General features: G+C 44.4%; 2 protein-coding genes across 4 annotated transcripts; one reads left to right on the top strand and one right to left on the bottom strand.

The window, feature by feature from the left end:
- Positions 1 to 24210: 24210 nt before the first annotated feature.
- Positions 24211 to 102433, bottom strand: INTS13 (integrator complex subunit 13). 2 transcript variants are annotated; one of them, XM_077469081.1, is made up of 18 exons: positions 101835 to 102433; positions 96945 to 97174; positions 91774 to 91848; positions 90932 to 91134; positions 88804 to 88884; positions 77016 to 77106; positions 71882 to 72010; positions 71751 to 71774; positions 56458 to 56542; positions 52172 to 52249; positions 39160 to 39249; positions 38481 to 38659; positions 37606 to 37776; positions 37377 to 37531; positions 35253 to 35477; positions 33498 to 33637; positions 27686 to 27821; positions 24211 to 26802 (listed from the first exon to the last, which is right to left on the bottom strand). In XM_077469081.1, the coding sequence occupies exons 2-18, from the start codon at positions 97167 to 97169 to the stop codon at positions 26763 to 26765; spliced, it is 2127 nt and encodes a 708-aa protein (XP_077325207.1). In that variant the 5' UTR covers positions 97170 to 97174; positions 101835 to 102433; the 3' UTR covers positions 24211 to 26762. The 2 variants fall into 2 exon arrangements, with proteins under 2 accessions (XP_077325207.1, XP_077325208.1); XM_077469082.1 differs by lacking the exon at positions 71751 to 71774.
- A 76-nt stretch (positions 102434 to 102509) lies between these two features.
- FGFR1OP2 (FGFR1 oncogene partner 2) lies at positions 102510 to 133215 on the top strand. 2 transcript variants are annotated; one of them, XM_077469083.1, is made up of 7 exons: positions 102510 to 102658; positions 115018 to 115160; positions 119853 to 119970; positions 123349 to 123491; positions 124392 to 124487; positions 128220 to 128333; positions 131106 to 133215. In XM_077469083.1, exons 2-7 carry the CDS (start codon positions 115026 to 115028, stop codon positions 131241 to 131243), a joined length of 744 nt encoding a protein of 247 aa, XP_077325209.1. In that variant the 5' UTR covers positions 102510 to 102658; positions 115018 to 115025; the 3' UTR covers positions 131244 to 133215. The 2 variants fall into 2 exon arrangements, with proteins under 2 accessions (XP_077325209.1, XP_077325210.1); XM_077469084.1 differs by lacking the exon at positions 124392 to 124487 and having other exon boundaries at positions 102511 to 102658.
- The last annotated feature ends 10964 nt before the right edge of the window (positions 133216 to 144179 follow it).

Genomic DNA, 144179 nt, shown 5'->3' with positions numbered 1-144179 from the left:
AGCCAGGAAAGTACAAATATAACCCCCAAATGACCCCTTTTTGGAAAGTAGACATTCCAAGGTATTTAGTAAGAGACATTGTGAGTTTTTTGAAGTTGTCATTTTTTCCCAAAATTCTTTGCACAATTAAAAAAAAAAATATTTAATTTTTTCACAAAATTGGCAAATTAGCAGCATATGCATACCATAAATTACACCCCAAAATACATTCTACTACTCCTCCTGAGTAGGGCGATACCACATGTGTGAGAATTTTACACAGCCTGGCCACATACAGAGGCCCAACATGCAGGGAGCACCATCAGGCGTTCTAGGGGCATAAATGTCAAATCTAACGTCAAATCTAATTTGACTACCTATTACACTTTTGTGAGACACTGATGGGCACTGTGGTGGCATGAATGAGCATAAATTACACCTATCATTTCTTGACTGCCCTTTACACCTTTGAAGGCCCAACATTCAGGGAGCACCATCAAGTGTTCTAGGGGCATAAATGTCAAATCTAATTTGACTACCTATTACACTTTTGTAAGACACTGATGGGCACTGTAGTGGCATGGATGAGCATGAATGGGGATGGCTCGGTATGGCTGAGTATTGCCCCATCATATGCAAACCTGTACCTAAGGGGGGGCATTCTTTTCCCCTTCCCTTCTTTTCTCCCCCCCCTCCCCAAAATTGGCCTTATGTAATTATGTTCTGTTAAAGAATTAATTATATGATATATATCTATTGACCAGTATATCTCCTTATGTTTTCCATGTATTTTACATAGGAAGCTCTGTACTGTTTACCCTTATGCCTAATGTACATGATGGGCTGAGAAGGTATGCTTTGTTTCCAGATGTAGATCAAATTTAACACGTTTTCACCTTTTATATGGTTATTTATTTAATGTTTACTACCCAGATTTGAGAATTGGGAGCAGGGGAATTTCCATCATGGCGATTTGTGCCTCTGCATGCTTAGCGTGTGACATCGCATCCGCCACAAGGGTCTTGGACATAAACGATAGCACCAGGAAGATGTCCGTGCCCCGCTGGTGATGTCAGACGCCACTGGGATAGGGAGAGGATAAATTGTGGTGTGCAGCCATCGGGCTCACGCCTGTCCTCTCCCTCTACATCAAGTTTCCACACCTGTAAGTACCCTTTCAATTGATGTTGGCTGTTATAAATCCTGTCTAAGTGATGGAACATGGGGCCCATTGATCACCGTTCCCTCTTCAGGAGGAGAGGGGGCATTTTTCAACCAGCAGCTACAGATGCTGTGTCAAAGATATTTATACACAGGATACATACTTTTTATTTATTTATTTTTTTTCTCTTTTTTTTTTGTTTTTCAGGATTGTGCTGGTTGTTCCTCTGGGAAAACAGGCCCCTGTAACAGGAGTGCTGCCTGTGTTTGGGATATTTTTGAGTCCCAGTAAACATCTTCTGCTGTTTTTCTCCAGTGTATATCCCAAGCAGCAACTTACATTCCCAGTCAGGGAATTAAGGAACTCATTTTTTTTTCCCCTTCCCTTTAACATTATTATTCTACTGCGATTTTCTTTTTTCTCTCAAACTCCTTATCTCTTTTCTTTTACTTCCTCCCTTCTTTCCTTCCTTTCCCTCCTTCCTACTGCCTTCTTTTCCTTCCCGCCCTTTCTCTCGCCTTTATTACCTCATCTTTATGTTACTTTTTTGGGAGATTTACTCATAACATAATTTAAAGTCTACATCACCTTTCTTAATTTTGAGCTTAACTCTCCTACTCATTTCTAATCTATAGGGTACCCCATCTCATCAGCCCATGGTCTCAGCCATGGTATATTTTTTCGAACTCTCTCAGGTTCCCCCTTTTTACGTATATTGTCTTCTCCTTCCATATTAATTCACTGATGTCTTGGATCCATTTGCTCACCAATGCGGCCCTCTCCGCCTGCCATCTTTGTGCTATTATTCTACGTGCTTGGAACAGGCAGCGCACAACTGCCACCGTAGTGCATTTTTGTTCTCCCCGCGCCTTCCTGTAACCCAGCACGCAGATTATCGGATCCATTTCTAATTCTACCTCAAAGACTTTATTTATAGTTTCCACCACTCCCCGCCAATATCGAAACAGCCTCGGGCATCGCCACACCATGTGCACAAGATCTCCCTGTCTCTGGCACCTAGGGCATCTGTCATCATCTCTCCTGCCGAACTGATATAGTCTCTTAGGGGTATAGTAAGCCCTCTGTACCAGCATCAGATGCAAGATTTTTTGTGAGGGGGAAACTGATGTCATTGGCCCTAGTTCCATTATTCTCCTCCACTACTCGTCTGATATTTCCCCCAAATCCTCTTCCCATCTCCTCTTCTGTTTCAAGTGATCCATTTCCTGATTGAAGTTTAAACATAATTGTTTATATATTACCGATATACACCCACTGACCTTATCCATTGTAGGAAGCTTCCGAAGTAGAGGTATTTTATCCCACACTGGCATATGTGCCCCGAACTGGGCTGCCAGCGCATGTCTCAGCTGAAGATATCTATAAAAAGATTGTTGTGGTATGTCATATTCCTCCTTTAGGTCCGAAAATGACCTTAGGGTATTGCCGTCATAGAGTTGGATCAGCCTTGTTATACCCTGTCTTTCCCAAATTTTAATCTTTCCTATTGAGGTTAGTTCCGGGAGATTTTTGTTATCCCATAGCGGTGTAAATTCTGACAACCCTGTATACCCCATTAATATTTTTACTGTTTTCCACACTTTACCCATCATAAGAGTTACAGAGTTTTTGTGCCAGAAGGAATCAGCCTCTAATACCTCGGTCACTGTTTTGTGAGGGGCGCCTATCATCATAATCCCTCTTTTTAAGTTACTTCCGGTTTCCGAGTCACAACCCGCCAGGTGCTGCAGCTGCGCTGCCAAATAATAATTCCTAGGCACCGCTAAGCCCCCTCTATCTATTGGAAGCTGTAGCGTCTGGAGTCGGATCCTGGCTATGCCCTTTTTCCAGATAAGTTCCCGAAAGAGGGTTTCCAGTTTCTTAAACCATTTTTTACATATCCATACTGGAGCATTGTGCAAGATGTACAGCAGTTGAGGCAACCATATCATCTTAATCAAACTACACCGGCCCACCATCGATAAAGGAAGCCGGCTCCAGACGTCACACTTTCGTTTAAATTTATTTAGTAGTGCCATTACATTTTTATTAATATACGGATCGGGGTTTACTGTCAGGTATATACCTAAATATTTCATAGCTTCCACCACCTTTACCTGGGGAGCCCCTGGCGCAGCCACATCATCTAGGGGGTCGACTCGGAGCAGTTCTGATTTCCCCCAGTTTATAACTAGCCCCGTAAACCTTCCGAAACCTTCTACTAATTTGACTGCCTGCCCCAGGGACTGATTGGTATCCCCCAAGAAAAGGAGGACATCGTCCGCATATAAAGCGATCTTTTCCTGTCTCTCTCCCTTTATTTGGAACCCTATTATCCCCGGGTCCGACCTAACAGCTATTGCCAGTGGCTCCATAGCAAGCGCAAAGAGCAGAGGAGACAATGGGCAGCCTTGCCTTGTCCCCCTGCTCATTACAATCTTTTCAGAGAGCTTGTTATTAACCCTTACCCTTGCACTAGGGGCATAGTACATCATTTTGATCCATCCAATAAAGGAGGGTCCGAATCCTATTTTCTCCAATACGCACCATAAATACTCCCACTCTATACTGTCGAATGCCTTAGTTACATCCAATGACATTATAGCTCTTGCCCCCATATTCTCTGACGGAGTCTGCATATTCAAGAATGCCCTTCTAATATTCATACTAGTAGTTCTTCCCTGGATAAATCCCATTTGGTCTGGATGAACCAATTTAGTAATAAATTGATTCAGCCTATTTGATAATACCTTGGCTAATATTTTAACATCCGAATTCAGTAGCAAAATCGGCCAATAGGAAGCTACCTCTAATGGATCCTTTTCTGGTTTGGGAATCACAATAATAATGGCTTCTCTCATCGAGGCAGGCAGTTTACCCTTTTCCGCTGCACCCCTTAATGTCTTATACAGCTCTGGGAGAAGCGTCTCTCCATAGTATCTATATGTCTCCCCCGGTAACCCATCAGGTCCTGGGGCCTTTTGGTTAGCCATCCCGCTCACTGCTTGTTGTAGTTCACCAAGGGTTATCGGGGCGTCTAACACTTCCCTCTCTTCTTGGGTAAGAGTCACCAACTCCACTCCCTCCAAGAAGTTATCCATTTTCCTTTTCTCTCCCGCCCCTTGTGATTGATACAGTTCTTGATAATAAGCTCTAAAGGTTTCTACTATCTCCTCACCACTTAGAGACAATGCCCCCATCCTGGTTCTAATTCTAGTAACAACCGACGGCGGCGAGTTTGTTTTCACCAGCTTGGCTAACATTCTGCCCACCCCCCCCCCCCCTCCCCGAAGTAACGCTGTTTCTGACATATACGTTTACTCTCTTCTTTTTTTTTAACTGCTATCTTATACCCTTGTTGTTTAATTAGCCATATTTTTTGATTTTCTGGGGTTGGGTCTTTTACATAGTTATTTTCGGCCTCGATCAGTTCCTTCCTAATACTTTCCTCCCAAACCCTTGCTTTTCGCTTAGTTCTTGCTACCTGCTGGATCAGGATGCCCCTAAGGAAAGCCTTTAGGGCATCCCATGTTACACTGGTTGAAGCAGTGCCCGTATTAAACCTTATAAACTCTTGTATTTTTGGCGGGACCTCCTCTACATCTTTTATTAGTTCAAGCCAAAACGGGCTAATTTTCCATCCTCCTTGCGTTCTATTTTCCCCCGTACTTAAGGTCACCACTAACAATGAGTGGTCTGAGACTCCTCTGGGCATATATGCTATGTTCCTTATATTTTGTGCTATTTCTGCATTTCCTAAGGCCAGGTCTATTCTAGAGAGGGTAAGATACGATCCTGAAAAACAGGAGTATTGTTTAACTCTCAGGTTTCTCTCTCTCCATAAGTCCATTAGTCCTATTTCCTTCAAAAAAAACAGCTCAACCTGGTTACACCTGTATTCCTGGATCGTATCCTGGGGGGAAACCTATCAATCTCTTCATCAAGGACTTCGTTAAAGTCACCCAACGCTATGATCGGAACATCTTCCTTGTCCTCTGTGAATTCCATTAATCTATACACAACCTCCATTTTGAACGGTGGAGGGATATATATATTTGCCAAGATACAACATCTACCCTCCAATACACCATACAGGAAAATATATCGGCCCATTTCATCGATACTGGCCTGCCTGCAGGAGAAACTCACTCCGTCTTTTATTATCACACTCAATCCTCTTGAATAGGAGGTATATACTGAGTGATACTGCTGTTGAAATTTCCTGTTTTTTAATTGTGATATCGACATCTTTGTTAAATGTGTCTCCTGCAGGCAGGCCAGTCCCACATCAAACCTCGCTTTTTTAATCGTACTACCCAGGCCCCTCACATTTCATGACCCAATATTAAGTGTTTTAACCTGTATCATCTGTCAGAGAAAAAAAAAGAGAAAACGGGCCCAAGGAGAAGAGAGCAAAGCAGGCAAGCAGAGCGGATATATATAATACCTAAAATAAACAGATCCTGCAAGTATCACCATATTCCAAGTGCACCCGTATACATTTCACCTCCTTTTGATAATTCAGTGCTCTATTTACTTGTAAATTAACTTTAACCATTGGGTGTGTATCCTTGCCAAGATGCAAACTAGTGTTAATCTCATTCTTCTGATCATCTATCGTGCAGTATTCAATTTTTACCTTCTCGTGATATTTTACAAACATTTTACCCTTCCCCCCTCTCCCCCTAGCCACCCCACCCTCCCCTCCCACCACCTACTTAGGTGCTACCTAGGAGGATTATACGTGACCTTACCATCCATACACCTTCTTTTTTCTCAATCTCCCGTGTGCCTCCCCCCCAGTCTCCCTTCCATCCTTCCTCAAATTTACCTCCCACTTCCCATTATTTTAATCAAACCACTATCCCCCTCCCCTTTTTCTTATATCCATTTTTCCCCTTCCTCCCTTACTCCCTCCTCTTTCTCCCCTCCCACCCCCCACTCGCTAATTTCCCTCCCCTTTCCCCTGGTTTCTCTGCAGGGTCTCCTTATTAGCTTCCAACCATAGTGATGCCCCGGTTGGGGAGTCAAATATCTGAGTCCCACTCTGTGCCATCACCCGCAGTCTCGCTGGATATAAAAGTGCGTATGGTACTCTATATATCTGTAATGTAGATTTAATTCCACGGAATTCCGCCCTGCGTCTCTGCAGTTCAAGAGAATAGTCTGGATAAAGTGAGATCTTCGTGCCTTTATAGGAGATGTCCCCCATCTCTCTCGCTTTACGCATCAATGTCACCTTATCTTTATAATTAAAGAACTTCAGCAGCATAGGTCTAGGACGGCCTCCAGGAGGCGGAGCTCTAAAGGGAACCCGGTGGGCCCGTTCTAACGAAAAAAAAGGGTGAGAAACTTTCCTTACCAAAAAGTTCAATAAACCAGGCTTCCAGGAATTTTATGGGATCAGGACCTTCGCTTTTCTCAGATAACCCCATCATCCTGATATTATCCCGTCGGGATCTGTTTTCTATTTCATCCATTTTGAGGGCATAGCTACCCAATTGCTTTCCCATACGCTTAATCTCCGATTGTATTGGATGAACATCGTCTTCCAACTGACTTATCCTTGTTTCCAAAACAGTAGTTCTTTCCACTACTTTTGAATGTCTTGGCCGACCATTAACAATTCCTCTTTCATTCCTGTTAATTGGGCGGTCATTTCGCCCAGTGCAAATTTACATGCATTAACCACTTGTAAAACATCCTGCAATGTTGGAGCTTCCTCCACAGGTGTACTAGTGCTCAAAGTAGATTCCAGATCACTTTGGGTATCCCCCTGATTTTTATTACTTTTACTCTTATGTCTAGTAGCTACCAGAGCCATTGTAGATGGTTGACCTTGGCTTTTTCTATCAGCTGGGACCCCCTGTAATATTTTTGTTTGCACCGTCTGTCCTCCCTTTGTTGGGGTTTGGCCAGGGGTATGAACATACCGCTCTAACTTTGCCGCAGCAGTGGCTGCTGTCTGATTGTTTTTTTCTTTAGAGGAGCGCAGTTGTTGTGACCCCACATTTTCCTGTTGCACTGATTCCTCTCCTCGTCGCCTCGACATATTAGCTCAAGGGGAAAGAAGAAAAAGAGAAGCGAGGATCTAACAAAATCCTTCCAAGTTCCAGAAGGGGGGAGGAGGAGTTTATGGGAGAGAGACATAAACACGGAATATCGCACGCGGTGATTTCCCCAAAGGAACTCATTGGTTCTATGTTTGAAAATTTACTTTGATCAAGGTAAATCTGCCTTATTTAGAGATAGATTCAAATCATTCTTTGACTCATATTTAAACAACAATGGCTAAATAGTTAAAACTGACATGTTAACCCTATGTCTTTCAGAATACTGTCCTCTCCCTATGGTTGCAAACCTGCCCCCTGACCTGGGCTTCAGAAGGAATTAATCCATAGTATATTTTTGCGATTTCAGTCTATTATTTGAAGAAATGTTTATAATTTTGTTTAATATTATGCTATGTAAAAATTCTCTTGACATGATTGTCACAATATTTTAAAATATAATTACCGGTATGTACAATTATCTTGTTCTTTTGTAGTATCAACCTCATGTAGTACTTTCACAAGCTCCCAAGGAAGCTCTTGTGAGCAAAACATGTAGCGTAAGAAGTGGCTGCATTGCTTGAACCGAGGAACCGAGGAGACCAGTTGCTGGAGTTTTGCCAGAGGAACATTGTCCCATTCTTGACTGACATAGAATTCTAACTCCTTAACAGTCCTGGGCCTTCTTTGGCCTGTTTTTCAGTTCAAGATGTGACAAATACTTTTAATTGGTAAAAGGCCTGGACTGCAGGCAGGCCAGTTAAGCACCCAGACTCTTCTACTATGAACCCATGCTGTTATCATAGATGCAGTATTCGGTTTAGCATTGTCCTGCTGAAATATGCAAGGCCTTCCCTGAAATGACACTGTCTGGATGGGAGCATATGCTGCTCTAAAACCTGTATATATCTTTCAGTATTGATGGTACCTTTACTATTAGTAAAGTGTTATATATCAGACAATTATATCAATCAATATCAGTCAATTATATGCTATAGGAAAGTGTTATATATCAGACCGGGGTCTGTTATATACTATAGTAGAGTGTTATATATCGGATGGGTCAATTACAGTATATCCTATAGGAGAATGTTATATATCATACCGAGGTCCATTATATACTATAGGAGAGTGTTTGATATATATATATATATATATATAATATATATATATATATATATATATATATATATATATATATATATATATATAATCAGACTGGGGTTCTTTATATATAATAAGAGAGTGCTATATGTAAGACTGGGGTCAATATACTATAGGAGAGTGTTATATGCAAATATCTCTAGTAATACAGAATTAATTGCTTTCTTGGATCGTATAGAAGATCCCAAACTTTATATTCAATCATGTAATCCAAAAAATTTCCCAAAATCCTGCTACTATGGACATGTAGGCAGGTTGAATATGTTGGTTTTAGTGAGTTAGCGCTGACCCAGGCTAGAGGAAGGGGTTAAAGTGGTTGTATAGTCATTTTTGGGACTTTTACCTACAGGAAAGCCTATAATAAGGCTTACCTGTAGGTAAAAAAAATATCTCCTAAACCTGTGCGGTTTAGGAGATATGCGCCGCTGACTGCAACGGCGCATGTGCACAGGGGGTTCTCGGCTGAAAGTCCGGCAGACGCCGGACCCTGCCAGGAAGAAATCTCCCGCGCATATGCGCAGGAGTGACAATATCGCGGCTCCGGCCACTCACAGCGCCGGAGCCGCGATACCCGGAAGAAACGCTGAGGGAACATGTCAGCTCCCTCAGCGTGGATCGGGCCAGATGTCGGGGCCTCGTTCTAAGTATTTCATAATGAGCTAGTATGTGGTGGTGCTTACTAGCTCATTATGCCTTTTCCTTTGCAGGTGAGTAAAAAAAAAAAAAAAAAAAAACAACATCAGCGGGTATACAACTGCTTTAAGTCTGTAAAGTTCTGTTTCTAGGCTTTTTGTTCCCAGCCAGCCCACCTGTGCTATAGAAAGGGGGAAGGCTGAGGTCCAGAGGTCGCTGGTCCCTAGTTGGTTCTATTCTTGCTCACGGCTTCCGGTATTGGAAATGCTGCTCCTTGCAGTCCGCTGAAGGGGTTTTTCAGGGGAACATCCAAGCCATGAAGAATTTCAAGATGAACGATCAACTCATGAAGACCCCCCTGCAGACCTACAACCTGTCGTAGTCGGCGAGGATGTGCTGCCACCGGCACCACCCACCCCACAGACATAGCTCCCTGTCTAGCCAGGCAGTGCTGAGCCCCATAGCAGCTGCATGGTCTGCTGTAAATATAGTTATGTCCTTAGCAATAAACGATGATGCATGTATGCTAATGCCGCGTACACACGACCAGACTTTTTAAACAGCAAAGATCTGATCGAATCCGGCGGACAATTCGATCGTGTGTGTGGGCTCCATCGGACCTTTGCTGTCCAAAAATTTGACGGACTTTAGAAATAGAACATGTTTCAAATTTTTTCACCAGACCCAGTTCCTATTGAGAAATCTGCTCGTGTGTATGCTAGTCCGACAAAAACCGACACTAGGGCAGCTATTGGCTACTGGCTATGAACTTCCTTATTCTAGTCCGGTCGTACGTCATCACGTTCGAATCTGTCAGACTTTTGTGTGATTGTGTGTGGCCAAGTCCGTTCATTCGGAAACTCCGTCGGAACTCTGCCGAAAGTCAGTTGGAAAGACCGTCGGACCTAGTCCATCGAAAAGTCCGCTCGTGTGTACGCGGCATAAGTGTTGATGCCTGTGCAGTTCTTGGCCATATCCACAAATATCTAACCCAGATCAGCCCCTGCACAGCCTCTTACCCTGTGACTTGCTCCACTGGAGGAGAGGAGACTGAGGTGATGTTTTCTCTTGCCTGCAACAGACTGATGACATCATCTCAGCCTAGGCAAAGTCACTGAACTCCAAATCAAGGTGAAACACAGTGTATGACCAAAAAACAGTATTTTTAAAACAGCTTACCTGTAAAATCCTTTTCTTTGATGTACATCAGGGGACACAAAGCCATAGAAGTTACTATGTGGTTAATAGGCCACCAATAGGTGATGGACACTGGCAAGCCCTAAGACCAGAAGTGCACTCCCTATATAACCCCTCCCACTACTGGGAGTCCTCAGTTTTGTAGCCAAGCAATACAAGTGTATGCCAAGAAGGGAGGGACCTCTGTGTCCCCTGTTGTACATCAAAGAAAAATATTTTACAGGTAAGCAGTTTTAAAAATCCTGTTTTCTTTTCATACATCAGAGGACACAGAGCCATAGTAGTTACTATGTGGGATGTCCCATAGCAATGGCAACTGAAGGTAGGGAGACACAACAAAAAAGTAGGGCAAAAACAGAGGCTAGAGGACTCATACTGTAGCCTGCAGTACACTGCAACCAAAGGCAATATCCTCATGACTTTTAACATCGATTTGATAAAATCTGGTAAATGTATGAACTGAAGACCAAGTTGCGGCCTTACAGATCTGAGCCATAGAGACCTGATGATGCACCGCCCAAGAGGCACTGATCGCCCTGGTTGAGTGTGCTTTAACATAAAAAGGAGGAATTTTCTTCTTTAGGCTAGGTTCACAACGGAGCGATGCGGGAACGCCGCATCGCATGCCTCCCGCCGGCAGTTCACACTGCCCTATGCGGACTGCTGGGAGTGTCAATGAAATCTTAATGACACCCCCAGATCAGTCCGCATATTGCAGTGCGATCTGCAAACTCGGACAGGAATCAGATCGCATGGTGTGAACACCCATGCGATCCGATTCTGCTGCGGACCAAAAAAAGGGTCCTGTGCGAGTTTGCGGCAGGTGCGATGCGAATTCAGCCATACTATCTGTATGGCTGAACTCGCATCGCACAGAGATCGGATGTGATTTGCACTTCAGTGCGGTGCGAATCACATCCGGGTCTCCCACCCGCAGCGGTGTGAACCCAGCCTTAAGCTGTAAGCTTTAACAATCACTTGATGAATCCATAGTAGATTTTGATGCTGCCTGTCCCCTTTTTGGACCTTCTGGCAGTACAACCAAAACATATGTTTTGCAAAGCTGAGCAATCACTTTTAAATAGACTCTGATCACTCTTACTACATCAAGGGAAAGTAGTGCCTTCTCTTCCCTAGATTGAGGCTCTGGGAAGAAGAAGGTAGAATAATATCCTGGTTTAAATGAAAACCTGTCACCACTTTTGGTAGGAACTCAGGATGAGGACGCAAAACCACCTTATCATTATGCTTGATGAAATATGGCTCTTTACAAGACAGAGCTGCTCTTTCTGATACCCTTCTAGCAGAAGAAATGGCAACCAAAAAAATTATTTTTCTTGTCAAAAGAACCAAGGGAATTTCCCATAAAGGCTCAAAAGGCCGATCCTGTAATGCAGATAAAATGATTCTTGTCTGTGGTAAGAATACCTTCTTCTGTACGGTATCCATGACCAGCCCTAAGTACTGTAATCTCCTTGATGATTTTAAGGAGGTTTTTTCTAGGTTGAGTATCCAACCCAGAGATTCCAAGTAGTTTACAGCTGTGAGCAGACTTTGGTATAGACCAGAGACTGAATGATTTATTAAAAATAGATTGTCTAAATAGGCTAGGACCGTTATGCCTTGAGCCCTTAATCCAGCTAAAGGAGGTGCCAGAATCTTTGAGAACACCCGCGGTGCTGTGGCTAGACCGAATGGCAGGGCCACAAACTGAAATGATGATTTTCTATCTCGAAGTGTAGAAGTTTCTGGTGAGTGGGAAATATTGGCACGTGGAGATATGCAGCCTTGATATCGATCGATGGCAAAAACTCCCCTCCTTGCAGGCTGTAAACAATTGATCGGATTGATTCCAATGCGAAAGGACTGGATATTTAAGTGCCGATTCAGATCTTTGAGATCTAGAATGGGTCTTACCTCTCCATTTGGTTTTGGAACTGTGAAAAAACGTTTGAATAAAAACCTGTGCCCTGTTCCTCTAAGGGAACCTCTGATATCACCAGCTGGGATAAGAGATGATCCAGAGCTAGAAAGACAGACTTCTTTTTCTCTGGATCCCTGGGAACATTTAGAAAATGAGGAGACGGAAATTCTCGGAACTCTAGTTTGTAACCTAGAGAAACTAGGTTGTCTTGACATTATTCCTGCCAGATCTACAGGAGCCTTCCCCCCACCCGAGGGAGCACCCCTTCATAAGGAGGCTTTAGCATTCTGCTTTGCAGGCTTTCTGCCCCAAACCTCTTTGACCCTGGTGCTGCCCTTGGGGTCTTCCCCTAGAACCTGACAGTGGAGGCCGTCAAGACTGCCTAGAGGCTAATGCCCCTGGCACAGGTGAGGAAGCACGCTTAAAGGAGAAATTATTAAATTGCTTCTTTACTGGTAAAATAGAGCTTTTCTCATTAGAAATCCTTTTGGATGTATTTATCCAGATCATCCCCAAATAGCCATTTACCATGAAAGGGGAACTGGCCAAGAGTTTCTTACACGGTGCTTTGGCTGACCAATATTTCAGCCACAGAATTCTGCAAGAATGCACTAGTCCTAGCTTAAGCCATGCGGCTTGAATGATAGAATTTTTCATAGCATTTACTGTGAAACATAGTGTTTCTGATAGACCAGCCCATTGCTGGGCCTGCTGATCAGGCAGAATCTTAAGCATCACCACAAACTGTTCCTTAAGGGACTGAGATACACCAATTGCTGCAAAATAACTGCCTGCGCTACAGAACTTGCTAAAGACATATTGCTTTTAGAAAGAAGCGCCAACTTTTTATCTGTTGGATCCTTTAACATTAGCGCATTATCCACCGGACATGTGAGACTCTAGTTCACTGAGGTGATTGCAGCATAAAACCCCCCATTTCTTATAGATATCCTTCATAGGATAAAGTGTGGATGATATTGTTTATCCGGATGTTCCCATTCAGAATATATAAGCTTTTTTTAGCCATGAATGAATAGGAAAGGCACCCCCAGATGGGGGAGGTTTTAGTGATCCCAAACCAGAGGTGGGTTCATCAAGAGCCTGCACTGTAGGCAGCAAAAAGGTTAAATGAACCAATTCAGTAAGACGGTACAAGCAACCTGTCTTGTGATACTACTCCCTCCATATTAGGATCCTCAGAAGAGGATATATTAGTATCTTCCAAATTTCTTGGAAGATCTTCCTGATCCCCTGCCTCTTGCATCTCAGTAAGATGGTCCTGAGCCCTAGATGGGGATCTGCTACGTTTAGACCCCAGTATGGAGAGTGATCATAGCATCAATCTTCTTTTCCAAATGAAAAAATGGTAGAAGAGAAAAAACCTCCTGTGTGATATATACAGGGACTGAAGTGTCCAGCGCAGCTGCAACAACAATCTCCCCTGACGGCTCAATCTGACTGGCCGCATCACTCTCAGAGGAGGATGACATTCTTTTGGAAATGGATTTAGTTTGTTGTAAAACCACTGACCCCTTAGAACCCTTAGAAGAGTTCCTGGTCCCTTTTCCACTCATAGCCTGAAGCATAAAAAGCAGAGGCACTTACCAAAAAGAATATACACTGCTAGGTTATAATCCAGCGCTATAAACTGCTATTAATACCTAGGCTGGTAAAGCAATAATGTGTCAAAAGGAAATGCCTGCGTCACCAACCTGAAGTAATCCATCTCTGCTCATGTGTCCCTCCACAGCCAGCAGGAGCCACACACACAGTGTTTTTAAAAACTTCCTCCACGTGCAGCCGGCGTCTAATGCCGTTAGCACCATCCCCCCGTTTTAAAGAAAAAGCATTTTTCCCACACGAGTGGGGGGCTTCAGGAGCACAGCAAACAGCTGACATGGCGGCGGGGGGGGGGATAAAAAACACAGCTGATCGGCCGCACGGTTTGTTGTTTTTTTTTTAAAGAATGCTTTTGGCATGCAATTCCCCTGAAGGGGTTAATTTCCACATGGGAGGCACAGGAGGAGAGACCAGTCCCCCCCTTTCTTACCGGAGGATCTGCCTGCTTTGGCTGGAGAAGGAGGAAATGATGGCTCCTGACACAACGCTGTTTCCAGTATAAGGCATGACAACATTATAAACTTAAAAGAGAAATTCATAAGAAAATCCTAAGATATTTCTTAGAAATCTCCACTTACCTTCCCGCTGCAGGGTTATCTGAGATAAACCCAATCTTCCCCCTTCACGGTGGGCTCTGAAACCTTCAGGAACAGGGAAACCTAGAGGTTACCTACAATCCTGGACCTGCAACAGCACCCTGCCAGTAAAAACTTTATGGCCTTAGTACCAAAAAGTACTGGATCCCAGGGTCCACCTCTCTAAAAAAGAGAAGCATTCCCAAGCAAAATGTTTCTGCGGACACGAGGCCCGAGTACCATTCCTTAGGACCAATAAAGGACACTCTGAACGGATCCAGTCAGCATGGCTAGCCCCAGCAAGGATTGCTTCCAGTGGAGCTCAGCACAGCACATCTTTACTCGTGAGCAAAACCATAGACACTGGTGAAAAAACGAAGGACTACCAGTAGTGGGAGGGGTTATATAGGGAGTGCACTTCTGGTCTTAGGGCGTGCCAGTGTCCATGACCTATTGGTGGCCTATTAACCACATAGTAACTACTATGGGTCTGTGTCCCCTGATGTATGAAAAGAAAAGCTGAGACTTTCAAAAGGTGCTGTGTACTTACCAAGACCTGGTGATGTTATGGACTCAAGATCAAGGATGGCTCCTGTATGTTTCCTGTTATACAGTGTTCGGAGATTTTTACATATATAGAATTTACAAAACAATGCGATATATTTTATGCTGTCTCATTGAGGAGACAGCGTCTTTGCTTCTTGTCTCAGCTATACAAAAAGAATTTAGAGGACAGCTCTACAAAGTTGGAGGAATTAAGGCTGACTATACACAGTGCAATCTGCATGTACTATTTTCTTTAGATTTACCAAAACAAAATTAAAATGAGGACAACCTGAGCAATCTATTCAACTTGTATCAAGTTCTTGCACTATATTATGAATGGTAGATCTAAAGAAAAATCAGAAGAAAAATTCCTTATGAGCAAAAAATGGTTGATTTTCATATAGTGTGTACACAGCTTTCGACATCTAAATCAGACTTTTCAAACAGAAATTTCCGAAGGGACAAACTTCAATTTTTTTTCATATGTGAACAAAATGAATGATTTTTGTTTATTGTGTACTATTTTCATACAATAAGAATCAGATATGGAAGACTACACATGACCAGAAACCATATACAATAATCTATGCTACAATGTTTCTATGTGAAATAAAAAAAAAAGCCTTTGTCTGAGAATTTTAGGACCCTTTCACACTGGGGCGGGAGTGGCGTTGGCGGTAAAGCGGCGCTATTTTTAGCGCCGCTTTACCGTTGTTTTAGCGGCGGTATGCGGCCGCTAGCGGGGCAGTTCTAACCCCTGCTAGCAGCCAAAAAAGGGTTAAAACCGCCGGCAAAGTGCCGCAGCAGCGGCGCTTTGGAGGCGATATAGCCGCGCTGCCCCATTGATTTCAATGGGTAGGAGTGGTGAATTCACCGCTCCAAAGATGCGGCTAGCAGGACTTTTTTCACCCTCCTGCTAGCGCACCGCTCCAGTGTGAAAGCCCTCCGGCTTTCACACTGGAGAGAAAGGTGCCATTTTTTTTTAGGCGCTATACAGGCGCTATTTTTAGCGCTGTAGCGCCTGAAAAATGCCCCAGTGTGAAAGGGGTCTTAGTACCATCCTTGGGTTCGACTTGCTGTGAAACATCAAGGAAAACCGATCGTTCGCCTGATTTTCTTATAGTGTGTACCCACCTTTAAACTGGCCCCAAGCTATACCCTGATTATTCAATCACTTTTAGGCTGGGTTCACACATGCAGTTTGCAAACCGGAGTCCGGTGTGGTTTTGGTCACTGCTTCAGGTGCGAATTTTTACTTGAATTCGCACCTAAACTGGAATCACACAGAATCCTTTTCAGAAACAGATTCCCCATCAGAGCCCATCAAAACCCCTCCTACATCAGAGTCCCCATCAAAGCCCCACTTACATCAGAGTCACCATCAAAACCCCTCCTACTCCTAGATGGTAAGCTGTAACGTGCAGGGCCCTCTGATTCCTCCTGTATTGAATTGTATTGTAACTGTACTGTCTGCCCTCGTGTAAAATTACTGCGCAAACTGTCGATGCTATAGAAATCCTGTATAATAATACTACATCAGAATTCCCATCATAGCCCCTCCTACATCAGAGCCCCCGCTTACATAACAGTCCATCTTACATCACAGAGCCAGATAGAATCTTACAAAGCATTGGATTTGGTCCGCATGCCGTAGTTTGGAGACCCGTGGTGTACAGCGATGATGAAGCATGGAGGGAGCTAGTCTAAAACAAGAAAAGTTGGAAACGTATTCTATATAACAGGTTCTACCTGGCCAGCGGCTCTTGGCACAGCCCCAGGGTTGTTACAAAACTAAATATAATAATTAAGTTGTCCTTCCATAATTATCACTGTAACTGATTGTTCTGCTGATTTGCTGCAGGGAAAGGTAATCTGAAGGACATCCCCATCACAGTAACCTCCTTTACTTAAAGTATTGTAATTCAATGTAACAGTCACAGAGCCTACAGAAACCACACCAAACTAAGACTGTAATTAGAGTTTCATCATTAGAGTGTATCTAAAGCCCGACAACGGCCAATTAAAAGCCAGATACAGCTTACCTCACTTTCTGACTGGAGGAAGGCCAACATCATGTAACTCAGGGGTCCCAAACCAACGGGCTGTGGCCTCCCTGCATCCGGGCCACAAGTGTGGCTGGCGTGAAAATAGTGCATTTTATATACAACTATCTAGATCAGACCAAAATGAGGGACAAATGAGGAGGAAAGAGGGACAGAGGGACTTTGTTCCCGAATGAGAGATAGGCCCTCCAAATCAGGGATAGTTACCTTAGTCCTGTATTCATCCAGCGCTGTGCCCGGCTACATCTGCGCTATCCCCTCTCCCCGTTCGCTAATTGGCTACTGCTGTTGTCAGTCAAATCCTGTGGGAGCGAGGGGCACGGGCCGAACTACGCTGTGTGCGACTATAGATGCAGAGCCCAGGTTGGGTGCAGGCCTGAACTCATAGAAAGCAGCTTCCTATGGTGGTGCACCGAGAAGAGGAGGAGCCTAGAGCGCCAATACCATTGCACAGAGCAAGTAAGTATTTGTAAGCAGGTAAGTATTGTTTGTTATTTTACAAAACGGTGAATATTAAGTAAAAATAAATAAGAGGTAATATAACTAATGGACACCAGCCACAGTGGAAAAAAAGTTCCATTATTCATCCTGCATTATTAAATGAATGCATTTATTATGCAGTCAGCATTCAAAAATGTTCTGCAACAATGAACCTGTATGAACCACACCTTACATCAAGAACTGATAGATCCAACAACACTGAACGATGATTTATAATAGAGATATGGCCAGGGTGATCACCACGCTTTGTTCCCTTCACGGGTCATCTTTTATTTATCAGTAAATATACCAACTGAAAATAAAAAAAATCCAAAAGGATTAATGAACATTCTCGAGATCAGGAGATCGTGACATATAGATGTTTTCAGAGAACTTTCTCCCGATAGTTGACAATTCTTCATCACAATGATCATAAAAGTTTATGGACAATGCCAGCTTATATATTAAAGGCCAGTTGAATCTTCAAGCTGAATGCCAAACCACTAAACACACAGCTGAAAAAATAGGATTTTTATAATAGCTTACCTGTAAAATCCTTTTCTTTGAAGTACATCAAGGGACACAGAGCCATAGTAGTTACTATGTAGGTTATAGGCCACCTTCAGGTGATGGACACTGGCACACCCCAAGACAGGAAGTCTACTCCCTATATAACCCCTCCCACTACTGGGAGTACCTCAGTTTTTGTAACAAAGCAATACACGTGTATACTAGAAAGAGGGCCGGGCGGGACCTCTGTGTCCCGTGATGTACTTTAAAGAAAAGGATTTTACAGGTAAGCTGTTAAAAAAAATCCTATTTTCTTATGGTACCCACGGGACACAGAGCCATAGTAGTTACTATGTGGGATGACCCATAGCAATGCCAACTGAGGGGAGGGAGACACAACAGAATTAGGGCAACATGAGACTAGAGGAGTTATACTGCTGCCTGCAGCACGCTACACCCAAAGGCGATATCCTCATGCCTTTTTACATTCACCTGATAAAGTCTGGTAAATGTATGGACTGAAGACCAAGTTGAGGCCTTGCAGATTTGAACCATGGAAGCTTGGTAATGCACCCCCACGAAGCACTAACAGCTCTAGTAGGGTTTGCTGAAAAAGGTGGAACTTTCCTCCTTAAACCATAAGCTTGAACAATCACTTGTCAAATCTATTTAGAAATAGTAGATTTTGATGCTGCCTGTCCTCTTTTGGGACCCTAAGGCAACACAAACAAAACATCAGTTTTTCGAATCTGAACAATCGTTCTTAAATAGATTTTGACTGCTCTCACCACATCAAGAGAATGTAGTGGACCTTTCTTCCGCAGAACGGAGTTCTGAGAAAAAATGAAGGTAGAACAATATCCTGGTTTAAATCAAAACCTGAAACTACCCTAGGTAGAAAATTAGGATGAGGACACAATACAACCTTATCCTTGTGAATAATTAAATATGGCTCTTTACAAGAAAGAGCAGCCAACTCTGATACCATTCTTGCAGAAGATATGGCTACCAGCAAAACTAGTTTCCTTGTCAAAAAGGATCAAGGGAATATGTTGTATCAGCTCAAAAGGCTGTTTCTGTAATGCTGACAGGACTAAATTCAAGTCCCAAGGGTTCAGGGGTGACTTAAACGGATATTTTAAGCTCGCGTCACCCCCTGAATAAAGCTATGAACCAAAGAGTGTGAAGAAAATGGTCGCTGAAAAAAAATAACGATAAGGCCAAAACCTGGTCCTTGACAGTATTCAAGACCGGCTTTATTTCTAATCCCGTCTGTAGAGAGTCAAGGATTCTACCTATGATATTTCCTGAGGTGCCAAACCCTGGATTCACACCAGGAGACATATGCCTTCCAGAGTCTATAACATGACTCTGGAGGCGGGGTTCCTTGCATTAACCAGAGTAGACTCTACTGAACCTGACATCCCATGCTTCTCCAGAATGTGGGTCTCAATAGCCAAACCATTACATTTAGCGTTTGTAAAGTAGGATGGAATACCGGACCTTTCGAGAGATGGTCTGGCCATGGCGGAAGGGTCCATGGGTCCCCTACCGCCATCTTTACAATCTCTGCATACCAAGATTTCCTGGGCCACAAGAATCACCGACTTCCTTCCTGCTTGATCCTGCGAAGAAGTCGTGGACACAGGCAGAATAGGAGAGAATGCATAAATCAGTGAGAACCGATTCCACGGGAATAGCCATCTGTTCCTCATGCTAGTGAATCCTTTGTTCTCGACACAAAGTTGTTGATTTATTTGTTAAACCTGGACACAAACAGATCTACATCTGGGATCCCCCATCTTTGATATATTAATTGAAGATATCAGGGTGAAGGAACCATTCTCCTGGGAACAACTGCTGGCGACTCAAGTAGTCCACCTGCCAATTTTCTATTCCCAGAATGACAGAAAAGTACGGGCTGTCACGGTCAGAAAATCAGGCAAGGCGGTCCCATCCCTGTATTACATACACAAAAGAATCCCCCTTAATGGGACTTCAAATGGACCACCAATATTAAAGATAAAACTTGTATTTTTAATTCATATAACAAAAATTATAAAAAAGACATCCAGACACATAGTATCTCTAATAAAACAACATCAGACAAATATACATAGAAAAAGCATGTATACAACAATTCTCATTGCTGTCCCAAACCCGACACGTTTCCAGTCTCTGCTACTGCAGAACCTTCATCAGGGGTAGAGAGCAAAAGAAGAATATCAAAACATCGAAAGTGCTCCTCCATAGGTATAAGGCAGTAACATTGAACAAAGCCTAAGGCGTATTGCCACACTTTTAAAGAGATTATAATGGGATGGTGCCGCCCGATACAAGTCTTCCAAGTATATTCCAAAACGGGAGGTGTCCCGTGTGCATTGCTTCCCTAAAACCAAGAGGCAATCAATGGGGTTTGTTGTAATAAACAACCCCTTAACAACTTGTTAGAGGGCCCCAATAAGGGGTTTCCCCGATCGCTTACGGATGTGAGTACCGGGGAGGGTAGAGATGTATTCCGCAATGTCCGCTTAGACTGATGGTGTGACGCATATATTGCTTTTGGAAAGAAGTTCCAACTTTTTATCTGCTGGATCCTTTAACATTAGCGTATTATTCACCAGACACGTGAGATTCTTGTTCACTAAGGCAATTGCTGGAACCCCCCCCCCCCATTTCTTATAAAAATCCTCCACCACCGGATAAAGTGTGGAGAATTTCTTGGGAGGATAATATTGTTTATCCGGATGTTCTGATTCAGAATACATAAGCTTCTTTAGCCATGAATGAATAAGAAAAGCATCCTCAGATGGGGGAGGTTTTAATAAACCCAAACCAGAGGTGGGTTCATCAGGCAGCAAAAAGGTTGAACGAACCAATTTAGTAAGAGAGTGTACAAGCAACCTGTCTTGTGATGCTACTCCCCCTATACTAGGCTCCTCAGAAGAGGATATATTAGTATTTTCCAAATCTCTTGGAAGATCTTCCTGATCCCCTGCCCCTTGCACCTCAATAAGAGGGTCCTGAGCATTAGATAGGGATCTGCTACGTTTAGACCCACTATGGAGAGATATCATAGCATCAATCTTCTTTTCCAAATTACAAATGGTAGAAGAGAAAACCTGTGTGATATATACAGGGACTGAAGTGTCCAGCGCAGCTGCAACAACAGTCTCCCCTGACGGCTCAATCTAACCGGCCCCATCACTCTCAGAGGAGGATGACATTCTTTTGGAAATGGAGTCAGTGTTGTGAAACCACTGACACTTTAGAACCCTTAGCGGAGTTCCTGGTCCCTCTTCCACTCATAGCCTGAAGCACAAAGCAGAGGCACTACCAGAAAGAAGGTTATAGTCCAGCGCTATAAGCTTCTATTAATCGCTAGCCTGGTAAAGTAATAATGTGTCAAAGGGAAATGCTCGTGTCACCAAACCTGAAGCCACCTCCTGCTCATGTGTCCCTCCGCAGCCAGCAGCAGCTACACACACAGTGCTTTAAAAACTTTCTCCATGTGTGGCCGGCGTCTGACCATTAGCCTCGCCCCCAGCGCTGATTACGCCCCCCCTGCTTTCAAAAGAAAGTGTTTTCCCGCACGAGAGGCGGACTTCAGGTGCCCTTTAAACAGGCTATATGGCGGTGGGGGGTAAAAATCACTGAAGGGGTTAACTTCAACATGGGGGGCGCAGGAGGAGAGACCAGTCCCCCTTTCTTACCGGAGGATCTGCCTGCTCTGGCCAAAGAAGGAGGGCTTGACACAGCGCTGTTTCCAGCATCAGGCGGTGAGTGCTCAATACAGACCCCAGTGGTGACACATAGGCATTACAACATTATAAACTTAAAAGGAGAAATTCATAAGAAAATCTCCACCTTAGACACTGGCGAAAAAACTGAAGTACCCCCGGTAATCGGAGGGGTTATATAGGGAGTGCACTTCTTGTCTTAGGACGTGCCAGTGTCCATCACCTATTGGTGGCCCTATAACCACATAGTAACTACTATGGCTCTGTGTCCCCTGATGTATGAAAAGAAAAATGGCCGCGGTTCGCGCGGCGTCCAGTCCCTCACATTGCGTGCACACACAGATACCCTCAAAAAAAAAAAAAAAAAAAAAAAAAAAAAAAAAAAACTAAAACCAGGGAAAAAGACGAGCGGACCACCAACCGCCCGGCGCAGCCCCTGCCAGGACACAGAACCCCCCCAGCCAGGTACTTGTACCGCATCCCCTATGCCCAGTCACACAGCAGCCCATCAGCATGGGGAGGAGGGAAAGGGAGAGACCCCCTAGTCCACCTCCCAGGGAATGTCTAGCTGCTCCATCCTGCCGAGACAGGTGGAACCTTACTTATCCCTTCCTGCAGGGACTGCTGGATGCATTCCACGGACACACCCATCACCAGAGCAATACTAGGTGACTGTTGGCCATAGCACACTGTGTCACGGACAGCAGAAGCTCGGTCATATGTGTGCCCCAGAGCATATAGCTCGCCGTCCACCCCGGATGAGACGGGGCATGTCATGGCCAACCCAGAGTGTAGCTAAGGTCTGCACACGCTTGATGGCCAGGCTGGGGAGAGTACCAGGATCTATATTATTCAGCCTGTCGCCCAGCCCAGCCCAGCTGTTGATTGTAGATCACAGGAATCAAAAAGCAGAAAAAAGAAAAAAAAATCCCTGGACCAATGGTCCACACAGGGAGCCAGGTCCTTCTACACTAGGCAGAAAAAAACTGAGTTGCTGGAAGCAGAGTGAGGGGTTACAGCCAGTAGGACCACCCTGAGCGGTACTGTGCAGTTTTGCTGTTTTTTCATGTTCTGCCTAGTCCTCTCCTAGAGGTGGCGATATAACCCTAAGGTCAAGATTAAAAGGTGTTGTGATTTCAATTCAATGAATTAAAGAGAAAAAGGTGACAGGGGTGGGAGCTCCAGTTGATTGACAGCCTCATCTCTGCTTCTGTGTGAAAAGGGGGGGTGGCTCTTTCCTCCAATCAGCGTTCAGAGCTCTCCTCAATGCAGAGTGAAACTTAAACTCTCTGACCCTTTTTTCTGAACTCTCAGACAAGCTTTAAATATTTATCAATTTGAATGCACATAGAGAAGTGAAAACTGCAGATAAACAGGTACAATTTATGTAGAAATTGTTTCATCTGTGTGTATCACCAGAGGCCAGACACTTCACTGGCTATATGTAAGGCTTTACAGCCACGTTAAATGACATTTTATATGCCTGGAGTTCAGTTTAAGATAAAAAAAATTTGCTTTTGTGCTTTTTTTAAAACTAAGGTGGGGTTTTAATTTTACATTAACACATTGTGGTAACATACAAAGCACTATTGCAATGCCCCTGTGCAGCACACAAATGCTGCCTTAACAAAGTTCACAGTAGGTGCAACATAGCCTGCATTAATGCACTACAAAAGTAGAAAATGGGCCTCTAAGATGCTTCCTTAGCAGGTATTTTTGTTACCTTTACAACAAAGCTGCCAGGATAAATTATTTTTTCATGTCACTGAGAGAACGTCTGCCTCTCCTGTGTTAATATTGACACAGGAAACTACCTGCAGCCAAGATACACGAGTCCTGGGCGCACAGCAAGTTCATGATTGTCTTATATCTGTAGTGTATGTAAAGTTTTGGTTTTCGAAATGACCAGTGATTGGACATTTCTTGTAAAGGCAGTACAAGGCTATAGAACACCAAGAAAAAAAAGAGGATTAAGGTGAGGGGCTGCAGCAGGAACTGATCTGCGGAAAAGCCCTGATTCACACCTGAGCGATATGAAGTGCATTTCCAGAAGTGCTTGAATGCTCAACACCCAGCTCTGCATGGTATTCTATTGGGCTTATCTAAATCTAAGCCAAGTTCAGGTACGTCCCTCAGAAGGAGTGGGATTGCGCGCGTGCCCACGCAGCGGCGCGCGATCCTGATGCGCTCGTGTCACCCGAAAACTATGCATCGTGATCGGCAGGAGGGCTCTGTGATTGGCCCTCCTGATCACATGATGGCCGTGTCCAATCACAGCCATCATGTGATGTAAACACAGAGCCGGTTGCTAGGCAATCGGCTCTCCTCTCCTCACAGCTTTTTACTCACTGATCACCAACCTAGTGTAAGCACATGTCACCACACAGCGTAAACACACATTCCCAAAACATTCCCAAAACACATCCCCCACATAAGTCCCAATAAAATCACATGCCCCAATGATTATCTGCACACATATGTCCGTGATCACACAAACCAATTATTATACACTTAACGGAATTTTTTTTTTTACCAAAAACATGTAGCAGAATACATTTTGGCTTAAATTCATGACAAAATTCGATTTTATTGGATTTCTTTTAAAATAGAAAGAAGAAAATATTGTTTTTTTGTCCAAATTTTCACTCTTTTTTCGCTTATATCGCAAAAAATAAAAAAACGGAGTCGTGAATAAATACCACCAAAAGAAAGCTCTATTTGTGTGAACAAAATTATAAAAATGTCATTTGGGTAGAGTGTAGCATGACCGTACAATTGTCATTGAAAATGGGAGAGTGCTGAAAGCTGAAAAATGGTCTGGGAAGGAAGGGGGCAAAAGTGCTCAGTATTGTAGTGGTTAAAGATTTATTGCTTGAAGAACTTGTAACAGGAGAGAGATTGGGGTATGGGATACTCCAAAACGACTAGCAAACAAGTCTTCTCACAGCTGAAGAACATGGGGTAAATCACTCTGGCATCTGGTTACCTTGCTCTAGTGTATAACTGCTGGTATCCAGAGCAATCCTCAGAACACTATACAGGGATCAGTTTGGGGTTTTTACTCACAAGTCCCCAGGACAGCTACCTCCATCCAGCTTCCTTCAGACACCACTCAGTGAGAGGGACAATCCGTCTCCAGCCAAGGTCCCTTGAAGAAAGTTTGCTGTCAGATCCAGGCTGCTTCTAGGTCAAAGCACTGCAGCTCCTGAAAATTTGCAGAACAGCAACCCAATCCTTATCAGTTATCTTGCAAATCTGGCCTGTTAGTGGGTCCTGAGGACAGAAGTTGAGAACCACTGGCCTAGGTGATGAGAGCAGAAGTCTCTCCCCCCTCCCCCCACCTGCAACCTTCTGGGAAATGTCACAGATTTTCATGCATGTTCTACTTGTGCAGCACACCCAATTGGCTCACTGTGCTACCTCTCTCTCTCCAGTCTATGCTAGGTACCTACAAGGCTTGAATTAATAAAAATATTTACCAGTGTATTAATTAATATAGAGCTGCATTTTTGGCTTTTATATTTGCCTATAGTTCAGCTTTAAAGAGTAACTCCACTTTTGTTGAGAAAAAAACATTCCCCTCTAGGTGATCAATGTACGTGGCAGGGATTTTAACAAACCTTATTGCAGATTCCTATCTTTTATTATTCTGAAGGAATAGCTGTTTGTCTGTGTCCATGTGCACAGTAAACCTGTATGGTAGAGGTTTTGTAATTATCAATCAGCTGCAGCACCTGCAGAGTTCTAATGGTGCAAGCTGCAGGGTCTGCATCCTTTAAGATTTTTAAATATCTTACTAAAAATAAAATTTTTGTTGCAGGGGATGCTCAAAATCTCATTTGTACCTTAGTGCAGATTTCTGGGAAAATCAGTAAGCCAATCACAAAAGAAGGAAATTATATATTCTGTGTACAGAACTCCTACAGTGAGCCACATTGCACTGCATTTTACAGAAAATGACAGAGCTGCAGATTGAAATGGAAAGGTAATTTTAATAACATTCAATTACAATAGGACTTGTGTCATAATTGTATATGCTATATAAAAAATGTTTTTGCATGTTGTGCCATGCTTTTAAAGGGGCAAGTCTACCTAAAACTGCCTAGGGAGAGACTTCATCACTTGGTGGAAAATTCAACCTAACAAATATTGCTGCTGGATTTCATGAAACATTTACGAAGCTTGTTAGTTACCATACCCACTTGCGTTCACAGGGTGATGTAGTTGTCCCTTCAGCATTGGGCCAACCTGTTGAGAGGCCATCCAATTTGGATTTAGTTGGACAATGCCATGGTGGTGGTGTACATGGATCATCAGGGAGGAACCAGACATTTCACTGCAATAAGAGAGGTAGAGCTGATCCTGTCCTGGTCAGAACTGTATGTTCCAACATTGTCAGCCTTCTACATTCCAAGCATAGACAATTGGCTCCTCAGTCATCAGAGTCTGCCGTGTGGTTTCTACACCCAGAGAACTTCTGGGATTTGTCTCACAAGCTGTGGATGTTGGATATGGACCTCCTGGCCTACAGGTCCAAAAAGCTGGGCAGGTTTGTTTTTAGCAATTCCTTGGCAAAAGCAGTAGACTGCTCTGGTGATTCCATAGGATTAGTACACCATGATTGCTGCTCCAGGCCATTCCCTCCTGTCGTGTGCCCCCACAGCACGCAGCTTGCAATGGTCCAAAAAGCTGGGCAGTTTTATTTTTTAGCAATTCCTTGGCAAAAGAGGTAGATTGCTCTGGTGATTCTGGCAGCAGTATAATCTAAAGATGAAAAACCTCCTGTATCCCCCAAAAAGACTGCAACAAAAGGATTTTGCAGCAAGTACAAAAATCCAATTTTTATATTATTTTTTACACAATAAACTAAACAGTTATTTTTTTTTCTAAAAAGGGTACAACAAAACAACTTTAATATAATTTTTTTAAGGCGGGAAGATTAGTTCTTTGTTATCCCCAAAAACTGATATCTTATCCTTCTCATTGTATTAAAATAGTTTGCCCAGAGTCTGCACATTTACAGGTGATAGAAAATGCTAGAAAGAGGCCAAAATGGTAAAAATTGATTCGTATGCTGTAAAATGACAGAATTCATCACTGTGTGACAGAATATAGTTCATCACTGTCTTCCAGCTTTTCCATTTTCAACAGGGTCCGTTCTGCAAGGAAATAGAAAAAGTGAACACATTCAACTGTATGTCCAGACAACATCTGAAAATAATAAAATAGTACATCTCTGCAATACATGCATATTTTCCCTTTTTTTACACTTTAATAAATGGTGCAAGTACAGAAAAATACCTGTTGACCCTGACAGAAATCCAGAAAAATTGTAAAAAAATAAAAAATGCAGCCACAACGCGCAAGGACTGGTAAGCTACAATACATTTTTATCCTTGGGTATAGATAAATCTTTAAGAAAGACTTTGTCAGTTTTTTGTTTTTTTTGTTCTCTAAATGAATATGTAAATTTAGAAAAAAACAAAAAAAAAAAAAAACACCCCACCTCATCCAGAGAGTGGTGCCTGTACTGACTGAGCAGCCAACCACCTGTGTTCTAAATGCAGCAGCGCAGTCACTCAGTGGAAATCACTGACGTAGTGATGCTTGCTATAGCACTTTTCAGCTTCTGAAGGGATCCCACAGTTATGGTACATGCATAGTTACACTGGTTCAACCTGAACCAATGTTGCTACGTAAAAATAATTCTGAAATTCTTGTTTAAGGATGTATTAATGAATGCAGACCTGCATTAATTCGTGTATTTTATATCTGCCTGGAGTTAAACTTCAAATGTAATTAAGTTATTTTCTTGCTCGCATATTCTGCTTTACACTGCCCAGACAGCATAGGGCCAATGCCGTGTCAGAAGATGTGGAAGCCTGCTGGGAGAAGATGAAGATGTTGGACAGGCTCATACTGGCCCCGTCCATACAAGTCAGCTTGACATAGACAATGCCCCCCATCTTCATCTCTCTGCAGACAGCCACGCCTTCTGACTGGTCCTATCCAAATGATGTTAATCTTCCCTGCAACGCTCACCCATTTTCTTCCTTTAGGTGTTGGTACAGTTCAGCCTTGTTGTTGACAGAATTTGTACGTCCAAAAAACTCCTGATGTTTCCTGGAATTGGCAGCGTTAATTCTTGAACTCCACAGAGACAGCAGAGACATGGGACCTGTAGACATCAGGAGAAATTAAATAAACTTTGGAGCATTTATTAAAAATCTAGTTCAAAATGTTACATACTTGCATAATTTTCTTTTATGTACAGTGAATTCTATCACTTTACCTTATCAAATCAAATATTAATTTTTAGTGATGCACCGAAATTTCGGCCGCCGAAACATATCGGCCGAAAATGCCCTTTTCGGCAATTTGCCGAAAGAGAAAAACGGCCGATAATGGAGCCAAAAATGGGGCGTGGCCTGGGTGGGGGCGGGGCTCCGCCCCCGCCCTGGTGACGCCCATCATGGGGGGTGTGAAGCGCAGGAGAGCCACCTCCGCCGCTTGTTGGATCACAGCGCCGGGAACATCACAGCTTTCATTTCAATTGCTGTGTGTTCCCGGCCGCGCACCGTCACACGCAGCCCCTCCCCCTTGTCCGGGCACTTAGATAGACAGATCATCCGCAGGATTGGACGGATGATCTGTCTATCAAAGTGCCCGGACAAGCGGGAGGGGCTGCATGTGACGGCGCGCGGCCGGGAACACACAGCAATTGAAATGAAAGCTGTGATGTTCCCGGCGCTGTGATCCAACAAGCGGCGGAGGCGGCTCTCTTCCCTACACAGGCTGCAGCAAAAGGGGACACACAGGCTGGCTGCAACAAAAGGGGACACACAGGCTGGCTGCAACAAAAGGGGACACACAGGCTGGCTGCAACAAAAGGGGACACACAGGCTGGCTGCAACAAAAGGGGACACACAGGCTGGCTGCAACAAAAGGGGACACACAGGCTGGCTGCAACAAAAGGGGACACACAGGCTGGCTGCAACAAAAGGGGACACACAGGCTGGCTGCAACAAAAGGGGACACACAGGCTGGCTGCAACAAAAGGGGACACACAGGCTGGCTGCAACAAAAGGGGACACACAGGCTGGCTGCAACAAAAGGGGACACACAGGCTGGCTGCAAAGGGGGGACACACAGGCTGGCTGCAACAAAAGGGGACACACAGGCTGGCTGCAACAAAAGGGGACACACAGGCTGGCTGCAACAAAAGGGGACACACAGGCTGGCTGCAACAAAAGGGGACACACAGGCTGGCTGCAACAAAAGGGGACACACAGGCTGGCTACAACAAAAGGGGACACACAGGCTGGCTACAACAAAAGGGGACACACAGGCTGGCTGTAAAGGGGGGACACACAGGCTGGCTGTAAAGGGGGGACACACAGGCTGGCTGTAAAGGGGGACACACAGGCTGGCTGTAAAGGGGGACACACAGGCTGGCTGTAAAGGGGGACACACACGCTGGCTGCAAAGGGGGACACACACGCTGGCTGCAAAGGGGGACACACACGCTGGCTGCAAAGGGGGACACGCTGGCTGCAAAGGGGGACACGCTGGCTGCAAAGGGGGACACGCTGGCTGCAAAGGGGGACACGCTGGCTGCAAAGGGGGACACGCTGGACACAAGGGGACACGCTGGACACAAGTGGACACACTGGCCGCAAAAGGGGACACAAGGGGACACACTGGCCGCAAAAGGGGACACAAGGGGACACACTGGCCGCAAAAGGGGACACAAGGGGACACACTGGCCGCAAAAGGGGACACAAGGGGACACACTGGCCGCAAAAGGGGACACAAGGGGACACACTGGCCGCAAAAGGGGACACACTGGATGCAAAAGGGGACACACTGAATGCAAAAGGGGACACACTGAATGCAAAAGGGGACACACTGAATGCAAAAGGGGACACACTGAATGCAAAAGGGGACACAAGGGGACACGCTGGATGCAAAAGGGGACACAAGGGGACACACTGGATGCAAAAGGGGACACAAGGGGACACATTGGATGCAAAAGGGGACACAAGGGGACACACTGGATGCAAAAGGGGACACAAGGGGACACACTGGATGCAAAAGGGGACACAAAGGGACACACTGGATGCAAAAGGGGACACAAAGGGACACACTGGCCTGCAATGGGGGACACTGGCCTGCAATGGGGGATGCCTCCTGTACCACGTCCTCTGTCTCTGACCATCTCCTGTACCGTGTCCCCAGTCTCTGACCACCTCCTGTACCGTGTCCCCAGTCTCTGACCACCTCCTGTACCGTGTCCCCAGTCTCTGACCACCTCCTGTACCATGTCCCCAGTCTCTGACCACCTCCTGTACCATGTCCCCAGTCTCTGGCCACCTCCTGTATAAAAATATTTTTTAAAAACAGTCATTTTCGGTATCGGTGCTGTTTCGGTATCGGTTTCGGTTTTCGGCCTAGTGTATTTTTCATTTTCGGTATCGGTTTCGGCACCAAAAAACCCATTCGGTGCATCCCTATTAATTTTAATTATACAAAAACACACAGCCACAGCGCTCCAGGCAGGTCCTATGAAAATAATATGTGTGGGGTAGATGCACTAACAAGAGCCCAGGATCCACAGGAGACAAGGAAATCCAGTTGAAATCATACTTTCATGAAAAGGCAAAAGTCTTACACGGTGCAGTGCACACAGCTGCGAGTTGAAAGAACCAAACCAGTGATGGAGGGGATGCACTGGAGAGACCGCAAGCCACAGCACAGGGATCGGAGGACCTCCCTGGAGCACTTTTTATAAAAAAAATTTTGAGACAGACATTTAAACATTGACATGGGAGTGACCCTGACACATCGCCAGTTCGCTCCATGACCAACATGGTCAACTCCGACATAACCGTTCAATCTACCTAACACAGGCAATTGACTATGTGAACACCCAAATCCCAACCCCCCCTCCCCCCCAATAACCCGTAACTCAGTTCACCACCATTCTCGGATAGAAATTTTGCCCTAAACCGCCAAGGTAATTCCAGGATACCTTCAGTGGATATAGCATAATGACTGAAGCAAAGGCCAGTTACTGCACATCTGTTATCAACATACTAAATTAAAACCCAGTGAATATATTTGTAGTTTTAACTCCTTTCGTTTAGCATATCGGGGAGACATTGGAGGACCTTAGAAAAGTTTTTAGTTGTTAGTTACAGGAGATGACACATTAAGCAGTCCTATCCAACCATAGTATCGAAGTTAAACCAAGTTTGCAAAACTTTGTTAAACTTTTTCCCACACCCCCTGGACTGGTATGTTGCCTTATAGTAGGGCATCATGGCGTTCATGATCCCCTTCCAGAAGGGAATGTCAGGAGGCATGGAGGATCTCTATTTCAATAGTATAGCCTTCCTCCCATAGAAACATAGGATGTTTAGTAACGTTCTAAGAGCTGTTGAGGGAACCACTTCCTCAACTAGGCCCAACAGACAAACCCTAATTAATAATGGGATAGGCACTTTCAGTATATCCTCAATGCACGACGCCACCCCCTCCCAGAAGTTCTCAATTTGAGGACATTCCCAGATGTGTTTAGCATCAGCCGGTGAGAAGCCACATCTCCAGCACTCCGGAGAGACCGACGGGTATATTGCTGCAAGTTTGGCAGGAGTGAAATATATCCTGTGCAAAAATTTTAATTGTATTAGTCTATCTCTTGCAGTGACTACGTTTTTCAAAGTGGTGGTCCCACATATCATCCCATTCCTCCCCATCTACGTCCGGAACTTGCCCCTGCCAACGCTCCCTACATTTTGTCAGTGCCGCCGGACTTTTCTTAAACATTTCCTTATATGTGACAGTGTTTTAGGAAGGTCTTCCCCCATAAGCATATTTTCCAAAGTCGAAGGGATGGATTATACTGCCCGTTCCCCAAAATTGTATGAATCTGAAAAAATTCGAGTTAGGCAGGTCATGCCTGGCCTTAATTTGATCAAATGTCAGTAAAATCCCATCTCTTGTGATATCCTTTAGAAGCTTTATGCCCTTGACCACCCACACCATGGGATCTGGGAATGAGTGGAAATGGGGCAACCTGTGAGTCCCCCACAATGGGGTCTGTGGTGAGAAGCTCAAGTAGCTCAGGCAGGCTAATTGCACTTCTTCCTCCCATGCTTTAATAGTAGCTTTCATAAACTTGAGAGGTAATTCTGATTTGATACCTCTGTGGATGCTGGAGCACCTTGACTCTGGGTTTTTGTATATTGTCTTTACCACCATCGCAGTGGTCACGGCTGATATGGATCCACATTTTGATACTGCTTTATAGCGCCTTACGTTATTTTATATGTATTTCAATTAACCCTCTCAGGATCACCAGTGCCTATATGCCCTGGACAAATTTGCCATCATCAGCATGTGGAAGTTTCTTAAGCTATAATTATGTGACTTATTTGGATACCCAAATATATTTAATATTTTTTAAGGATGCATAAGGCTTTATTTACTGTTTTATTACAAAATATGTTTTTTATTGTAAGCTGACAAATGTGCAAAAATGTTAGAAATAAGCTTTTTTTTTTTCAATTATTATTATAATTTTTTTATTATTATTACTCTAATTGTATCTGACAAATATAGTATTAAACAGAAAAACACTGCCACCTTCAGGCTGCAGTGGTATCTGCAGTGCCCTGTTCAACCTCCAGTCATAGCTGACTGAGTGATTGTATAATAATGAACCACCCCAATTGCCAGTGGGGACCAGAGAAATCACTGACAGCCATCTGGTGGCTCATAAAATGGGAAGTTATTTTATGTATACACAGCATAGGGCATCAACAATGGTAATCTAATGATAATCTACAGAAAGGGAATGAAAAAAGGGTTTAAAATAATATTTTTCATTAGTTAAAAAACATACTACAAAAGCGGATGGAGCAGTGCTGTATTTAGACTTCAAGTTGTCCTGAGACCAGATGAGTAAAGTCTGAACTGGCTCTACCGTTTTTGCCATACTGTTTTTGCAAAATCTATACTACACTACAGAAGGAAACCTGCCATCTGTTCTATGTAAAGAACTATAATACAACTTTGCAGACACAGCCACCCAAGATAAACAGGAGAGGGTTTTGTATTGCTTGATCTAGAGAGCATGGTGACTTCTCTAAATAACCCCCTGAGCTGCTTCCTGCTACAGTTATCTTGTAGGCCACATGACACTGGAAAAAGGAACTCAAATTTGTAAAGTTAGTGTTTGCTGCCCTGCATGTATCGGTTAGTAACTATGGTCCTGGATGGGTATGCCCTACATTCTGTACAGATTATATATTTTTATAAGGACTGATGGTGAACTTTTGTAAAGTCATTGGGCACTGTGATTGATGACAGCAAACAATTGTCCATTGTCTGAACCTTATTTAAAGAAAAATTTCCTCCACATTGGTGGAAAAATCACACAGAAGAAATATTTTAATGGGGTAGACATTTTAAGGTATTACAAAAATTGTCTGAATCCCTCCATAGACCGATAAATAGTAAGAAAAAACAAGTCTGTCAATCTTTTCTCTATATCAGGAAATAGAGAGAGCATCCATGCTGAGGGACTGCCAAGATAAATCAATCAAACACATATGCAATAGTTTGTGTTCAGATTAGCAAGCTGAAAAAGGACTGTGCAGCACTAAAAAGCAGGAAGCAGAGTACACATCTATTTTGATGTGCATTGTAATTTGACATACGAGTGCTACTTTCTTTATGTATACAGTAGAATAACATTACATATTCATCAGAAGAAAAATGTTTATAGGACTATAAAGTTCTCATTCAGACACTTTGATAAAGCACAAATCCAGCTGTTTCCCACACTGACCTTTAGTTTTCTCTATAGGGGTGACATCCTCTATGACGATATGTGGCTTTTTGTTGGGGGGCTCTGGGGAATCAGGAGAGTCCTTTATAATCTCGGCCTCTGCCAGGTCCTCCTTTTCCCGATCTATTGACGTTTTCATCCTAAAATAACAAATTATGTTTACTTCATTCAGAGTTATAGTTTCATATCTAGAATCCTAAATACTCCAATGAATTGTCCAATCCCCAGTGATGAATAGATGCTGATCATTTGCACCATACACAGGTTTCTAATGGCTTTCTGCATTGGCAATGGCAGGATCATTCCACTGGTCCAATTACATTATGATAAATTGTCACAGCTGCCCATCCACTTTATTTATGGATTGCAGGTAATACAGAAGCAAACTGTAAAAGAAACAATAGACACCCAGTCTTCTCATTACATCGAATAATACATTCAGTACATGTTGGGGAGCATTTGGTAGCGTATCATATTACAGCAGTATCAGACCTAGAGTAACTAAGGCCCTAACACCCACTGGCTTCTTTGGTTCTCCCACTCAGTACTCTCTTTTATATTAATGCGGCTCCTGGAGTGGTCCCCCCTGGGCCGACCCAGAGGGGTCTTCGTTAATGGCTTGGGATCACTCGCATAATGGAAAGCCCAGTCGGGGCCACTCCCACGGCCGACAGTCTTTAGAAAGAAAACTGGGTAAATAGTTTGATAAGGCCCTTGCAATCACCAGTTATTTTTATCGGGATTGGGGGGTGTGGGAGAGGGAATGGAAGGGGGGCGGGGGGTAGGGAGGCAAAGGATCAGAAAGAAAGGGGGGGTAAATTGGGTCAAAAGGTAGAAAGGGAGTAAAGAGGGTGGGGTGGACCAGAACGATCCTCAGGTGGAGGTAAAGACTATGGGGACCCCGGTGGTGTGCCCAGACCGGGACCGCCGCTCTGTTCTCTTGCCAAGTTTCACAAGTAAGTTCTGTATGCATCGGAATACCTAAACAGGCTCTAAATTCCATTTTTAAATTGGTGCAGCCGCAAGTGCCTCTGGCCACACAGCTGCATCCTCCATTAATAGTCATTGGTGAATGCAGATACTAGAAAGCCCATTTGCCAACAAGGTGATGTCACTGTACTGGTTGTCCACTAAAACTTCCTCTAGCTACAGTCCATATCTGGGGCTTGAGGAATAGCATGCAGGAACCTGTGCATTGCACCCATGCACGCTGGGCACAGTTCCAATGCTTTGCAGGTCCAAATGCAGAAAATTAATAGATGCAATTTTTTTCACTAAAGATGCATTTTCTTTTTTAGGTTGACTATGCCTTTAAAGATATAGTACAGTCAAAGATCTACTACAATAAAACATGGGTGGTTAAATTTAAATATAAACCCAAAAACAACATTGTAATATATTGCAGCTTACTAGTCCTTGTGTGGTGGCTGCACGGTTTTTCTATTTTCAATTTTTATTTTTTTTCCCCATCAGGAGCTTGCCTGTAACAAACTTCCTGTCCTGGGGTAACAACACTCAGTGTATTGTACCTATGGAGGATCAGTGCTGTCACCTTAGGAAACAAATACAGAACATCTTGTAGAAATCTCCCCAACAGCCAGGGATAAATACCTAACAGAAATTCTAACCTTTTTCTGCTCTATTCAAAAACAAAATAAAAATGTTTTGTCAAGAATTGGCATGAAACACATTCTTGGGTGGCACTTGATGAATCTTTCTGATCTGCATGCTGTCATGTGGGATTTTGTAACATACTTTTCAGATTCTGTCCACTTCTTATCGTGTTCATAATCCTTCGTAGCAGGCTTGTCCTCTTTATCTTCTCTCTTTCTTCCTCTCTTCTTCCTTTCCTCCTCCTCTGGTGGCTTACTGCGGCAGGCCAACAAGCACTCCATGACTCTTTGGTGTTTGTCAGAGCTGTTGATATGAGCTCGCACCAGAGTCTCCAGCTCATTCCACATGATGCGATACTGCTCATCCCTGCCAGAACAGAGGCAAGGCAATGACATGAGCTAGAAACGTGCCAAGCTTTTCAGAAGAGATAAAAAAACTTTACAGAATCCAATGCACAGGAAATAATGTGACAAAAAAGTCAAGTATACACAGGTTTTCACAAAACTGCATATTTAGGAGTTTAACCACTTGCCGCCCGCCCTATAGGCAATTGACGGCTGCAAAGTGGTTTCATAATCCTGACCGGACGTCATATGACGTGATCAGGATTATGAGCCGCTGCGCGCCCCCGGGGGCGCGCATCGCGGCGATCGTTGTTGCGGGGTGTCATTCTGACACCCGGCAACTACGATCTCGGTAAAGAGTCTCCGACGGAGACTCTTTACCACGTGATCAGCCGTGTCCAATCACGGCTGATCACAGTGTAAATGGGAAGAGCCGGTGATCGCCTTTCCCTCACTCGCGTCTGTCAGACGCGAGTAGAGGAGAGCCGATCGGCTGCTCCTCTGACAGGGGGGGGTCTGTGCTGATCGATTATCAGCACAGCCCCCCCGAGGATGCCCACACTGGACCACCAGGGACGCCACCAGACCACCAGGGAAAAGGTAATCCTCCCTAGACCACCAGGGATGCCAGTCAGCACAATGGATGCCAATCAGTGCCCATAATGGATGCCAATCAGTGCCCACAATGGGAATCACTGATTGGCATGCATTATTGTTTTGCACTGATTGGCATCCATTACTATAGTATAACACCAATGCCGCCTATGAGTGCCCACCTGTGCCGCCTATGAGTGCCCACCTGTGCCGCCTATCAGTGCCCACCCATGCCCATCTGTGCCGCCCATCCATGCCCATCTGTGCCACCCATCCATGCCCATCTGTGCCACCCATCCATGCCCATCTGTGCCAGCTATCAGTGCCAATTTGTGCCACCTATCAGTGTCCGTCCGTGTCGCCCATGCGTGTCGCCCATGCGTGTCGCCCATGCGTGTCGCCCATGCGTGTCGCCCATGCGTGTCGCCCATCAGTGCCGCCCATCAGTGCCGCCCATCAGTGCCGCCTATCAGTGCCGCCTATCAGTGCCGCCTATCAGTGCCACTTCATTGGTGCCACATTGGTGCCCATCAGTGCCGCCTTATCAGTGCCCATCAGTGTAGCCCCATCAGTGCCCATCAGTGAAGGAGAAAACGTACTTATTAACAAAGTTTTGAAACTGAAACAAAAAAAACATTTTTTTTCAAAATTTTTGGTATTTTTTTTATTTGTAGCGCAAAAAATAAAAACCGTAGAGGTGATCAAATACCACCAAAAGAAAGCTCTATTTGTGGCAAAAAAATGATAAAAATTTCATTTGGGTACAGTGTAGCATGACCGCGCAATTGTCATTCAAAGTGCGACAGCGCTGAAAGCTCAAAATTGGTCTGGGCAGGAAGGTGTTTAAGTGCCCTGTATTGAAGTGGTTAAAGAGCAGCAGCGGATATAAAAATTTTTTTAGAAGTAAACACCCATTTAGTTATTGATATAATCGTTGCTGGAACACCTGAGGTATGGCCATATTGCTAATTATATTTATATTGCTTGAAATTTTGCATTGTGCTCTGCTAGCTTCAGCTTCAAAGCCAGAGGAACACAGTAGAAATACATGGGAGGAGGCAACAAATAGGAAAAATTCAGGAAAATAAGATGCCTAGTCATTAGATCTGTCAGAGCAACATGATCATCTCTCCTTTAATCACAGAGCTCTCTATGCTGCATTAGGTAAAAAGGACTCAGGAGCAAAAAAAAAAACACTACACACCAAAGCCTCATATTTTATGAAAGGGTCTTAAATTGCAGGCCCTGGTTTGTTTACCCCAGTGGAATACAACAGAGAATGGACAGCAATATCACCATAAAAAGTTTAGAAAACCCTCTACTGCACCTCTTTGGTCCTTTGCCCCGCGTGCCCGCTGTAGAAATGGGCAGGGGATCATTCTTCCTCTCCATATCCACCAAATTGTAGATGGTTTTCTGACAGTTTAGAACATCTTCCTCTGTCAGAGTCTCCTTCACAATAACGCTGGCCAGTGGAACAACCTACCAAGCAGAGTGACAAACTCAAGATATATTGTATAACCTATTTACAAACAGTTTTAGGGGGACAAACCTACCGCCTGCATGTTGAAAATGGTGGTCTGCGAAATGATCATTGGCCAGTACCGCGTGTATCGCTCTAGTTGGCACTTCGATCGCTCCACAGGAACCTCTGGCGTTCCATCTATCCTATACTGCTGGTCCAGAAAGGGCATCAGTCTGTTTTCCCTCATGAACTCCCCAAAATCCTGTGTGGAGACATTGATAGCAGGTCACCGCAGTAAAACAAACACACAAAAAAGTAACACGCCAGAATTTTAACATCAATTTGCTTAATCCTCTCCTGCTGGTGGTAGCTGGTCCTTTACTGGGATCTTGACAGTGGAGGTATTTTCAGGGTTACCAGATCATTTGGTCACTATCACAAACAGTTACTGGGAACTATCAGTGACTAAGTGGGCTCCCAGCACAGAACAGAAATGCTGGCTGAATGCATATACAGTAAGTGGCAGCATGGCGTTAAAGCCCACGGACACGCTGACACATATTTGTGGATTGCAGGAAGGGGTTAATGTATATGTCTGTGCACATTAAAAAAACACGCCCATAAAAAACACATAAGTAGTACATCTCTGTAAAACAGGCACATTTCAACACAATGTTTTTTTTTTAAAACACTACAAATACAAAAAAAAAAAAAAAAAAAAAAACTGGTGAACCTCCTGTCCTCAGAACTTCCTGTAGTGTGCAGTGTTGTCAGCCCTGTCCAGTTCTCTTTTCTGGACTACAGAACACCTCCCCTTTCTCTTGCCTCCACAACATTGGGGGGGGGGGGGGCATCGTTTTTGCAACATTTTAGGTTTACCAGATTTTCTTTTTAGTGCTAAAGCAAAGCAAATATGTAAAAAAAATATGTTGTATATGCCTTTTCAGTTTTGTGAGGTTGACTCACCGTAATCCTATAATCTGTGACTCTTCCGCCACATCCCTCGCTGATTGATGGAGGGTCCTCCAGAATTGAGCGAGTGCTGCTCAGGGTGTGCAGGAAAATTTCCCCGCCGTGGCTGCTCAGCATGTGACTGATCACTTTGGACCCGGACTTACGTGGCTGCTCCAGCAACACAGAGCGGCCTGTGGAAAAACAACATATCTCAGCTCAGTGATCGCATATTGAAAGGAACAACTGCAAGCTTCGCAGACAGAAGTAGGTACTTAGGTGAGCTTCCAGGAGAGAGCTTATGGTGGATGTGTTTAGTGTTGGGGTAATTTGCTTTCATAAAAAAACAAAAAACACACACACTTGATTTTATTGTCCCTTACTCTATTTAAAAAAATGGTTTTCCTTTAGATAAGCTTTACAAGGTGCAATCCACCTAACACAGAATCACCCCTTTTTCTTTAAACAGCAGCAAGTCTGTTTTTGACAACACTTTGCCATTTGCAGTTTTACAACTTTACACTGCCTAGAGCTTTTGTTCATCTGCACCAGAGAGAACATGCAGCTGATTAAAGACTTAGAAGAAATAGAAAACTGCAAAGAGCTGGTAACATAATAACATAATTGTAAATGCTAACAGAATTTTATCATACGGTACAACGAGAGCAAGGCTGCATGCCACCTCAGTTCTTACCATTTAACAGAAAGTTGGTAAGACAGGAAGATGGTCGGCTGTTCACATCTACTGGTGATATCCGAAAGGCTCCTGTGCAGTAGTGCAATTCTAGAAACAAACAAAAATGATATGCATATATAGTTATATTGGATAACAAAATGACTAGCCTTGATGATGCAGAGATCTGAGAATGAACGTGGCCAAGGAGTTTAGCAAAAGACAATGGGCAGAGCTGTTTACAAATTTCAAAGTTTCCACTGTGTGTTGGTAGTTGGCACGAGCGGTCTTGGAACCCGGGGAACAGCCCAGCAGCAATTTTAGATTCAAGAGCAGGAAGAAGATAAAAGGACCTGACTATTATAATACTTTAGCTAGCAAAACAGGTACACCATATGGTTAAAAATATGGAGGACCTCAATTCAAAATTTTGAGCTTGTTTCCAATGACTGTAAGGGTTACACTATAGCATGATATTTTAGACAACTGTATACTTAAGGAAAGCCCTTTTAGTTTTAGGTTGGAAATATACTAGTATAATTAACATTTTTCTTTTTAAAGTTGTTTTTATTGAATTTTCAAGGTAAATACAAAACAAAACAGCCTAATGGGCATACCCAGGCTCGGTCACTACTATAAACTATTAAGAAAAAAAAAAAGAAGATACGTACATAAAAATTACATGTATTCCTAACAAAACCATTGTACTCTCAACCACCCGTGCAGAATATGAAATGAAACCCTCCAATTTCGCATATACCCTGCAACTTTCTTCAATTATTCATGGGATGAAATGTACAATATACTTGCATAGTCTTACTCCCCCTCCTCCCCATAGATTATTGACATGAGAGCCAGGGATGCCACCCACGTCATTCCCGGTGCCTAGCAGAGTGATACTAGGCATCGATCAAATCTGCATTAGTGGACTGGGATTCCGTCCAAATATCCCATATTTTGTGAAATTTGTTGCCACGTCCACGTGACAGGTAAGTAGCTTTGTACAATGGTAGAGCCGTGTTCACTAACCTCTTCAAGAAATTTATTGAATGTGCGGCCGAGGCCTTCCATCTGAGTACTATAGATTTATGGGCATAGTATAGTAATAGTCCTAGCAGGGTTCTGATCGTCCAGCGTGGGGCCAGTGGTTCAACTAGTCCCAGGAGACATACCTCTACAGACACTGGCACAGGGATGGTGGTGACTGTCAAAATAAATTTGGTCACCTCCACCCAAAAAATTTCTGAGGACAGCTCCAAAACATATGAGTGAAATCCGCTGAGGGGGAGTTGCATCTCCAGCAAGAGGCGGAAACAGATGGATAGAGTCTATGTAGACGTACAGGCGTGTAGTACACCCTATGTACTATTTTAAATTGCACCAATTTATCTCTAGCCGATACTAGCTGTGAAAATGGGTACTCCCACATTTCTTCCCAGTCTTCTGTGTCTAATGTAGGGAAATCTACTTTCCACTTTGCCTTAAGGTTTTCTAGTCCCGTATGGACGTTAGGGAGTAATGCTTTATATATGGTGGATAAGGGCTTAAATAGTTTCATCTCTAAGCAGAGTCTCCAGATTCGAAGTATAAAAAGGCTACGGGAGCATTATCAAACTGAGTATTAAAAGCATAACTAAGCTGGAGGAATCTAAATAGATGTGAGTTAGGTAAATTATATTGTCGTTTCAACCTGTCAAATGTCTGTATTTTGCCCTCAAAACAGATCTGACTAATATATTTAATGCCCCTGCATGCCCACACACTAGGATCAGGAATGGATCCGATATCTGATAAATTTGGGTTAAACCAAAGAGGGTTATACGGGGAAATGTGTCCCGAGGGTATGGGGTGTATTGAATTTTCCACTGACCATGCCCTCATAACCGCTCCCATTGCTGAGGTAAGAGGAAAAGGAGCTCTAGGGCTCCGGTACAGTAGGTTCTGTAGCGCTTCATAAGACCCCAAACGTGTTGCTTCCAGGACCACCACCGCGTTGGACTCATCCAAGACCATCCAGTTGTGGGATAACAGAGCTGACAAGAAATAGGAGTGGAGGTCTGGACAAGCCAAGCCTCCCTCTCCCCAAGGCCTCTGCAGTACCGTTAGCTTAAATCTCGGTTGACCGGTTCCCCAGAGAAAAAGAGACTAAGATGGTGTTTATCATGCGAAATACCTTTTTGGGGATCCAGACAGGTGCATGTTTGAGAGCATAGAGTAAGGCAGGTAGAAGCTTCATCTTAAATAAATTGATCCTCCTGATTAAAGAGAGAGCGAGTTCTGCCCATGCCTTTAGTCTTGTCCTCATCCTATATATCAGTAGTTCCAAGTTAAGGGCATGATAGACAGAGGTAGAAGTGGAGATGTGAATACCTAGAGATTTGATTTTGTCTATCCATAGTAGTGGTAGGTTGGGATCTGCTACATCTTTTACCGCTCTATCCATCGGCAATATTTGAGATTTATCCCAGTTTACCTTGAGTCCCGAACAGCTAGTAAAATTGGAAAGAATGGTCAATGTCTCTCGAAGGGACTGGGCAGGGTCACTTAAGAAAAGGATAAGATCGTCCGCGTATAAAGCAACTTTCTCATGTATGGATCCCACCTGTATCCCTCTAACCCCGTCTGCCTGTCTGAGGGCCGAGGCAAGTGGCTCCATCACCAAAACAAAGAGCCAGTGACAGTGGAAAACCTTGCCTCGTACCTCTTCTAACTGCAAAAGGTGTCGACAGAGCACCACCAAGCTTAATTTGTGCTGTTGGTTCCTTATATAAAATATGAATCCATTTGCGGAATATTTCTCCAAAACCCATAAACTCCAGGGCTGAAGACATGAAAGGCCCTGCTACCGAATCAAACGCCTTTCCAATGTCTAGTGTAACCATTACCCTCGCGGAGGACTCAGCGGGAGGTAGCTGAAGATGGGTAAACACTCTACGTAAGTTTATATCTGTGGATTTCCCTGGCATGAAACCAGTCTGCTCTATATTAATCAGGTTATGGTAAAATCGTACGCAGTCTGGTCGCTAATATTTTTGTCAAGATCTTGAGGTCATAGTTTAGCAGAGAGATCGGCCTATAAGAAGTGCAGAGGGATGCGTCTTTACCGGGCTTAGGGATAAGGACTATGTGTGCCTGATACATGGAAGGGGGTAATGCCATCTGTTTTTTACTTTTAGAGAAGACTTAACAATTTTGGTGCAATTAAGGAGGCATACATTCTGTACCATTCATCAGGTAGACCATCCGGTCCTGATGTGTTCCCACTAGGAAATGAACAAATCGCTTCTTCTATCTTCCGTGTGGTAAAATCTTTGTCTAGACATTCCATATCCTCCTGGGAAAGAATGGGTAGATTTAAGGAATGCAAAAACTCCCCACGCCTGTCCTCCAGGCCAGCCAGGGACTGCGTTATATAGGTTTTCATAGAAGGATTTGAATTCATCTAGAATCAGTTCAGGAGTAGATATCAGCTGACCATCCAGCCCACAAATTTCTGACACCACCGTCTGCATTTTAGAATCCGCTACTAAATTCGCTAGGAGTTTGCTATTTTTGTCTCCGGACTCAAAGACCTTCCCCGCCAGAGTTTTCAAAATCTAAATGTGTGGCCGATGCAAGATGTAGAGACAGTGCTCTTCTTGCTTCAGCTAGCCGGCTAAAGTGATCCAGAGTCAGTGAGCCAGAAAAAGCCTCTGCTGCCCTAGCCTCTCCCTCCTCGAGTGTTTGAACCTGACAGGACATCTCTGAGCGGACCGCTTTAATAGCCGAGATATATTCTCCTCTGATATTGGCCTTAAAGGCGTCCCAGACTATCTGTGCTGAAGTCGAGTCCTCATTGATCTCCCAGTATTGTTGTAATTTAGGAGAGACTTCCTCCCCCACCCTCGAGTCCTGCAACCATTTGGGTGCTAAAGGCCAACAGTCTCGTCTCCTGGTGTCCGACAACTCCAAGGTGACCTCCAAGGGTGCATGATCAGAGCTCCACCGCTAGGGCACCGGTAATGAAAAAGAAGATGTCAATCCTGGAACCTGATTTATGAGTGGTGGAGTGAAAGGAGTAGGCCCTAGCGGTTTGATGCTACCATCTCCAGATCTCAGTATAATTAAATGCTTGTGCCCATTGAAGCAGGTCTGATGAGTACGCCCCATTTGGATTGGACAAATACAGAGATGGATCCAAAATGGAATTAAAGTCCCCAGCTATGTATAGTCTGGAGAATTGTAATGGAGCTAAGAGCGCGTACAACTTGTAGAGAACCTGTTGGTTAAAGGGAGGAGGCACATATATATTCACTAAAGTGTAGACCGCCGCTCTGATCTCTAGTAGTAGGATTATGAATCGGCCCTCCTCGTCAGTGTGTAGGTGTATGACCGTATATGCAATGGATTTATTCAGTAAAATGGCCACTCCCCTCGCATAACTAGAATAAGTTGCGTGAAATGAATGCCGTACCCATGGTCTGCGTAGCGCTAGGATCTTATTCCCCAGGAGATGAGTCTCCTGCAGAAACAAGATGTGGGGCCTGTGATTGTTCAAAGATTTAAACAATAACGCCCTTTTTACCTTGTCATTAAGACCCCGGACATTCCATGATACTAGTTTTAACTCCATGAACGCAGTAACAAATTATGGTACAGCATATTGATACCCACTTGTGGGGGGTCAGCACCTACAGGTCCAAGGGAGAGCACCAAAAATATAACAAATTTTGCAGCGTACATTAATAGAACATATGAAATATAAGCATCAGTCAGTGGATGCAGAGCATACAAAGAAAAATGAAAAAAAATAAACCTGTGAACTCCCTACTGACCATGAATACCCTTTAGAGAAAAAATAGAACAAAAAAAAACAATAACTATGGTCAGTTTAATAACCAAAACCTGAACTCAAACACTTAAATCTTCAGACTCCTTAGAAACAAAAAAGTGCAGAACTGAGGTTGGGGGGAAGGGTTGATGCGTCGGTGAGTTATATCTAACCAGGCAGCTCCGAATTAAAAAAATTTAAAAGAAATGCACATCCAGTCTAGAACAGTAGGATCTTAAGTGAGCTAGGGTTCCAGGAAAAGGGAAAGAAAAGAAAGAAAAAAAAATCACAAATCACTATCAGGGAAAAGTCAACTCGCCATCCTCCAGGGGTTAAAAAGGACCCCCACCCAATTTAACGTATAAATTCTGCATGGAGGGCTCAAGATACAACTAGCCACAGCATCTGACGACGAGAACCAAGGAGCCAGATAAAAGGATAATGATTGCATTAAAAATAACAACCCCCCCCCCCCCCCCGAACCTGGATTCGGAATAAAGATGGAATCTTGTGATAACTTTCAGATCGAGACTTGAAGTGGGGATAACAATTATGTTTAACGTAGGTTGTTCAGCCAGTCGTTTGCTTCATCCAGCGAATCAAAGAACCTTACCCGAGCCATTATGAGGGACCCCTGATCTTATCCAGGTCATTTCTAATGAGACTGCATTCTTCAGCAAGGCGGTCTATTCTCACCAGCATAGAGGTTATACTTTGTTCAATAGCTGCCAGGATCACTGCAGTACTGTCCTGGGAGGGAGGGGTAGGCAGAGCCACACTCGGGGAAGCCCCAGACTCCATGGCTAATTCCGCCAGCAGCATCTGTATGCTCCCAATGAGAGAAGGATCTGGAAGTGCAGCCGATGCAGGAGCCGAATGGCCCGGCATAGATGAGCTCTTAGGCCGGTGCTTAGGGCCTATGAAGGAATGGTAGGCAGTAAGCGTCCATGGTCCTCCGCCCACCCACAGGTAGTGGTCTTCCAGCAAAGAGAGACGGCCGGGGGCACTATGTTAGAGGGCCCAGGGAGCCGGATGGATGGATGCTGGGGGTGACAAGGAGGTTGGTCCCCAGAAGCCCTCAGCCTGCCCACACAGACATCCCACCCCGGATGAATCAGTAGCGTCCAGCAAGAAGGTGGAGGGCTGACAGGGCAGCAGTAACTGTGTTCCCAGGTCCAGGCCGGCCTCAATGCTCCCTCGCCGTCCGGCTATTCAGGAAAATGCGGTGAGCAGCAGGCTGCACTAGGCGCAGTCAGGCATGCTGAAGGATGCGGGGAGCCTCTGCCCAGTCAGCAGTGTCCTTGCTCCGGTTTTGAGGCCGATCACGGTGCTCCTCCGCCGGCCGGCTGTGTGGGAAAGTCCGGTCGGTGGCAGGCTGCATCAGGCCGCACTAGGCCTCGGCCCTGCCAGGCAGCACCAGCGGCCCCACGGACCAGTGGGCCACTCCCGGGACACAGGGAGGTTGGTAGAAGGATGAGGGGAGCCCCTTACCTTGCCAGCAGTCCGCAGAAGGGTCCCTCTAGCCTGGCACTGGCCGGAAAGATGGCGGCAGCCACAGGTGTAGAGGACCAGCTGTCTCCGGGCCACACACGGGCCGAACCTGCACAATAATTGCACAAGCTGAAGCGGGTGGGTATATTTGTTCCCCTGGCAGATAGTTTTTCAAGTGATTGCAGGTATTTCTTAAGGATGGCAGAGGTTTAAACGGATGGCCGGAGCTCCTCACTCACACATCTGCCTGCTCTTACATCCGGACACGCCCCCCTAATTTAACATTTTCCTATTTAAGAACGTTAGTTTGATTTTTTCCATTTGTGATGTCAAATTGATTCTTTTTCAACCACGACAAGAAAATGCAAAAGGACCAGGATTAAGAATTTCTAGAATTTCTAACAGTGAAGGTGGTTTTCATTTGGGAAAGTCCATTCATTTCAAAATCGAAATCCAAAATTAAAAATGGTTACTAACAGCATTCCTCAAGTCATTGAATGGATGGAGAATTTTTGTAGAATTGTTTTTTCATATACATATACACTAGTGTATGGCTGGCTATATTGCGACTGCATCACCTTGCATGAAGCCAGCTCTATAAAGACATAATTTGACCAGTTTGGTGTGGATAAACTCAAGTGTCCTGCACACAGTGTCACCTTAAGCCTATTGAACTTTTCGGTTTGTAAATAATTAAAACATTTTTTTTTTAAAAATCGACATACTTACCTCTATTCGGTGTGTCTATTCGTGTGATGCTGCAGCTGTCCCACGCAGCTCTAATCCTGATAACTAAGCAATCACATGATCGTTTATCAATTAGTACTTGATCTGCTCAGAGCAAAAGAGCAGTGATTGTCAGTCACCGCTCTCCATTCTGCAGGGCTCACTGGAGCGCCTGGCAAGGAGCTGGCACTGAGAGGTGGAGCCAGCTGTCAATCAGGCAGCTGGATGGATCCCAACAATATTGTTGGGATCCTTCCAGAGCCCAGAGCGGCTCTGCCACATCAGCATATAGTGGGCAATAGCCCGCTATTGCCCTATTCTGGGTCACAGGAGAGCAAAATTAAGTGCGCTCCTGTGGCCTACAAAAGAAGTATGGCCAAAAAAAAATTGGATTTTTGTACTCACTGTAAAATCCTTTTCTCTGAGGTTAATTGACGGACACAAGCTCCTTTAATTCTTGACCTTAGAGTTATCATGCCACTTCAGGAGAGGACTAGGCAGAACATGTAAAAACAGCAAGACTGCACAGCACCGCCCAGGGGGTGGTCCCTCTGGCTATAACCTCTCACCCCGCTTCCTGCAGCTCAGTTCCTCAAAAAGCAGTACCAACAAAAAATAGGAGGGGTGGGTGCTGTGTCCGTCAATGAACTTCAGAGAAAAGGATTTTACGGTGAGTACAAAAATCCCATTTTCTCTTTCGTTCATTGACGGACACAGCTCCCTTAATTCTTGACCTTAGGGACGTCCCCAAGCAGTGTCAAAAAATGAGGGGTGGAAACAGCAAAACATAACTTCACCCACAACAAAAGGGAACACCTCAACAGAGGAGTCACCATCTTAAATGGCCGCCATCAAAACCACCGGCCAACTTGTGCATCAAAAAACAACAAACTAGTAACTTAAAGAAAGTGTAATTGCAACCTTACAAAGCCGCCTGCAAAACCTTGCGGCCAAAGCATGCATCCAAAGATGCGCTTAGGTCAACTTTGTAGAATTTTGTTAAAGTGTCAACGGACGACCAAGTCACTGCCATACACACCTGGGAGACAGACGCTTAATGTCGGAAAGCCCAGGAGGTCCCAATTACTCTGGTGGAATGAGCCGTGACAGGAAAAGGGGGAACCCGCCCCTTTAAAGGCATAGGCCTGAACCACGATCTGTCTGATCCACTGAAAAATGGTGGACGACAAGACCTGCAGAACTTTTTTTTGGACCTGCCACCAAGACAAACAGAGTCTGACAGATACACCCGTAAAGCCCAGACCATGTCCAGGGAATGTAAGGCAACCTCTTTTGGGTGTGTGTCGGCTTAGGACATAAGGAAGGTAACACAATGTCCTTGTTTAGATGGAATGCCAAAATCACCTTTTGAAGGAAAGAGGGCTGTGGACTTGCACCGCCCTATCCTTGTGGATGACCAGGTAGGGAGACTTGCATGACAAGGCCACCAACTCAGAAACCCTCCTGGGAGATGTAATAGCCACTAGAAAAATTACTCAGAGAGTGTTAACAAGGGAATCTCCCCAATGTTCTCAAACGGCGGTTTCTGAAGCTCTGACAGATTCCAGGGAGGTAGCGGTGGTCGAACTGGAGGGACTACGTGTCGAACCCTTTGCACAAAAGTACTCACCAATGAGTGAGTCACCAAGGGGCATTGGAAAAACACAGTCAAGGCTGATATCTGTCCCTTGATGGTGCTTAAGGCAAGTTTCTGATCCACTCCTCACTGCAAAAACAGCAGGATCCTGGAAACTGAATAAGTGCGCGGACGCCACCCCATCTCCTCACACATGGACATGTAAGCCTTCCATGTATGATGGTAAATCTTCAGAAAAGAAGACTTCCATGCCCTCAGCATAGTGGAAATTACAGAGCCATGTGGACCTCGGTGCTTTAGCACCTGGTTTTCAGCAGCCATGCAGTTAAAAACTAGTGACGGTAAAACAGGATGAAGTATCAGACCTTGCGCTAGAAGGACCTCCCGCAGCGGTAGCCACCAAGGAATATCCGCCAGCAGTCGTACTAGGTCGGCGTACCAAGGACGCCAAGGCCAATCTGGGGCAATCAGAATCACTGGAATCCCCTTGGCCTCCACTCTGCTCAGCAGACGTGATAGAAGTTTGAGTGGGGGGGGAGGCAAAGATCAGCCGATAATGCCCCCATGGAGCCACCAATGCATCTGACGCTCTCACCCAGGTGTCTCTTGTCCTAGACATAAAACCTCTGCACTGTCCGATTGAGCCGAGAGGCCAAGAGGTCCACATCTGGTGTGCCCCACCTTAGGCAAAGGAGCCTGAATACCTCCGTATGCAACAACCATTCCCCTTGGTCCAGCATCTGATGACTTAGGTAGCCCGCCTGCCAGTTTTCCATGCCCAGGATAAATATGGCCGACAGGGCCTGCACGTGTCGCTCTGCCAACTGGAGGATGTGAGAGACCTCCCATGTTGCAGCTGAGCTCCTTGTTCCTCCTTGATGGTTGACGTATGCCACCGCCGTCACGTTGTCTGACTCTATCCTGATCCGACGCCCTTGTAGCCTCATTGACCATGTGGAGAGGCAAAGTCTGATCACCCAAAGCTCGAGCACATTGATCGGCAGTTGGGATTCTTCCCGCGACCAAAGGCCCTGGGCCGACTGTACTCCCAACACTCCCCCCTAACCAGTCAGGTTGGCATCCGTTGCGATCACCGTTCAGTGGCGAGGAAGGAACGATCTCCCAGAACGAAGGACCGGAGACCTTAGCCACCAGAGAAGGGAATCCCTTGGCAATCTGGCAATCCAGGGATAATGGCGATTTGTTCCATTTTGACAAAATCTCCTTCTGCAAGACTCGAGTGTGAATGGTACCGCCTCGAAAGTGGCTACCATGAAGCCCAGAATGCGCATGCAGAAGCGCTTCTGATGAGTCCAACAGCAAGCCCGGGTACTCCAGGCGTTGAGTCGGCACAAACACCAACTTCTTTAGGTTCAGCACCCAACCAAACTCCCAGAGAGTCTGCATGGTGATCGCTACATCCTCCCTTAATTCTGAGGCGGAAGCTGCTCTCATAAGGAGGTCGTCTAGGTAACCCCCTATTGCGATCCCACGATGCCTTAACAGCGCCAGAACTGGAGCTAACACTTTGGTAAAGACTCGGGGTGCTGACGCCAGGCCAAAAGGGAGAGCCACAAACGGATAGTGCTCTTCCCCGACTGCAAATCGCAGAAACCTCTGATGCCTGAGGTATATGGGTACATCTAAATACGCGTCTTGGACATCCAGGGACGCCAGGAATTCCCCCTGATGGAGTGCAGCAACCGCGGAGCGAACCGATTCCATCCTGAACCTTTGCACTTTTACAAAGCTGTTGAGGGCCTTCAAGTCCAGGATTGGACGTACCCCTTCTTTTTTGGGGACTACAAACAGATTGGAGTAGAATCCCTGAAACCTTTCCAGCATTGGTACAGGCACTATCACCCCGCGCAGTAGCAGGTCCCGAACTGCCCCAAACAGGGCTTCCCGCTGAGCTGGAAGTAGAGGTAGATTGGAGGGAAAAAATCAGTTTGGTGGACAAGAAAGAAACTCTATCTTGTATGCCGATGAAACCAGTTCGCAAACCCACTGGTTGGACAGTACAGAGGCCCACCAGGCTGCAAACTCCCAAAGGCGACCCCCTACCTGAGAGTCGAGTGGGGGCAAACCTTCATGCGGTAACATTTTTGTTCGCAGACTTGTTTGGCTTGCGAAACCAGGGACGCTTTTGTCTTTCAGCAGGCGCCTTGTCGGACTGGGAGCTCTTACCTGCCGACCCGGGCGGGCGAAAAAGAAGTTTCTGAGTGGAAAAAGAGGGCCCTTGCCTACGGCATGGCTCCTTACCCTTCCTGGACTGTGGGAGTAACGTGCTCTTCCCACCAGTAAAATTTTTAATAATGTCATGCAGCGAAGCTCCAAAAAGCCTCTCACCTTGGAAAGGAACATCTGCCAGAGCTTTTTTAGATGCCTGGTCCGCAGACTAGCATTTCAGCCAAATCAGGCGTCGTAGCACCACTGCTGATACTGATGCTCTAGAGAGCAAGGGGACCGTATACAGAGCCCCATCACAGACATACTTAAGGCCATGCACCAACTGGTCTGCCAGCTCTACGCAGACCGGGGGAGACTGTTGCTTCTCTAATTCACAGTGCAACAGCTCTGCCCATTCAGTAAGCGTCTGCGACACCAAAGCCATTGCCAGCACAGGTCATAACGCTGACCCAACTACCATAAACACTGCTTCGGCCCTCCTGTCAGCAGGATCCTTGAAGACAGGAGTCCCTTCTACCGGAATCATGGTTACTTTAACCTGGATACCAGTGGGTCAACGACCAAAGGAGACGTCCATTTTTTCAGGAGGCTCTCCTCAAAGGGGTAACTCACAGCCATTCTTCTTGGGACTGAAAAGACCCGCTGCGGACTTCCCCATTCCTTGTAGATGAACTTATCAAAATAAGTCAAATACGGAAACACCTTAGGTGTGCGGGCCGGATTGCGGGACCCAAAAGGGACAGCGACCTCAGCAGAGGATCCTGCTGTATCCTGTATTTTCAGGGTATCCCGCACCACAGTAATAAGTGCTCCAACTACTTCTTCCTGCGCTAACCCGGACACAGAGTCATTCTAACTGTCTGAACGGTCCGGGTCCAAATCCTCCGACACGGCAGAACAGGGGCCGCCAGTAACCGCGGGACCCGAGTCCGAATCCGAGCTCTCCCCAGAAGACGGGGGGCAGGTGGGGCGTTTTTTACCCTCCTTGTGCCTGCACACCACTTCCACCCTGGCAACAAAGGTCTCCAGGACCACCGACAAAGCATCCATAGGCACCGCATTTTTTTCAGGTGAGTTGGTTGCAATAGCAGGGATGTCTGGGGAAGAAGCGCAAGCTTCTGACGCCATGCTGACCCTCACTCACCTGCCACGACTTAAGGCAAGGTACACACATCACACCCTCCTAGCTGCTCACAGACTGAGGGGGCCCCTCCGTAGGACTCACCACCCTGACCAAGTGCTGCGCTGTGCTGCCGCTGACCAATCTGCCCGGTTTCAGTCACAAAGTGCTCAGAGTGAAAACTGTGCTGTTCTGATGTACACAGACCCTAACAGCCAGCACATCCCTGCCAAAGTTTAAAGCCCCCCCCCCGTAGGAGCCCTGGCCTACATACACCGCACCTCATGCCCAGTCACACAGCGGCCCCAGCAGGGGGAGAAGGGAATGAAGGATAGGGAGAGAGGAAAGGGAGAGTGAGAGACCCCCTAGTCGACCTACCAGGGAATGACCAGCTGCTCTATCCTGCCGAGGCAGGGAGAGCCGTACTTACTCTTCCTGTCGGGATTGCTGGACGCATTCCACCACAGACCCATCACCCGAGCAGTACGGGGTGGCTGTTGGCCACGGCACACTGCGACACGGACAGCAGTAGCCCGGTCATATGTGTGCCCCGGAGCATATAGCTCACCGGCCGCCCTAGGAGAAGAAGGGGCATGTTGTAGACGACCCAGCGCATAGCTAGGGACGGCTCACTCTCGATGGCCAGGCTGGGGAGACTACAAGGATCTATATTATCCAGCCTGCCACCCAGCCGGCTGTTGATAATACACCACAGGATCAAAAATTGTAGAAAAAACGAAAACAATCCCAGGACCAATGGTCCCCCTCAGGGAGCCAGGTTCTTCTCCTACATTAGTCAGAAAAAAAACTGAGCTTCAGGAAGCAGGGTGAGGGGTTATAGCCAGGGGGACCACCCCCTGGTGCAGTCTTGCTGTTTTTACATGTGTTTACAATGTTATGCCTAGTCCTCTCCTGAAGTGGCGTGATAACCCTAAGGTCAATTAAAGGAGCTGTGTCAGTCAATGAACGAAAGAGAAAAAGCTTCGACTTTACGTCTCTTTTAACTGTAAGTACTGTCATCCACCTGTCTGTGCTTTGCAAATCTCAGGACTTAATGGACAGAAATACAAATCTATCGGCAATGAACATTTGCACTTACCAATGCTATTTGTTCTTGGTGTGCACCACTTCAGAGTGACTGTTTCTTTCAGTGTAGCTTCCCGACTGTTTCCTTCTCCTATTGGGGACACAAAGTGGACCTGTCACTGTACACTTAACTGCTTAAAAGCTGTATCATATATATCACTATGCTTAATGGTAATCTATGCTGCTTTCAAAATCCACCTCTAATTGAAAACTGATTCATTGCTATCAATGTGCGTAATGGTAATCTATGCTTCTTTCAAAATATTTACCTCTGTCCACATTGCTGTGATGTTTATCTTCCTCTCTTAGACCACTTTCACACTGGAGCGCCTGCAAAGCGACCTGAAAGAGCTGCTCCATTCACTCCACTGGAACAGTGCGCTGGCAGGACGGTAAAAAAGTCCTGCTAGCAGCATCTTTGGAGTGGTGAAGGAGCTATACCACCGGCAAAGCGCTGCTGAGCAGCGCTTTGCAGGTGGTTCTAACCCCGCAAATATGGCGGTAAAGCGCCGCTAAAAATAGCGGCGCTTTACCGCCAATGGACCTACCCCCCCAATGTGAAAGGGGCTTTATTGTCTGAAAAGCCTAAATTTATCAGCCGATTTTAACCTTTACATCTCTGCCCTCCTACTCTTTTGCTGTCCCTTGTAGTCTGCCTTTTGGTGTGAGAAATTTTCTGTTAGCCATGTGTCTCTCCTATGCACTGCTTATTGCTTAACTGGGAATACCCCCACCAAACTCAGTAATATGGTTAGGCATTCTCTAGGGGATACAAAGCCAGGGATTGCATTGGCAACTATCATCTTCGATAAAGTATTAATCTTGCATTAAGAATAGTGCTTTGGCTCTGCACTTTAGCTAATGCACAAAGTGAAAATCCACAGCAGATAACTACAAAACACTAAACAGACTACAGGTGACCCGTTTCCCCATCCAACTTTTACATCTCTCACCCAGTCTTAATTTCACAACTCTGTAGCATGGACTCCCTACTTCTCCTTCTCACAGCTGTAACCTCTATCCTCAAACTCTCTCTCTTTCACCTTCATCAATTCCTGTAAATTCTGAACCCACATACCAATAAAACCTCAAGGACATCATATTCTCCAAATCCTGGAATGCCATCATTTACCTTTGATCAACACGCCTGACACCCCCTATCCTCTGACAGCAGCAGCAATCTACACAATCTGGTTTATAATCCTCTTCTTCCTAGATCCAGCCTCCCATTCTCCTGTGCCCTTTGGAGTGCCGGTGTTTCGTCAGATTAGGCAACCAGTCAGATATAGTAACGGAAGTGACGTTCTGTCGCTGCCATCTTGCTACACCCCGCACTCGTCTGCAACAGATTGTCTCTACGACAAAATCTCATCCCTGTCCTGCCCTAACCTTTCCACTTCTGTCTAGAACAGTTCACTGTCTACCACCCTGGACACACTGCCCCCCCTCACTACACGCAGAAGATTTAGGCACCGACTGCTACAACCCCGGAAAATAGACATCAGCAGCCTCAAAAAACATACCCGCGCTCTTGAGTATCTGTGGCGTAAGACTAAGTCCCAGCAAGACTTTAACCAGTATAAATCTGCCCTCCAAAAAAATACAATTCTTGCCTCCACATTGCCAAACAGACATACTTCATCACTATCATTAACACCCTCTCACACAGTCCCGTCAACCCTTATCTACCTTTAACTCTTTACTTTGTCCTCCATTACTAACTTACCTACTGCCCAAGAGATTGCTAATAATTTGAAAAATAAGGTTGATACAATTTGTGACGAGATCTCCACTGCACAGATACAGTTATGCTCGTAAGTTTACATACCCTAGCAGAATTTATGATTTCTTGGCCATTTTTCGGAAAATATGAATAACAAACATTTTTTTTTCACTCATGGTTAGTGTTTGGCTGAAGCCATTTATTATCAATCAACTGTGTTTACTCTTTTTAAATCTCAATGACAACAGAATCTACCCTTGACCAAAAGTTCACATACCCTAGTGATTTTGGCACACAAGTTTACACAAAGGGGTTTGAATGGCTATTAAATGTAACCATCCTTACCTGTGATCTGTTTGCTTGTAATTAGTGTGTGTATAAAAGATCAATAGGTTTCTGGACACCTGAAAGACCCTTGCATCTTTCATCCAGTGCTGCACTGACGTTTCTGGATTCCGAGTCATGGGGAAAGCAAAAGAATTGTCAATGGATCTGCTGGAAAAAGGTAGTTGGACTGTATAAAACAGGAAAGGGATATAAATAATGGCTTCAGCCAAACACTAACCATAAGTGAAAGAAATGTTTTTGTGTTATGATTCATATTCTCTGAAAAGTGGCCAACAAATCATAAATTCACCCAGGGTATGTAAACTTATGAGGACAAATATCTCTCCCTTACCTTGCATTCTAGTCCACCTGCACAATCAATACTTCCCTCGTTTAACCCAGCTACTAAACTAACTAAACTCGCAAATACTACAGTCAGCCTCTGGCTCTATTCTACACTCATTAACTCATATCTTCGATCTGTCCCCTTCTACTGGTAGCTTACCCAACCCTCTAAAACATGCACTAGTCACTCTCATACCTAAAAAGGCCTTACTGGACAACAAACTTCACAACCTAAGATCCAGCTTCTTACTCCGTTTTGCATCCAAACACCATGAGTGTCTAGTCTACAATCAGTTGAGCTGCCACCTCACTGAGAATAACCTTTTTGATTCCCTTCAGTCTTGATTTTGCTCGCAACACTCCACAGAAACTGCTCTCCTAAAACTCACAAACTTACTAACAGCTAAAACCAACAGTCACTATGCCGTAATCTTACTCTTGGACCTCTCCTCTGCCATTGATACAGTTGACCATCCCCTCCCCCTCAAAAAACCTTTTCCTTGGTCTCCCTGGCTGTGCTCTCCATTGGTTTGAATCTTACCTATCTCACCACACCTTCAGTGTCACTTACAACTCTACGTCCTCCTCTCCTACTCCTCTTACCATTGGAGTTCCCCTGGGGTTCTGTCCTTGGACCTCTCCTATTCTCGATCTACACATCCCACTATCAGTCCATCCTCACATGACAGGGTGCTAGGGGTAACCCTGGACTCTGAACTGTCCTTTTAGGCCCACATCCAATCCCTGTCCAAATCATGCCGCCTCAACATCTACAGAATACGCCCCTTTTAGAAACTTAGTGGCATCAACAGTTAACCACTTCAGCCCCGGAAGGATTTAACCCCTTCCTGACCAGTGACATTATTACAGTGCTAAAAATATATAAAATTATATATATAAAAACATTGTACTAATGAAACTGGCAGGGAAGGGGTTAACATCAGGGGTGATCAAAGGGTTAAATGTGTTCCCCCAGTGTGTTGACACCACTAACACCATTGACAGCCCTAAGCTTCTAATTAACTCCCTGGTTATATCTCGCCTTGACTAATGAAACTCCCTCCTCATTGGATTACCTTTACAGAGGCTAGCCCTTCGTCGGTCCATCATGAATGCTGTTGAAAGTCTCATCCACCTTACCAACTGTTTAGTGTCCTCCACCCCTCTCTGCCAATCCCTCCACTGTCCCTCCACTGGCTTGCGCTCACCCAACAAATATAATTCAAAGTACGAACAACAACTTAGAAAGCCATCCACAACTCTGTCCCCAGCTACATCAGTAGCCTGGTCTCAAAATATCAACCAAGCCGCTCTTTGGTCCTCCCAAGGCCTCCTGGTCACTAGCTCCCTTGTCATCTCCTCCCATGCTTGCCTCCACGATTTCTCCCGAGCTGCTCCCATCCTTTGGAACTCCCTACCCAAATCTTTTCAACTGTCTCCTAATCTATCCATCTTTAGATGATCCCTGAAAACCCTTCTCTTTAAATAAGCCTATTCTGCTTCTAACTAATACACATTTTTTTTTTTTTTTCTCCATCAGCTCATTCCCCACAGTTATTAACTTTTGCATCACTTGACTCTTCTTAGATTGTAAACTCTAATGAGCTGGGCACCCCGATTCCTATTGTACCAAAATGTATTGTAACTGTAATGTCTGTCTTAATTTAGTAAAGTGCTCCGCAACTGTTGGTGCTATATAAATCCTGTATAAATAAAAATAATAATATCAAATCCTTCATCTATCCAAGGCATGTGTGGTCTTTGGTGTTGCAGCCAAGAAAAAGCCCCAGCATGCACTGCATATTCACTAGGCTGTCTGACCAAGTACTCTCTCTATGAAAAGTATTTAACGCACAATCTTGATCCTCCAAAGAACATATGCCCTTGTCCGCATGTCAGCTTACCGTTCTTTATAAACTCCAGGTGTGCATCCTTGTGGTGGAGAAGCTCCACATCATAGTTGGCAGACGTGTTAGCATGTTGTTCTTCCTTAATACACACAAAAAAGCAAGACACTGTGAAACCAAACCATCAAAGACAGCACAGCAGAAAAGTCAATTCCAAGGAAATTCCTGTAACACTAAACACTGAATTCTGCAGTAGATTTTAAAAGGGACATGAGCAAGTTTTCTGTCCTGCTCTGGCATCACAATATGACTGATCTATATGACAATATTTTCATTTTATGTTTTTAAAGCTAAACTCCAGGCAAACAGTGGTTGAACTGCATCTATATAAAAGACAGAGGGGTTTTCTCTGAAGGAAGGATTTTTTTTTCTTTCCAGCTCTGCCACATAGCACAGGCCTATCAAGCAGCACAGGAGACCTAATTTCTTATCTGCTGCAGTTCTGCTACACTTACCGGTCTTTTCATTCACCCTGCTTTGACTAGACAATGAAGGAGAAGCAACAAACTGATGAGCTCAAGCTAATCCCTCTGCCACTCTGCTCTCTCCTCCTATCAGCATATGCGCATTGCAGGAAACCCGGTTAGCTCCTTGTGCTACTTTTTCCCTCCACTAGCCCAAATCCTGCTGTACACAGACTGCAGGAGAATACCAAGTCAAATTCAGCAATGTACACTGCTTGGATTAAAAAAATAAATGTGCATTTGATGCTATATTAATGAATACAGAGATGCATTCATTTGTGTTTTTATATCTGTCTGGATTTCAGCTTTAACATTGATGGGTTCAAGTCATCACATTGGTTGACTTGATCAAGCTGAACTGTAAGTAATCAGCCTGCTGGAAACTGTAAAATGTTCCAATGTTTTTTTTTTTAATAGAACTGGCTGTTCAGATTGCAAATTAAGCTATCATTTTCATAAAATAATTACAAGTACAGGAAAACTGATGCATGAGTGGGCAGGGGAAGGCTACTTACTTTCATCAGCGGATTCCAAATAATATAGTACATAGCAGGGCGGCCTTGGTTTTACTATAAAGAAGCCTTAAAGGGATATTGTGTTCCAGTAAACTAAAAAACATGGACATCTCACAGATCATTCTGTATAATAAATTTTCCTATAGGAAAACATTTATCACAATGACTTGAGAAAATAAAGAGGGGAGGATGAATGTAATAGCCACGTGGAGCTCAGGAATGTATCCGATAGCTCAGGGGAGGAGACCCCTGCCCGTGGAGCTCAGGAGGGGGGAGACCCCTGCCCGTGGAGCTCAGGAGGGGGGGAGACCCCTGCCCGTGGAGCTCAGGAGGGGGGGAGACCCCTGCCCGTGGAGCTCAGGAGGGGGGGAGACCCCTGCCCGTGGAGCTCAGGAGGGGGGGAGACCCCTGCCCGTGGAGCTCAGGAGGGGGGGGAGACCCCTGCCCGTGGAGCTCAGGAGGGGGGAGACCCCTGCCCGTGGAGCTCAGGAGGGAGGAGACCCCTGCCCGTGGAGCTCAGGAGGGAGGAGACCCCTGCCCGTGGAGCTCAGGAGGGAGGAGACCCCAGCCCGTGGAGCTCAGGAGGGAGGAGACCCCAGCCCGTGGAGCTCAGGAGGGAGGAGACCCCAGCCCGTGGAGCTCAGGAGGGAGGAGACCCCAGCCCGTGGAGCTCAGGAGGGAGGAGACCCCAGCCGTGGAGCTCAGGAGGGAGGAGACCCCAGCCCGTGGAGCTCAGGAGGGAGGAGACCCCAGCCCGTGGAGCTCAGGAGGGAGGAGACCCCAGCCCGTGGAGCTCAGGAGGGAGGAGACCCCAGCCCGTGGAGCTCAGGAGGGAGGAGACCCCAGCCCATGGAGCTCAGGAGGGAGGAGACCCCAGCCCATGGAGCTCAGGAGGGAGGATACCCATCCACGTAGAGCTCTGGAGGGAGGGGACTCAACACTTGAAGTTTAGAAGTGAAGAGTGCCATATGTGGTTCTGTAGGGTTTTTTTTTTGGTCTAATTGGACATACTGTACATTTGCAGTAAAAATGAAAATAAGTGATTGTAAAGGCAGTGTTTATTTTAAAAAAATAACAAGCATGTCATACTTACATTCTCTGTGCAATGGTTTTGCACAGAGCAGCCCCAATCCTCCCCTTCTCGGGTCCACTGCTTGCGCTCCTGACCCCTCCCCCCTGCCGAGTGCCCCTATAGCAAGCTGCTTCATATGGAGGCACTAGCGTGTGTTCCCTTTTGGGCAGGCTCTGTTTGTCCACTGAAAGACAGAGCGCGACTCGGCCCTGCCCCACCCCCCCTCTCTCTCTCTCTCTCTACTGGATTGAGATTGGATCAGAAGGCTTTTTACCTTAATGCATAGTATATATAGAGGTAAAAAAAAAACCTTCTGCCTTTAGAAGCACTTGAAGCTTAGGTTAAAATCGACAGATGTAGCAATCAAAAACAAAAAAGTACTAGCTATGGAGTGCAATGCTAGTATTACAGCCAAACAGAAGCAATTCCATGGCTGTTCCATGTGTGTTTAAAGATTACAAAATGCCAGCTGCCACCATATGCTTCCTAAGGCCGGCCATGCACGGTGCAAATTTCTTTCCTGCAACCACGGTTTGCAGGAACGAAAATACCATGATTCCCCCAGTCAACACCAGACAGTGTTAACAGGGGAATTAGCAAATGTCTTCTCCCACCAGTGGGGAGAAGACAGTGATTAATGCTAGCAGCAGCTAGCGATAATCGCAAGAGAATCCAGCAGTCTGGTTGTACCAAAGTTGATCGATCAATCAACTTGGTACATTCAGCCTGTATATTAACGGTTCGTAAATGGGTTGCCTAAGAGGGCTCCACGTCAATGTCTGATGAATGTACAGTGAAGGTTCACTCACAATGGCTATCTTTGCTCTCCAGAGGCTTCTTTATTTTTCAATTTGAAATTGCCATTATGTATACAAAATTTGGGCTTTTGTTTAGTGGGAATGTTAGCAGGAATTTCCAAGAAATGTTTGAAGTCCTGAAATGCAAATGAATGCCTTTAAATATTAAAAACAACTATTAGATAAAGAAAATATGGTCTAAGCACTAAACACTGGACAGCAGGAAATGAAAGTGGAGACATTAGAAAAGGAAATTTCCAGAAAGGATGGAGACACTCTCAAAGTGGGGTCAGCTCTGATGTGCAGCTCTATGGCCATCTAGAATCTACAAGTCTGTTCTGCTCACCCCATTGAAGCAGAGCATGCTGGGAGTTCTAGGAGCTGGGTTTCCTATTGGAGCTCTATAGAAGTGTGTTTTTCCAGTAGAAATCAAATACTAAATTTTATTTTTTACCTGGTGGAATAAAAAGAAGGAAGAAAGGAATCTGGCTGACTGACTGCAGCAATACAGACACCCGTCGAGTAAATGAACAAACCTGTCTGTTGATATTCCCTGTTGAAGAGATGAACTCATGTTGGCCTAGCAGTCCTGTCCCTGGCAGCAACTGGTTCACTACACAAAAACTCACCTACATTGTGAGAAATGAAGTAGTAGGAGAGTGGTTCGTTGCCCTAGTAGTGATCTTGTCGCTGGTTAGTTGCTGCCAGGAACAGGATTGCTAGTTCACACGGGCTGTAGTGTTGAAAAAGCCATACTAAGCTGCATCAATCAGGAGGAATGATTTGTGTTGTCTATACAGAAGAAGAAAACTCTTCGCTTATCTGGGAGAGGGAAAGGAAGACTATGGTTGGGTGATGAGGGCAACATATTGTCACAGGTAATTCTTTCTTCAGACTCAGGAGGCAAAAAGTATGCTAAGGGAAACATTTTTTGCTGCCAAGAATGATCGGAGCCCTGTTCTTTTTTCAAACATGGACTGCAGTAACGGCTTCTGGAAGCTGACTGATTGCTACAGGCATTTAGACATTTCTGCTGTAGTGCCCAGCTGCCCCATCATGGGCAAAACTTGGAGCAAAATCAGAGCAGTTTCCTGCAGCACCAGGATCTTTTTTCAAAAAAATAAGAGATGTGCCCTGATTGGCTGTTATGGGCAATATCCGATTCTATACATTACCCCCAGGTCTGAAATAACTCTGAATACTGTTGTTACTTCCCTTCAGATTCCAATCTACCCTGAAAAACGATTATTAGAATATTAAAGCAGGGTTCTGACTAAGGAAATAATGACAGTTCTTTAGAGCAGGAATCTAGTTGGAAAGAAAAAGACAGTGCTGCAAACAAGAAACAACCTGAAAATAAAGGCAAACTCTACGAGGCCTTTTGTGCTTCTAATTAGGCCCAACTGATTTTTGCACCTTTTTTTTTATTTTTATGATTCTACATTGCTTGTTATGTTATGATTAAATGATTTTGGTTGGAAATCCTTTAGCCTGGGATCACACATATGCAAATTGGGTGAGGGTTTCCCTGCATCCAATTCGCATGACCGGCTCTCAATGGAGCCAGTTCACACAGGTCCAGGCTAGTCACGGTCCGCATTCAAAAAGGTCCTTTGCATCTTTGGGTCCGATTCAGATGCAATTCAGGCAAAAATTTGGATCCGATTCTCACCTGAACCAGTGAACAGGGACGCACCAGACTCCAGGCAAGAACCTGGCCTTAAGCAGAACTCCTGTTATGTATTACTAAGCTGGGCTAGCACAGGAAGTAGTGATTCCACTGCACCACTTTCTCTACAGTACAGCTTCATGAGGAAAAATTCTCGCTGGCTCCAAAATAACTTCTTTATAAGCAGGGCTTGACAAATTTGTATACCCGCACAATTGTGGGCGGCACAGTGGTGTAGTGGTTAGCACTCTCACCTAGCAGTAAGAAGGGTCGCTGGTTCGAATCCCAACCACGACACTACCTGCCTGGAGTTTGCATGTTCTCTCTGTGCCTGCGTGGGTTTCCTCCGGGTACTCCGGTTTCCTCCCACAATCCAAAGACATGCAGGTAGGTTAATTGGCTTCTGTCCAAAAATTGGCCCTAGTATATGAATGGGGACCTTGGATTCTGGGCTCATTGAGGGTAGGGACTGATGTGAGTTTGCAATGTACAGGGATAGGGACAATTGTAGACGCTCACTCAGGTTGAACTGGATGGACTGGTGTCTTTATTCAACCTTACTAACTATGAAACTATGAAACTATGAATTAAAAAAAATAAAATAAATAAAAATAAAAAACCCTGTAAGGCAAAGGCATAATGAGCTAGTATGCACCGCATACTAGCTCATTATGAAATAATTACCTTAATTCGAAGCCCCCGTATCGATGCCTGGTCCACGCCAAGGGCAAAATGTCAGCTCCCTCAGCGTGGACTGGGCTTCGATACAGGGGCTTCGATCTAAGGTTAGTATTTTATAATGAGCTAGTATGCGGAGGATATTAAGCGATACTGCCAAGCAAGAGAGTGCAAGGCATGTTCTATTAGTGAGTGCATTTCAAGGGAGCGGTGACACTGAACACATATGGTGAGGTGGAAGATTGCTTCAAGTCACTTAAAGTGGTTGTAAACCCTTACAACACACTTTGACCTACAGGTAAGCCTAGATTAAGGCTTACCTGTAGGTCCAAGAAATATCTCCTAAACCTAAACGGTTTAGGAGATATTTGCCCGAAGACAGGCACCGCTGTCTACGGCGCATGCGCTGTAGACAGCGGCGCGCAGGCGCACTGAGCGCGGCATCTTCAACGACGGAGCATGCGCGGGAGTGACGTCATCGCGGCTTCGCCGAATGACAGCGGCGGAGCTGCGAGACCCACCGAGAAGATGGATGCGTTGGACTACAGGGGACAGCGGTGACTTCGCTGGCTCCTGTGTCAGGTAAGTGACACATAATGGACTACTATGCGATGCATAGTTTCCCATTATGCTTTACCTTTGCAGGGAATGAAAGAGGAAGTAAACTCATCAGGGTTTACTTCCTCTTTAAAGATTATCTGTTCACTTTTGGAGTCTAATCAATTGGATGTTTCAATTATTTAATTACTTACGGACTTGAGTCTGAATTTATGGACACTATTATTATTGATCACTTCTCTCACAGGGTGATGGTTTAGGTTTATTAATTTTGTTGTGAATAATATTAGTGCTACTATTATATTCATTCAAAATCACACATTTATATATAATTTATCAGTAGCTGCTGGAGATTTACTTTACACATATTTTCTTTGTGCGCAGTGGTGGTGTAAGAAAGAAAGGGGCATGTTTTTTCTTTTTCACTATACCGTAATACTATTTGACACAATACTATTGCAAAGGTATTATACTATATAATATTTCAGTAAAAAATTCATTAAAGTAAATTTTGGGGGGCACAAAAATGCAATAAATTACCTATTTTTTTGGTAAAATATAAAAGCAGAGGTTGCACCGAGTAAATAGATACCCAACATATCAAGCCATAAATTTTCATGAGCTCGAGAAATGACAATAAATTCAGTGCCCTATATTTTCCATTGGGGATGCTTTTAAAACCCCCTATAGGTCATCAGTTTAGTGTCACGATGAAGGTCTAGAAATATTGCGCTCATTCTGGCATGCGTGGCGATATGTAACATGTGTACTGCAATCGACATTTTCAGGCGTAGGCGCTCTGACGTGTATGTTTACGTTGTATATGCGGGGGTGGGCCTCGATTTTTTTTTTGGGGGGGGGGGGGGGTGCAATTTTATGTGCTTCGATGTAACTTTGATTTTTTACAAATTAAATTTTTTATACTTAACTTTTCCTTTTTCATCACATAGGGGACAAAAGTCACACTGTACACATATCACACTGCATTACATTCTTTTCTGACCTTGATGGCTGGGGAAAAACTGTCAACAGGGACCCGGAAGGGATGTCATACACATCTCTTTCGGGTCAGGAACATGAAGGGGAGGAGAGCAAGCGGGTGTCCGCTCTCCTTTCTCCCCTTTACTCAGCAGCACCTGCTATGCTGATTCCGGGCCCACAGATGGGCAAGCAGAGCCCGGGATGCCAACTAGTAAACCTGGCTGACAAATGCCCAGACACCAGGACACAATTTCTTGTCGCCATGACGACTTGGCGTCTGGAATTTGTCGAGCCCTGTATATAAGTGACATACAGTGTCGCACAGTCCATTCCTGTCCTGGCTGGCTGTCCGGTTTAAGCTGACATTTTGTGTTGTGTTAGGTGTAAAATAAAATAGAATGACACAGGGAAAAAGTATTGAACACGCTAACTGAAATTTATTTAATACTTCCTACAAAATCCTTTGTTGGTAATCACAGCTTCAAGACGCCTCCTGTATGGAGAAACTAGTCGCATGCATTGCTAGTCATGTGATTTTGGCCCATTCTTCCATTCTTCCATAGATTTTCTATTGGATTCAAGTCAGGTGATTGGCTGGGCCATTCTAGCAGCTTTATTTTCTTTCTTTGAAACCAACGGAGAGTTTCCTTGGCTTTGTGTTTGGGATTGTTTTCTTGCTGAAATGTCCACCCTCGTTTCATCTTCATCATCCTGGTAGATGACAGCAGATTTTTGTCAAGAAAGTCTTGGGATATTTTTCCATTCATCCTTCCTTAAGGTTAGGTTCACACTAGTGCGAGTTGGATGTGGGATTCCCTGCATCCAATTTACATGACAGGAGATTGGGACTGGCTCTCAATGGAGCCGGTTCACACATCTCTGGAGTGGCTGCGAAGCGAATTGAACAGAGGTCCTGTGCATCTTTGGCTCTGTTTCAGGTCCGAATATAGGCAAAAATTCAGGCCGGATTCATCCCTGAAATGGAGAACAGGCATGCACCGGACCCCTGTCAGCTGCATCCGTCTGCAGTGTGAACCCAGTCTCAACGACATGAAGTTTGCTAGTACCGTATGCTGAAGAACAGCCCCACAGCATGATGTTCCCACCTCCAAACTCCACTGTTGGTATGGTGTTTTTGGGGTGATGTGCAGTGTCATTTGACCTTCAAATATTGTGTGTATTATGGCATCCAAAAAGTTAAATTTTGGTCCCATCTGACCGGACTATACTCTCCCAGTATTTCACAGGCTTGTCTAAATGTTGTGCAGCAATTTTTAAATATGCTTCAATATGCTTTTTCTTCAGCAATGGAGTCTTGCGTGGTGAGCGTGCATACAGGCCATAGTGGTTGAGTTCATTACTTATTGTTTTCTTTGAAACAATTGTATCTGCTAAATTCCAGGTCTTTCTGAAAATCTCCATAAGTGGTCTTCGGCCCTTGGACAACTCTTCTGATAATTTTTTTCACTCCTCTGTCAAAAATCTTGCAAAAAGCACCTGGTTGCATCCAGTTTATGCTGAAATTATGTTCTATCCACTTCCGGATTATGGCCCCAACAGTGCTCATTGGAACATTCAGAAGTTTAGAAATCATTCTGTAACCAATGGCAGGCACCAGTACGTTTTAAAACAATAAGGTTGCAAAGGTCTTGAGAGAGCTCTTTGCTTTTACCCATCATGCGACACCTTGGTAATGAGACAACTTTTTATAGGCCATCAGTTGAGACTGAACCAGCTGATATTAATTTGCACTGACAAGGGGTAGGATTGCTTTCTATTTACTGATAGATTTCAGCTGGTGTCTTGGCTTTCAATGCCTTTTTGCACCTCATGTGTTCAATACTTTTTTCCCTGTGTCATTCCATTTAAACATAACTTAGGAACCAATTGCCTTCAGAAGTGACCTAATTAGTAAATAGAGTCCGCCTGTGTGTAATTTAATCTCAGTAGAAATACAGCTGTTCTGTAAAGCCCTTAGAAGTTTGTTAGAGAACCTTAGTGAACAAACAGCATAATGAAGGCCAAGGAACACACCATACAGGTCAGGGATAAAGTTGTGGAGAAGTTTAAAGCAGGGTTAGGTTATGAAAAAAAAAAATATACCAAGCTTTGAACATCTCACGGAGCACTATTCAATGCATCATATGAAAATAGAAAGAGTATGTATGACACAACTACAAACCTACCAAGACATGGCCGTCCACCTAAACCGACAGGCCGGGCAAGGAGAGCATTAATCAGAGAAGCAGCCGAGAGGCCCATGGTAACTCTGGAGTAACTGCAGAGATCCACAGCTCAGGTGGAAGAATCTGTCAATAGGACAACTATTAGTATTGCACTCCGCAATTCTGGCCTTTATAAAAAAAGAGTGGCAAGAAGAAAGCCATTGTTGAAAGAAAGCCTAAGAAGTCCCATTTGCAGCTTGCATGAAGCCATGTGGGGGACACAGCAAACATGTGGAAGAAGGTGCTCTAGTCAGATAAGACCAAAATTGTACTATCTGGACTAAAAGCAAACGATATATGAGGTGGAAAACGAACACTGCACATCGCCCTGAACACACCATCCCCACCGTGAAACATAGTGGTGGCAGCATCATGTTGTGGGGATGCTTTTCTTCAGCAGGGACAGGGAAGCTGGTCAGAGTTGATGGGAAAATGGATGGAGCCAAATATAGGGCAATCTTAGACTAAAACCTGTTAAGAGTCTGCAAAAGACTTGAGACTGGGGCAGAGGTTCACCTTCCAGCTGTACAACAAACCTAAACATACAGCCAGAGCTACAATGGAAAAGTTTAGATCAAAGCATATTCATGTGTTAGAATGGTCCGAGCAAAGCCCAGACCTAAATCCAATTGAAAATCTGTGGCAAGACTTGAAAATTACTGTTCAGACGCTCTTCATCCAGTCTTGAGCTTGAGCTATTTTGCAAAGAAGAACGGGCAAAAATGTCACTCTCTAGATGTGCAAAGTGGGTAGAGAACTACCCAAAAAGACTTGCAGCTGTAATTCCAGTGAAAGGTGGTTCTACAAAAGTATTGACTCAGAGGGACTGAATACAAATGCACACCACACTTTTCACATATTTGTAAAAAAAATTGAAAACCATTTAACATTTTCCTTCTACTTCATGATCATGTTCCACTTTGTGTTGGTCTATCACATAAAATCCCAATAAAATACATTCATGCATATGTTTTTGGTTGCAACATGACAAAATGTGGTAAATTTTTAAGGGGTATGAATACCTTTTCAAGGTACTGTATGTATGGATTGTTACCAACATGTGGTGAAAATATTTATTAATGTCAATAGCACCTTGAGAACTGTATTTACCCAGAAAAATGGTGATATATTCATTACTTATTTTACTGTGTGTGTGTGTGTGTGTGTGTGTGTGTGTGTGTGTGTGTGTGTGTGTGTGTGTGTGTGTGTGTGTGTGTGTGTGTGTGTGTGTGTGTGTGTGTGTGTGTGCGCGCGCGCACACACTCTATCTCACAAAAGTGAGTACACCCCTCACATTTTTGTAAATATGTTATTATATCTTTTCATGTGACAACAGCGAAAAAATGCCACTTTGCTACAATGTAAAGTAGCGAGTGTACAGCTAGAATAACAGTATAAATGTGCTGCATGGCTGTCGTGCCAGAAGGAAGGAAGCCTCTTCTAAAGATGATGCACAAGAAAGCCTGCAAACAGTTTGCTGAAGACAAGCAGACTAGGGACATGGATTACTGGAACCATGTCCTGTGGTCTGAGACCAAGATAAACGTATTTGGTTCAGATGGTGTCAAGCGTGTGGGGCGGCAACCAGGTGAGGCATACAAAGGCAAGCGCATCTTGCCTATAGTCAAGCATGGTGGTGGGAGTGTCACGGTCTGGGGCTGCATGAGTGCTGCCGGGACTGGGGAGCTACAGTTCATTGAGGGAACTATGAATGCCAACATGTACTGTGACATACTAAAGCAGAGCATGATCCCCTCCCTTCAGGGTTTGGGCTACAGGGCAGTATTCCAACTTGATAATGACCCCAAACACACCTCCAAGATGACCACTACTTTGTTAAAAAAAGCTGAGGGTAAAAAGGTGATGGACTAGCCAAGCATGTTTTCAGACCTAAACCCTATTGAGCATCTGTGGGACATCCTCAAACGGAAGGTGGAGAAGCGCAAGGTCTTCAGCGTCCACCAGCTCCGTATTGTTGTCATGGAGGAGTGGAAGAGGACTAGTGGCAACCTGTGAAGCTCTGGTGAACTCCATGCCCAAGAAGGTTAAGGCAGTGCTGGAAAATAATGGTGGCCACACAAAATATTGACACTATGTACCCAATTTGGACATTTTCACTTAGGGGTGTACTCACTTTTGTTGCCAGCGGTTTCGACATTAATGGCTGTGTGTTGTTATTTTGAGGGGACAGCAAATTTACACTGTTATACAAGCTGTGCACTCACTACTTCACATTGTAGCAAAGTGTCATTTCTTCAGTGTTGTCACATGAAAATATATAAAATATTTACAAAAATGTGAGGGGTGTACTCACTTTTGAGAGATACTGTATATATAAATGTAAAAATGAATATAAATATAAATAGGACTGAGCACTTTGATAGAGGCACTCTGGGAAGACTTTTATATTTCCGTTGACACATTTAGATGTAGCTATTGATCTCTGTAAAAACAACATGCTTTCTACAGCAACCAGGTTAAGAAAAACTTTACAGCCCATGAAGTACATGAGCTGGATGGATTTCAAGTACATCTAAAATCACGCCAAACATATTGATGATTACATCAGAGTCTGATGGGTGATGCTGGAAAATGTTGGTGCGTCTGACCTGCTTTAGTGTCACCAGTCGCCGGAAGAGCAAAGGGCAAAAGAATATCTAAAAGCTGAATACCAGGAAGAACGGAGTCTTTTAACCTGCCAAAGGATTTTATTTATGTCTATCCAATTCTGCTAACTCTGCTACATAGCATAACCCTGTCTGGCAGAGCAGGAGACCAACAATGTTGTTTTCCACTGCAGTTGTGATACTCTTGTAGGTCTTATCTCTCCCCCAGCCTGTGGTTGGATAATGACAAAAAAAAAAGCAGCAAACTCATGAGCTCATCTCTCTCACTCCACTCTCTCCTCCTATACACATGTCCATGTCAATTTCTGTATTGGCTATTCCTGTGATGCGTCTCATATATTCTATTGAGATGTGCAATAAAAAGGACTTTTGATACGTTGGTGTGCAGCCACTTTTTCCACACAATATCCTTGCTAGTGCATAGCACTGCAGCACAACTGATTGGCTTTGTGCTCCTTCTCCTTTTCCCAGTCTAGGATCTGCTGTACAGAGATTGCTAGAGGCTGATCAAGTACTTACACTGTCTGCATTAAACAAATATATACATGTAATGATGTATTAATGAATACAAAGCTGCATTAAGTTGTGGTTTTATATATGCCTGGAGTTCAGTTTTAAATTTGGCAGAATGCATATTTCACTGGACTGATTAATCAGCAGCGTCAATCAGAGCTCCCTCTGATATTTAATTTCTAGGTGTGCAAAATAGACATGTCCCATTCTCCTATACCCCCACATTTCTGCATTCCACAGAGCAACATCCAGCAAACAATCATCAGCCCTGAGCAGTCTACCAAAGGTGGGGAATAATTTAATGTATAGGCTGAGCCACTTCAGGTGGACTGCAGCTTAGACCCAGAGCATCATCCTACATATATTAGATCATAAATTTTGTCAATGCCAAAGGTTCCCAGTTGTTTCTGTAAAGCATACAGTATGGTGCCATTTAACAGTCTTGAAGTAATGCCTTAATACAAATTATGACACACTTGTCTCATTATTAAATGGGTCCTGCTGCTAATAATATGCATCAGGCTTCCAAAGTTTCCTTTAAAGCTAAACTGAGTGTTCAGTTTAAATCAGCTACATACAGCGGATATAGAAAGGAATCACCGCCCTTTAAAATAATCACATTTTGTTGCTTTGCAACATGAAATGAAGGCAGACACAATTTGTGTTTTATCCAGCTGTATTTACTCAGTGCAACTTATAACATCCAAGTGAAAGATATAACATCAACAGGTCAGACAAAAATTTCAAAAACAGAATCACCGAGTTGGAAAAAGGATCACCCCGAAGCCCCCCTTCCAAAAAATGACTTGTAAATGCAAACTTTCAACTGTGATCAGCTGTGGTCATTTTGATTAGCTCAGCATGGAAAAGGCTTTATTGGAGCATTTCAGTTCCTGGTAGTGCAACTGAAGTAAACAATCAAACTATGGGTGGACAGGCGATGGATACAAAAAAATGTCAAAGGCTTTATCAATGCCTAGAAGCACTGTGTATTCTATTATTGGGACGTGGAAGGTATTAGGGCCAACACAGACCCTCCCTGGATCAGAACGTCGCACCAAACTGGATGAAAGAGCCAGGAGCAAACTGGTCAGAGAGGCTACCAAGAGGACTACAGCAACTCTGAAGCAGTTGCAGGAATTTATGACAAAAAGCGTTCATTGTGTGCACGTGACAACAATATCACAAATTCTATGCAAATGTGGCTTGTGTGGGAGGGTTGCAAGAAAAAAGCCACTCCTCAAGAAAGGCCACATGCAGTCACTACCAAGCTTTGCCAAAACGCATCTTGAAGATTCTGAGGCGACATAAAAAAAAGTGTTATGGTCAGATGAGACTAAAATGTTATTATTTGTCCTCAACACCAAACGATATGTCTGGTGGAAAACCAATACGGCTCACCAGCCAAATAACACCATTCCTACAGTAAAGCATGGAGGTGGTAATATCCTGTTATGGGGGTGTTTCTCTGCAGCAGGGACTGGAGCACTTGTCAGGATAAAAGGAAAAATGGATGGGGCAAAATACCACCAAATTCTTGAGGAAAATCTGCTGCTCTCCACTAGAAAGTTGTCAGTGGGAAGGTTTATCTTCCAACATGACATGGACCCAAAGCACACAGCAAAAATCACCACACAGTGGTTGAAGGAAAAAAAGGTCAATGTCCTTGCATGGCTTAGTCAGAACCCAGACTAAAACCTCATTGAAAATCTGTGGAATGACTTCAGTCCACAGTCACCATCAAATTTAACCGAACTTGAGCAGTTCTGCAGAGAATGGGCAAACATTGCAAAGTCTAGATGTACAAAGTTAGTAGAGACATATCTCAGCAGACTAAAGGCTGTAATTAAAGAAAAAGGTGGTCCAACAAAATACTGACAGGGGTGATCCTTTTTTCCAACGCAACAATTCTGTTTTTGAATTTATTACAAAAAAATTGACATGTTGGTGTTATATTGTTCACTTGGATGTTGTAAGTCGCACTGAGTAAATACAGCTGGATAAAACAAAAACTGTGTGTCTTAATTTCAGGCTGCAAAGCAACAAAATGTACTTATTTTAAAGGGGGGCGATTCTTTTCTATACCTACTGTATATTCCAGGGAGCATTAAACAAAAGGTGCGCGAAGTAGGTCAAGTAGAGAATCCTGTATCTGCCAGGATACTGCAGAAAAGAACCCTTGCTCTGAGAGGTCTCTCTGCAGAGGCCAGACATGCCCCTGCTGTGTCAGAGCTGGGGTTCTACTATCAGCAAGGAGCATGAGCTTTGCCGATGCCAAAGCTATAGATCAGGCTAAGCAGGGGGAGTGCTGAACATTCCTGGTGCATCAGAACAAAAGGTGTTCTGTGTCTGTTTATTTTCTTTCTAAAGCAAGAGAGGCTGCATAGAAAAACTTTCCCTCGAGAGCAGCTGCGGAGAAGGACCCTTGGTACCTCTGTGGAATCAGTGGTACCACTGCAGAGGTCTGATTTTAGTCCTACTGAGGCATAGAGCTATCCAGTCAGCAAAGTTCATGCTACTAGATGATTGGAGAGCTCCAGCTCCGACCCAGCAGAGGACATGTTGAAACCTCTACAGAGAGATCACTGCTTCCACTCAGAGAGTCCTTCTTTGCAGCATGCAGGCAAGGGACAAGTCTTTTTTACATGGGCTGTGCCTGCTTTCTAAAGAAAAACAAACGTAAAAAGACTTTGCACACATTTTGTTTTGATGCACCTGGAATATATTAGCTATTTCAACAGTTAAAAAGGTCTTTGAATTTCAGGTAAGAAAAGGGCCTGACCATCAAAAATGTGTGCAGAATTTTTTTTTTTCTTGTTGCCCATCTCAACTGATCATATATTCCCTTTTGTTTTTCCTACAACCTTGTATTCATCAAACAGAGAATTTGATTGGTTGCTACAAGCAACAAATTACAGTACTTTGTTTAGGCGCTTTCCATGCATGAAGCCCAAAATGGCTTGTGGACATGAAAGGAACCAACCAACACGGATGTGAAAGCACAGAAATCACATGAGGGCAGACATGGCTACACGACCACAGGGTGGCGCTAATAACACAGGAGGTGGGTAAGGGGGTGGGGGTGGGGGGGGGGTCACTTCTTTGTAAGTAAGCAGAAAGTTGCCTGCGACACTGTTCTCGGGAACGCTTGCGTTTGGAGGGGAGGGGGGGTGTTTCCAAAACGTACTAACCTGATCAGAGACACTGAGTGTGGGCTAGTGAAAAACAGAAAGATATGATATGGAGAGGGAAACAAAATGAAAGTAAAAAAAAAAAAATACAAAAAAGTAGCCAAGGGCAGGGCATCACTAAGAGGACTTACCTTCATGGGAATGTTAGTTATGGTGGTGGAAGCCAGGTCGAAGTGTAGCTGGACTAAATGATTCAATTTTGTAGCAAGGTGCCTGCCAGCCCGAACGCTGTGAACTTCACTGGTCAATACGGATGACAGCTGGTGACAAAATGAGAAAGAGCACAAGAATCTGTAATTAAGCTCGTGTACACAGGCATTTCTGGAGCATTTGTCAAGAGATACATTGGTTATACTTGCTGGGATTTTAGTGCCAATAAATTCCCCAACAAATGAGGCCTAAACCTTAAATGGAAAGTCCATGCTAAAAACTAAAATCCCTGCACCTTTAGCCACCAACAGTCTAACACTAACCTATCTAGCCCTATAAAGAAAAAGTCAGTATAGAATACCTTTTCTGCAGGCGATCCGACCTGATCTTCAGCGGTGGAAGCTCTGCTGAGTACACGTCCGACGACGGCTGTGAAATGAATGGGGAGTGATGTCACCCAGACTTACTACGGGGCTTCCGTTGTCGGAAGCGTCCTCTGCACCCGTCTACAAAGCGAAGCCGTGGCTGACAGCTCAATGTCGGATCAGAGCTTCCACCACTGGAGATCGGGTCAGATTGCCTGCAGAAAACGTATGTATACTGACGTTTTCTTTATAGGTCTAGAGAGGTTAGTGTTAGAATGTTGGTGGCTATAGATGCAGGGATTATAGTTTTAGCATGGGATTCCACTTTAACGCTGAACTCCAGGAAACTTCTTCCTTGCAGTACATCTGCTCCCACAATGCATGGGTTAACTGCTTCCTTCTGTCTAGGGAATTTGGATAAGCAGATTTACCAGATCCTCCACTTCTGCAGGCTCATCTCAGACAAGCTGGGGAGGAAAAAGCTAGATGATGCTAGATTTCTCCTTCCAGGAAAAGGGGCGGTTTCTATCGAACTTGCAGATTCTAAAGCACACTGTGCGAATCACAGTGTGCAGTGAAATCAGAGTAAGCATTTTCAGTACAGGAGAGGAGCCTGTAGAACTGTGCAAGGCTAAAGGGTGGAGTTCAGCTTTAAAGTATAGATGAGGAAATACTTCAAACCCAGTATCTTTATTTGTATTTACTTTGTCATCTATGTCTGGTTAGGGATATTTCCCTTCACTTCTTTACCCATAGACACAACAGAAAATGAGAGGAAATCTCTCCAAAGAGAGGAAAGTTCTCTCAGGCAGTTGTCACCAAAACAGGTGTCCCCACTAGGAGATTTGGCTTCTATTCCTGTTCCAGCGATAGCTCAAAATGTAAAATTTTCCCTCATTTTCAGTCCAAGTGATATTAGCCACAAGACATATAGTTAACATTTAAGTGGTTGTAAACGAGCTGCTTGTGAGGACATCATGTTTTGATAATGAAACGCGTCAAACGGAACTTCCGGTGCGTGATTTCCCGTTTGTGGGTGGAACGCATGCTAGGGATCAGGCAACATCCAGCTTGCTCAGTATACAGACCAATGCTTTACATCTATATGCAATTTTGTAGCAATTTTAATATTGTTTTAATAAGAATAAGCGTTTTTTCACTATGAGAGGACTCTCCTTTCTTAATTCATGAATCACTCATGTCATGCCCATTTAATTTAAGAGGATAAGGACAATGAGGGGATAACATCCAGGACAGAGGACACTGGAGAGATATCCCATAGTGACCACAAAGCGCTATGGACTCCTCTTGATGTACAATAAAGGGGTCATCGGAATCTGATGAGTGCGGCTGATATCACATAAGAACAAGGTGGACCAGTATTAAGAGGGTCGGCTTGGCACCAGCACCTTTTTTCACATCGTTAAGGACTTTGTTTTTTTTTCACCTTAAGTGCCCGTTCACACTACCGCGACTTGTCAGGCGACTTAGCTACCTGACAAGTCGCGCTCCGTTCTGTACTATGGAACCGTTCTAATAGGAGCAACTCAAGTTGCTCCGACTTAGAAAAAAAGGTTCCTGTACTATTTTTGGGGCGACTTCAGGCGACTTGCATTGACTTCTATACAGAAGTCGTTTTGCAAGTCGCCGCTGAAGTCGTGTGCAAGTTGCGTCTGTGTGTCGCACTGCAAGTCGTGTCGCCCCTGTGTGAACCGGCACTTAAGGATTATTTTTTTTTTTTTTATATGGTTTCATTGCACAAGTGATCAATTTTTGGGATTAGAAGTTCATATTTTTTTTCCAATTTAATCATTTATGGTACCTTATATGGCAATCAGGGCCGCTGATAAGGCAGTACAACTGGCCCTGCTGTACCAGACCCAGCTCCATCAGCTCAGCCGGGCGGCTGGGAAGCTTTATAGTTAATTTCTGACAAAATAAATTAAAGCTTTTACTAAAACCCCCAACCCCCCCCCCCCCCCCCCCCTGCTCCTACTTGCTTTCCGGGGTGTACTTACATTGTAATATGAGAGCACTGAAGGGACTTTATTTCCATTATGGGGGGGCTGTAGGCAGATAAGCCAGTGCTGCATAATGCTCTGCACATGTTCTAGTTCTGGCCACGGCTGCCCACTACTTGTACCATCCCTGGCGAAGTGATTAATTTGTATACTGCTCTCTCAGTAAGTGCTGTGGACTGAGGGAGAGAGTTGTGCGAGAGACGAGCAGGCAGCTGACAGGGCAGTGGTGCACAGCTTCAGGCAAGGAGTGGCACACAGTCACACTAACTACCATGGAAAGAAGGTACAACCCCCGACTCCCCACTGTGTTTATGATTATCGTCATTATGATGATCATAGCACATTAGATGCTCTATTGCTCTTCCACAGTATCACATGGCTATTGGGGCTGAGTGTGTATAGACTGTAAAACAGTACAGCCACAAAAAAAAGTCAGCCCCAATAGCCATACGACACTTTGGAAGAGCAATAGAGGATCTAAAGTGGTGTGATCATCACAGTGACGATAATCATAAGCATGGAGAGGCTACACTTGCTACTTGTTTAGGGGGAAGGGGGGGCAGTAAAAACATGCAGGTGAGCTGCACGTTTTAACCACCCCCCAACCACTCCTCCTTACAGAACCTTTCAAGCAAGCTTTACAATTAGGTCCGCCTGTCAGTTTTTCATGCAGGTCTGATTGCAAGCTCCATGTAGGATGGAATCTAGATGTAAATGGACTTGAATCTGTTTAAACCTGCCTAACTCTGGGTCCAATTTTTCCAGACCTAAACATGACAGATCAATGGTAGTTTGATGTAAGTGGATAATCAAAGAGCAACACTGCGTTGGGTAAAACCCCCTTTCTGAGTCACAGGTCGACGGTCCAGTCCATGACCTGGGTGTAGCAGGAGATGTGGAAGGAAGACTGACCGCACTTCAGAAAAATTGAGCTTTAATGAAGAAAAGCCACAAAGAAAAACATCACAAACCCACTATACACAGAGATAGCAGGATGGTTATTGAGTTTCATGAAATATTTTGCTTAATCATAACCCAGTGCCATGCTGCCATCTCTCTATCTCGTGGGTTTGTGATGTGTTTCTTTGTGGATTTTATACATTAAAGCTAATTTTTTTATGAAGCTGGGAGTGCGGTCAATCTTCATTGCACGTAGCCTGAAATACGTCCAAAATTTCCATTTGGCCACCCATAGAGACATCACAAGACCTCCTCTGTCTGCTGTGTGGTGTATGCAGACACAGACAGAACAGACCTGGACATCAGAACACTGACATCTGTCACATTTAGCTCCAATTCCGCAGAGAATCCACTCACTGATCCCTTGCTGAGTGGAGCAGGACTGTCTGAAAGAGTCCTTATGCTGGAAAGGTAGTGGTGGGCAAAGTACATATGCTGCAAACCACAATGCTTTTTGCACAGCAACAATTATCCACACTGTAACTACCCACCATGTTCCCTGCTAAGCATGAGTGCCTTCAAATACTGACGGGATTTTTAAGTGGTTAAAACAGGTGGTGAGGAGGTGATACAATGCCTGTTCACCACCAGCCAAATGCTGTCTGATGAGCAATCCACATGCAGATCACTCTTCAGAGAGCTATGCTAGTGTGAATTAGCCCATACAGATTTTAAATAATTATTGGAGTACATGCTTCAGCTGACCTAAAAGGCATACTAGATGTGCCTTAAGGCTTAAGAAAAATCGAATCCTTAGTCAGCTGCAGCACTCTCATTCCCTAGCAGGAATGAGCTCTAGTGTGTTCAGATCCTAGTCTAATCAGATGAATAAACAGCCTAGACAAAGATAAATATCACTTGAAATATAAAAGTGAAATATCGCTTTTTCTAAGCGGGTGGGTGGGGTCAAGGGGCCCTATCAGGTAGGCTGTAGGGGGTCTCATGATTTCTAACAGCGGACGTGATGACAATTGAATGTTACAAGCACATGTATGATATTGGCTGATGCTTTTGCCCGCGCACAGAAGCAAATGGTGTTATCACACAATTTCTCTGTACAAACAGGAAGTGGCTGGACTTGCTCTTTCCACTGCAGAAAAAGGGATGCTGAGCTGCTAAATCATATCTTGGAGGGGTTGGAGGCGAAGCTGCTAAATCACTGCTTGGAGTCAAGAGTACAAGAGTAGAGCTGTAGATTCACTAGTAGAGGGAGGAACTGGGCTGCTGCCAGGAAGGGGGAGTTGAGTCACAGCTGGGAGAGTGCAGCATGAGGAGGTAAGCTACTGAATTGCTGTGGAGAGGGCAGAGCAGGGGAAGCGGATCTGCACAGTCACTGCTGGGAGGGCAGAGCAGCGAGAGCTGAGCTGTTAAGTAATTGCTGGGAAAGGCAAGAAGAGGAATATTCGCTGCCAACTCACTGCTACGAGTGGGGAGCAAGAAGGATGAGCTGCTGAGATGCTGCTGGAAGGGGGGAGAAAATGAACTACTGAAAGGAGATGAAACTGCTTTTGCTGTAAACTTTGAGGAATTACTCCACAGTACCTGCAGCTACAGAGTTTAGTAAGGACTTCACAGCATCAAAGCTCATTTACTGCTTGTTACGAATATGTAAATATTTGAATATATCCTGACCATAGTTGGAATACCTTGCAATATTAATCCAATATACGTGCTCACTGAAAATGAGCTGATGCAGTATTATCACAGGTTCTTGAATGCTTGCCTTTACAACCACATTCATAATAAAAAAAAACAAAAAAAACACCTACCTCCTTCTTGGGCCGATCAGACACAAGACTGTCATCGCCGACTGGGTATGTGTGAATTAACACCAGCTCACACTTCTGAATCTGCATGAGACTAGAAAAGATAAAGATAGTTAATAATGGTGGTAATGGCCTCCATGTCCAGAAACTACGCATAAATAAGGATGAGCCGAACACCCCCCGGTTCAGTTCACACCAGAAAAATTTGGACGAACATGCGAACACCATTGAAAAATCAAAAGTGCTCATTTTAAAGTCTTATATGCAAGTTATTGTCCTAAAAGGTGTTTGGGGACCCGGGTCCTGCCACAGGGGACATGTATCAATGCAAAAGAAAATATTAAAAACTGAAGTTTTTTTTTGGAACTGAGATTTTCATAACGCTTAAAGTGAAACAATAAAAATGAAATATTCTTTTAAATATCGTGCCTGGGGAGTGTCTATAGTATACCTGTAAAGTGGTACAGTTTTCTTGTGTTTAGAACAGTACCACAGCAAAATTACATTTCTAAAAAGGAAAAAATAATTTAAAACTGATCGCGGCTGTAATGCATTGTCGGGTCTCTGCAATATAGATAAAACTCATTGAAAAAAATGGACCGAACAAAAAACGTAAAAAGTAATTGCGTAGGGGTCCCCCCAAAATCCATACCAGGCCCTTACGTCTGGTATGGATATTAAGGGAAACCCAGCACCAAAAAAATAAAGCGTATTGGCCCCCCCCCCCCTAAATTCATACCAGACCCTAATCCAAGCACGCAACCTGCCAGGCTGCAGTAAAAGAAGGGAGGACAAGAGAATACTCCCCCTCCTGAACCGTACCAGGCCACATGCCCTCAACACGGGGAGGGTGCTTTGGAGTAGCCCCCCAAAGCACCTTGTCCCCATGTTCATGGGGACAAGGGCCTCATACCCACAACCTTTACCTGGTGGTTGTGGGGGTCTGCGAGCTGGGGGCTTATCTGGATCTGGAAGCCCCCTTTAACAAGGGGACCCCCAGATCTCGGCCTCCCTCCCTATGTGAATTGGTACGGGTACCTACCATTTCACAAAAAATTTATTTAAAAAAGTGTAAAAAATAGTAAAAAAGACAGGAGACACTTTGGAAAAAGTCCTTTATTAAAAGATAAAAAATAAAAATGTCCCACAATGTAAATCCATCTCACGCCGCCAGACGAGCCAAAAAAATAAAAATAAAAATAAAATAAAAAAAAACCTGCAAAAGCTACACCTCCATGGGAGGCTAATGCCAAGTAATGCTTCTTCTTGGTGAAAGCTGTTATATAGCTGAGGGCGTGGCCATTCGGTGACATAAATGAGTGACCCCACCCCCCGACGTCAGAGGAAGGCGGGGTCGCCCATTTATGTCACCGAGTGCCCCTACCCTCAGCTATATAACAGCTGTCACGAGAAGAAGAGAGTCACTCGGCGGGAGCCTCACATGTTGCACCTTTTTTTTCCCTCTTTTTTTGGCTCGTAGGGCAGCATGAGCTGGATTTACATCATGGGACATTTTTATCTTTTAATAAAGGACTTGTCCCAAAGTGTCTCCTGTCCGATAAGCCCTCCGCCCGCAGGCCCCCACAACTACTGGGCAAGGGTTGTGGGGATGAGGCCCTTGTCCCCATCAACATGAAGACCAGGTGCTTTGGGGGGCTACTCCAAAGCACCGTCCCCATGTTGACGGCATGTGGCCTGGTACGGTTCGGGGGGGGGGGGCTCCTCTCTCTTGTCCCCACCTCTTTTCCTGCGGCTTGCCAGGTTGCGTGCTCGAATAAGGATCTGGTATGGATTTTGGGGGGGGGGGGCGACCAGTACACCATTTTTTTTTTTTATTTGGTGTAGGTTTCCCCTTAATATCCATACCAGACCTGAAAGGCCTGATATGGATTTTGGGGGGACTCCACGCAATTTTTTTTGATTCGGGGTTCCCCTTAATATCCATACCAGACCCAAAGGCGTGACCCGACAATTCATTACAGCCGCGATCAGTTTTAAATAACTTTTTTTCCTTTATAAATGTCTTTTTGCTGTGGTACTGTTCTAAACACAGGAAATCTGCGCCACTTTACAGGCATTCTACAGACACCCCCCCAGACACGATATTTAAAGGAATTTTTCATTTTTATTGTTTCACATTATTAAATTCACTGCTCCTGAAAAAAGGTCAGTTTTTAAAACTTTTTTTTTTTGCATTGATACATGTCCCCTGGGGCAGGACCCGAGTCCCCAAACACTTTTTATGGCAATAAATTGCATATAAGCCTTTAGAATGAGCACTTTTGGTTTTTCACGTTAATGTCCCATAGATTTTAACGATGTTCCGCATGATGTTTGGCATGAACACCGCATAATGTTCGCTGTTCGGTAAACACACGACGTGGCTTATCCCTACTCACAAACAAATGCATGTATACAAGATTTCTTTGGTTTCAAAATTAATATACCATTTTTATGAGTTAAAATCATAAAAAAATAAAAAAAAATAAAAAAAAAACATTTTTGTATAAAAGAAGGATTAGATATAAAATAAATAAATATACAGGCTCTGAACAGGACTAAAAAAAAATCAATTCAAATACTTTATATCAAGGTAAATTACAGTTTCCCAACCACTGCTAAAATATAAACATATTCAGTGAATTGCTACAGTACTTGCAATTAGGTGGTGTTTCATATGTTTTACAGACATACAGTGTCTTGACATGTATTCATACCCCTTGAAATTTTCCACATTTTATCATATTACAACCAAAAACTTAAATGTATTTTATTGGGATTTTATGCGATAGACCAACACAAAGTGGCACATAAAATTGTGAAGTGGTAGGAAAATGATAAATGGTTTTTTAATTTTTTTTACAATTAAATATCTGAAAAATATGGCGTGCATTTGTATTCAGCCCCGTGTCAATACTTTGTTAAAACAACTTTTCGCTGCAATTACAGCTGCAAGTCTTTTTGGGTATGTCTCTACTTGCTATGCACATCTAGAGAGTGACATTTTTCCCATTCTTCTTTGCAGAATAGCTCAAGCTCCGTCAGATTGGATGGAGAACGTCTGAACAGCTATTTTCAAAGTCTTGCCAGAGATTCTCAATTGGATTTAGGTCTGGACTTTGACTGGGCCATTCTAACACATGAATATGCTTTGATCTAAAGCACTGTATTGTAGCTCAGGCTGAATGTTTAGGGTCGCTGTCCTGCTGGAAGGTGAATCACAGCCCCAGTCTCAAGTCAGGTTTTCTTCTAAGATTAATTAAACAGTGGTGCATTGTAATGCTTGGATTTTTAAGATTAACACATTCATACTTTTGAAGATTGGAGTGCGGTCCACCACTTTGTGCAAAATTATATAGAATAAAAAATGTGAAAAAATATATATTAAAAAGCTAATAATGGGCATGGCCTAGCACATGGTGGCAGCTCCCGGTTCTGCCGGCTTCCATGGGGATCCATCACCTCTATCATCACCCACATTCTCTCTAAATTGCGAGTCCGTTCAGCCTCCCTTGCAGACCTTGAACCCCCCCCAAACACAGCCCCCACAGACTCGCACAGGCTTCACTATACTTCGGTGATGGCTGGGACATGGAATAGCAGATGCGATCCCTGCACACATACATGCAATCCCTACCCACAAAATCTGACTTTGAACATTATGTCCCCCCGCATAGAAAAGACATACAGGCAGGAGATAACTGAACTTAAAGACCTCGGGGTCTGTATGGAAGACAGAGAACACCACTGATGGCATTTGCAACACATTGTAGACCCACAAGGAGACCCTAACCTCTCACACTGTTTTACTGCAGCAGCTCATGTACCACCAAGACGATATCGAGAACCGTAACCGACTGTACAATATCAGAATACGTGCCATCCCTGAAACAGTGTAACACAAAGACCTAGCAGGGGCAGTCACCGCCATCTGTAATCAGCTACTCCAGCAGCCTAAAGATGCCCACATTGAATTGGACAGAGTTCGCAGGACCTCGGGCCCCAGGAACCCCGATTCTTCCTTTGTCCGTGATAACTTTGTAGAAGTGGACCCTGCAAAGTGTAAGGAGGAAATTATGTGGGTCGCCAGCACGCAAGACTCCCTCTGGCTGAATGATATTCCAGTCATGCTGCTCCCAGACCTCTCGCACCAAACACTGGCAATGAGACACTCTCTCAAGCCACTCACATCCCTCCTCCAAGAGAAACACATTAAATATCAATGGAGGTGTCCATTCCAACTGCGAGTCCATCATGAAGGCAAGACAGCCCTCTTCCACACTTTGGGGGACCTGCCACAGTTCCCGAGCACCCTGGAACTTCCCCAGGTCTCCTTACCGGACTGGCCCCTCACCCCTACCACCCCAGGTCTCCCATTCATCCCACAGTCGCAGAAGTTCAGCAAGAAGAAGGGCCCCAGATCTGCTTACCAGATGACTGACTCTGCACTGGCTCCTGTTATTTTTGTTGATCCCCTAGGTCAGTGATGGCGAACCTTGGCACTCCAGATGTTTTGGAACTACATTTCCCATGATGCTAATGCACTCTGCAGTATAGTTGAGCATCATGGGAAATGTAGTTCCAAAACATCTGGGGTGCCAAGGTTCGCTATCACTGCCCTAGGTCGTTTTTATTTTTCTCAAATTAAATTAGAACTACTCTATTTTCACAGTGGCTAACGTGTATGGATCAAACCAAGACCAGGGGAGCTTCCTGTCTATGGTTCTGAGCAAATGACTCTCCTTTGGCGGCCCCCGTTTAATTTTAGGTGGAGACCTCAACGTGACCCTTTCCCCCGTCATGGATACTTCCTCTGGCAAGTCCTCCATCCCCCACTCCACTCTCATACACATAAAATGACTCTTGCATTTTGCTCAACTGGTAGATGTCTGGCGAGGGAAGAACCCATTTGAGAGACACTACAGCTATTACTCCGTAGCCCACAACTCTTAGTTGTATCAACTATTTCCTAGTCTCACAAACCTTGTTGGTAGGGATGCACCGCAATTTCGGCCGCCGAAACATATCGCCTGAAAATGGCCTTTTCGGCAATTTGCCAAAAGAGAAAAACGGCCGATAATGGAGCCGAAAATGGGGCTGGGCATGGCCTGGGTGGGGGACGGGGCTCCGCCCCCCGCCCCTGGTGCCACCCATCATGGGGGTGTGTAGCGCAGGAGAGCCGCCTCCGCCGCCTGTTTGATCACAGCGCCGGGAACATCATAGCTTTCATTTCAATAGCTGTGTGTTCCCGGCTGCGCGCCGTCACACACAGCCCCTCCCCCTTGTCCGGGCACTTTGATAGACAGATCACCCGCAGGATTGGACGGATGATCTGGCTATCAAAGTGTACGGACAAGGGGGAGGGGCTTGTGTGACGGTGCGCGGCCGGGAACACACAGCTATTGAAATGAAAGCTGTGATGTTCCCGGCGCTGTGCTCAAACAGCCGGCGGAGGTGGCTCTCTTCCCTGCACAGGCTGGCTGCAAAATGGCACACTGGCTGCAAAATGGCACACTGGCCTGCAATGGGGCACAGGCACACTGGCCTGCAATGGGGCACAGGCACACTGGCCTGCAATGGGGCACAGGCACACTGGCCTGCAATGGGGGGACACCTCCTGTACCACGTCCTTTGTCTCTGACCAACTCCTGTTCCACGTCCCCAGTCTCTGACCATCTCTTGTACCACGTCCCCAGTCTCTGACCATCTCTTGTACCACGTCCCCAGTCTCTGACCATCTCTTGTACCACGTCCCCAGTCTCTGACCATCTCTTGTACCACGTACCCAGTCTCTGACCATCTCTTGTACCACGTCCCCAGTCTCTGACCATCTCTTGTACCACGTCCCCAGTCTCTGACCATCTCTTGTACCACGTCCCCAGTCTCTGACCATCTCTTGTACCACGTCCCCAGTCTCTGACCATCTCTTGTACCACGTCCCCAGTCTCTGACCATCTCTTGTACCACGTCCCCAGTCTCTGACCATCTCTTGTACCACGTCCCCAGTCTCGAACCATCTCTTGTACCACGTCCCCAGTCTCGGACCATCTCTTGTACCACGTCCCCAGTCTCGGACCATCTCTTGTACCACGTCCCCAGTCTCGGACCATCTCTTGTACCACGTCCCCAGTCTCGGACCATCTCTTGTACCACGTCCCCAGTCTCGGACCATCTCTTGTACCACGTCCCCAGTCTCTGACCATCTCTTGTACCACGTCCCCAGTCTCTGACCATCTCTTGTACCACGTCCCCAGTCTCTGACCATCTCCTGTATAAAAAAAAAATTTTTTAAATATGTTTCGGTATCGGTGCTGTTTCGGTATCGGTTTCGGCACCAAAAAACCCATTCGGTGCACCCCTACTTGTTGGATATCCCACTTAAGGTATCCCTTGGCAACATATTGTGGTCTGACTATGCCCCCGCACACTTAAGCCTAGCCCACCCCCCTAATTCCCGTAAAACATTTTCATGACACCTGAACGACAACTTTTGAAGGATACTCCATGCGTAGCAACGACTGAACAGATGATCCGTGACTTTATCCAGTACCACCAGTCTGACGACACCAGCCCCCTTCATTAAATGGGAAGCCTTAAAATGCGTACCCTGGGGGACATTCATACAACACGGCTGCCACCTAAAGACCAGATCCGCTGACATAACCCCACTATCCACTATAACTACACTCAAACTCGCACATAAACAGGACCCAGACCCCATTATCTATGTTCACCTCTCTAATGCCCGTCAGAAATTACCCTGTATATTAGATTCCCACTCCCTCATAGCTAGGGACAAGGGACGTAACCGGCATTACACTTAAGCCAATGTGGGAAACACCTTGCGTGGGTCTTCCACCTCTGCCCGCCACGCCGATCCATCCAACACATCAGCACCGACCACTCAGGGTATTTCTGACACCTTTCGACACTACTACTCTCAGCTATATAACCTGCCCATACGGACTAAAGAAACCCACACAGGGGACCCACATCTTTCCAGCATGAAGGATTACATATCAGAGACGACTCTACCACAGATAGATGCCAAAGAGTCAGCTGACCTAGACAACCCTCTAACGGTAGAGGAATTCCTAAACGCTATAAAGGGCTGAAATCTACAAGTTCTACAAGTCGTTTTCCCAGCCCCTCGCCCTGTTGCTCTCAGCGGTGTTAGACGATTCCCATCTACCATCGAGAGACCTTTTATCTGCTAACATCTCTTTTATACCGGATCGTTTCTCACCCCTTCTGCTCTCAGTCATTCATAAAGACCAGGAGGGGTTTGTCCCTGGTCGAGAGGCCAGGGACAACACTAAAACCATTCACCTAATTTCCTACATTCAGAGACACAACTAAAAAAACATGCCTCCTATCTTTTGATGCAGAAAAATCGTTTGAACGGGTAAATTGGCAGTTCTTACGCCTCTCCATGGAACAGATAGGCCTTGGTCCCACCTTTGTATCCAAGGTTATGTCACTATACTCTCGACCCTCTGCGTCTGTTATGTTTAATGGTTCCTTATCCCCACCATTTCATATCTCTAATGTTACCCACAAGGGATGGCCCCTATCTCCCATACTCTTTGTCCTAGTAATAGAACACCTGGCTAGGGCCACAGACAAAAACATATCTATAGTGGGGATTCAGACACCCTCCTCCAACCACAAACTTTTGCTTTATGCGGATGATCTCCTGGTCTACATCCAGTAACCACACACATACCTACCCTCATTGATGCATGAATTCCACAGGTTCAGGAAATTTAGCATCTTCAAATTAAACATGTCTAAGAAGGAAGCCTTTAATATTTCTTTACCCCCCACTACTCTCACCAGAGTACGGCTAATTTCCCATTCCAATGGGGCTCCAGAGGAATCTCTTATTTAGGAATAATGATTCCCTCCAACCTGTCGGACCTTTATAGCCTTATCTCCCTTTACTGACCCAGCTTAGAAAGGAACTAGATACCTGGAACTTATCCCCACTGCCCTGGTTTGGTTGCATCAATACACTCAAAATGGACACCCTCCCTATGCTACTTTATTTATTCCAGACGGTACCTATTACCGTCACTAAATGCTTTTTCAGCTCCTTGCACTCTATATTCATACGTTTCATCTGGCACCAAGGCCTGTACCGCATCCGCCACACACTGCTTACGTACCCCAAAATTCAAGGTAGGGTGGGCCTCCCAGACTTCGAACTATACCACAGGGTGGCACTGTTGTTTAGGATCCAGGAATTGTTCCCTCGGCCATTCCCCAAAGCATCCACCATGATAGAACAAGACCTTTCCACCCTCGACCTTCGGGCCCTACTTTGGGGCTACGGGCAGAAGTTACATTTACTTTCCTCCTCCTCCCCTTTAACAACCGCTGCCTTACATTTATGGTACAAAAAAAAAAAAAAAAAGGACCCCTAGCCCTGCACATCATTGTTTGGTCACCCTGCGCTACCTCAGGGAATGGGATCCAATATGGTAGGCCTGTAGCGGGTTAATTTGTGAATCTCACCTCAAGTACCCCTGTTGTACCGAGAAACCAGGGCAACTGGCTCACGGCCCTTCGTATATCCTCCTTCTGCTCAGATTTGTTTTGATCCCCTACTGGATATGAACAGCTAGCTATGCTCTCTCTCAGAAACACCCAGACACTTGCTCTCTACTATCTACAAACTACAACACTCACTACTACACGATTAACCCCCCCCCCCCCCCCCCTTACACCAAGAGATGGTCCATGGACCTGGGAAGGTTACTTTTTTTAATCGACTGGCAAAAGTCATTCCACTTAACACACAAATCCTCTATATGCTGCTATACTGAGGAAAAAGAAAACGTTAAACTCCTCTCCAGATGGTACAGAGACCCTCAATCTCTACATAAAATATTTCCATTGGTACCTTCCTCATGTTGGAGATGTGGCTCAGCAGAGGAAAGCTATTTACACATTTGGTGGAGCTGTAAGGGTATACAAATTCTCTGGTCGCAAGTTTTTGCCATATACAGCAACTTATATGATCAGCCACTGACAGGGATGGCTTTATTATCCATGCTTCCAGGCTCCATAGCCTCCCAAAATGCACCTTGCTGCACTTTTTCTTGTCAGCCACCAGACAGCTTATTCCCCTATTCTGAAAAAACAACCACCACCCCTCCTTTGTCCTTAGGGGTCTAAATGGTCAATGACATCATGCATATGTAAAAGATGCTAGCCCTAGACAATGACACCTTTGAAAAATGTAGGGTCCTATGGCTCATCTAGATGAATTACTCTACCTCGGACTCCCTGAAAGCTATGCTGGCACCCCATTGTCAACCCAAAAACACCCCCTGATCCCACCACACAGGTTTGTTGCACCAAGGTTTGCTGAATTCCCTTCTGACCCTCTTTAACGCTACACTACGCCTGACCCTCCCCCCTCCCCCTTATTTCTTTCCTCTTTCCCTTTCTCTCCTCTTGCTTTCTCTTTCTCCCCACTTCTATGTTTCCTCACCCCACACCCAGATGTTTTACTCCCCAACTCTAATAAGTCTCTCTACAATACGTAGAGAGGTTTTAACCTCTTGAGCCTGAAAAATAGCTATATTTTAGTATTTCACCCAGGATTATATCCTAAAGTGCACTGGATATGTGACTTACATTGTACTGTCTTCTGTAATGAACATTTGGTCATTATTTAAGTTATTTTATTTTGTTAAACCTAATAAAAACATATTTGACTCTAAAAAGTGCAATAATAATAATCTGTCCATAAATCCACCGCGATAAGAGCTTCAAGAAAAACAGTCCACACTTCCAAATGCTTGTAGAAGTGGCTGTTCCAATTTTACTTCCAGCCACCTTCTTTCACCTGCAGTGCATGCTCACCCTAATGTTTTCACCTTAAAGGTCAATAATCGTGGTTTGGGTATTCAAGAGGGTTTGTTCAATATTCATCCCCTCATGTCCTCCTCTGCATGTGGTTTCCCTATGTAAGGGAGATGGCTCCTTTCCAAAGTGTTGTTCAAATAAAAAGCAATCTGCTCTCCTGATGAAGCTCCAAGCTGTGAAATGCATTGAGAGAAAACTTCACACCTGCTTATAACCCAACGGTACCACAGAGGACCCTATCCGGTGCCTGTTCTACACCAGACGAGGCTTTCCTGTGGCTCCTCCACTTCGTAATGAGCCAACTGATGCAAACCGCCTACTGACTCCACTGTGGACAGTTTGTTACTGCACTTTTAATATATATTTTGTTCACATTTTTATTCTATGTAATTTTTGCACAAAGTGGTGGACCGTTTAACAAACCTGAGGTTATTGTTTCCAGCTATTTGATCTTTGAAAGTTTTTATTTTTCATTGCACTTCTATATATTTGTTTTTGTTCTATTAGAGCATGAGAAAAGTGCACCACTGTTTAATTAATCTGTTTTCAATTTAAAGTGATAGAGTGCACTGGATTAGTGGTAGCAGCAGTTCATTCATTATATTGATTAGCACATAGCACTTTTTTTTTTCCTCTAGCAAAACTTCTTATGGCTTTCTTCTTGACACTCTTCCATAAAGGCCAGATTTGTGGAGTGCATGACTAATAGTTGTCCTGTGGACAGATTCTCCCATCTGAGCTGTGGATCTCTGCAGCTCCTCCAGAGTTACCATGGGCATCTTGGCTGCTTCTTCGATTAATACTCTCCTTGCCTTTGTTTAGGTGGACAGCCATGTCTTGGTAGGTTTGCAGTTGTGCCATAATCTTTCCAGTTTCGGATTATGTATTGAATAGTGCTCTGTGAGATGTTCAAAGCTTGGGATATTTCTTTATAACCTATTTTTTTTTATAACTTAACCCTGCTTTAAACTTTTCCACAACTTTACCCCTGACCTGTCTAGTATGTTCCTTGGCCTTTATGATGCGGTTTGTTAACTAAGATCCTCTAACAAACCGCGAAAGGCTTCACAGAACAGCTGTATTCATACTGAGATTACATTGTACACAGGTGGACTATATACTAATTAGGTGACTTCTGAAGGAAATTGGTTCCACTAGACTTTAGTTAGGGGTATCAGAGTAAAGGGGGCTGAATACAAATGCACGCCACACTTTTCAGATATTAATTTGCAAAAAAATAAAAATAAATGTAAAAACCATTAATAATTTTCCTTCCACTTCACAAGTATTTACCACTTTGTGTTGGTCCATCACAAAAAAAAAAAAAAAAAAAATCACAAAATACATTTATGTTTTTGGTTGTAACATGACAAAATGTGAAAAATGTCAAGGGGTATGAATACTTTTTCAAGGACCTGCTTCCTCAGAAGCCAAAATTCATAGGATAAATAGGATGCTGTATGCTACCATATCTCTGGAGTGTATCTAGGGGGAGACTTCAGAGCACATAAAATGGGCAAAAGATGCCCCCACCCTATAGAACATTAGTCCTTGATTTGTTCTTCTACTTTATTTCTGTGAATTTATCTACAGATGGGGTGACCCCCCCTCACACCAATGGAGAAACTTTTTTCCTAAAGCATCCTTTCAAATAAGGTTGCACGTGTCCAAAAATGGGAAGGTACCAAAGAGAGGAAGATATTCCTATAACCTAAAGGGAAATCATGAAGAGATGACAAGACTCATAGCTCAATAAATAAAGTCTTCCTTAGTGGAGATGAACAATAATCTACAGCCCATGCAAATGTGAGGTGTGACCCCAGAGGAGACCAACAGGCAAAACATTACTTATCAGGGTTCAAAAGTCATTTGTTTTTAAAACTAAAATTGGCTTAGCCACATTTTGTGTACATACTGATCAGAGCCAGCAGCCAGCTTGTTGTGTTCATGTATTGTCTCACTGACACAGTCCTCCAACATCTGAACGTGGCTATCACTGGTAAGACAAAACAGAAAGAAAAGATAAAAGATGGGCAAATGAGAATATGGCTTGAATGACTAACACCAATGACGAACTAGAAGACAGATTTGATAGGATAATGCAAATTATTAATGTGCTGTAAGAATAGAGGTACCAGCTTAAAGCGTACCTTCCGCAAATAGCCCTTCCTCTCTCCTGCCTGCACCCCCCCCCCCACCCCCCACCCCTACACAAATAGAGAAAAAATTATTTAAAAACATGAAATTTCATTTTTTCCACATTTTAAAATGGGCGATCTTTCAGAGGATTATGTGCCCAGTCAGCCACTGCTTCCTGGGGTGTCGATGTCTAGGTCACATCTGAGGAGGCATTATTTCTGGGTTTCAGCATGAGACCTTGTGCATGTACACATCATTCTGCGCATAAGCAGACATGGGCTGACGGGCGGAGCGGAGACAGAGAGGTCACTGACAGGCAGGGGGGTGAGAGGAGAGCAGAACAGGGCATTGTATGACAGAGGGACGTTCTTTGACGACGGTGATCAGGGCTGAGTAGCCCTGGTTATCATGGTCAGTTTAGAGAGGGGCATACAGGAAGTGGACGTGTTTTTTTTTTTTTTTACAGCTTAGGAGGACTACACAGCACAAGCACTGTGCTGTTTAATCTGATTTAAAGGAGCAGAGTCTATTTTTTGGGGGATAACAAACACTTTAAATCGTGGTACCCCAAAACACATGGTACTGCGGTACCATGTGTTAGAGCAGCTGCCAACCTACACATATTTGCTAGATGCATGGGGGGTGCCATTAAGAATTAATGACACCCGCTCCCATCAGCAAAAGGCATGTTTATGCGGTGCGGGAAAACGCGTGATTTTGCAGGTTTTACCACACTGTGCACCCTAGAATGTAGTTTGTAAGGCAGAGTTAGTCTGTAGGTTGTAAATCCCTTCTGCCAAATCTACCCTCATAGCACAATTTCTGTTCCTCCTCCCTTCTCCAAATCTCCCTCTTATCACAAAATCTCTCTCATCACTTATTGTGAAATATTGTGGAATATTGACAGCAGCAAACAGGAGAGAGAGCCAGGGGAGGTGTGGGCTGTGGTGCCCCCCCCCCCCCCAGCTCTTTTCCCACATGTCTGTATACCACAGATAATACAAAACACACTCCAACATTACAGGGTTCAATTACCTCCCTCCACCTGCAATTTTTGCTGCGGGGACAGCAGCAGTGTGGGAGGTAATCAAGCCCTGTACAGTCTGATGAGAGAGTGATCCCATGTTAACTCCTGTATACAGAGAGGAGGGAGAAAGAGAGCACAGCCCAGATCTCCTTCCCAGCTCTCACTTACTCCCTGCTGCCATCTGCACTCCTGTCAGCAACCCAGGAAGCTGTGGGGGCTGCCTGACCTGTCCTTAGCAACCAATGACATCATGGTTTGGTAACATGTGGGCAGGCGACCCACTGTTGTGCATTCCTGTGACCCACATGAGAAATATGGCCAAAAAAGCTTGTTACTTTTTTGTTTTTTTTTAAAGCATATGTAAACCCCAAAACAATAATGTAATATTATATTACACCTAACCGGTGTTTAGAATTGGTGACCGTTTTTTTTTTTTTCTTCCTTTTTTTAATCTTCCTGTCCTAGGGTGTCAATGTTCACTTAATGTACTCTATGTATGGAGAAGCAGTGTTGTCGTCCTAGGTTGCACTCCTGATTTGAACTAAAAACACCTCAGAGTGATGTTTTATAGTTTCTGGAAGATAGTTCGGAAGGCCGATGGCATTCAGTCTGTGCAGTGTACAGGAAGTTACAAAGAAACTGGATTTCTGTCAGGAACAAGTTTTTTTTATCTGTACTTGCAAAAAATGAAAGAGAAAATGAATGCAGCCACCACATCTAAGAACTGCTTAGATGCAATATTTTACATTTTTGTGCTTAGGTTTAGATATAATGAATGTCAAATGCTATTAAATATCAGGTGTGAAAGACAGATATCCAGTACCCACTGGATGCTAAATACAACTCTGACAAAAGATTCATTTCTAAGGGTTTGTACCTCTTGGCATTGGTAAGACAGATGATGCGGCCCCTGTTAGCTACACGGTCTGCGTTCTCCATTAGCACCGTCCTGGACTCATGCTGATAATCAGTGATCTTACACAGGGACTCCACCGCTGCCACCAGCCCATGGAGGATGCTGCAACACTCTGGGTCTGCCCGTGGATTTGGAGGGCCAATCGAGGCCAAGGCTGCCATTAACTAGAAGAAAATAAAAAGAGGAGATATTTTTAAAAAGGGTTTGAATTAAGGAACCAAATACGGAAGGTATAATGACAATAATGCCGCGTACACACAATCGTTTTTTCCATCAGGATAAACAGTCTTTCTGACGGAGTTCCGACCGAACGGACTTGCCTACACACAATCACACCAAAGTCCGTTTGTTTCAAACGCGATGACGTACGACGGGACTAGAAAAAGGAAGTTCAATAGCTAGCAGCCAATCGCTGCCCTTGCATCATTTTTGGTAAGTCGGAATAGCATACAGAAGAACGGTTTTCCTGATAGGAATTGATTCCGTAGGAAAGATTTAAAACACGTTATATTTCTAGGACCATCAGAATTAAAAAAAAAAAAAAAAAAGGCAGATGAGGCCCACACATGATCGGAATATAAGATGAAATGATTCTGTCTGACTTTTTATGCCGGAAAGTCAGACTGTGAGTACACGGCATAAGCCATGCTGCAGGGCGAAACAAGTGGAAGCGATTTATCGGATAAAAGGACTTCTAACAGTCCATATAAATAGCAGGAAAACTGTAAAATTACGTTCATTAATAAAATGATTCACAGGGGTGCAAAGTTTGTAGATTTGTATATGTCAATATCTCTCCTTACCTCCTGCAAGTTTTGGTCCTCTTGAGACCAACTATTCAATATCCGGGAACAAGAATCACTGACTATAAAATTCACCTACAGACACAGAATAAAATTGCATTTCAAGGTTAGGAAATTCTAAGACATGGTTGAAAAAAATAAATAAATAAAAAAACTAGAATGTTATAAAAAAATTATTCAATTTTTAAAGCTGAACCCCAGCCATCCCTTCAGTCTCACACAGCTGTACAGGCTCCTGTACTGAAATAGTTTACACTGATTTCACTACACGCTGTGAGCTTCTGACAATCTGCATTACAAGCTGCAACAAGTCAGATAGGAAATGTTGCAGGCTCTATCTGGAAGATGTGCAGCATTGTCTAGCCCTTTCTTCCCCAACCTGACTGTCTCCAGCTCGCCCCTTTCATTCATTAGATTTCAGTTTTTTTAATTATAGAGGCCCAGTGTCATATATGTTTGTTAAGTAGGGAGGTCTGTTTTTATTTTTTTTAAAGAACTATGTGCAGGTCCAACTACCAACCATGATCTGCCTATGTCACATAAAGAGAAGAGGCCCAGTGATTAAATCATTGGATCTAAAATAAAATGTATAATAAAAAAAAAAAAAAAAAAAAAAAAAAGGGTTTTATTGAAAAGTTACATCACATTGACGACAGAAGGTGGGATGAACCAAGGAAGGCAAAGTATGAGTAGAATAAACTTCAGCTTTAAATACAGCATCAAACTAAATAGTAAACAATTTGCTAATAGTATAATATCCTATGACCCCTTTTTAATTTTTATTGTGACCACTATAAACCTGCATCAACGGGGCAGCGTGTCATCATGCTGCACACTAAAGCTGGGTATACGCGTTGGTAAAAAAAACTGACAGATCAACACAATAATCGCTACTGTAATCTGATAGGGAGATTCCCCCCCGCCCCACCCAGAATACACTGATCAGTACTTGCAGCCACTGGCTGTGAGTGCTGATTGATTCAGCCCAATGTTAAACCTGCTTCTATTGAACAGACAGCGGTAAACTTGTACATGAAAGTTGCTGAATCAGCTGATTTTTGGTACATGTGTACCTAGCTAAGGAGACCTGAAGGTTCCATAATCCTCTGTGGTATTTCTGTAATGCCATAGAGGGCATTGGGGGAGCACACGCATCAGGCTGGTGCCCTGTAACTGCCAGGATTTTAAAGTAAAATTCATACCAAAAGAACCTGTGACAGATAAAATGCATAATCAGATGCAGATCATTTTTATTTTATTTTTTGCTTTAGGCTGCATTCACACCTGAGCATTTTCAGATCGTAAAACGCTTGAAAAATGCCAGAAAAAACGCCCAACAAGCAGAATCCCATTAATTTAAATGGCCCCTGTTCACATCTGAGCGTTTTGTAGTCTGAAGCTCAAAAAAGTACAAAAGCACTTCTTTTTGGGCAGATTACATGCGTTTTTCTGCTTTTTTCAATGGTGACCTTTTGACCTGTGGAAAAAAAAAAATCGCAGGTAAAAATCGTGGCAAAAACTGCGCAAACGAAACGCTTTTTGAAAACAGACCGCCTGTCCTTTTCATCCGATCGACGGATAGAAAAATAGGGTTTCCATCTGTCTGTATTTAGCGGATCGGATGTCAGCGGACATGTCACTGCTGACATCCATCGTTTCATAGAGGTGAATGGAGCCTCCGTTCAGGTCCACCTGAAAAATTGACAGCTGGATCTGAATAGTCCACACGTGTGAAAGAGCCCTTAGGGTTTGCATATACTTTAAAGAACCTGTGACTAGAGTGAATGGTGTTTTTATTTAAGGACCTGGAGTTCAGCTTTAAATACCATGATTTGCCTTTTTATATACAGCTGTTAAAACTGCATAGATCTGTCTTGATATCAGATTCCTACATATCGGCACTGGGAGGGGGTGGGAGGGCAGAACTGTAAACCAGGCTCTACATTATTACACAGTGCCATACATCTAAAGCTCACCACATGCATTACAATCTGTTTGTACAATCTTAAGGGCCTGTCCGACTGGCTAGAAATGAATTGGATAGATTAGTTAGGTCCTCAATTTAATATAAAAACTTAGAGTGCCAATAGTAGCCAGGGACTCTGCTCCCATGCTTCACAGGAATGAAAGGATTCCAGGAGTGTTCATCCAGAGTAGTGTGTACAGTAAATGAAACAACACCGCTCTCCGGACCAGCCAGGGTGACACACAATTATGGAAAGGCTTCAGCCCACATGTCTCTACCAAGAAACAATGCCCACTGATGCGTTTGGCCCTGTTCATGGGGGATATTCATAGGGTCATGGTGGGCGGGGCAAAATGCATCATGGGGCGTGGTTTATTGGCAGAGACATGTAGGCTGAAGCTGTTCCACAATCTTGTGCCACCCTGCCTGGTCAGGAGAGAGGCGTCTTTTTATTTACCGTACACCATGCTAAAGGTCCTCATTTTACATTTTTAGTTGTGGTAGATCTAAAGCTGATTGTAAAGAGATTGTATGGTCCGATTATACGTGTATGGTGAACCAAAAGCCCCATACACACTATCAGATTTTCTGCTGAGTTTTTCCTTCAGATTTACCAAAACCATGTAGTGCAAAGGCCTGCCTGATTGCATACAAATTGAAACTCCTAAGGTTTGACCTCATATTATATGGTTTTGGTAAATCTGAAGGAAAAACTCAGCAGAAAAACTGATAGTGTGTATGGGGCTTAACACTCAATAGGATGACATAGAGTGATTAGATCACCATTTGAGTGCATTTTCATTGTTCCAAAGGCTGGATGTGGGTCTTGAACCAGGCTGTATTGCTGAACTGCAGAGAAAATCTGACAGAGTTGCAGGATGAGGTTGTACAGTCTGATGGCAGGATCTCAATCACAAGACTGGCTGAACAGTATTAAAAATGTGATGGCATTTCATATACAGTGCATCTGGAAAGTAATCACGGCGCTTGACTTTTTCCATATTTTGTTATGCTACGGCCTTATTCCAAAAATGATTTTCCTCAAAATTCTACAATTACCCATAATGACAACGTGAAAGCAGTTCATCCTGTTTACACTGATCATCCTTGGGTTGTTTCTACAACTTGATTACAGTCCACCTGTGATAAATTTAGTTGGACATGATTTGGAAAGGCACACACTTGTCTATATAAGGTCCTACAGTTAACAGTGCATGTCAGAGTACAAACCAGGCCATGGAAGTCCAAGGAATTATCGACCTCCGAGACAGGATTGTATCGAGCAACAGATCTGGGGAAGGGTACAGAAAAATGTCTGGACCATGAAGGCTTCAATGAGCACAGTGGCCTCCATCACCTGTGAATTGAAGAAGTTTGGAACCACCAGGACTCTTCCTAGAGCAGGCCTTCTGGCCAAAATGAGCAAATTGGGGGAGAAGGGCCTTAGCCAGGGAGTTAACCAAGAACACAGTGGTCTCAGCAGAGTTCAAGTGTTTCTCTGTGGAGAGGAGAACCTTCCAGAAGAACAACCATCTCTGCGACACTCCACAAATCAGACCTGTATGGTAGAGTGGCCAGATGGAAACCCCTTCTCAGGAAAAGGCACATGACAGCCTGCATGTATCTTGTATCTGAAGGACTCTCAGACCATGAAAAACAAAATTCTCTGGTCTGATAAAGCAAAGATTGAATTCTTTGGCATGAATAGCAAGTGTCATGTCTGGAGGAAACCAGGCACAGCTCATCACCTGGCCAATACCATCCCTACAGTAAAGCATGGTGGTGGTAGCATCATGCTGTGGCAAGGTTTCTCAGTTGCAGGAACTGGGAGACTAGTCAGGATCGAGGTAAAGATGAATACAGCAATGTACAGAGACATCCTTGATGAAAACCTGCTCTAAAGTGTCCTGGACCTCAGACTGGGGCAAAAAAAATCATCTTCCAACAGGACAACAACCCTAAGCCAAGATAACAAAGGAGTGGTTACGTGACAACTTTGTGAATGTCCTTAAATTGCCCAGACTTGAACCCGATTGAACATCTCTGGAGAGATCTGAAAATGGCTGTGCACCGAAGCTCCCCATCCAACCTGATGGAGCTTGAGAGGTCCTGCCAAAAATAATGGGATAAAATGGCCAAAAATAGGTGTGCTAAGCTTGTAGAATCATACTAAAAAAGACTTGAGTCTGTAATTGGTGCCAAAGGTGCTTCAACAGAGTATTGAATAAAGGCTGCGAATACTTGTGTACATGTGATTTTGTTTTTTTATTTTTAATAAATTTGTAAAGACTTGAAACAAACTTCTTTCACATTGTCATCATGGGGTATAGTTTGTAGAATTCTTAGGAAAATAATGAATTTAATCCAATTTGGAATAAGGCTGTAGCATAACAAAATGTGGAAAAGTGAAGTACTTTGAATACTTTCCGGATGCACTGTACATTTATAGTCTTACAGCTACATCCAGCCCTTTGAGGGCAACCATAATGCAGATGTGGCCCGTGATGAAATGGAGTTTAACACCCCTGCTCTATAGTATTCCCCTTAACCTTTCTGTAGCACTTGAATAAAAGCTTATGTAGGTGTATCACTCAGCTCTGCTGGTATCTATCGCCAATCTCCTCTTGGGCTAGTGGCCTCTGGCACCACGACCAATCAGGAGATAGTTCACCTGATTGGTACTGCCTTAAACTGCAAAGCAACAACGTGGCTCAGTGTTCCAGTAATGATATGCTTCAGGCTGGGCCCCTAGCTACGACCTTTATCTGTATTCCTGTGCCTCATGCGTACTCTGTTTGTGAGATTACAGGCTGACATGCCCCCTACCCAGCTTGACAGACAGCAGGAGAAAGAGGAGCTATAGCGTCTACTTGACCACAGCAAAATAGAGTTACAAAATTGATTTGAGGATTTTGATATTGTTTTGTGAACAGACCCTTTCATTATGACTTTATACACGATTGTTTTTGCATCTACCTTAAGTAAACCTATTGCTTTGCCCTGAATAGGCATAGAACAGGTTTACTTTGAAACAGCCAGGGTGGAAGAATTCTTGTACGATTCAGAACACAATCAGTCCAATCAAGAGACCAACATGTAACATTTAAGATGTTGGAAATGGACTTATACTGATCAACAACAGAAGAAAAATGGACATTAGGCACAAAAGACACGTATTGAATAAGAGAGACAATTGTGCTCTTACCAGTTTCTTGAAGGGGAAGATATCATACATTATTCGACAATATTCCACAGATGCTTCCACAGCACACGTCCACAGAGATTTTGAGATTGGCGCCAGAGGGATGATTCCCTGCGTTCGGTTTTTGGTCAACATATCAAACTCGACATGCTGTCTGCAGGATTCTGCCATGTACGGGCAGTGATCGACCACAAACACCGTCTTGTGGGACTCTGAAAAAAGCTTCATCTTGTCTACAAAGTAACAGAAAAAAAATAGCAACTCTAATTACCGTCCCCATTTCAATATAAAAATGTCATACTAATTTAAAGTAGATCAACAGCAAAACTTTTTTTCTCCCTCCTGCAAGATTAGGGAATGGTTAAAAGTAACCCGGGCAGAGTGTTACATTCACCTCTCCTTTTTGCTGTGCCTGGTCTTCTCTCTGGCACGCAGTTGGTAGAACTTTCAGCTGGAGGGTCCTGATTGGTGCCCATCTTTAAAATGAATGAGCAATGCCACGCTATGCCTTAGCGGAGTCTCCTGCTGCTGTATCCGCTCTCCAGTGGCTCCAAGTGACCCCAGAGTCTCCCTTGACCTTGGTGCATTCCTGTGTCTCTAGTGACTCCGCAGCATCCTGTGTCACCCCTGATCCCTATGACACAAGGGCACACCAAAGTATTCTGCCACCCTAGGACCCCAGAGCACGCTGAACATCCTGTGTTACCCCATTACCCCTGGGACTCCAGAGCATCTGAGCATTCTGTGTCAACCCATGACCCCTATGACCTCAGGGCACTATTGAGCATCCTGTATCACCCCATGACCCCTGGGACTGCACAGCACTTTGAGCATTCGGTGTCACCCCGTGACCTCAGAGCACCCTGTGTCACCCCTGACCACTAGGACTCCAGAGAAATATGAAAATTCTGTGTCACCCTGTGACCTCAAAGCAATCTGGGCATACTGTGTCACCCGCTGACCCTTGGGACTCCAAAGCATCCTCAGCATTCTGTGTCACCATGTGACCTCAGAGCACTCTGGACATTCTGTGTCACCCCCTGACCCCTAGGACTCCATCTTTTATCATCCTATGGCTCCGGTGTGCCCTAAAAGTTTCATGACACCTGTATCTCCACACAACCTCAGGAAGGCCTCTGATTCTCTAAGTGGATACAGACTCCTGTATGACGCAGATAGCAAACAGCAAGTTAGAGTTAATCTATCCCTTTTCAGACAGTTGTAACCAGAATAGGTGTCTTGATTGAAATATCTTCCCTCTATTCCTGTTCTGATGACAACTGTAAGATTTTGGATTTCCTCTCTTTCTGTCTCAAGGACACAATGGTCGATGATCATCAATGGTCACCAGGAACAGGGATGAGCTCAGCTGTGTTTGGACACAAGCCCAAACCCACCTGAGCTATCCCGGCAGGAAGCCGTTAATGCGGACAGCCAATCATAGATGGTGGAGGCGTTCCCCTGCCCCGCAGTAGCATGTATATATGCTTCTTGTATATGTGCATCTGTGAAGTGGGGCATGCATCTGCTGCCAATGACTGATTGTTTTGCTTTGACAGCATCCTGACGGGATAGCTCAGGCAGGTTTGGACTTGTGTCCGAACATGTCAGAACTGATTCCTAACCAGGATAAACAGAGGGGTGAATCTTCTCAGTGTTCAGATAGAAAATAATAATCTGAGAACAAGAGTTCTAATCCTTCCACACTATAATAAAAACTAAAAAGAAAAGTTATGGCTTTATCATTTAAAGAGACACTGTACCCTTCTCCAGGCAGGCCAAAGTGTAAAGGCCCAACATATACTCACCTTACTAGTGCTGCCATCAGAAATGTCAGTATAGTGCCTCTCCTTTTAAAGGGTGTGTATTGTATACCAGTGACAGAGAATGCCCTTGCCAACCTCTCTGGAAGAGCTCTGCCTATCATGCTGAACCTCTGGTTTTCATATTACGAGTCAGTGACCTGGAGAATGTAAGATCTGAGGTTTTCCTGATCTACATACATGTGTAGAGCCAGTAACTTAACGTGGAATTCCACCCAAAAGTGGAACTTCTGCGGATACCTGTCTTTGAAAGGCACTCTGTCCCCACTTCCGGAAGACCGGGCCACGGCGCATTACATCAGCAGCTCCACTCCCTCCTCATTCCCTGGACAATGGGCCAGTAGGAGAGCGCAGCGGTGCCTTGTGCATGCACAGTAGGGACCCAGCATGAAGCTGTAATGCTTCAATATTGGGTTCTAGAGCTGCACAATTAACCATTAAATAATTGTGATTGCGATTCAACCCCCTAACGATCTCTTTTGCAGAGTTTGCCGATTCTTTCATGTAACAAGTGAAGAGACTGCTCACTCAGCTGTCAAAAGAAAACATCCCAGCAGTCTGCCAAGTTTTTAACATGAAACATTGCAACTAACTCTTCCTTCTTAGATCAAAAGGGATAACCTTATTGTGCCAAGTTTTTAACAATATGTAAATGCAGGAAGTTTAACCACTTAAAGCGGTAGTAAACTCGCACTTATTTTATTTATTTTTTTAAAACAAAAAACCTGCAAGGCACAGGCATAATTAGCTAGTATGCAGTGCATACTAGCTCATTCTGAAATACTCACCTTAGAACTAGGCCCCGGTATCTTATCTGATCTACGCCGAGGGAGCCGACATGTTGCCTCTGCGTATCCTCCGGGTATTGCGGCTCCGGCGCTGTGTGTGGCCGAAACAGCGACACGTCAGTCCTGCGCATGCACGTGGGGGTCTTTTTCCTGGCAAGGTCTGGCAGTTCTGCCGGGCCTTAACAGTGCATGCGCCGCATGATGTCAGCAGCTGCATGAAAAGTAAATATCGCCTAAACCATACAGGTTTAGGAGATATTAATTTTACCTACAGGTAAGCCTTATAAAATTTATATTTTACCTACAGGTAAGCCTACCTGTACGTAAATGTTCAAAAAGAGACTATACAACCACTTTAAAGTCTAAATCTTTTTCTGACACTTCTTTCTTAAAGTTAAAAATCAATATTTTTTTGCTAGAAAATTACTTGGAACCCCCAAACATTATATATATTTTAGCAGAGACCCTAGGGAATAAAATGTCAATGGCTGCAATATTTTATGTCACACTTTATTTGCCCAGCGGTCTTTCAAACGCATTTTTTTGGGGGAAAAAAATACACTTCAATGAATAAAAAAAAAAAAAAAAAGAGAAACAGTAAAGTTAGCATACTTTTTTTTTTTTTTTATGTGAAAAGATGATATTACGCCGTGAGAATCGTGATCTATCTTCTAAGCAAAAAAATTGTGATTCTCATTTTAGCTAGAATCGTGGTTCCCTTACCGGCAAACGGCAGCGACATCAGCTGTGATGCCAACATCGCTGGACTCCAGGACAGGTAAGTTTCCTATTATTAAAAAGGAAATAAACCCTGATGGGTTTACTTCCTCTTTTATTCCCTGCAAAGGCAAAGCATAATGGACTACTATGCATCGCATAGTAGCCCATTATGTGTCACTTACCTGACACAGGAGCCAGCGAAGTTGCCGCTGTCCCCTGTTGTCTGCCGTATCCATCTTGCTGGTGGCGTCTCGCAGCTCTGCCGCTGTCATTCGGCGAAGCCGCGATGACGTCACTCCCGCGCATGCGCACGGGAGTCGACACGCGCCATTCTTGGAAATGCCACGCTCAGTACGCCTGCGCGCCGCTGTCTACGGCGCATGCGCCGTAGACAGCGGTGCCCGTTTTCGGGCAAATATCTCCTAAACCATATAGGTTTAAAAGATATTGCTTGGACCTACAGGTAAGCCTTAATCTAGGCTTACCTGTAGGTCAAAGTGGTTTGTAAGGGTTTACAACCACTTTAAATGTCAGTTATTAAAAGTCAGCATCTGCAGTTTGTGTAGCTTTAAAGTGTTACTAAACCCAGGATCCTGCAATCACTATATCTGGTCTCCCACAGAACATAAAAATGCAATGGTTTTATTAAAAATAAACTGCTAAATGCCTTTTCTCATCAGCAGTTAGAGCAGTCTTGTGACTTCTATCAGTGTCTGGATAAAGCTTGTAGGAGGAGTTTTCATTCTCCCTTGATTGTCCCACGAGGATGCAGGATTAAAAAAAAAAAAAAAAAAAAACTCTATAGCAACACACAACAAACTGAGCATGTGCAGCTTGCCCCCGAAGCGCTGTTATATCAGTATTAGACTGGATTCACACCTATGCAATTTTAGTGCTTTTTGCACTACAGAACGTGTTCCTTAGGAAATCATGGTAAATGGACTCTAGTGCAAATCTCCAAAATGCAAAAATCACAAAAAATGCATAGGTGTGAATCCAGCCTTAGGGATGAGCTCCGGCGTGTTCGCACAGCCCACATGCAGAGCCCGCCAGGAAGTCGGCACTGTGCTGATCACAGGCAGTGAGACATTTCCCAATCTCTGCAGCCACGCATCGGGACAAAGTCTCACTGCCTGTAATTAGCGCAGTGCCAACTTCCTGGCGGGCTCTTCACGTGGGATGTGCGAATATATCCCTAATCAGCATATGGATTGGGGACTGTGGAAGAAGGGGAGGCTCAGAGAAGACAGGATCAAACAGCCTTTTTACACAATGTAAAGGATTAACCCCTTAGGTTCCAAAGTGATTATAACAAGCATGCTTTACTGCAGATGCAGACTGATTTTTCTGTTGTGGGTTTAGTAACACTAGCCAGAGGATGAACATGGCAGTAAACATTTTCGGATTAGTCATCATAGGCAGCCTCCAGGATTCCCCTTCATCTCCCTATTCCATGCATTCCTGTGCTGGATGTGGGCTGCCATAGATTCCACATGGAACAACAACAATGTTGCAGAGATTAAGTCAGCAGTCCCTTGCACTGTAGTACATGGAGCTCTCACCTGATCAGAGGGGTGTCACAGAGCACACGATGATGGGGTCACCCTTGCACACAGCCCATACTGCTCCCAGGTCAGGTGATCACAGGCTCAGGCACCGGCCGGTCCCCCATTGATGGCGGCTTCGCGCTCTCCCCCTTCTTGGCCCCGCACACTCGCCGTACATCCCAGGGCTCGCTGGGCAAAGCACGCCCAGAGTCACACCAACTTAACGAAATGGTTACAAATTACCATAGCAACGAAATATTCCAAACCACAGACGGCAATTATACCGTATAAATACGAAATATTATATATTTTTTGTCTTTCACGGCACGATCCAATTTACATCCTGTTTGGTCGCGTCTGTACCTCACTAGCCTAAGACTGCGCATGCGCGCCCACACTACTACTACTACTACTACTACTACTACTACTTACGAAGAATATTGACAAATCATATAGATAAGGCAATAGAACTATATAAACCGAATAATAAACTCTCAGATATAATTTAATAAAAAAATATATTTATGAATACCCGCGCATGCGCAGCTCTACTGTCGCGTTCTTAGACTGGTGTACGGCGTGCGGCAAGGACCAAACATAGTAGAAGCGCGAAGCCGCCGCGCAAAACAGGCAGATTGTTCTGCAGTGAGACTAAGATTTACAGTCTGGTTTGGAATTAATTTCATTTTTTTCAGTGCGCATGCGCGGAGATTGGTCGCGCTGAGTGTACGTCATGGAATGCGGCGCTGACCGGTGACGGTCGTGTTTGGTGTTGGGAAGTGAAGAGAGGTGACAGAGCTTCTGAGGAGCCGAATGTGACCGGAGATCATCGGAAATCGGTAATGAGAGGGAGGCAGGGGGATATGATCAGCTCTGACAGCCTCTTATTTCAAGTCAGTAACAACCCAATCCCAGACACCTCCCCCTCCCCATTTACAGGTCCAGCCTTGTTTGCCCTGTGGAAGGTCCAAGTATGCCAAGATAGGACACAGACTGCAGATGGTGATTGGATGTGGTGGGGCACAGTGGGCAATAGCAACAGATATCTGGCTGTGCGTGATTTAGGATTGTCTCTCTTTCAATTATTTTCATTACATTTTTATACACATAAAACATATATGGCTATATATATTTTTATATGGTCTTAAAGTGGTGTTTCACACACAAAAAAATTAAAATTCCTAAAAAAAATTATTTTTTTTTGAAAAAATAAATAAAATGAACTCGCCTCTAAATGCCTGTTGCTAGAGGGTCCCTCATAGTCTGCCTCCTTCAGTGCCTGGGCTGGTGACATCACTTCCCCTCGGCACAGGAAGGGCTCAGCTCCGCCCCCAACCTCCTGTCAGTCATCTGGGACACATGACAGGTCCCAGATGACTGCGTGGCCAATCACGGCGCCGCTCACGCATGCGCAGCCGGGTGCCCACAGTTGCAATGCTGGCGCCACTGAGAGGAGGGGGGGGACGAACGGGGCTTCATTCCCCCGTATCGCTTGACCCTGGGACATGTAAGTGTCCGGTTATTAAAAGTCAGTAGCTGCAGTATTTGTAGCTGCTGACATTTATTTATTTATTTTTAATGGAAACTCCTCTTTAAGGCCCCATACACACCATCAGATTTTCTGCTGATTTTTTTCCTTCAGATTTACCAAAACCATATAATATGAGGTCAAACCTTAGGAGTTTCTATCTGTATGCAATGGTTGTGGTAAATTTGAAGACAAATTCAGTAGAAAATCTGATAATGTGTACGGGACTTTAGGATTGGACTGACCAAACCCTGCGCGGCGTGGGTGCCAATCTGATCACAACCGCTCTGAACCACTCGGGACAAAAAAAAAAATATATATTTTTATGTTCTTTTTGTACAGTCAAAGTATACCTAAAGACCAAATTGTTTGTTTTGGACGAAGTGCGGAAGTCAAAGATCCTGTCAGATTCCTTGTTGCTCTTGTTGTTCTCCTGACTCCCTGTTACAAAGATGCAACAGGAAGTGAGTGGAAGTCTCTATAAAGTAAGAGGAAGTTGTCCCCATTGGAAGATTTGTCCTCACTTTTTGTTCTGGTGACAACTGTATAATTTTGGATTTTGCCTCGCTTTCTATCCCAATGTCAGCGGTCACCAGAAAAAATAGGGAGGGAGATTCTGACCAATGGAAACACAGAAAGCAAAAAAATCATGATGATATGGGGGGGGGGGGGGGGTTCTAACACTTCCACACTCCATTCAAAGCTTGTAAATAAAAATGTTTATTAATAATAATATACAGGATTTATATAACGCCAACAGTTTGCGGAGAGATTTATAACGTTAAGGCTTACAGTACAGTGAAAATACAGTTCAGTACAGGAGGAATCAGAGGGCCCTGCTTGTTAGAACTTACAATCTAGAAGAGAAGGATCTGGTCTGCATTGTGCAAAACCAACTGCACAGAGCAGGAAAGTATAACATCTTTACTATTTACAATAAAAGGATTTGGACCTTTACAAACACTTTAAAGTGATTTGTAAAGGCAGAAGGTTTTTTTTTTTTTTTTTTTTTTTTTTTATCATAATGCATTCTATACATTAAGATAAAAATCCTCCTTTGTGCAGCAGCCTCCCTAACACTTACCTGAAGTGCCTCTCTGTCCAACAATGTCCACAAGTGTCTCAGCCATCCAGATTCTCCTTCCCGATTGGCTGAGACACAGTAGCGGCGCCATTGGCTCCCACTGCTGTCAATCAAAGTTGGCTAGCCAATCAGGGCAAAGAAGAGGCAAAGCCGCGTCGGGGCTCTGTGTCTGAATGGACACAGGGAGCTGTGACTCAACTTGGGTGCCCCCATAGCAAGCTGCTTGCTGCTGGTGCAATGAACAGGAGGGAGGGACTAGGAGCACAGAAGAGGAGGATCTGGGCTGCTCTGTGCAAATCCACTGCAACAGAGCAGGTAAGTATAACATGTTTATTATTTTTTATAGAAAAAAAAAAAAAAAGATACTTTAACAATCACTTTAAGATTTGACAAAAAAAAAACCTGGAAGCTGTTGGTTTCTGTGCAGAGCTGCACCAGGTTTTGTACTCTCCAGTTTTATCTCAAAGTGGCATGCCACACCTCAGCCTACAACCATCCAATGCATTCTACTATTGGACCATTATATAATGTAATTATAAAGTTTCAACAACATCTATGTATATCAGACAGTAATAAGGAGGTATTGCATAGTAGGAGAGGTTGTAAAAAGACACAAGTCCATCAATTCCAATCTGTGTGTGATATGTCAGTATTAAAAACAAAACAAAATCCTTGGTTGTTTTTATGTAAGGGATCTGGTATATTCAATAAGGGTGGCATCCATACTTCAGATAGAACCTTATATACAATTTCTTGTATGTTTCAGGGATACTGCCTGACTGACACAAGTGTGAGTAAAATTTTAGGCATGCCTGCTTCTCTGTGCTGACATGTTGAGGTCAGAGATCACATATCCCCCCTAACATATGCGTCCATGTGTTCGTTATCATATGGAAGCCATGACAGCTCACTGACTCAACAGTTTGTACACTTGTGTCTATACAGTTTTCAGAACTTTGTAAGTTCTTTGAAGCAAGTCTGTCTTCTTTTATAAAAATGGTTTATACTTGGCTGTCCCTGGAATGCTCTGGAATAGCAGTTGGCACTCGTAGAATGTTCACATCCAAGGCTAACAGGAGTGCCAGCTGCCTGTGTGCTGAGGTTCAGTCTGTCAAACACCATTCAGCCTGTAAACGCTTCTCTTCTAATACGTTTGTAAATGCCTAGGTGTGCATGGATAGATAGGCTAACATAAAGGGCATTTTAAAGGCTGTTTTTTTTTTCTAAAATATCCACACTGTCCATTGGGTGAAACATTTATCATGTGTCTGTGTCAAAGACGAAATGTTCCTCTCTCCTCAAATCATTTACCGGATATACCCAGCTTATAAAAAAGGGTGTCTCAGGAAACCTCCAGAGAGATGGATTCAGTTGTCTGCCTGCTGAGGGAAAATGCTTTAAAAGTTGGGTTTTCTGAAAGAATAGAAGGAAGGTAACTATGGAGCTGAACTCTGGGGAAGGAATGGGTTAATTGCCCATTTTACCTCAGAGATGATATACTTGCCTTAAGCAACAGCTGACAGCTCCGGTCGGAGCCACTGTACTAACCATGCAAGGTTAGTCCAGCAATCTCCCCCACTGAGCTGTTGTGTTCTGACAGACCTGTGTGTACAGGGCTTTATTCCTCACTTCTGCAGGCTTTCTCCTCTTAATGCGACTGGTCCCTCAAAGAGACTTTCCTTCACTAACCCAAATCACGTCATCCTGTAAAATGCGTAAGGTGTTCATATATCTCCTTCATTACATATCCCTAAAATAAGAGGATCATTCCAGAAATTGGACAGAGCCATACAAATCTTTCCTTTTATGTCCCATTAGCCAGATGCACATCCAGAATCGCAGTACAAATATAGTATATTATAGAATCATATATTCCAAACTGGATACATCTGTTTGAGACTTTGTGGCCATTATCAGTGCAGTGAATAGAAACCATGACTTTTATGGAGTAGGGCTCAGGACCCATTGAGACAGTATAACCAGGTTATGGTGAGAAGAGACTCCAAAAGCCTCTTAACCAAATCCTTGCATTGTACAGTAAAGCCTTCTTAGAACAGAAGTTATAAATTCGAACACAGCTGCATCCAAGACCTGCACCAACTATCCCTTCTATCCTCCATCTACAAACTATTACATGAGGTGCTCCCGGTTACTAAAAACATTCACCTGTATATGCATAAGTTGGCCCAAATTCTTCAACGCTCTATCCCCGTGAAATCTTAGGAGAGAATAAGGGAGTCTGCTTTTAAATCCTCCAGATGCGTGGTACGGTATATAGGGAGAACGCATGCAAAGTTATGATGTACTGGTACAGGACACCTGAGGTGCTCCATACTGCCGACCCTACCCTACCGAATTCCTGTTGGAGATGTGGTCGAGACAAAGGTTCTCTATTTCACTTACTATGGACATGTTCTAACCCTCCAGCCTTTTTGGCTTTATGTTAAGTCCATGCTTGAAAATATCCTTGATACATTATATTTGTCAAAGCCTTGTGTCTTTGTAACCATGATAATTTATTGTACTACATTGTCTGTACATTCATTCTTTGAAATTCTCAATATAAACATTGGAAACAAAAAGATCCTTGATGCCTCTTTTACCGCCAACCTCATCCACTACCTTCTGGGGTTCCTGTTTTTTGGCATTTCTAAACAATAAAAGACGTTGACCAATCATATCTTAGCACTAGCTAGACGGGTCATCTTTACGCATTGGCTTTCCACTTCTCCATCTCTTAGCCAACTCCTAGATGCTATAACTATGGTTTGAGATTTGGACAACCTTACCACAACCTTAACAGACAAGTTGGATCTATTTCATAAAATATGGGATACCTGGGGCCATTCAGAATATGGTTCTCCATCTCTTCCTAAAGCCGCGTACACACGTAGCCGTCTGTCCGACGTACTTAGTCTGGCGGACTTCCCGCCAGACTGTCCGTCGGACTTTCCGAACGGGCTACTTGCCCACACACGGCACTTTTTCAGCGGACTAATAAGGCGTACTAAGTCCGCCGTACTATCCGCCCTACTTTTGAAATGAACGGACTCGCCCACACACGCGGAGGAAAGTCCGCTCATTTCGAGCGCGTCTCCAGGTAGGCGGGGCCCGCAAAGGAGACGTCGCTGGCCCCGCCGCCTGGTATGGACTTAAAGGGGAACCCCAACACCGAAAAAACCGACGTGGGGGTCCCCCCAAAGTCCACAACAGACCCTTGTCCGAGCACGCTACCCGGCCGGCCAGGAAAGGAGGGGCGAGCGAGCGCCCCCTCCTGAGCCGTACCAGGCCGCGTGCCCTCAACATGGGGGGTGCGTTGGGGAAGGGGGGGCCGCGCGGCCCCCCCCCACCCAAAGCACCTTGTCCCCATGTTGATGAGGACAAGGGCCTCTTCCCGACAACCCTGGCCGTTGGTTTCGGGGTCTGCGGGCGGGGGGGCTTATCGGAATCCGGGAACCCCCTTTAATAAGGGGGCCCCCGGATACCGGCCCCCCACCCTATGTGAATGATTATGGGGTACAATGTACCCCTACCCATTCACCTGTAAAATAAAGTACAAAAAAAAACACAACACACAAGATAAAATAATTTATTGCACAGCTCCGGGGCTCTTCCATCTTCGGGGGTCTTCTCGACGGACTCCTCCGCTATCTTCTTGTAGCTCTTTTACTAGCGGAGGAGCCCGGCATTCTTCTTCGTCGCCGCAGCCTCTTCTTCCAACTTCGGGGGTCTTGTCCCCCTCTTCAGTTCTTCTGCCGGGCCACCGCGCCTTCTTAGAGCTCTTTTACAGGCGGTGGCCCTGTCTTCTGTCGCCGCCGCCGCCGCCTTCCGTTCTTCTTCTTCTTCTCCTGGAGATGTTGACTCGATGTTCTCTCCGGCCGCAATGCCAGGGACGCGCTGTGCTGCGACTTATATAGGGACAAGGGGCGGTGTCACATGGGTTGGTGTCACATGGTGACCCCGCCCCCTTACGATGTCACAGTCCCGGAGGATGCTGGGACTGTCGCCATGTGACATCAACCCATGTGACATCAACCCATGTGACACCGCCCCTTGTCCCTATATAAGTCGCAGCGCAGCGAGTCCCTGGCATTGCGGCCGGAGAGAACGTCGAGTCAACATCTCCAGGAGAAGAAGAAGAACGGAAGGCGGCGGCGACAGAAGACCAGGCCACCGCCTGTAAAAGAGCTATAAGAAGGCGCGGTGGCCCGGCAGAAGAACCGGAGAGGGGGACAAGACCCCCGAAGTCGGAAGAAGAGGCCGCGACGAAGAAGAATGCCGGGCTCCTCCGCTAGTAAAAGAGCTACAAGAAGATAGCGGAGGAGTCCGGCGAGAAGACCCCCGAAGACGGAAGACCCCCGGAGCTGTGCAATAAATTATTTTATCTTGTGTGTTGTGTTTTTTTTGTACTTTATTTTACAGGTGAATGGGTAGGGGTACATTGTACCCCATACTCATTCACATAGGGTGGGGGGCCGGTATCCGGGGGCCCCCTTATTAAAGGGGTTCCCAGATTCCGATAAGCCCCCCACCCGCAGACCCCGACAACCAACGGCCAGGGTTGTCGGGAAGAGGCCCTTGTCCTCATCAACATGGGGACAAGGTGCTTTGGGGTGGGGGGGCCGCGCGCCCCCCTTCCCCAAGGCACCCCCCATGTTGAGGGCCTGGTACGGCTCAGGAGGGGGGGGGGCGCTCGCTCGCCCCTCCTTTCCTGGCCGGCCGGGTAGCGTGCTCGGACAAGGGTCTGTTGTGGACTTTGGGGGGACCCCCACGCCGATTTTTTTCGGCGTTGGGGTTCCCCTTTAAGTCCATACCAGGCGGCGGGGCCAGCGACGTCTCCTTTGCGGGCCCCGCCTACCTGGAGACCCACTCGAAATGAGCGGACTTTTTTCCGGGCGGGAAAAGTCTGTTCATTTCAAAAGTACGGCGGACTGGCATACACACGGCCGGATTGTCCGCCGAAATGCGAGTCCGGCGGGAAGATTGGAGTGTAAAACTACATTCTAAGTCCGCCGTACTTTCGGGTCAAAAAAGTATGCCGGAGGCTACACACGGGGGGATTGTATGGCGGACTTGAGTTTGTCTGACTTTTCCACCCGCTTGTTTGATCGTGTGTACGCGGCATAAGCCACTACCCATATGACTGCTTTGACCTTTCCCAGTATGATTCAGTCTCATACAATCTCATACAATTGATGCTGGTGTGTTTTTGAATAAACCTGTTAATTGCCTATTACCGCTTATCCTATATTCTCTGGATAATTGGGATTATGTTGCTCATGCTCTATCCATCCAGAGGGTTACTCAGACTTATTTCAGTTCAGTTTATTGCCTATGTTGTACATCTTTCGACTATTGCATGCTGTAATACCTATGCACTCTCTTCAAGTTGTTTGTGTTGCTTACTTAATTCAAACCATTGACTATATTTGAAACCCAGGACTGCTGATGTGTCAAAACATTTCTTATTCTTTTTTTTTTTTTCCTCCAATCATCTTCCAGGGCAGCATCCGAGAGATAGTCTCCTCCTTCCTGCAACAGGAAACACAAAAGTCCCCCATTATAAATTTGTTAGTCTTATCTGTGTGCCTCAGTTGTTTTGTGTTTCCTCCAGACCCACAGGAGCTGCAAACGTTTGTTATTTTTTCTTAGTCTCTGTGCTTTCTGCAGGGGACTCCCTGACCAGCATCCCATCAGCTCAGCAGGCCTTGGGAGGGCGAGCAGGGGCAGCAACCTGAGCCTATGACTCTGCCTGAAGTTTCGCCACCTACAGAGGGGTATGCAACTATCCCACCAAGCTGCATCACATGCCGCCGACACTTCCCCCAGATGCCACTGCTACACCGGTGGAGGGCCGGCCATATTCTGCAGAGAGCTTCCCCTAGCACACGGTATTCTGCCCGCTTCATCCTGCAGTCTCTCCCCAACCCGGCACCCCCCCCCCCCCCCGGCCTCGTGTGTATGTGGCTGGCCCCGGGAGGTGTACCAAGATGATGGCGGAAACATCATTTCCAGTCACACAATTCTGGTCGGTGCCCATCTTGGTGAAGGCTGGAAGCTTTCTTGGCAAGCGCTTCCTGGGTGGCGGTGCAAATTTGGAAAGAAAACTGCAAAAATTCTCAACGGCCTCCCTCCCTAATGGAATGCCAGGAAGGACGACGCAGGCGGGAAGTGGCATGGGCAGGTTTGTCCACCAACCTCCATGGGGTCAACTGGGGGTGGGGCCGAAGCTGATGCAAGAAGCAGTTAAAAAGGGTCCTCTAAGCAGAGGCTCCCAGTGGCTGACCATGTCGGATGCTTCTCCACCCTGCCCTGCAGATCCTGTCTGCCATGACAGCTCCAAGGTAAGACAGAGCACTCTGGAGTTGCCTCTGTCTTTACCTCCCTACAAACCTTACATTTGGGTGCAACTGTAACCCGCCTACCTCACCAAGGTCCTTTGAGCTTAACCCGGAGTAATTTCCGGGTTTGCAGGTTCCGGTGCTGTGATTGTCTGAGCCGCGATGACCTCACTCCCATGCATGCATGCGGGAGCCACCGGTCATGACTGCTGAAGAAACAGCCCTTTCTTCAGTATGCATTCAGTACAAAATGGCTGTCCCGCTTCCATGAGAGCTGTGGACAGAGGGGGCTACAATGGACAGTGTCGGTAGAGCAATGGACGATGTCAGTAGGGCAGAGATTGGTGTCAGTATTTTTTTTTTATTACTTTGTATTTTTTTATTTCTTTTTTTACAATAATTATTGTTTTTTCCTTTTTAGGAGCCCCATTGGGGGGACTTTGGTGAAATATCAGGGGTCTAAACAGACCCCTGATGTCTCACTTTTGAGACCGAAAAGGACTGAGGACAGAGATTCCCCAGTCCCTTTCTCTGCAGCCAAGCAGCAGTGGAAATATGTGCAGCACTGCTCATTTGGTCATTTGGTCATTTTGAATGCGGTAGCAGCGGTCCAGTGTGACTTTTATAATTACTTTGGCTCCTTGGCTACTTTCTGCGCTTGGCTCCCTGTTGGAATTTTAACTCCATGATGGTGGCATACCTGAACAGACAAGGAGGGACAAAATCCCAACGGTTGATGAGCCGGACAGAAACCACTCTGTTATGGGCCGAGGTAAATATCAGATGGATCTCAAGCATCCACCTGAAAGGAGCAGACAATACACTGGCAGATTTTTTAAGTAAAAAAAACATAAAACGGAGTGATTGTTAAACATAGCAACCTTCTTGTGGATCACACAAAAATGGAGGCAGATCTGTTGGCCCCAAAGGCAAACACAAAACTGCCAAAGTTCTTCTCGCTTGATCCCACAGATGGCAACATCGGAGTGGACACCTTTAGTCAACTGGACTTGCTAGGTTGTTATGCATTTCCTCCGACCGCTCTGATACCGAAAGTGATCCAAAAAATTGTGGAAGAAAGGGCAGCGGTGATGCTCATAGCACCACACTTGCCCCAGAGAGCGTGGTTCAGTCATTTGAAGAATCTCAGTCTCCAGCTGCACCTGATACTGCCAGACTTACCGAACCTCCTATAAGGGCCAGTCAACCACCCGAATCACAAACTCATGAAGCTTTCGGCTTGGTTACTGAGAGGGTGAGGCTGCAAAAGGAAGGACTTGTGGACAGAGTGATCGACACCATTCTAGCCAGCAAAAAACCTGTAACTAGAGCCATTTATGAGAAAGTAAAGCCCCATACACAATTAGATTTTCTGCAGATTTTTGTCTTCAGATTTACCAAAACCATGTAGTGCAAGGGCCTGCCTGATTGCAAACAAATAGTGTATGCGGTCTAAGAAGGAAGTTTGTCTCCTGGTACGGGAACTAACAGGATCCAAAAATTTCCCCCATGGGAGCTTCGTATGGGTCACTGCTGGAGGCATGGCGTCTCTCTTGTCCCTACATTTTACAGATTTAGCACATTCGGAGACTAAGCAGGGGGCGTATACAATATTTGCAGAAGGGAACAAGAATGGGAAGCTTTTGGCTATGTTGCTTGCAGACTATCACCTGATCATCACCGGGTCACGGATACACGGTCCATAATGAGAGTTTGACTCCTTTTTAGCCCTTTATTCCCCCATACCACTGTATGACATGTCTACTTTGGATTCCTTGCTGGAAGGCCTATCGCTACACATGTTGTCATAGGCAGATAGTAATCTCTTTGATGCTAAAATTAACATCAAGGAGATTGAAACGGCAATCCTCATAAAGCCCCCTGATCCAGATGGCTTTCCGACCGATTTCTATAAAGCCCAAGTAGAGCAGCTGGCCCCCCAGACTGGGTTTACTCCTGGAACATTGCCTTGAAAAAGACACTGCCGGATTTACTGCTAGAAACCTATATGATCCTTTTGTTAAAACCTGGGAAGGACCCATTAGTGTGTGCCTCATACCATCCTATAGTTCTTTTAAACATGGATCTAAAGAGTCTGACCAAAGTATTGGCGACCAGGTTGGCTACAGTTATTTCCTATATAGTTAATATAGACCAGATAGGGTTCATGTCAGGTAAATCTACAGACACAAATCTGAGGAGACTTTTTACGCATTTACATCTTCCTTCTATGGATGCCAGAACTAGAATAGTGGTGTCAATTAACATAGAGAAAGCTTTTGATTCAGTCGATTGGTGTTATTTGTTCAAGGTCTTAGAACTCATGGGTTTTGGGCCAGATTATAGAAAGTGGATATCAATGTTTTATAGACTCCATAGGGTGGCAGTAAGACTGGAGTTATCCCATTCCTTGCAAAATCAAAGGATAGTAAGAAAAGAGACACATACAACAAGCTAGATGTAAGGAAAAAGCTCATGACTTATCTCCAGAGAACAAAGGACTGGTGAAGAACCACCTCATTATTCGTCCTCTATGCCATCGTCAATAAGGGAAAGCAGGCAGTGAAAAAAAGATAAGCAGATAGATAAAACTTGCCATACAGACGGCCTATGAGGTGCAAAACCTTGCCCCCCCCCCCCCCCCAGCGGGTTCAAAGCCCACTCGATCAGTTTGGGCAACCTCAGTCACCGAGAAAGAAGGGGCAACACCAGAACAGGGCAGCAACATGGTCAAGCTTCAGTACCTTCGCAAGGCAGTACCGTATTGACCAGCTGTTCAGTCAAGACCAGACATTTGGTCGCAAGGTGCTCCAGGCCTTATCCCCATCCTAGTAAGTATTGCTGGATACATTCTCTCGGATGCTGCCCTGGAAGACGATTGGAGAAAACAGAGCTGGGTACCTGGTATCTCTCTCTTTTTCTAAGAAGTCTTCCAGAGTAGCACTAGTTCCCACCCTAAGCAATAATACCAGGTCATGTGGGGACATATTGGCTTACTGAGAGTTCCTGAGGCACACAGGTAAGACTAATACATTTATAATGGTGGACCGTTTGTTGTTCCTGTTGCAGGAAGGAGGAGCCTATCTCTTGGATTCTGCCCTGGAAGACTTGTTAGAAAAAGAGTTACCAGGTATCTTACTGTTCACTCTAATGCACTAATCTGTTCAAAGATACAACAAGAGGCTACATTTTATGTGAAGGAGAGCATTTTTCCGTTTTGTGGTCAACCTTTTCTCGACTCATTGGAACATCTCTGAACTGTGACCTGATCCAAGAGTGGTAACAGAGCTGGGGAATAAGACATCTATGTGGTCTGGCTTGACCTTTTAAGGCGTGATCTACCAGGATGTCTGGTAAGGAGCCATCTTATCCCTTTGGTGGTGGTGCACTACAGCATGGTCTATAAGTTGGAGCGACAATCAGAAAGTTGAGGTTATTTGCAACACGTGGTGTTCTCTTCATGGTCTTACCTAAGGACTATAATTAAGGACTGTTCTTTCAGTGGATCAATTTTGCATATTATATTTTGTAGTTCACTATAGAGTGGCACTTATATTTAGGTCGTCTATTTGCACACATATTTTTGGCATTGTTGCTTTTGTATGTAAACGAGTGTTCTGCACATGTAATACATTTTTTTGGTGCTTATTAAGTTCACATCTTATACATAGTAGCTCTTTAATCATATAAATTGTCCCTGCATTAAGGGACACTGCACTTGTTTATTAGTATTTTTTTGAAATTTTAGTCTCTCGGTTGGAGGGACTAAATACCCTACATTAACCTTTAGGGATTGCGCGGTTCTCTTTGTTTTCTTTTCATTCACCTATATATTTTTTGGTATATATTAGAACTGCAGCAGCATTGATTTTCACACATTATTCTGTAGCGCGATTTTTCTTTTTCTTTCTTCTCTAATGCACTGTTAGCTGTAGATATAGTAGTAATTATTAGTAGGGGGCCTGAAAATAATTTCAAGGGCTTTTCCAAGTTAAAAGTTTGAGAAAGGCTCACCATATGCGCTACAATTTGTACAATTTCCTTTAGATCTACCGACAACTGTTGCACAAGGCCCTGCCTGACTATATAGAAATTGACTGGCTTGAAATTGTTTAGGTAGGTATTCATGTTGCATAGTTTTTGTAAATCTAAAGTTGATTGTAGGGCAGATTATAATGTGTAGTGTGACTTTTACACAGTGGAGTGCTTCATATGACTGTAATTATTTTTTATTTTTTACAACAGCCAGCAATATGAGTTGTACAATCGAGAAGGTTCTGGCCGATGCAAAATCCCTGGTGGAAAGGTTACGGGAACATGACAGTGCAGCAGAGTCTCTTATCGAACAAACAACGGTGCTCAACAAACGCGTGGAGGCAATGAAACAGGTCAGTGGAGTGCCGTAACATGAATATTGATGATGGCACAGAGTATGTGTGCTGAAACTTCTTTATACTTCTCTTCTTACTGCAGCAATTTACTAGAAAGTAATTTTTGCTGGGACTTTCACATTATTGCTCGCTTCCTGTTCTGTCTTTATTAGTGTGTCACATATCTCTGGTCTCGACTATTGCAACTCCATCTTCATTGTCCCACCTCTACATAGACTATCTCCCTCTAACATGAATGCTGCTGCCAGACTCTTACACCTTACGAGTGATTCAGTTTCCACTACCCCTCTCTGTCAATCCCTCCACTGGCTTCCATTTTCCCAGCAAATAAAATTTAAACCGACTTCTCTCTAGCAGGAGAGGTAACACATGGATTGAAATTCAGATTGTACCTGCTGATCCATTGGGCTTGTTGGAAAATGTTTCCCAATTCAGCGACTGATGCCAATTGACTGCAGTCACTAATCAGTGTATTCTGATAGTGGAGAGTCCCTGCTGTCAGAATAAAATAACTTTGCAGGGATGATCCCTCTATCCAACACAGTTTGTATTTATGAATGAAAAGAAAAACTTGATCCATCTATATCCACAATTTCCCCCCAGCTACATCACCAACCACATCCCAAAATTTCACCTCAACCGTTCTCTTCTCTCTTTCCATGACCTCCTGCTCTCTAGCTGGGGCGTGGCCATCTGGCGGAACTAAACCCATTGATTTAACTGTTTCCCAAAATGGTTACATTAAGGCATACCATGAATGATACCTGTCATAGATGTCTGTGCTCTCAACTGACTTGTCAAGCCATTAAATGACTGGTGTCCTGACTGGTGACATATACAGCCAGGACCGTTTTTAAGGCAGGGCAAAAGGCAGCTGCCTTATGCCGCGTACACACGGGCGGACTGTATGGCGTACTTAGTCCGTCGAAACACATTTCAGCGGACAGTCCGCTCGTGTGTGGGCTTCAGCGGACTTTTTCAGCGTGCAGTCTGGCGTACTAAGTATTTCGGATCTTTCGAAATTCTGTCCGTTGTACTTTGGTTTCAGCGGACAATCCGCTCGTCAGTAGGCTAGTTCGACGGACTAAGAATGGCGCATGCCCAGAAAGGATTTACACGGCGGAAGGGTGCTTTGCTGTGTATTGGACTTCCTATTTCTAGTCCCGTCGTACGTGCTGTACACGTCATCGCGCAAGCTTTCGGCAGACTGTTTGTGCATCCGTGTGTGGTCAAGTCCGTTCAGTCGAAAGTATGACGGACTGTCCGTCGGATTGTATGACGGACTAAGTACGCCATACAGTCCGCTCGTGTGTACGCGGCATTATACTTGCCAATTATCCCTGTTTAAATCTCCTTCCTTGAAGTTTTAGTCCTGTGCTGTGTCCCAACATCTCAATGTGAAGTTCTGTTACTAATGCTGCTCAACTCTGTCCTATTTCTGTGTACAGATGACTCCCCTGCAGACCCCGTGTTTACATGTAAATAACCGTAAATATGTAAATAGAGGTGACATTGATATGTAAATGAAGGCACATTCATATGTATAGCATGCCCCCCTGAGGTCATATTCACCATCACTTCTGCTGAATGCTGCCCACTGGGGAAGTAAACATGCATGCTAGAAAGTCTTGCCTGCAACTGTGGTCATTAAGCCTAACATCAGCCTGTTCTGCAAAGGTATGCAAATTGGAGGTGGAACACTTTTTCAAAATAACATGGTGCCACAGCACCCTGAATTTTGATACATGGGAATACGCACATCTCAGCAAATTTGTGAGGGTGTCCTTAACATTTGATGGCACTGCTGTGTATCTGCTAAAGGGTAGCACGTTTCTGTGGTGTCAGGAAAGCGAGTTTTGCATGCATTCCCGACGCACACAAATGTAAACGTAGGCTAAATGTTTCAGTTACATTGGTGGTCAGTGTAAATATTCTCATTACATTGGGGCTTGGTGTACAATCCTTTCATTCACACTACTGGCCAGTGTGAAGGTCCCCCTTACATTGGTGGTCAGTGTAAATCCCTCTTTACATTGGTGGTTACTGTGAATGCCCCACGACAGTATACAGTCGTGCTCAAAAGTTTGCATGCCCTGGCCGAAATTGTGGCATTAATATTGAAAATATGACTGATCATGCCAAAAAAACTGTCTTTTTTTTGCACTAAGCAGGCTAGACACTGAGCCATGAGGAGGTAGAAAAGAACAGTCAAAAGACCTGCGTAACAAGGTAATGAAACGTTACAAAGATGGAAAAGGATCACCGTCAGGCTCCCGGGATAGCTCAGGGCACACGGAGAACCTGTGACTAGCATATTCAAGGCATTGGATATCTTTTTATATCCTTTTCCGTCTCTGTAAAGTTTCATGACCATGTTATGCAGGTCTTTTGACTGGTTATTTTCTACCTCCTCATGGCTCAGTGTCTAGCCTGCTTAGTGCATCCATGTGAGAGCTAACAAACTCATTGACTATTTATACACAGACACTAATTATGATTTAACCATTTCAGCCCCAGACCATTTGGCTGGCCAAAGACCAGAGCAATTTTTGTGATTCAGCAGTGCGTCGTTTTAACTGACAGTTGCGCGGTCGTGCGACGTGGCTCCGAAACAAAATCAACGTCCTTTTTTCCCCCAAAAATACAGCTTTCTTTTGGTGGTATTTGATCACCTCTGCGGTTTTTATTTTTTGCGCTATAAACAAAAAGAAAGTGTCAATTTTGAAAAAAACTATTTTTTTTGCTGTAATAATTATCCACAAAAAATATATAACATTTATTTTATTTTATTTTTTTTCCCTCAGTTTAGACCGATACATATTCTTCTACATATTTTTGTTAAAAAAAATCGCAATAAGCATATATTGTTTTGCGTAAAAGTTATAGCGTCTACAAAATGGGGGATAGTTTTATGGCGTTTTTATTAATAACTTTTTTTTTATTTTTTTACTAGTAATGGTGGCGATCTGCATTTTTTAGCGTGACTGCGACATTATGGCATACACGTCAGACAATTTTAACCCATTTTTGGGACCATTGCCATTAATACAGCTATCAGTGCAATTAAAAATGCACTGATTACTGTAAAAATGTCACTACAGTGAAGGGGTTAACACTAGAGGGCAGTGAAGGGGTTAAGTGTGTCCTAGTTTGTGTTTTAACTGAAGGGGGGTGGGGACTGTACAGGGAAGATAACAGATCGTCTGTTCATCTGTCAGTTCTACCCTCAGAGAACTGCAAACTGTGTGTTTACACACACACAGTTCTGGGTTCTCCGTGTGACCCGAGCTATCGCGGGAGCCTGGCAGTGATCGAGACTGCCGGGCACTCACATCGGCTCAGGGGGTGAGCGGGCAGCGTGCACACATGGCCGTCTATGGTACCGATGTACCATGACGGGCGATATGCGCAGCCGAGCCATGTTGTCGCAGTATAACTGCGACGGCTGGTCGGCATGCAGTTAAATAGCCACAAATGTGGGAGCTTAACCTTTTTAATTGCCATTTTAACCCATGTGTACCATCTTCTGTGTCTGTACCAAGGCCAAACATCCCAGGGTATGTAAACTTTTTATCTGGGCCATTTGGGTGACTTGTTATTAAAGGATGTAAAAAGGATCCAAAAAAACTGTGATAATAAATGGCTTCATGTGTTTGCTATCCTTAAATAAAAGACAGTTTTTTGGCAATATTAATGGCAAATATTACAATTTCTGCCCCGGGTATGCAAACTTTTGTGCACAGTTGTATACCGTACTTGCCAAAGATTTCCAGCTTTGTTCTACATGATTCAGAATTTGCCACAGCGTACTGCCTACTAACCAATCCCACTGATCACATCCCCCTCCCCAAGTATTGCCACTGATCCCTAAGAGTTTTCTGTCTATTGATGGGTCCCCTCACCTCCCCAGTCCATGGTGTGCAGGCAGTGAGGAAATCAAGTTCTATAACCTTTGGTAAACAATCAGTGTGCAGTAATGATGTGCACTAACCTCATGCAACCAATGATTGAGCGATAAGGATATGCAGTAAACGCTAGCAACCAATCAGTGAGCAGTAATAATGTCCAGTAACCTATAGCAACCAATCAGTGAGCAGTATTGATGTACAGTAATCTCTAGCAACCAAATAACAAGCAGAAGTCATGTACTGTAACCTCTAGCAAATAATCAGTGAGCCATAATGTGTGCTGTAACCTCTAGCAGCCAGTCAGTGGGCAGTAATGATACACTGAAACCTTTGGTAACCAATCACAATCTCTGCCTGATCTGATTCAGTAAACTGATTTTAAGTCTAGCTGCTATTTATTGTATGTCTCAGAGCAGGTGGAGAGGGAAATTTGCATGGAGGGGGGTCCAAGAAAATGTTTGCCCAGGGTCCAATCGATATTAAAAACTGCCGTGTATGCAGCATTATGGCAACTGCAGATCAAACCATGGCTAAGATTGCAGCTTCCTTGGCTCTAAAAAATTGGAGGATTTAGTTCTGCTTTAAGTGACAGGTCCTCTTTAAATATACAGCCATAACATGGTAAACATTACAAATCTTTTAAAGCCACTTAATTTATCAGTTGAAGTTACCATGGCTATTGGCAGTTATTTAGAGTTGCTCCATCTGGTCCTTCACTCCAAGCGATCTGTGTATTGTGCTGTGTGTTTTGTGGTGTAAGCACTGATTTCTCCTCTGATAGTACCAAGAGGAAATTCAGGAACTGAATGAGGTTGCGAGACATCGACCACGGTCTACGCTGGTGCTAGGAATCCAGCAGGAGAATCGGCAGATCAGGGAACTTCAGCAAGAAAACAAAGGTTGGTTCTTTCACATTTCTTGACTTTTACCAATGTGCTTCAAATGCACTCAAATATATGTTAAAGGGAATTTGTTACTGAGTCTTACCCGCAGGGCCGCCATCAGGGGGGTACAGCCAATACACATGTACCGGGCCCGGCATCCAGGAAGTGTGCAGGAGAGAGGAACCGCAGGAGAGGAGCCGTAGGCTAAGCACAGTAAGCTGGCAGGGCTGGGACTCGAGATGTTATGAGGGAGGGACTTAACAGCCTACTCATTGGCTGAGGAGGCAGCAGGAGGCAGGTGCACTGTCCATCACTGCAGAGCCTCGTGCTTCCTGTGTTGGTGGGTGGGACAGAATTCCTCTGCAAAGAAGCTGCTGCAGAGATTGGGTTGAGTGGGGAAAAAAAAACGGTTTCCCTGAAGCTGCTAGAAGACATGTACGAGGTCCTCCTGTCCATTTTTGAGGCAAACTCAATCAGACCATCCATTCTTCTCTATGGAATGGCAGATTTAAATCGAAATTTGTCCGTTTTACACCTGCCTACCTCAAATCTGATCTGGCAAAAAGAAAAGATGGAAGGGTATCCATTCCCCTCTGTCTGGCCGGATCAGAGAGGGCAGTTGGGTGTAAACAGACAGCATGAGCGGGCAAATACTTGTCAGTTGACCGCTCAGCTCAGCAAGGGATCTACGGACAGATCCCTTCTGAGAAAAACTAGATTGACCCATGTGAAGATTGCAGCTAGACTGCAGATGAGGCCGGCCATAGACGGTTTGAATCTCGGTCTGTTTAGCAGAGACTGGCCAAGATTCAAACTTTCTGATTGGCTACTGATCGATCAACTTGAGTACACCCAGTTTGTCAGATTTTAAATACGATAATTGCTAGCAGCTCTTGTAGCCGCTAGCAATAATCACTGTGTTCTCCTGGCGGGGGCAGTTTTGCTGCCCCCCACCAGGAGAATACAATGGCTCTGCAGCAGGGATTACCCCATCAACACTGTCAGTGGTGTTGATGAGGGAATTAAGCACATTTTTTTTTTTCTGCATCCCGTGGGACACAGATGGGGAAAAAAAAAAAAACGAATGGGTTTTTAACTCTTTCATAACTTGGCCAAAAAGGGGGGTGGGAAAGTGCTTGCTTTATATATGTATCTATAGATATATATATATATATATATATATATAGATATATATATATTAGTTTTATACATAACTAGAATACCTAACAGGATTATGTCATTGTAGGAGATTTCCCCTCGCTTTCTGTCTTTGTGTCCCCAGGACGGGAAGTGAGAGAATCTGCCCCTGGGGATATAGCCAGTATAATAAAAAAAAAAAAAAAAAAATATATATATATATATATATATATATATATATATATAACATTATAAGAATTGCAAGCTATTCCCCCACTTCCTGTTCTGGTGAATCTAAGACAGGAAATAACAGGGAAATGTCATGCAATCATATAACCATATTAGATGTTCTAGTTATGCATAAAAAGTATATATAAAGCAAGCACTTTTTTCCATTTTGGCTGAATTATTGAAGAGTTAAAACCACATTTTTTTTTTTTTACCATCTGTGTCCCATTGTGAGGTCCCATAGACACAACAGGTGGTGAGAGAGAAATGCCCATTGGAGACACTTGCCACCAGAACCGGAGTCCCAGGATGGAGGGGATGGAACTGGAGGAGGAGAAGGAGATGGAGATGGGTCTGGAAGAGGAGGAAGATGTGGGAAGTAGGAGATGGGACTGGAGAAGGAGGACATGGGGTGGAGGAGATGGGACTGGAGGAGGATGTGAGATGGAGGAGATGGGACTGAAGGAGGAGGAGGATGTGGGATGGAGGAGATGAGACTGGAGGAGTAGGACCTAGGATGGAGGAAATGGAGCTGGAGGAGAAGAACATGGGATCGGGGAGATGAGACTGATAGAGGACATGGGATGGGACTCTGTGGGACTGCCAGTGGGCGGGCCCTGGGAATGTTGATGGTCAGGTCCAGGGATGGGGGGGCCCAGGCCTAAAACTGTGTAATGATGGCAGCCCTGCCTACCTGATGTGTTCATTACAAGTGTCCTGATCCTCCTTTTACAAAACAACATTTTCACTATTTACTGCACTGGAGTTGCAGCTCTGTATGAAGCTGAATTCCAGCTATCTCTTGATTCATGCACAATTGTACAGACTCTTCGTTTGTACTTGATAGATGGATGTCAGGAGTCTGGAGGAGTGGGCACTCCTAGGCAGGTTACATTAGTATGCAAAGCATCCTAGGTAATGCCCACATGTGAGGCTGAGCCTCCATCACTAACTGAATTCTATAAATGTAAGGGATGGGCCAGGGACAGTCAGGCTAAGGAAGAAAGCACTAGATGATTCTGGATGCCCTCCAACCAGGAAATTAGGCAAGTTCTATGTGACTTTCTAAAGCTTCAGAGTAAGCAACTCCTTGTCAGAGAGGCCTGCACAACTTTGTAAGACTGAAGGGGAGGCTGAAGTTCATTGTGGGAAATTAATGGTTATTCAGCTGTAACAGGTTCATGTACTCCCTGGTTAATAGTTTTCAGATATGATATTTACTTTAAGCAAATGATCTAATTTGGTTTTTATTTTGTTCTGATGAATGCAAAGCGTTTTCTAAAAGGAGGAGTTAGAGAGGAGGGGTGGGCACGTCACCCTGTGCTATTCCAGTCAGCAAATGCTTTGCATTGATTTAGAGAATACAGAGCATTCTCTGAATGGAATCTGTGCCAAGCGGCTGACCTCCAGTGTTCAGAGTTGTTCAGAATGTAGCAGGGCAGCTACTTGGCATGGGACCCAAATGCAAGTGGAGATCAGGTATTGTATCTTCATAGTTACATTGGTCCAAACTGGACCAATGTATGTATAAAATATCCATCCAGGTATCAATGTACTTTAGTATGTTTGGGCCAAGCTGGCCCAAACAAACTATTTCCATTACCAAATAATGCAAATGCAAGCTTTCCTTTAAGTGGCAAAGGTGGAAATTGCACCGTCATATGCCCTTCTCTCCACCTCCTCTCGACCATAACCAGTCATGGGAAGCCATGTATCCATTGATAAAAATACAAGATTTCTGAATTGCGAAATTTTGACAGACTGGAAGTCACCCATACTACTGCCAAAGCACAGTACCGCTTACTGTATGTAGTTAATGCTACTACAGTTCATTACAGGACACATGGCAGCAGCATTGTGTAGAAGTGGAAATATATTTTTTGGGCCAGCTCAATTAAAACCTGGAATTCTACTTTAACACTTTTTTTTCCCCCTGTATTTGTTAGACAACTCCGTGGGAATTCTATTTCTTGGTTTTTATTTTTCACTCCAAGCCCTTCTCAAATTGGTGTGTTTTTCTTCATCCAGAGCTTCGAACTTCCTTGGAAGAACACCAGTCAGCACTGGAGCTGATTATGAGTAAATACAGAGAGCAAATGTTCCGATTATTGATGGCAAGCAAGAAGGATGACCCCAGTGTTATTGTCAAACTGAAAGAGCAGCATTCCAAGGTAAGCCGGGACCCAGCGTGTTATAAAACACAAGGGATGAATATTACAAAACCACTTCCAATACAAATTTAGTTTTGTGTGGCAGTGACTAAAGCTGATCTCCGGGCAAAACCTTTTATCTCATATTTATTTGAAAAGGACATTTTTTACCTTTTTTTTTAAAAAAGCAACTAAAGGCAAAATGTATTTAATTTTTTTTGGATAGAAAGGGTTTAGAACACCTATCAGTTTTATTGCTCTCTGTGTCCCCGTTAAGGAGATTCACCTTCTCTATTTGTTTACCGTTATCATGGACAGTGAAAGTAAATGAAAATCCCAAATTTTGGATTGACGCCAGAACAGTAATAGAGGGAAAATCTTCCAATCGGGACAAGAAGCGAAGAGAAATATTCCCTATGGAACACGGATGGCAAAAAAAAAAAAAAAACCTGACAGGGATTATAACCCTCAATTACTCTATCCAGAATGAAAAAAAGTTTTGCCTTTTTAGTTCCACTGTAAGCAATATTTTGTTTTTCAATGCAATCATCACCCTCTGATAAAAAAACAAAACAAAAAAAATGATTTGACTCATGCAGAATAAGGGTTCAATCTCCTTAATTTTTGTTTTGTAAGCCTAGTGGTGGTTATGTCCGCTCTTCCCCTGGCCACCAGTACTGTAACATCTCCTGTGTAGTTCCTTGTACAGGAAGCTGCAATGTAATGGGAGGACCCAGGCAGCTCAGATTCCCAGTCTGAACCCCCCCACTATCATAACGTTGTTTGACAGACCAGGAGACCTCTGCTCTATCCTTCCACTATTACTAGGGATTGGGCAGAAACCCCCCACAATCCTACCTTTGTTCTTGCCCATTGTTGACTACAATTCTGGTTGATGAGAATTGTAGTTTTTCTTTGCAGACAGGAAGTGATGTCATTTCTACGCTGATACAGCCTCCAGGTTCCAGGCATAGCTACTATTTCCAATTCAAAGATGACATCACAGATTTTATCAAGGTAAATTTACACAGAAACTAGGTCATTAAAAAAATAAAATACATATATAACAAAAAATTGGAGATGCGATGTCCGTTTCAAAAACGTTTTACTTCAATCATGCATATACAAGTAATGACTGCACAGTTTCGGACAGCAACGCCGTCTTTCATCAAGTTATGTATCTTACAAAAGTGAGTACTCCCCTCACTTTTTTGGAAATATTTTATATCTTTTCATGTGACGAAACAGAAGAAATGACACTTTGCTACAATGTAAAGTAGTGAGTGTACAGCTTGTATAACAGTGTAAATTTGCTGTCCCCTCAAAATAACTCAACACACAGCCATTAATCTCTAAACCGCTGGTTACAAACGTAAGTACACTCCTAAGTGAAAATGTCCAAATTGGGCCCAATTAGCCATTTTACCTCCCCTGTGTCATGTGACTCATTAGTGTTACAAGGTCTCAGGTGTGAATGGGGAACAGGTGTGTTAAATTTGGTGTTATCGCTCTCACGCTCTCTCCATACTGGTAACTGGAAGTTCAACATGGCACCTCATGGAAAAGAACTCTCTGAGGATCTGAAAAAAAGAATTGTTGCTTTACATAAAGATGGCCTAGGCTATAAGAAGTTTGCCAAGACCTTGAAACTGAGCTGCAGCACAGTGGCCAAGACCATAAAGCGATTTAACGGGACAGGTTCCACTTGGGAACAGGCCTTGCCATGGTCGACCAAAGAAGTTGAGTGCATGTGTTCAGTGTCATATCCAGGGGTTGTCTTTGGGAAATAGTGCTGCCAGCATTGCTGCAGAGCTTGAAGGGGTGAGGGGGTCAGCCTGTTAGTGCTCAGACCATACACTGCACACTGCATCAGATTGCATGGCTGTTGTCCTAGAAGGAAGCCTCTTCTAAAGATGATGCTGAAGACAAGCAGACTGAGGACATGGATTACTGGAACCATGTCCTGTGGTCTGATGAGACCAAGATAAAACTATTTGATTCCGATGGTGTCAAGCGTGTGTGGCGGCAACCAGGAGAGGAGTACAAAGACAAGCATGTCTTCCCAACAATCAAGCATTGTGGTGGGAGTGTTATGGTCTGGGGCTGCATGAGTGCTGCCGGCACCAGAGAGCTACAGTTCATTGAGGGAACCATGAATGCCAACATGTAACGTGACATACTGAAGCAGAGCATGATCCCCTCCCTTCAGGGACTGGGCCGCAGGGCAGTATTCCAACATAACGACCCCAAACACACCTCCAAGAGGACCACTGCCTTGCTAAAGAAACTGAGGGTAAAGGTGATGGCCTGGTCAAGCATATCTCCAGACCTAAACCCCATTGAGCTTCTGTGGGGCATCCTCAAATGGAAGGTGCAGGAGAGCAAGGTCTCTAACATCCACCAGCTCCGTGTTGTCATGGAGGAGTGGAAGAGGACTCCAGTGGCAACCTGTGAAGCTCTGGTGAACTCTATGCCCAAGAGGGTTAAGGCAGTGATGGAAAATAATGGTGACCACACAAAATATTGACACTTTGGGCCCAATTTGGACATTTTCACTTTGGGGTGTACTACCTTTTTGTTTTTTTACCGGCGGTTTAGACATTAATAGCTGTGTGAGTTATTTTGAGGGGACAGCAAATTGACACTGTTATACAAGCTGTACACTCACTACTTTACATTGTAGCAAAGTCTAATTTCTTCAGTGTTGTCACATGAAAAGCTATAATAAAATATTTACAAAAATGTGAGGGGTGTACTCACTCTTGTGAATACTGTGTGTGTGTCTGTGTCTTTATGTGTAAATGGATGGTAAATATGGGTAAAAATTAGTAACCAGCCCAGAGTTCAGCTTTAATGTTTTGTAAGAAACAGTATTTTGTGTGCTTGTCCTTTTAGAATCATTAACCAATATGTAAGTTAAGGCTACTTTGACACTCGGACTGCCCGAGCGCTAGCGGTAAAGCGCTGCAAGTTTTAGCGGGCTGGGGCGGGAGCGGGGCACTTTTAAGCCCAAAGAAGGGGTTAAAAGCACCCCAAAAGCTCCGCTGCCGAAGCACTGCCCATTGATTACACTGCTCCTGCACCGCCCCAGAGATGCTGCTTGCAGGCCTTTTTTTTTTTTTTTCTGAAAGCAGAGGACTTGTAGAACAAAATAATGTCCTTAACAATTTTTTAACACCGCACTATAATTGCACAGCTGGTAATAAAACCTATGTCTTCAGTAAAAAAAAATTAATAAAATTAATTGTAATGGATTCCATCACAATATAATTTGCACACTGGGCAAGCTGAATAAGTGACTGGGTGGCTTTACATATGCCTGAATCACTTCTATATAAAGTAGGAGAGCCTGCTGTTAGATTTTAAAACCATTGCCGTGAGCTTGTTTTAACCCTTTTAATTGCCCCTTTTTTTTTTATGGCATTTTCTAGGTTTGCCTAGTCAGTGGTTTTCAGTTGGGCTTGTAAAGTATTTACAATTTTAATAGACACTTGCTGATGGTGTGTACTGTATATTAACACAAAATACCAAGCTAGGAAATATTCCCATTTACAGTCTCATGACCTATTAAAGCCAAAGGGCCCTTTCACACAGGCGTTCAGGACCGCCTGTCAGTTTTTTAGGTGGACCTGAACGGACGCTCTATACAGGTCTATGGAGCGACAGATGTCAGTGATGACATGTCCGCTGACATCCGACCTGCTCCATTCAGCTAAAAGCTAAACCCTACTTTTCCATCCGTCTGGCGGATCGGATGAAAATGGACTCTACGGTCCATCTTCATCCGATTCCCCCATAGAGGAGAGCGGCGCTCTGACAGGTTGGTCCCTGCACAGTGTGCAGGGAGGGGAACCTGTCATCTGCCTGCTCAGCGGGGATCGACGGATCGATCTCCTGCTGAGCAAAGCGGATCCCGTACACGGACACGTCCCTTAGCTTAGGCAAAAAGAAAGGAAATAAAAAAAATATATAATTTCGGCACAAGGGAAAAGACACTATCAATCTTGTGCTGCTGGCTCCTTGTTTATTTGAAATGCTCCTCATCCCTGATGAAATGAATGATAAAGGAACTTTGACTGGAGGACCAGTTGATGAATGAAAGGTCTACCTGCTCCATTTAGAGATTGTTTGTTTGTTTTTCTTTTATAGAAGCTATAGTACAACTTCTATGAATGGAGGAGGTGGGCATAGTTGTTGTTCTTGATGAATGCAAATGTCAGTTCCTTTCAACGCTATTAACCCCCTCCGTGCCGGAAGAATGCAGGGGTGTGGGTGCTTTATTGGAGGAGGATTTCTGATTTACATGGAGCCAACAGCACCTTTTTTTGACTAAACTTAGGTTTTATTAAGAAGATGTCGATGATTGAAGGACTAGCCTATTTCAAGGCTTTAACTACTGTAAAGCAGACCTAAACACAGAAAAAAAAATGAGCTATTATAACGATCTTGTTTCTTTACACAAATAACGAACCTGGGAAATAGCTTTATTGGTAGGAGTAATAGAGCTCACTGTGGTTTTTGCTGGCCCTGGCCTGCTTCCCTTCTGTCAGTGGCATCTTTTCAGTACAGTAGAGATCAGGACAGCAGTGGTGTGGGTGGCAGAAAAGGTAACAGTTGGTCATCTCTTCAGGGAGTGCGATTTAGCATTAGTATTGTTTTTATTTTATTATTATTTAATTTTTTGGTTCCAGCAGCAGAGACTCTTTAATCTCCATGACACAACTAAAAAATATATTTTCTTTTCTTTAGGACTTACAGACTCAAGTAGACAAAATTACGGAAATGACGGCAGTGATGAAACATGCAATTGAAATTGATGAACAATGTGGTGACCAGGAATATGACAGGATCCTCAAACTTGAGGTGTGTGTGTACTTCCATGTAATTGAAGCTGATGGCTGAAAATTGGTAAATGACTTGTAATCAGGATGTTCCAGAATCCTTATTTTCTGCTGATCTGGCAAACAACACGCCTCCTGTGTTACACAGATGCCACTCTGGATGAGGGAGCACAGGGGACAGATTTGTACAGCAGCATTGTCAGTCTGGGGGAGGAGCGTGTTAGAAGTACTAGCAGATTTAAATACATTCGAAATTTGAAGCTGAAGTCCAGCTAATACTTTATAATCAGTTACAGCAAACTGTTTTTTTTCCTTTGTGAGATTTCATAAATGAATAAAAGCTGATAATTTCAAGCACTTCTGCCAGTGGTAAATGGTCTGTCTCATCCTTGTAACTGCAAAAGAGCTTTTCTATTGAAAAGCAACAAACTTGCTGGCTGGATCACAAGACAAAAATAGAAGAAAGAAATCCTAAAGATAGGAAGCTAATGCAGCCATCGCATCTAAGAATTGGTAAGCTACAATAAATAATAATATATTATAAATATAATGAATGTAATCCTTTGGGTTTAGTACTGCTTTAGTAGCCAGAAAACTAAAAGAAGTGTCTGTGGCAAAATTGGTAATATCTTGGAAACCTGTTTTTAGTGTATGTTTAAGGTGTATTTAAAGCCAAAATAGTTTCTTTCTTTTTTTAGTTTTTGAGAGTGGTTATGGGTTATAAAGTTTGCCAGATTGTTATTACTCTCTGTGTTCCCACTGGGAAAAAATGCACTACTTCTGTTTGTACTGGTGACTGATAGTACACACTGACAATTTTTTTTATTAAAAGAAAAAACGGACAGCTCAGATTGGGGCCACTGTACTAACAATCTGATGTTAGTACAACAATCTCCCCCACTGAGCTATTGTGTTCTGACAGGGCGCTGTTTGGGAGTGAGTTGACTTTTCCAGCATGCTCGTCAGTCAGAAGCCGTCCGGATGTCTGGCTTCTGTCAGACAGGCTGCCATATACACGGGCTGTATGTCGGCTGGTTTTATTGAACCGGCTGATGTTGCACGGCATTAGGCCCGTGGGTACTAGGCTTTAGGCTGGCCATACAATTTTCTTCTTTCTTATATTTACCAAAACCAAATAATATGAGCTCAAACGTAAACACTTTTGTATGCAATCAGGCAAGCCCTTACTCTACAGAGTTGAAGGTAAATATAAAAGAAAATTAACAAGAAAATTGTATAATGTATGGTCAGCTTTTAAAGTGCATTTCCACTACAATGGACAAATTGGGATACAACCAGAAGCGTAACTAGAACCTTCAGGGCCCCGATGCAAGAAACCATGAAGAGCCCTTCCCACTGATCACGGAGGCCTTTTATTCCTATCGTGGGTTTCATTTGTTACTTTCCCGCAGTGGGCCACCTTCCTTCCATCTTGGGGTCCCCCCACGGTGGTGGAACGGCAGAGCCCAATCGCAAGTGCGACACTTGCGACCCTGCTCATTCCGCCACTAGTGTCAATAGTTTTTTTATTTTTTAATATTTTTTTACGTTATATTATTTTTTTACACACATATAAATATATATATATATATATATATATATATATATATATATATATATATATATATATATATATTATAAAAAAAATTTTTAGGACCCTCAGGGCTTTGGTGAAATATCAGGGGTCTAATCAGCCCCCTGATCTCGGATATTTGAGACAGAGAAAGGGACTGATTCATCACACAGCAGCCTCAGCTGCACAGAATGAATAAACAGTAGTAGCTCTGTACAAACCTTCGTATTCATTCATAAACTGAGGCATAGCAAACACAGCTATGAATGAAAAGAATGCTGATCCAGCAAGGACAAATCCTACTAATTTTGTTTGTTTATGGGCAGCTGTGTTTGCCATAATTGACCTTGTCTGTACCGTGCAGGCAGATTTTCCTCTGTTAGTTGTAACCAAATTTTAATGCTGTCCTAACAAAGGGTTAAATGTTTATGGGCTAGGCTTCTTCATTGTAAGATAATGAGGACAGACTTTAGCTGACCATACATGGATCGAAATTGATCTGGTTTAACATTGTCCGTCAGAATTTCAATCCATATATGGGCACCCTGGTTGTACACAAGTCAATCTATTGATCATTGCGTTTTTCCTGAAGGCTTCCCACTGACGGAACACAATAGCTCTCTGGGAGGAATTCCCCCATCAACACTAACTGTGTTGACGAGGGAAATTGAGCAATTTTCTTTCCTTCCACCCATGTGGGAAGGAAAGGCAATTGCATAATCTATGGCCTGCCTAAAGCTTCATACACAATACTATCCAATATTAGTACAGCGATCTCCCCTGCTGTTCTATTGTGTTCTGACAGGCTCCCCCCCGCCCAGAACACTCTGGTCAGTGCTCTCAGCAATTGGCTGAAAGCGCTACTAGGGAGCCAATCGGCAGACTTTTTTCAGTCATGCCCCTTCTCGGCTGCAGTACACACGGGCAAAACATCGCCCGGTTTCTTTTGAACCAGCCGATGCCACTTGACATTCGGCCAGTGGATGCTAGGCTTTACTCTTAACATCGTTTAAAAAATAAAAAAATGACACCACCTCCTCCAAAAAAATTTTTATTTTTCCCTGTGTGAATAGGAACACAAATCAAACATTGTGAGGTTTTCTCAAATGCGACTTCAAAAGTAGAAATACACTTTTAGTTTTATTTAAACCACATTCATGAGTAACACTCGCTACTCCACTTTGTCATCAAACCTTCATTCTTTATATTGTTCCCCAACAGCAAGAGAACAGAGGCTTACGAGAGATCCTCCAGATCACCCGGGAATCCTTCCTGAATCTCAGAAAAGATGAATCTCTAGACAGCTCCTCCCTTTCTACCCTAGTCAACAGTACGGACCATAATTTACGGAAAAGCTGAGGCCCCTGTCTACTTCCGCCTGGATGGAATAGAGCCTATTAAAGGAACAACAAGCCAAATTCTGTGAAATCTGATTTTTAAAGTTACTGCTGTCCTCTACTGGTATACTGGAAAACTGACGATTCACCTGGGGCCTGGACCCGCAGGAATCCCTGTATGTTTCACTCAGAACCGGCAGCCTGCGAGATTATTTTACTGCTAGCCAGAGATGGCACAAGTTATTTATAGGGCATTGTAGAGTTCACTGATATTTTAGCTTTGGGGGGAAATGTAAATTTTGAAGCGCTATTTTTTAAAGAACCATGTAGATAAATTATGAAGTATTTTTATATCATGGGTACGGAAATGTTATGAGTGCAAGATGGTCATTACATTCCTTCAAATATGCTGTCAGTTCAGTATTTTATAGGGAATTAATGAGCCTATAAATCATAATTACTCTAAATCTGACAGTGGAATTATTATACTTTTTTTTTTTTTTTTTTGCAGTTGTGAATGAAAGTTTTTTTTCTGTTTGTGACCTTTGGAGAGATTTCTTAATTTATTCTCACTTCCTGTCCCGAGGGCAACTAAAAGTAAGGGGAGGTCCCACCTTTTGACGGCTGTCACCAAAACTTGTTTCCCTATTGAACAATTTACCATCACCTCCTGGGGACACAACATGAAATATTAGAGGAAAACTCTCCAAAGTGAATGGAATCCCCTTTTAGATGGTGTCACTGGACAGGTGACCCTATTGAAAGGGTTGCCTGTATTTCTGTTCTGGTTTTCCGTTAGATTTTTTTTTTTTTCTCACATTCATATTCAGGTGACAGCTGTTCATAGGGCAGGAAGTGTAGTTGAATTTCTGTAGTCGGAGCACAGTTGTTTAAAATTGAGTTGAGACTCTAACCCTTCAGCTGGTGAGTGAGAAGACCTTTGGGCTCCTTTGCAGGGGGATGCCCATTTGGCTCCCTTGGTGGCGGGCTGGCCCTTTGGTGGTTGACACTGTCCACTCCTTTCCCAAGGCCTCTTGGTGGATAACACCCTCCCAGCCTGACAAATAACAGTACTGAAATGGCGGCACCTTGTAAGTTCCTATGTTAGTAATGCTCCCCTTGGCATCTTAGGCAGAAGCTGTACATAGAGCCTTGGCCTTTGCCTGCCCCTCCTGATGCTGAGCCCTCTCCCCCTCATTCACCATCACATGCCAGAGCATCAACAGGCAGTACAAGCTCTGGCATTTTAAAACTTTTGTTGCCAGTACAGATTTTGCTTTTAAGGTCAAATCCTCCCAGCCCAGATTTAGTTTTTTTTTTTTTCCCCTCTCCCTGTTTTTCTTATAATGCTCCATTGGCATGATACCTTATTGGAATTCAGCGTCTCTACCCCTCCTACCCAGCCATGACAAAGCTGTCACTCTCTGGCAGCTGCTTCTTTGTATATACGTTATTGGAGTCAATCAGAACTGTTGAGCTTATTGTTCTCTTAACAAAGTGGTAGATCTGGGACTTATGGTTGGGAAATGTCACCACTGGTGCCTCTGAGAGACAGAAGACGTTGTCACGAGATTGAGCTTGTCAGCAACCGCCCCATTGATTTATTATTGAACTCCCCTTTAATGCAGGTTGCTGACTGATGGTGATCTAGAATCTTTAGTTGTGTACTGTTAAAAAAGATGAAGTTCACTTGCTGCATGCTTATTTTCGGGCATTAACTAGGAAATAACTGTAGCCAGGCAGCTGGCATTTTCAGGAGGAGACCAGTTATGGTAGCCAACATGTGTGTCTCACTACAGGTTTCCTTTTTATAGTATGTTAGAGCTGAAGTATATAAACCCTTAGTCTGTAAAATATATAATTACTTATCACAAGCAGTGTGATCACCCTGCCACATTCCTAGAAATAGAAACTGGCGGCACGCTGTTAAAATTCAACACTGAAAGCTTTGTTTAAAATGTAACCTCTTTAATAAAGGCCAGTCTTGTGAATAACATGCTACAGTGGAGGAGCTTCCAGAATGAGACACCTTGATAGTTTCTCCAGATCATTTGTTTTCATAGTTGACGTTTTTGCAGCCGGCTTTCTTCTCTATTAACTGTTTGGCTTGTGTGGGGTTCCTCTTCCACAGTGGCTGCACAGTAAGAGATGTTACCACCAGGTGAAAATGAAGAAGAAAAAAAGGCTGGGAAAAAAAAAAATGCAGCCTACACAACATCGATGGTCTGGTAATCTGCAATATATTTCATTTAGCTATTGGGTTTAAATACATTTTAAAGGAAACCTTCTTTCTTGGAATAATGTGGGCTTCCATTGCTGATCCCCTTATGAAGAGGAATGAGTAGTAACAAACATAAAATCTCCTATGCTTGAGCGTGGGCCCAGAGATATCTAGTAGGCTATAAGTTCATCGATCAGCCTCGTCTTGCCGCCCTCATTAGACTGGGGAGTCTGAAACCACAAAACAGAGGGGGGGCACTGACCTAGTGCATTATCCTAAAAGCATAACTTTATCATTGTAAAAGGTGGTAAGTATTATACACCGAGTGACAAATGTATCAAAGCTAATCTCAAAGAACAGCACCATCCTGTCCACAGTGCATCATAATATGTGACAGGACAAATGAAGATCCAATAGGCTTTTCATTTGTGTCACATTATGATGTACTGGGGACAGGATGGTGCTGTTCTTTGTGACGAGCTTTAATGCAATTGTCACTCGGTGTATAATACTTACCACCTTTTACAATAATAAAGTTATGCTTTTAGGATAATGCACTAGGTCAGTGCGCCCCTCTGTTTTGTGGAATAGGAATGAGTACTGTGATTCTGAATATAATCAAGCAGGGGGTGCTGTAGGCAGAATGACTTGCAGACGGTCATTGTTGGTGCTACATGGGCCACAGCCTTCAGTGGAGCAGATAAACTTGCTTTCCTGCTAACTATAATAGGTAGGTAAAGGCAGGTTATTGCTTTGCACCTACACTGAGCCACCATGAAAAACAAAATGGGGTTTTACAGCACTGTAAAGTATAGATGAAACAAGTCACACGGGGACACTGACCTGTATGAAGAGTGTGTACTGCCTTTTGAAGAGGCTTTCTGTGCTTACAATGCCTGTAAAGCTCAGTTTTACTTAGAAGGATCCACAGTGATGTAAACCTTTTCAAAGCCATGGAAATTCCTCTTTAGGGTTCACATTGTAACGGCATAGAGTGGAGACAGCCAAGATGGTAAATATAATGCTGATTGAGGGCCTGTAGATAGGCAACAGCCATGTTTTTGACTCTTAAACTGTTAGTTTAAATTAGATAAATAATAAATATGTTCCAGGTGCATCAGCCCCATCTTAAGTAGAAAAGCCTGTCCCCTGCAAACATGATGCAGAGAAGGACCCTTGCTCTGTGTGCAAGCAGAGGTCTCTCTTCAAAGGTTTAACAATCTCCCTGGCTGAGTCGGAGCTAGAGCTCTCCAAACAGCTGGGAGCATGAACTTTGCTAATCGCAGAGATCACGGCTTCCACACAGAGAGCCAGGGTACTTTGGGCAGCTGCAAGCAAGGATCAGTTTTAGAAAGCAAAGTGGAAGACATTGCACACCTTTTTGTTGTTATGCTTCTGGAATATGACCGATTTAAATTAAAGTTACAATTGGGAAAGATTCTCGCAGTGGCTAGAGTGTGATTAACATGAGACTCTAAAGCTGGCAATAGATGGTTTGAATCTCAGCCGGTTCAGCCTGGACTGGCCAAGATTTGATTTGTGTATGGGCAGGCTGATTGTACCCAAGTTGATCCATCGTACAACGAGCATGTTGAATTTCTAATATGAGATTATTGGCAGCAGCTATAGCCGCTGGCAATAATCATTGTGTTCTCCCAGCAGGGATGGCTCCTGGTGCCCCCCCCCCTGCTGGGAGAACACAGTAACTCTACATGAGGGATTCACCCATCAACCTGGGGTTTCAGGAAAGAAAATCACATTATCTATGGCCTGCCTAAATGGCCCTCAGAAAAGAATACACCACTGCAGGCTCACCAGAGCATCCACCCCTGCTTGATTAAGCTGCCTGACCCATCAGTGACATTCTGCTGCAAAGAGAACTGCCCCCAGTTCATAGGCCACAAGTATACATTAGAGTAATTAATTTATTGTTTCTGTGGACTGAAGGTGTACATGTCATTCCTATGTTGTTACCATATTGTGTGCCTGTTATTGATTGTGTTCAGATGCCACTATTAATTGAAAAATAAACATGGTACAGTCTGCATATTTGAGTTTATTAATGCAATATAATTGTGTGGCTATTTCACCATTCATGTGAGGATAGGCGGATGCTTTTAAAAGTGTTTTTAACAGGTCATGTTTTCCCTCAGATGAAATGGCTTTGGTAATTACTAAGGCAGCGAAACTGATCAAATCACCTGTGAAAAATAATGGAAAGCCTGAAAACATGACCTGCTGGGGAACCTTGAGGAGCATGAACTTTGCTGAGCACAGAGAGCCAGGGTCCTTTTTATGCAGCTGCCAGCAACGATCAGTTTTAGAAAACTAAGTGTAAGACATTGCACACCTTTTTGTTTTTATGTTTCTGGAATATGACAGATTTAAATTAAAGTTTCAATTGGGAAAGAGTCTCCCAGTGGCCAGAGTACGAGACTCTAAAGCTGGCAATAAATGTTCAGCCTGGACTGACCGAGATTTGATCCATGTATGGGTACCTTCAGGTCTGGAGTTATGAAACACTGTTCATCGCTATCCACCTCCATAGGTTTTATATTCTTAACCATGTAAATTAGTTCTGAAGAGCAAGCCAGGCAGCAAATACAATTATTTTTTTTTTTTTTAAATGCCTGTGCTATAATAACGTGTAAATCTAGTAGTATAGAGCAGTGTTTCTCAACTCCAGTCCTCAAAGCTCCCCAACAGGTCATGTTTTCAGGCCTTCCTCAGTTTCACTGCCTTAGTAATTACCACGCAGCCTTTTCATCTTGGGGAAATCCTGAAAACATGATCTGTTGGGGCTTTTTGAGGACTGGAGTTGAGAAACGCTCTTATAGAGACTGGTGCTCTTCAAAGTACCACGAGATCTTTTAGATCTGTGCATTCAATTCCTCACAGTGATGTCCCTTTAACATATCCTCCGTGAAGCCTATATTCCTTTTAGCTTATACACTGTGTCAACAACATCAGAAAAACATTATCCTATATCCAGTATTAACATAAATTACAACAGTAATATGTAATGGCTTCTTCATCCATAAACAAATCAAGATATTAATATAAGAAAACAGTTCAGGCCCCCATGCTTGGTCCAAAGAGTCCACCAGTTCTGTGTCAAAACCATACATCCAAATGTGCTTCAATGCAGTGCTCCGTGAACCCAATACTCCCACACTCACCAGAGCAGAACCACTAGCCATACAGCAAAAGGGTTGGCCTCACTTTTGGATACACCCCTCCAGGGTCTTTTGGATGTAGATTGCTCTTTTGCTGTATAATATCCACACCTTTATGTTCGGACTCCACCACTCAACATATATCAGAGATAAAGATACCATAGTGCAGTAACATATAAAATTTATTAAAATACCAAACTGTATTCCATTCAACTCACCTACAACAGGTAAAGGCATCCAAGACCTAGAAGAGCTGCTGTGGCATGTGCTCCATGGGCTGAATGTGATGTCACTAGGAAAGCCCCACCCAATGCGATTCGCCAGCAAATAGGGGTATCCTTAAGAGTGCTCCAGGTAAGTATTTGATAAAATTTTTCGTTATCTAAGATCCTGAAAGCTTCCTATGTTACTGCAGCCACTTGATGCTTTGTAGCTTCTGGCAGACATAGTAAGGAGCTCACAAAAGACATGACAGAAGGTAAAAGAACACCCTTTCAGAAGTGTAAGAACATCCATTGGGGTTTGACCCTGCTGAAAAAAAAACGGATAAATATTTCAAACTTGTTTTAAAGGATAACAATGTTGTAAATAAGGCCCTTCAACTTCACCATCAGTCCAGATTGACAAGTTGGGAAAGGAAGTCCTAAAAGTCACACATTGCAGCAAAACCCTCTGAGGACATGTATGACAGCCTAGCCCAGGCTGCAACCAGGCCATGTCTCCAACACGTTTCACTGGAGCTAATTGGAGGAAAAGAATACGCCCCCCTCCACACAGCAGAAGAACAGTGTTGTGAATAGACATGCTCTGTTCTGAGCTCTCCCTCCCAACAAAATGTATCTCGTGTGGGGGGAAAACTTTTCAGAAGTGACTCATGCTGATAACAGAGAAAGGAAGAATCAGAGAGAATCTGCACTTAGCGCTTTGGAGAGAGATAAGTAAACACTACAGATATATGTGTTTTGCTCCAATTCAATGACTCAGGTTTACAACCACCTTAATCATGGGGGGATACCCCCGATTAAGCTCCAAGGCAGTGTGAAACAAGTTGGGGGCGTGGCCTGGCTGAGGCTGTCATTCACCTACTCACAGGGTTTTGCTGTGATGTGACTTTTAGGACTTCCTTCCCTACTGGATGTTTTGAGCTGGGACAGGCTGTCTCTTAGCAGTTGTCATGTCAAGAGGACCTGGTGGAGCTTTGAATGGTACCTGTAATTTTTTGTGGGTCACTAATCGGTTCTTTTAACCAGTTAAAAAACAGCCGCCACAGTAGTACTGCGACAGGTTGGCTCTCCTGGGCAAATTGCCGTCATTGTACGTTGGCTGCTTTAAGACCACTAGGGGGCGCACGCCTGCCACAATGTCCACCGGCCACAATATAGTTCTGAAGATAGGCGGTAATCCTAGTAGTTGTCACAGCATGCACCATACACTCCGGTCTTCACCACGTGGGTCACACTCCCCCTAGCGGGTTACACGCACCAGAGCCTTAAAGTAATCTTTGTATCACTTTAGAGAAAAGTCATCCACAGTATAGGCTGGGTTAGAGATGTGGATCGCTCCAATAATATAGGATCATTAAAAAGAGAGATTATATATATATATATATATATATATATATATATATATATATATATATATATACACACACACACACACCATACTCAATTACATTAAAGCGGAGGTCCACCCTAAAGTGGACCTTCCGCTCATTGGAATCCAACCCCCCCCTCCGGCGCCACAATTGGCACCTTTCAGGGGGGACGGGGGTGCAGGTACCTGTACAGTACAGGTAATCGGCTTCGGGTGCCGACATCGCGGGCGCGCTGGGCGGGTAAGTGTCCTTATTTTAAAAGTCAGCAGCTGCAGTATTTGTAGCTGCTGGCTTTTAAAAAAAAAAAAAAGCGGCGGAACTCCCGGCGGACTCCCGCTTTAAAATCATGAAAAAAATTTATCAAAATGTAAAAAAAAAATATGACATTCAGATTAAAATCACTATTTTTCTATATGCATAATTAATACATTTGTGATCCATAAGTCAATGTAAACAGACAGATCACCGTTCTAGTGATTAGGAACAGCGATCTGTCTCCTCCAGTCAGTACACTGCCCCCACATTTAGAAACACCTTCCCAGGGAACACTTTACCTCTTTGATTGCCCCCTAGTGTTAATCCCTTCCCTGCCAGTGACATTATACAGTAATTAGTGGCTATTTTTAGCACTGATTGCTGTAAAACTCTCAATGGTCCCAAACAAAGTGTCCGATCTGTCTGCTGCAGTGTCACAATCCTGCTAACAAAATCACAGATCACTGCCATTACTAGTAAAAAAAAAATTATAATAAAAATGACATAAATCTATCCCCTATATTGTAGACGCTATAACTTTTGCGCAAACCAATCAATATAAGCTTATTACATTTTTTTTTTTTTTTTTACCAAAAATATGTAGAAGAATACATATCAGCCTAAACTGATGAAGAAATTTGTTTTTTGTTTTTTTATTTTTTTTAGGGATTTTATAGCAAAAAATAAAAAATATTGTTTTTTTTTTTCAAAATTGTCTCTCCTTTTTTTTTTTTTTTTTTGCGCTATAAACAAAAAAAATGCAGAGGCGATCAAATGCCGCCAAAAGAAAGTTCTATTTGTGGGTAAAAAAAGGATGTCAATTTTGTTTGGGTACAATGTTGCAGGACCGCGCAATTGTCAGTTAAAGTGACGCAGTGCCGTTACGCAATAAAATGGGCCTGATCATTAAGGGGGCAAATCCTTCCGGTCCTTAAGTGGTTAAACAGACATAAATAAAATTGATATTCACCTCTGCTATGCTACTTCTCCACTCTGTTGGAGTCTTTAGCCACTGGACATCCACGCTATAGCCGAATGACGGCTACAGCGCGGACCTGCTTTGCCGGGACTACGTCACAGACTGCGGCGCGCTCTGTGATCAGAGAGTCTATGAGACTCGCCTGATCATGGATCGGAGCAAGGGGTCAATCCAGACCCCTTACCATGTGATCAGCTGTCAGCCAATGACAGCTGATCATGTGACACAACAGAGCCGATAATCAGCTATTTTTCCAGCGCGAGGAGAAAAAAAAAAGCCGATCACCGGCGGCCGTGAGAGGGACTTCAGTCCCGATCATGGCCAGCTCATCAGTGCCCACCTGCCAGTGCCACCTAAATATTAAAAAAGTGCCACCCATCAGTGCCCACAGTGCCACCTATAAGTGCCCACAATCTGCCTCAACAACAGTGCTGCACCTCAGTGCCACATATCCGTGTCCATCAGTGTCATCTACCAGTGCCCAGCAGAGCCACCTATCAGTGCCACCTATCAGTGCCATCTTATCTGTGCCCATCAGTGCCACTTTATCTGTGCCTATCAGTGCCCACCAGTGCAGCCCATCAGTGCCCACCAGTGCCGCCTCATCAGCGCATTTCAATGAAGGAGAAAAATGACCTGTTTGCAAAATTTTATAACAAACTATTAAACATGATTTTTTTTTTTTGCATGTTTTTTTGTTTGTTTAGCAAAAAATAAAACTCCCAGCTGTAATTAAATACCACCAAAAGAAAGCTCTAGTTGTGGGGAAAAAATTATAAAAATTTAATTTGGGTACAGTGTTGTATGGCCGCGCAATTGTCATTCAAAGTGCATCAGCGCTGAAAGCTGAACATTGGTCTGGGCAGGAGGGGGGTTTAAGTGCCCAGTAAGCAAATGGTTAAATAAATGTTTAATTTTTCTGGGTATGGGGCAACATGTGACCTTCTCCACTCGCTTCTGTCTTAGTGGCCAAATGTCAAGCTCAAATAATGTCAATTGAGGAGTTGAGTCACACAGGGTTTGGCCTTTCTGCTGTGATGGTGAGTGAGGGCTTGGGGATAAAATAGTGTAAGGCCGCGTACACACGGGCGGACTGTTCGCCCAACCTTGTCCGCTGAACAGTGTTTGGGCGGACAGTCCGCTCGTGTGTGGGCTTTCAGCGGACAGTTTCAGCGGACAGTTGGACGGACAAAGTCTTTCGGAAATTCCGAAAAACTGTCCGCTGAAACTGTGTTTGAGCGAACAGTCCGCCCGTGTGTGGGCCTGTCCGCTGTACTTTCGAAATGAGCGGACTGTTCCCGCTCGGAAAGTCCGCCCATTTCGAGCGCGTGTACAGGTAGGCGGGGCCCGCGAGGGAGACGTTGCGGGCTCCGCCGCCTGGAATGGGCTTAAAGGGGAACACCAACGCCGAAAAAAATCGGCGTGGGGGTTCCCCCAAAGTCCACACCAGACCCTTGTCCGAGCACGCTACCCGGCCGGCCAGGAAAGGGGGCGAGCGAGCGCGCCCCCCCTTCCGAGCCGTACCAGGCCGCGTGCCCTCAACATGGGGGGTGCCTTGGGGAAGGGGGGGCCGCGCGGCCCCCCCACCCCAAAGCACCTTGTCCCCATGTTGATGAGGACAAGGGCCTCTTCCCGACAACCCTGGCCGTTGGTTGTCGGGGTCTGCGGGCGGGGGGCTTATCGGAATCCGGGAGCCCCCTTTAAGAAGGGGGCCCCCGGATACCGGCCCCCCACCCTATGTGAATGAGTATGGGGTACAATGTACCCCTACCCATTCACCTGTGAAATAAAGTACAAATAAAAACACAACACAGGGGAAAAAAATATTTTATTGCACAGCCGGGGGTCTTCCGTCTTCGGGGGTCTTCTCGCCGGACTCCTCCGCTATGTGTGTGTAGCTCTTTTGCCAGCGGAGGAGTCCGGCTTTCTTCCTCCCCGCCGCCGGCCTCTTCTCCCGACTTCGGGGGTCTTGTCCCCCTCTTCGGTTCTTCTGCCGGGCCACCGCGCCTGGTCCGGTGGCCCGGTCTTCTGTCGCCGTCTTCCGTTCTTCTGTCGCCGCCTTCGGTTCTTCTGCCGGGCCACCGCGCCTTCTTGTAGCTCTTTTACAGGCGGTGGCCCGGTCTTCTGTCGCCGCTGTCGCCTTCCGTTCTTCTTCTTGTTCTTCTTGTTCTTCTCCAGGAGATGTTGACACGTCGCTCCCTCCGGCCGGAATGCCAGAGCCGCCCTGCGCTGTGACTTATATAGTGACAATGGGGCGGTGTCACATGGTATATGTCACATGGGTTGGTCACATGGGTTGATGTCACATGGGGACTATGACATCGTAAGGGGGCGGGGTCACCATGTGACCAACCCATGTGACATATACCATGTGACACCGCCCCATTGTCACTATATAAGTCACAGCGCAGGGCGGCTCTGGCATTCCGGCCGGAGGGAGCGACGTGTCAACATCTCCTGGAGAAGAACAAGAAGAACAAGAAGAATAACGGAAGGCGACAGCGGCGACAGAAGACCGGGCCACCGCCTGTAAAAGAGCTACAAGAAGGCGCGGTGGCCCGGCAGAAGAACCGAAGGCGGCGACAGAAGAACGGAAGACGGCGACAGAAGACCGGGCCACCGGACCAGGCGCGGTGGCCCGGCAGAAGAACCGAAGAGGGGGACAAGACCCCCGAAGTCGGGAGAAGAGGCCGGCGGCGGGGAGGAAGAAAGCCGGACTCCTCCGCTGGCAAAAGAGCTACACACACATAGCGGAGGAGTCCGGCGAGAAGACCCCCGAAGACGGAAGACCCCCGGCTGTGCAATAAAATATTTTTTTCCCCTGTGTTGTGTTTTTATTTGTACTTTATTTCACAGGTGAATGGGTAGGGGTACATTGTACCCCATACTCATTCACATAGGGTGGGGGGCCGGTATCCGGGGGCCCCCTTCTTAAAGGGAGCTCCCGGATTCCGATAAGCCCCCCGCCCGCAGACCCCGACAACCAACGGCCAGGGTTGTCGGGAAGAGGCCCTTGTCCTCATCAACATGGGGACAAGGTGCTTTGGGGTGGGGGGGCCGCGCGGCCCCCCCTTCCCCAAGGCACCCCCCATGTTGAGGGCACGCGGCCTGGTACGTCTCGGAAGGGGGGGGCGCGCTCGCTCGCCCCCTTTCCTGGCCGGCCGGGTAGCGTGCTCGGACAAGGGTCTGGTGTGGACTTGGGGGGAACCCCCACGCCGATTTTTTTCGGCGTTGGGGTTCCCCTTTAAGCCCATTCCAGGCGGCGGAGCCCGCGACGTCTCCTTCGCGGGCCCCGCCTACCTGTACACGCGCTTGAAATGGGCGGATTTGCCTCCTCCTTACGTGGGCGAGTCCGTTCATTTCAAAAGTTGAGCGAACTGTTTGCCCAACCTTGTTCGTCAAACAGTCCGCTCGTGTGTGGGCAAGTCCGCTCATGCAAATTTTGAGCGGACTGTTTGATGAAACTGTTTGCCGAACAAGGTTGGGCAAACAGTCCGTGCGTGTGTACGCGGCCTAAGTTTATGGGTTTAAGTCTACTATTTTAGACAGGCAGGTTAACATCATGGACAATGTGAGCCCACACTGCAATCCTCTAAATGAAAAATCACTTTTTCCACCAGCAAAGCTGATCGTTAAATGGTTTCAGCTTCCCAGCCAAGTATGGGGATGGAATGTTTTTCAGAGAAGAAAAAAAAAACCTCCATAGTGCAATAATGAAATCAGACGAAGAAATGAGTGATTGCTGTAACAACGGACTGTCTGGTGGAGAATCAGCTTCCTCCTCGACCTCAATAAGTGTCAAACTAACTGTTTTTGGGGAGGAAACAGACCGAGGAGCTGGTTAGCACCTGCGTATATGTGATAAGCATAGATGTGACACTTCACAGAATGGTAACCAATGCTGACTTTTCATAGCCACAAACAGTTCCTGTTCTTACGGTGTTTTCATAAATGAGTTTCCAAACAGCCATTATACAATTATTACATCATTTGTAGGCACCCGAGTAAAGGAGGTTTTCAAACTAGGCTGCAGGGGTAATAATTAAAATAAATGCAAACTTTAATTGAAAGACAATTCATTTGCTACTTGACACCGTGGGGTTGATTTACTGAAACCGGAGAGAGTAATCTGGTGCAGCTAGGTAGCCAATCAGCTGGGCAACAGAGTCTTGATGTTAGAATGCCCAGGAAATTCCTACTGATCAGAAAGAGTGAGCACCTATTCGAACAGGAGTGGTGCTTAGTCCTTTAGGGTGTAAGCTCTTGAGATTAGTTGTCTTAGACACCTATAGTGGATCTTGAAGCAGGATGTCCCTTACAATGTCCTGAGGGCAAGAAAAAAAAGATATTCCGTCTTCCTGATAGAAGCTGTAGAATAGGACAAATAACCCCACTAGATTTCAGTAACTTGAACAGGTTTGAATAGAATCCTTTGAACCTGTTCTTCAGAGGTACTGGAATACTACTCCCTGCACTAAGAGATGGTTCAGGGCAATATGCAAATCTGACAAACTGAGCAGATTTTGGTTGGTCTGAGAGAAGAAAGCACGTAGCGGGGGGGGGGGGGGGGGGGGGCGGCAATCTGCCTCAAGGTCTCCGTTTATTTTAATCCTTATAAGTTGTCTTTTTGTATGGCTTCCATTCATCTAGGATGGTATCCATTCTGTTTTTTTTTTTTATGTTTTCACTTCCGGTGCCACATGAGGAGGAGGTAATCAGAAACAGCTCCCGCT

Source organism: Lithobates pipiens, unplaced genomic scaffold (assembly GCF_037356315.1).
Source record: "Lithobates pipiens isolate NorthernLeopardFrog02 unplaced genomic scaffold, aLitPip1_a1.2 Scaffold_8, whole genome shotgun sequence".
NCBI lineage: Eukaryota > Metazoa > Chordata > Amphibia > Anura > Ranidae > Lithobates > Lithobates pipiens.
The sequence above is the reverse complement of the archived record's forward strand: the minus strand, read 5'-3'. Positions and strand labels throughout refer to the sequence as shown.

Bases quoted from the DNA above. Each gene is read 5' to 3' on its own strand.
- INTS13 (XM_077469081.1), bottom strand. From the start codon at position 97,169: ATGAAGCTTTTTTCAGAGTCCCACAAGACGGTGTTTGTGGTCGATCAC. The intron at 37,777-38,480 runs GTGAGTCAACCT...GTCTCCACACAG, and splicing joins TCACAGATTATAGGATTACG to GATTTTGGGGAGTTCATGAG. The intron at 26,803-27,685 runs GTGAGCGTTGCA...ATTTCCTTGCAG, and splicing joins CACCTAAAGGAAGAAAATGG to AACGGACCCTGTTGAAAATG.
- FGFR1OP2 (XM_077469083.1), top strand. From the start codon at position 115,026: ATGAGTTGTACAATCGAGAAGGTTCTGGCCGATGCAAAATCCCTGGTG. The intron at 119,971-123,348 runs GTTGGTTCTTTC...TTCTTCATCCAG, and splicing joins ACTTCAGCAAGAAAACAAAG to AGCTTCGAACTTCCTTGGAA. The intron at 124,488-128,219 runs GTAAATTTACAC...TCTTTTCTTTAG, and splicing joins ACATCACAGATTTTATCAAG to GACTTACAGACTCAAGTAGA.